General features: G+C 43.2%; 1 protein-coding gene and 1 long non-coding RNA gene across 9 annotated transcripts; one reads left to right on the top strand and one right to left on the bottom strand.

The window, feature by feature from the left end:
• Nucleotides 1-7042: 7042 nt before the first annotated feature.
• LOC309625712 lies at nucleotides 7043-26411 on the bottom strand. Of its 4 annotated transcripts, none has more exons than XR_014242689.1 (3): nucleotides 15608-26411; nucleotides 9881-13828; nucleotides 7043-9361 (listed from the first exon to the last, which is right to left on the bottom strand). It is a non-coding gene; the product is annotated as an uncharacterized lncRNA (long non-coding RNA). The 4 variants fall into 4 exon arrangements; XR_014242690.1 differs by having other exon boundaries at nucleotides 7043-10068; nucleotides 10697-13828; XR_014242691.1 differs by having other exon boundaries at nucleotides 7043-10870; nucleotides 13728-13828.
• A 34653-nt stretch (nucleotides 26412-61064) lies between these two features.
• On the top strand, nucleotides 61065-143120 carry FAM107B (family with sequence similarity 107 member B). Of its 5 annotated transcripts, none has more exons than XM_082385731.1 (4): nucleotides 61065-61242; nucleotides 130694-130877; nucleotides 139235-139385; nucleotides 140350-143120. In XM_082385731.1, exons 2-4 carry the CDS (start codon nucleotides 130750-130752, stop codon nucleotides 140464-140466), a joined length of 396 nt encoding a protein of 131 aa, XP_082241857.1. In that variant the 5' UTR covers nucleotides 61065-61242; nucleotides 130694-130749; the 3' UTR covers nucleotides 140467-143120. The 5 variants fall into 5 exon arrangements, with proteins under 5 accessions (XP_082241857.1, XP_082241860.1, XP_082241859.1 ...); XM_082385734.1 differs by lacking the exon at nucleotides 61065-61242 and adding an exon at nucleotides 70294-70415; XM_082385733.1 differs by lacking the exon at nucleotides 61065-61242 and adding an exon at nucleotides 100396-100656.
• The last annotated feature ends 1059 nt before the right edge of the window (nucleotides 143121-144179 follow it).

Raw genomic sequence — 144179 nt, 5'->3', positions numbered from 1 at the left:
CAGCTTTGCCCACCATACACAATTATTGAGGGAGTCATGTGAAATCACATAAGACAGCACTTTACAAATGGAGACGTACTAGACAGAGATGAGGTATTACTAATTTTGTGAACCAATATGGAACCCAGATAAAAAAACTGGTGCCCCAGTTTCCAGCAAAATCTCTTCTTCTCTTGTTCACCAGGTATGGATGAAATCCTTTCGGCACAGTCTCTCTCCCACTTGCATTGTCTTCCAGGGACATCTGTCAGTGTGCCCTGCAGGGCTTCAGCCGTGTCTGGCCTCCTGGAGCATCGGTTTTATGCAAATAAAGAGTTGGGCAGAAACATTCATTTTTTTTAAGATCATAAATGCATTTAATTTGACTCCCAGGAAGAAAACAGAGTTGGGAAACGTATATGAAGTGATATTTGCTATGCCTTTTTTTTGAAGTATAGTTGATTTACAATGTTGTGTTAGTATTAGGTATACAGCAAAGTGATTCTGTTATACACATAATATATATATTATATATATACATATATTCCTTTTCAGATTCTTTTCCCTTATAGATTATTATACAGTATTGAGTATAGGTCCCCGTGCTATACAGTAGGTCTTTGTTGGTTATCTATTTTATATATAGTAGTACACATATGTTAATCCCAAACTTCTAATTTATCCCTCCTCCCGCTTTCCCCTTGATAACCATAAATTTGTTTTCTATGTCTGTGAGTCTATTTCTGGTTGGAAATATTCTTCTTTAAATAACATTATTCATTCATTCAGTCATTCAACCCATGTTTATAGAGTGCATATGGAGTAGAATTAGATATAAAAGTAGCTGAAGAGTCGTGATTCTCTCTCACCACTTATTCACGATCTGTAACACAAATCTATGTGCAGGATATATAATAATCCTCAGCTGATCAGGATCTTAGTCTGTTCAGGCTGCTGTAACAAACTACCATAGACTTGAGGGCTTAAACAACAACCATTTATTTCTCACAGTTCTGGAGGCTGGGAAGTCCAAGATCAAGGTGCTAACTGATTCAGTGTCTGGTGAGAGCCCACTTCCTTGTTCATCAATGACCATCTTCTCACTGTGTCCTCACATGGAGAAGGAGCTAGAGAGCTCTCTGGGGTCTCTTTTATAAGGACACTAATCCCATTCATGAGGGTTCCACCCTCATGACCCTAATCACCCCCAAAGACCCCACCTCTTATACCATCACATTGGGAATTAGGATTTCAACATATGAATTTGGAGGGGTGGGGGCAGGGAGATATAAACATTCAGTCCACAGCAATCAGTATAGGCAACTAATCTTACCCCTTCCATTCCCCAGTAGTTTGGCAGTTTATTTTAATTCAAATATTTTTGCAGTCATTATGTAACTTGAAAGTTTGGACCAGCATGTTGAATTACAGCCATAAAGATTGTGTCAGACTTTTCTATGCTGCTGGTTCTGAAATTTCCACCATGTGATAAATGTTTTGTTCTGTGGTTTTCTTGACCTCAGACTCTCTAAACCTTGAAGCACACAATGGTGTGTCTTTGAAATGTTCTTCCCTAGCTAAGAGTAATAATCACTCATTCCTTTGTAAAACCATACTATGTCTTCTTTACCCAAAGTTCTCTTCTGTTAGTCCCATCACTAAGGATAGCTATTCAATAACTAGCTGTTCTTTCCACTTCCACTTAAATTAAAAAAAAAAATAACACCAGCAAGGAGCAAACTTGAAGGAAGGCATCATAGTATTGCTGAGAGAGCTGGGGTTCTGACCCAGGAAGATGGTGTGACTCTTGCCCCACCTAAAAGCATGCACCTTTAGTCAAAATCTTCAACCCTCCAGGGACCCTTCTGCATAATGGGGACACAAGTATCAACATTGCAGTTTCCCTGACAGTGCTTTTCAACCTTGTCTACAGGGTACCTCTATGTCAGGGTCCCCGCTTCCAAACTTCCTTGACATTCTGTGTTCATCCTAAACATTTAGGTCTGTTCTACTTACCCTTCCGCAATGTAATCAGATTTGTTTTAATGTACAAATAGTGTTTTTCCTCCCAAATCTTTGCGTGAAACTGATGCTCCAGAGAGAGGCTTTACATACCTCTAGCATATTATAGCATACCTCTGGGATGTACCTCTACTTTAGAAGTGTGGTTGTTAAGATGATATTCGGGGCTGAAAATATTCAGCAGGTATGCATCAGTAAGAATAATATTGGCTGTTAAAAATGCTGGAGAGGGTGTGGAGAAAAGGGAACCCTCCTGCACTGCTGGTTGGAATGTAAATTAGTGCAGCCACTGTGGAAAACAGTATGGAGGATCCTCAGAAAACTAAAAATAGACCACATGATCTTGCAATCCCACTCCTGGGCATATACCTGGACAAAACTATAATTCAGAAAGATACATGCACCCCTATGTTCATAGCAGCACTATTCACAATAGCCAAGACATGGAAACAACCTAAATGTCCATCAACGGATGAATGGATAAAGAAGATGTGGTACACATATACAGTGGAATACTACTCAGCCATTAGAAAGAGCAAAATAATGCCATTTGCAGCAACATGGATGCAACTAGAGGTTTTCATACGAAATGAACTAAGTCAGAAAGAGAAAGACAAATACCATATGATATCATTTATATGTCGAATCTAAAATATGACACAAATGAACCTATCTATAAAACAGAAACAGACTCATAGACATAGAGAACAGACTGGTGATTGCCAAGGACTGGGGGGGAGGGAGAGGGATGGACTGAGAATTTGGGGTTGGTCGACGCACACCATTACATTTAGAATGGATAAACAACGAGGTCCTACTGTATAGCACAGGGAATATATCCAATCTCCTGGGATAAACCATAATGGAAAAGAATATTTTAAAAAAAGAATGTATATATGTGTAAAATTGAGTCACTTTGCTGTCCAGCAGAGATTGGTATAACACTGTGAATCAACTATACTTCAATAAAAATAAATAAATAAATATTGGCTGTTAAAATGTTAAAAACACCTTTGTTTCAACTGGTAAATAACTGCTCCCCAAGCCCTTGAGTGGCATCCATTTCCCACATCACTCCTCTTCCCCACCCCTGAACTCTGCGTGGTCCAGGAAGTAAAGAGTACTCCCTGTACTCCAGGGACCTCTGGGAGCCTCCACAATCTGATTAGTTGGTGGCCTGTACCATACAGGCTGTTAACTATTTTGAATATCATGCCATGTTACATGTAACATACATGAAGCTGCTGGCACAGGCTAGCCGCTAAATAAGCGGTAGGTATTTTTAGTCCTGTGGCTTTGGAGAATTGTCCACTTGGAGTCTATATTTTGAACAGCAGCGTAGCCAGCATCCTTCCTTCCCTTGGGGAACTGCACCTTCCCCATTCTCTGAGGTTCTGGTGAGGCTTCCAACTGCAGCACCCCGTCCCTCCAGTGGCTCACGGGATGGGCAGTGATGTAGGTCTGGAAGATCGGGGTCCCCATTCCCTGACAGGCATGTGCACATGACCCAAGATAGAGCAATAGGAAGCTTCCCCTAGAACTCTACACAGTCGTCCCTCAGTATCCACAGGGGATTGGTTCCAGGACCCCTCTGGTCCCCACAGATGCTCAAGTCCCTTATATTAAAAGGTTTCTGAAATTCGATCTGCAGTTGGTTGAATCCACTGATATGGAGGGCTGACTGCATTATGAATGCAGGGCCTGAAACGCTCCTTGTCCCCCTTTGCAACATGAGCTGAAAGGATGTGGCCCCAGAGCTCCTGTCTGTGCAATGAAGGAGGAGCCTGGGAAGTGACACACAGACAGAAACAGACAAACGGAGAGACTGAGAGAAAGAGAGGACCCTGGTGATACTGTCTAAGTACCAGACCAAATTTTCATCCTTTACAACAGTGATTCTCAAGCTTGAGTGTGTATCAGCATCATTGGGAGCGCTAATAAAGAATCCAGAGGCCCAGGGATGTTGACGTGGGAAGGGGCTGGACCCTCTGGATTTGTGCCACACTCTCCAGGTGATTGCATACACATCAAAGTTCGAGAACTACAGCTTTACAAAAGCATGCGATCCAATACACCTCCTCTTTCGCTGTAGCTACTTAGGTTTCCAACAAGCAGACTGGGAAAAGCACCTAGGACTTTCTGGCACCACGTAGACAGGGAATAAAGCAAATTTCTGGTCAAGGTCCCAGTATCCCTGATCTTGGGTAGCTTAGTGAATTGCAGGTTTTACTCATGAGGAATATTCTCCATGGACCCAGTGGTGGCGGGAGCGAGATGTTGAAGTGGTTAAGATGGCTCCTCCCGTCTCTCTGGGCTCCCCTGCATCTACAGTTATCTGAAGGGCATTTCCTGAGCTGGAAGAAGTTAGGGGGCAACCTAAGCTATCAGGCAGTTGGCAGAGGAATGGGGAAATAAACAATAAACAACAACTGAGTAAAGACAAGTTGCAGGATTCTGGGACACATGGTATCAGAGCCCTTTCTCTTCCTTTTGCCTTTGCATCTCACCGCATGCTGAGTTCATTCTCTTTTTTTTTAATTTAATTAATTAATTTATCTATTTATTTTTGGCTGTGTTGGGTCTTCGTTTCTGTGCGAGGGCTTTCTCTAGTTGCAGCAAGCGGGGGCCATTCTTCATCGCAGTGCGCGGGCCTCTCACTATCGCACAGGCTCAGTAGTTGTGGCTCACGGGCCCAATTGCTCTGCGGCATGTGGGATCTTCCCAGACGAGGGCTCGAACCTGTGTCCCCTGCACTGGCAGGCAGACTCTCAACCACTGCGCCACCAGGGAAGCCTGGGTTCATTCTCTTGAGCTATCTCGTGTGATGTGACTATCACTAGCTCTGGGGCTCCATCCTGAGGGCTTCAAGACTGTAGGACATCCACCAACCAAGCTGAGATGTCCCAGCCTCCTCACTCTAACTAGCCTAAATTAGGCCTGAATTAGGTTATATCCTCTTGCCTGGGTAAACCCTTGTGGCCAGGGGATGGCAGCTTTTACCAGAAGGGGGTGGGTGGCTGCTGGGTGGGTAGACAAGAGCCACCCCATCTCATATTAATAGTGAGTCATGTGGTATTCTTATATCCATCACCTCATTTGATCTTCATAGCAACCCCACAAAAACATAAACTATTACATTTATTAGCGTTGATGAGGAAACTGAGGCTCACAGAGTTCCTACATGGCAGAGCAGGATTTGAACCCTGGCTGTATTTTTTCTTTTTCTTTTTTTTTTGCACCACGCAGCATGTGGGATCTTAGTTCTCAAACCAGGGATCAAACTCATGCCCCCTGCCCTGGAAGCACAGATTCTTAACCACTGGACCACCAGGGAAGTCCTGGCTGTATTTTTAAAAAGAAAAAGAGGGCTTCCCTGGTGGCGCAGTGGTTGAGAATCTGCCTGCCAATGCAGGGGACACAGGTTCGCGCCCTGGTCTGGGAAGATCCCACATGCCGTGGAGCAACTAGGCCCGTGAGCCACAATTACTGAGCCTGCGCGTCTGGAGCCTGTGCTCCGCAACACGAGAGGCCGCAATAGCGAGAGGCCCGCGCACCGCGATGAAGAGTGGCCCCCACTCGCCGCAACTAGAGAAAGCCCTCGCACAGAAACGAAGACCCAACACAGCCATAAATAAATAAACAAATAAAATAAAAAATTTAAAAAAAAAAAAAAGAAAAAGAAAAAGAAATATAATTGCTCACTTAGGCCAAAAAGTCCATGGTTAAGCTCGCTTCAGGCATGGCTGGATCAGGGGCTCTAATGATATCATCAGGACTCAGTATCAGTCCATCTCTTGGCTCTGCCTTCCTTTGTGTGGGCTTCTGTCCCAGCTGCATGTGACAGCAGCAGCCCAACCCTCACTCCACAGTTGTCTCGGGATTTGGGACCAGTGGGTAAGAATAGAAGCCGTATTCCTGGAAGCGCAGAGAAAAATCTCTCATTAGCCCAGATTGGGTCACATGACCACTCTGCACCAATCACAGGGAACTGCAGCAGACTGATCGGTGCAGCCCCGGGTCACGTGACCACGCCTGGAGCGGTGAGGAGGGAGAGGTGTGTGTGTGTGTGTGTGTGGACTGAGGTGGTTTCATAGGAACCACAATTCATTAGGAGGGGGAAAGGATGAATGTAAAGAGGAAATCAGGACACACTTATTAGAAAGTGTGAGTGAATGCCAGGTAGCAACGTGAACAGATGTCTCCTACAGTGGGACTGCTGTCATTTTGTTCTAGCTTTGCTGGGAAAAAGCCAGTAAGAACAAACTCAGCAAATCACAGACTTGCACTGGAGAGAAGAAACTCAAGAATCTACGGAGCTCAGCCTTTTTTCTCTAAATAGAACATGGTTTATACTATTGAAGACAGATGCTTGTTTATTCTATGCTGAGAGCTCTCTGGCCAGACAGATTCCAAATATCCTTCCATCTGCAGATCCTTCCAGGGCTTTGCCATTTTTACTAATTAATGAGAAGACTGGGGGAGGGGAAACTTAAACTGAAGTAATAAATATGCTTGGAAGAAAGTTAAAGGGCTGAGTTATTTCACAGTTCTGGAATTCAGAGCAATGAAAAAAGTAAACAGTCCTATTGGCTCAAAGGAGAATCCTTTCAGCCATGAAACAACTTTATTTAGATTACTTTGGCGTGTTGAGAGACTTTCCCTGTGGCTATATTATAAAATAGCTCATGTTTTTATTCTATACTGTTCTATTGGGCCTTGTGAAACAAGAAATTATTTGCTGTGTGTAGTTGCTGTGTAATGGGGCTTTTCTATCATTTGCATGTCCTTGGTATCTATTAATTCACATCCTTTTTAAGAAATGTAATTGTGGAAGCAATTGTCATTAAAATTTCTTGTAATGTATAAAATCTAGATAATGGGACCGAAAGCCTGTTTGACCAAATTGCCTGTGTCAATACAATTTCATGGGTTTTAAAAGTAGGAAAAAATTTTGAAACTGGTCCCTGGTGGTAAACATTTGAAGATGATTTTTGATCTCTGAAAAAAATTTGTTCCCCAAAACACAGGTGAAGTCAATTCCTTTCTGAGTTGATACTGATGGTGATTTAATGAAACTAATCTTTATGAATTAAAAAGGATATTTATTTATCTTACTAACCAAGCTTGAGAGTCTGGTGGCTTCTCAGCCAGATGAGATATTACCTAGGAGCTGCACACTTAGAACAAATTGGGCATGGCTCCTATGATAAATAATATCAGTTTTTGAGTTCCATTGTTCCACTCTGGTTAGAGAGTCATTATCATTTATGGAACCCTACACCCATATGCTTTATTTTGGTCCAGAACATCTTCCATTGCGCTAAATTCTTAGGAAGAACAAAGTATATGCAGAAAGGGTGCCAGCCTAGGGAGGAAGCTGAGTAGGGAACTACCTACAGTATAATTCATTCATGAGATGTTAGAAGGAATCTTTCCTAAAGATTAAGGTCCCACAGATTTAGTTCATACAGGAACTCAACAAATATTTGTTCAAAGAAGGAAAAAAATAAGTAAAGGTATCAGCATAAAATCACCTTACAGAAAAAATTAGAAAAGCCCCACGTAGACATTCCTCTTAATTTACACCTCCCCACCCCCGCTCCTAGCTGGACCTACTTTGACCAATGCTATAGGAGTCAACATTGTCATTAAAGAATGTCATACCAGAACTCAGAGAAGAATGCGTTTGCTCACCTTCCCAGAGATAAAAATAACTGTGAGCCGGGATAGAATTTTCTAAGGCACACGAAATCAGCTTTTTCAATTGTGAAAAAGAAAACATAATTCTCTTCGTTGCATCATATGCACTTGCAGAAATTTTCTCTCACAGAGAAACCCACCACCACTGTGTTTAAGTAACTGATGTCCCCAAATGTATTAGTCACAGAGAACACCTGGGTTGTACAATTCCAGGGGCAACAGTCAGACGCTTCCACGTGAATGGCACCATGGAGTTTGTAACCCAGCACCCACATAATTATTCTGCTCAGTAGCTATTGTTGAATTTGTTGCTTCTCTGAAGCCTCAGTTCATAAGGGCATGGTCTAGTTTTTTCAGAGCTTCATCTCATATTAATTAGTTGGTTTGCAAAAAGTGTTGCTGTAAATTAATGCATTGTTTTTCTTTTCTCCCTGTTTTTCTGGTCTGTGGGACTGGAATTCAGGAAGAAGAGGGATCCCCGAAAGAACCACAATGCCTCGGGTTGGAACAGAAGATGGCAGCAGGTAGAGTCCATTTAGGGCAGCGCCTCCTTTGCTGGGCTGCTATTGTTGACAGCAAGGCTCGCAGAATCCGAAAGCTCTGCAGATTGCAAAGGAAAATCTGTATGTTCCCAGTGATTGGAAACATGACTAGAAATGTCACTTGTGATGTATTCCAGGCACGACATCTGGACAATCTGGTCATGATGCAGAAAATAGCTTCTTTTCTTTTTCTTCTTCTTTCTTTTATTGATTTCAGTTCTTGCTGAACACATACTTGCAATGAAGTAGATGATGATGATGAAGAAATTTCAAATTCAGTAATACTAAAATAAGTAGTGTAGTTTTTTACTGGAGTATTTATAATTACCTTGGAAAATGCTATCTAGATGCATTTGCTGGTTTTTTTATGTTAGTGTATAGTTAAATATGCAGCTTTGCTAAAGCTATTTACCCCATAATAGGACTTCGATTAAGATAATATGGAAAGAAACAAATCATGAGTTTATAACTTAGCTTCTGCCTATGATCGGTAATGATAATGAGATGTAATGGTCATAAAGATAAACATTAGTTGAATGAACCTCATAATAATGAAAGCTAAATCTTAATACTCTCAGCTTCTATTTTCCGATGGCTTTAATTTGGTGTTTTATATGATAAGGGGTTAGAAGAGGGCTCCAGATGTGTTTGCTGCTCAAAGAGGGTCATGTTCTTGTAATTTAATGAAAATCAGGGAGCAGAATTAAGAAAATAAAAATGGTAACAAAAAGAATATGCACAGTGAGGGGGGGAAGTTGGCACCCTGCTCTGATTTACATGGAGGAGAGACAATTAGCAATTAACCAGCTCTAGCATCTCCCTCTACAGCCCTCCCAAGTGTCTACCCTCACCAGTAACAGACATTGCTTTAGTTTCAGGCCTCTTCTGATTCTCTCCCCTTGCAGATCTTTGCATGACTGGCTCCTTCTCTTCAAGTAGCTCTCAGCTGAAATGTACAGTCCCAGATGCTACCTTGTCATTCCTTGAAATCACTCTTCATCCCATTGCCGGTTTTTATTTTTTTTTCCATAACACTTATTAGGATCCCAAATCATCTTTCTGTTGATTGGTTTCTTTACTTATTGTCCTCTCAAGAGATTGTGGCGTAGGAGTTGGGTCTGGAAGGATAGATATGAAATCCATTTGTGAAGAGAGACACATTAGCTGGTGTGTTTGTAAAGTGAAAACCAAATACTGTAAGTTGAATCCAATGTGATATCTATTTGGAGTTCTGCCCATTTTTTGGCTGATGACCTGATCCTTTGGCATCTGTCACCTTATCCTGAGGTCTATAATTTATATTTGCAGGGGCCACCCAGGGGACAATGACGGGTTAATTGGGAGTGTATTGAAATTTTACCAACATCGTTACCTGTCCTTTGAGCTCTAATAATTCAGCATCTATGTACGTTTGAGGTTTTGTTTAATGTGACCTGCTGGTAATAGACAGAACCCTAATGCCTACTCAGAATCAGGTAGCATCCCCCCTTGACTTTATGGGTAATGTAGCTGAGCAGATAGAGTAGCCCATTTGTAACAAGTCCCTTTTAATGTGATACAGCATGGGTTGCTGTCAGCTGGTGCTCCGTTTCAGCAAGACCAGCGCCGGGAAGTTTCATTAGATGGATGAGGCTTACCTTTACCTCCAGCCTGCCCTGCTGGTGCCCTGCACCTGCTCAGTGGGGTTCCTCCTCACCACCTCATCCCCCAGTTTCTCTACCTTCAGAAGGACCTGCAGTCAGGTTCATACACTTCGGTGCACGTTAATTCACATCATTGTGTTGCTTCTTGTTCAACCTGTTGGTATTTTAAGCCACAAATCTACCTGTGGAATGAAAAAAATGTGGTGGCTGTTAAAGGGATTTTAAACACCAGCAAACAATTAAAGAAGAGGGGCATTTCTGGCTACAACCGCAATGCCTGGTTAGACAGTTTCTCAACCTGAGCATTGGATGGCCCTGAGTTATGGGGCCACGCAACGAAGATTCCATCAGACTGTGTGTTCCTTCGGAGCAGGGATTATGTCTGTTTACAAGTGAGGCTAGATCCTTTATCGAAAGGCGCCATTTTAAAGAATTATTATATCCTTCTGATACAACATTCAAGGCAAAAGTAAAGAAGAGGATGGGAAGCTAAACTGGGGTTAAGCTTATCACTCTGCACAGAGGCAAGGAAGAATGAAGTAATGGACCCATGAAAAATGGTGATGAGATGGAGGTATTATGGTGAAGAGGTTTCCATATACTTAGGAGATCCTTTGATGTGGCCATGATGTTCCTCATATAATAGAGAAAAAAAAACAGAGATGCTTTACTGATAGTGACAAGGAGGAGGCTATAATTCCAACTCTACGTCAGCAAGAAGGCACAGTTAGAAGCCTGACAATGTGACCCAATAAGCCAGCTATTGCCAGGTGCTGAGGACAGGGTAAGAACTAGTCTACACGTTCTCACCTGGGTGTATGCCTTGTTTCTAAGCAGCTACTGTATCAGAGTTGTCAGATTTTTGGTCTGCGTGGCTCAGGCCCCCCTCTCTCTCAGGTCCTTCTTTCCCTGGATTATTGCTCTTTCCGTTTTGCTTCTCCATGGAATGTGCTCCTTTCCCAGAGCCGCCTGTGATTGCTCTGACTTTTTATCGTAGGGGAGAAATTATATGATCAGCCTTCATTTAATCTCTTTTTATTCCACTGAAAAGCCCTTGGATCAAGGCAAGAATCACACATACATACAACAGCTTATAAAAGGCATCGATATTGAATAAGATTAAAACTGAACATTACTTTTCTTAGTACAGAGACTCAGGTTTATAGCTGACAGAAAAAAACAACAGATCTTGCTTAGGCTAATCTTATTTGTAGCCAAAGGAATAGACATTACGTAGTACCAGTTTTCTAGAAAGAGGGAGATGAGCAACTTTTCAGAGGTGGCCCATCATATCTTAATTTATTCATTCATTCATTCCCTTGTGGGCAATGAGACCAATCAATGGGACAGCTATGCTTTCTTGAGAGAATATTTTTTAAAAATTAATTGCATCCTTTCTGATGGCTATGTTTCCCCCCCAAAAAAGTAATATGTGTTTAAAAAATGTTGGCTCTATCTTGCCACATCTCTTGCGATGCATTGCTTTAGAAGCAAGCCAAGTACTCTTGAATGCTGAAACAATTTTAAATGTGTTTAAAATCCAGGAAGACTTCGTGGAATCCTTATTATCTTTTAGTTTGCTTTCACCCTGTGCTGTTAGGGCCCCAAGATTGCAACACTTCGTTCATAAGAGGCGAGAAACCGTTTTATGACTGTCAAAGAATTTCATCTGAATGTTCTCCTTTTGCTAAAGGTCACCGAGGGCCGAGTGGGCCCAGCACATTTTCAGAGGTGGCTGTCTGTGTCACCTGCACTTAGTCAAATTTTCATTTCCTGTGGTTTGTAGGTTATTCAAGTGTAAAGTAACGAACCCCAAACGGTTAAAGTTCTTTAACTAAAAATGGATGCGAGGAGGGAAAAATATATGTATTTTTGTAACCCTGCTGGGGAAGTGAGACCAGGGTTCCACTCTGCAGCTTCTTAAGCGACGTGATGTTACTGTGTGTGTGAGGCTGGGCCCCCGAGGAGACTCAGAAGTCAGGCTTTCCGGCTGAGAGCCCTGGGAGGTGACGAAAATGAGACCGAGTCTCTGATAATTCAGACAAAATGTCTGCTTTTACTTTCACGTCATAGTAGAACAGTCCAAATGAGGCTTCTGCCCCAGCCAACTGTATTGCAGTCAAACTCCATTCTGATGGCGCCAAAAAGTTATCTTCCTTACTGATCTTTCTGAGGCTCCAGCCAATGAATAGAAAATTGTTCAGGTAGGGAAGTTAGAAAACAGGAGGGTGGTGCACCTCCTTTATCCTGAATTTCCTTTCTTTCCATTCTCTGAAACTTGGAACAGATCATCTGAGGATTCCTGGGAGGCCTTTTGTTAGAGAAAATGCTACTGGGGGTTGTAGATGACTTTCAGCAAAGTCCTGGTCATTCAACTCCTTTATGGGACTTTGCTACCGTACTTTTATCTTAGTCTAAGGAATCCCGCTATAACTGTGTCTACTTCAAATAATAGTGATTAGATGTTCACTATCACATACATTCTTCTGAAGCAATGGTGGCAGCGACCTGCTTGCTGCTGGAGGCCCAACAAAGGAACCAAGTCCTCTGAGGGTGACACATTCCCTATTCCTAGAACTAAAACACCACTGGACAGGAGGCCACAGGCTCTAACATTATTCGCAGAGAGGAAGATGTTTCTAGAATTTACTTACAGATTCTGCATTATCAGGGTCAGTAGGAAAAAGTCTTTTTTTTTTTGCCTGGATTTTCTTCACCTGTGAAGTCAGTTGGACTTGCCCTAGAATCCGAGGAGATGTTTCTCTGGTGACTGGGATGGGAGGATGGGGCCGGGGGTATTGTTTGCTTCTGGTAGGAGAGGATGGCCAGCCAGGGAAGGCTTCATGTCTGCGGTGATGGGAGACTTCCTGGCCTGCCTATTAAAATATGTCAGTCGGCTCCCAGCTCACTACCTTTCGCATGGAGAAGGTGTCAGATGGAGGAAATCGGGTTTCCAAGTTCTCAGCGCTCTCCTGGGCAAAAGTCTCTTAAGTGATAGTACCACCCACGGCTCTGAAACCACAGCATCCGTCCTCCTCAGCTTCACCCAGAGAGCGCTCTTGGCTTTTTCTCCTCTCCCCATGGGCAGAGAGCTAATCGTTTCCAGATCTTTTATTTAGGAAATTCAACAGACTGCTTATTGTATGTAAATGGGAAAATACAAGTTTAAAGAAAATGAGGGTTTGCTTTAGTCCTCTGTGTTCAAGGTACACCTGATGCATTCTTGATTGATGGGCACCTGTGCCTTGAGGAGAAGCAGAAATGCACCTGCACAGCTGATGGTTGGTTTTGACACTGTGCGCATGTGCGCAGTGAGACACCCCGCCAGCTTTGTCTTGTACTACTCTCCATCCAATCCTATGTCCCCTTAGCACAGTGGACATGCAGGCAGAGAGCTTTCCAGAAGTTCATCCAGGTCATAACGTCAATCAGTTACCAGGAATGAAATCTTCAGTGCGGTAATACTTGGAGCAGAATTGCCTAGTGTGTGTGTGTGTGTGTGTGTGTGTGTGTGTGTGTGTGTGTGTATGTGTGTGTGTGTCACAAGATGTGTTTCTACCCTATTTCACTTTCTTTATTTTGTTGTTTGGTTAAAATCTGTCATTGGGTCTTCGTAAGAACCCCTTAGAGGACAAAGAATTGGGAAGGTGACATTAATATACAAAAGCAGCAATGATTAAAGTAGCACGTGCATTAAATAAATCAAACTGTACAGCGATGATCTTTAAAGGTTTCCATCCTGGGGGAATCTCTCTACCCCCTTCCCACTTCTCACTTCCTTTCCCCGCACATGAATAAGAAGATGGCACTTGTGTTGCATGCAACGTATTTGGATGCCCACCCAGCTCTCTCCTGGGAGTGTACCGTCCCTCCTGTTCTCAGGATATGCAGAGTGGAAAAATCACCATCTAGAAATTCCAGCTGATTGTTGTCACAAAGGCTCTGAGGAGAGAAAACGTGAAGTTTTTACATCTCACAGATTGTTGTTGTCGTTGTTTTTGTTGCTGTTTACCCATGTTTCTCTGCAAACATTTCAGTGAAGTGGCACTTTTGGCCCTGGGGGCCCTGAAGTCAGCTGCTTTATTTCCTTGCTCTCCCTACACTCCAGTTCAACTTGGCTTCATGGCAGCCGTACTTTGCTACACGCTTCAGTGATTCCTGGTGGATCGGCCACTGTTCCCGAATTTGTATACTGAAGGGGGCACAGGGTCAAGCAACATGGTTGAAAAGACAGTAAGGGACTTGTCCTACAGCTGCTTTTGTGCAGCACTTTATGTAATACTGGGAAAATGTGATTGTCCGTATCAAATACCGGGGAGGCGGGATGGATGAAGTTGGGGATGCGCCCTGTCTCCCACCTTCCACTTCAGCGCGCACCTGCCCCACTTCCGGCACCTGCAGGTCTCTGCCTGAGGCTTTCTCTTCCAGAACCTGCTCTAAGACCCCTCAGGAGTAGCCCTCGAGCAATCACTGATGGGACTTGATGAACCGATACCTCTGCTCTCTGGCCCCTTGGGGAGCACAGCTGGGGAGCACGGACCACGCCGGCTCCCAGGGTTGCCCCACGGAGTCAAGCCCCAGTCACCCCCGGAAGTAGCTGGCTGGATAAAGCCCCGTGCCGGCTGCCCCCCTCCCATCTCTGCACCCCGCTCCCCTCCTGGTGTGTCCTCCACCTCCCTCGTAAACCGGGGGAATCCGAACTAAGAGAGGGTCCCTTGACAGTCCCTGCACTGAACTCATCATAACATATTTAAAAGCATCCATGAGCCTGGTTGAAATCTCAAAAAAGAAAACCTTTCAAAAAAAAAATTTTTTTAATACCTAAATGCAAAATAGCTGCTTTGATTACTACCTTATTAACTGGTCAAAATGGTGGCATAGCCAAGCTTCTTAAAATTCTCTTTTTCTTACTGCAGCCCTCCATCCTTCCCTGTCCACTGGGGAATGGTTAAGGATTAGTAAGAAGGAATGAGAATTTTCCATCTTGAAGTTGACTGTCACCAAGCATATTTGCTTAGGTATTGCCATAGTTTGATTCATTTTGAACATGCTTGATTTGAGTCTCAGAGTGGATTTGAATCATTTATTTCTGAGCCCCAAACAGGGGCCCTCACGTTCAGCTTAGTTACTGATTGGATCCATGTGAACAAGTATAATCATCTACCTTGTTTTGAACCTGGTTAAAAACAAACAGCTTAGGAAAGAACACCTCTCGTTCCTTCTCCTTCATCACGGAGAGATGATGGGAGAAGGACACAATCAAACATGAAAGTAAAATGTTAATGAACAACTTTCTCAAACAAATTATAGCCGAGAGCTGATATTCAGTCTACGAGCTACACAGATATTCAGAAACAGTGAGTAATTCCAAACTCCTGCAAGTTGATTTTAACTGCTTATGGCTGATGTTACAAACAGGGCCAACTCAGCTTATAGATGTGTTTTGTTTTGGCCCACAGTCTTTAAAAATATTTTTTCAATCGGTTGTCAATGTTTAAAAAGTGGAAAATTTCATGTAAAAATCTAGGTTCTGATTTCTCTCGAGAAATTTGGCCAGAAACTGGCCAAACCAGGCCTGCATCCTTAAGTGATAAAAAACAATCAGCTGGGGTTGCATCCTCTAGATGTTCCCTCCCCATCCTGCCTGTGGTTTGAGGAGCAGGTAAGATGATGCAGGGGCTGTTGCTATGGAAACAGGAGGGCAAGCTGACGAGCACCTACCTCGGCCAGTGATCTTTACGCAGTTCTCTGAAGTTCCCCGCAGTGATGGTTTCTTCTTTGTAAGAGGCTAACACTGTACTCTTCAGAGACTTCTCATGATTTCAGGAATGGAGGATTACAAACATTTGGCAGCTATGCAGGGTACCACCAGGAGAAGGAACCACGTAACGGATGGGTGCGGCTGAGCCGCTAGAAGTGTGTTCCAGCTCACACCTTGATGACACGTGACGCTGGAGGACTCGGGGTCACCTAAGGGGCCACAGTCTTCTCCTCCGGGTCACCCTTTCGTGGGAACTGAGGAGCCACAATGTTCTCACTGAGAGGGTTGCAGCCAAAGACTTCTGTTTCTGCCTCTGCTCAGCAAGCCTGCTGTAAGATCCCCTTTGTGAGCATTTGCCCATCTGGCTGTGTGCCTGGCACCTTGTACATGGATTTTTGATCAAGCATGACTCCTGTGTGTATGGTAATCATGGAAATTTTCAGCTTTCCTATCCAAGGAGAAGTTGACAAAAGGGACAAATTGCCCTTGGCTTTTTTCAAGCTATAGAAGCAGAACAGATCAAGGACTCAAAAAATTCAGGGTTTCGCAAAGACCCAGTTCTAGTATCCGGCCGTCACTGTGAATGCTGGGGCATCTGTGCATTTGGTCACATAGTTCATCTGTCTGTGTGTTCAGCAAGGGTGTACGGAACCTGCTGCTATGCTGGGTACTGAGATAGGGCCTGAAGTCTTGCCTTCTTGCTTTTTTGTTCACCTGGAACCAGTTACTACCCTCAACCTTAATAGCCATGTTTCCAGAAGTTCATGCTTTGCCATTTTTTTCTGTGCCTGGACTCTTCTCATAGCTGCCCTGCTCTAAGGGGTTCACAGTATGTAGTTCCTTCCGACAATTTGAAAAGGCTTCAGGAAAATGCATAATTGTATCACTTCCTTCAGGTGACTACAACTTTCTCTGTTCTTTACCTCTTACAACCGACTGATTTTATCCTTAGTTAATCTGGTCCAGCTGCCATGTTTGATTTTCGCATATTCATGATCACATCATCTGAATTGTTCTTTTCTAACAATTGAATATAAAACATCTGGTAACCATGCCGACCTGGTACTTAACAATAACACCAGCTAACATTTATTACGTACTTGCAATTCATTAGGGACCTTGCTAAGTGCTTTACATGGATTTCTTATTTGATCCTCTTAACAGCGCTATGGAATTGGTACTATATTATTCCCACTATGCAGATAAGGGAACTCAAGTTTAAAGAGTTCATTTATCCCAACACAAGTCTGGTTGAGTCCAAAGTCCTACCCTCTTAGCCATTTCAGCAACTCTGCAAATACCAAATCTCTTCTGGACAGAGTTAAGAATTTCTGAGCAGTACCATATGAGAGGGTTGATTTTATATCCTTCTGATTTGAGCAAGTTTATCAGCAGGGATCTTAGCTCGGGTGCCCTTTAGAAAGGTTAACCTTCCCGGTTTCTTGTAAGGAGGGAGAGCGGGGTAGGACGAGTTCTTGGAATTTGCCCTGGGCATATAAAGTCATGCTTTGATGGAGATGAAGTAAAGAAATGAGAGTCTTTACTTTTTTTTTTTTAAGTTTGGTGAAGTTGAGAATCTATGTTCTATTTTTTTAATTAATTAATTAATTTTATTTATTTATTTTTGGCTGCGTTAGGTCTTCATTGCTGCATGCGGGCTTTCTCTAGTTGGGGCGAGCGGGGGCTCCTCTTCGTTGTGGTGCGCAGGCTTCTCATTGCGGTGGCTTCTCTTGTTGCGGAGCACAGGCTCTAGGCGCGTGGGCTTCAGTAGTTGTGGCACGTGGGCTTCAGTAGTTGTGGCGTGTGGGCTTCAGTAGTTGTGGCTCACGGGCTCTAGAGCGCAGGCTCAGTAGTTGTGGCGCACGAGATTAGTTGCTCCGCGGCATGTGGGATCTTCCCGGACCAGGGCTCGAACCCGTGTCCCCTGCACTGGCAGGTGGATTCTTATCCACTGCGCCACCAGGGAAGTCCCGAGTATCTGTGTTTTAAATCTACTTCACTCTATCGGGACATTATATTTAAATCTGGTAGAATCAAAACTAATAATAAACTTCCCTAAAACTTGGTTCTTGTATCCAATTGTATGATTTCTGTTTATGGTGTCACTGTCCACCTTGGTTTCAAGCTTCAAGGCCATGTTTGACTCCTTCTTTCTACATAACCTCTGTAACATTCTTGTTGAGTTCCTTTGCCACGTTTCTCATATCTATTCCAACTTTTTCAGTCTTGCTGTTACACTCCATTTTGGGTCATTATTCCCTCATGTCCAAACTATTTTAATAGTTTCCTAACAGGTCTTTGTGCATCCAGATTTCACCTGCTGTTATACATCCTACACACCACTGACAGAGTATCTATTCATCTATGAAAATCACACCTAGGCTTGAAGGTCCAAGTTCAATTATATAGTCTTGATGGAATAATGGAGGACATACCGAGAAGTAATCTCACCAAGACCTCCCTTATGGCCCATGATTTACAATCATGTGTGGACATGTCTTACCCCTGCCAGTTGTTTATACAATACTTATATTCACCTTATGCACAATTGCTCAATCCTATGGTAAGAGTGTATTTTGTTTCATGAATAAAACGACGAACTGTCTTCCAAGCTGTACCATTTTGTATTCCCACCAGCAATGAATGAAATTGCATGTTGGTCCACATCCTTGCCAGAATTTAGTGTTGTCAGTGTTTTGGATTTTGGCCACTCTAGTAGGTGTGTAGAGGTATCTTGTTGGTTTTTGACTGGGTTGTTTTTATTTTTCAAATAACATTTAAATTTTCACTATGTGTATATATTATTAAATTATTAAAAATTTAGTCATGTAGTAAAATGGGAAAAAGCTAATGATTTAATGTGAAGTGAAAAACGGAGGATATAAAATTATTTACCATAATTACAACTACAAAACACAAAAACCGATGCATAGCTTACAGAGCTTTACAAAATGGAGGGAAAGGAAACAGAATGCTCACAGTAGTTGTTTACCTTTATAGTCCTAGCTTCTAACACCATAAGTATGCAATAAAAATTTTCATGGTTCTTAAATACATATTGGAATTAGGGATGAATTAATCTATTTTCCAAATTTGCCATAATGAGATGCTACAAGTTTTGTAATGAAAAAAAGTAACTGTATACAAATAAGACTGATTTCACAACCCCCAAAACAATAACATAAGGGAAGGGGCTTTAATGTTGTTCACAAAAAGATTTCAAGTGTAGCATCTACTACCACGGGGCTTCCGGAAATCTCCCTCAAGAGAGCACACCCTTCCTTCTTCCTGTTTGGAACAGTGATGGGTAATCATGGTGGCCATCTTGGACCACGTGGCAACTTTGAGGATGAAGCCACATGTTAAGGATAGTGGGGATAAAACACAGGAGAGGCCTTGGTCTCTGGGGCTCAATACCAACTCTGGACCCTTCTTTTATGTGTAAGAAACAGAAAATAAAACCTTCTATCTCATATACACCACTGTTATTTTTGTTACTGTCCTTTGTAGCCAAACCTAATTGTCACTCGTGTTACTCTTACAAGACCAGGAAGCTTCTTGAGGGGAGGATGGTATCTGTGCATCTTTGTCTCCGTCCTAGCACTCGGCACAGTGTGTGTAGAACCAAATCCTCAGAAACTCTTTGTGAAATGAAGGAATAGAATTCAAGGAACTTGGAGAACTGAGTGCAAAGCGCTGTGTGGGAGAATGCGGGCATCTGAAAATGAGTGAAACGTGCTCTCTGCTCTCAAGGAACTGATAGTAAAATCGTGCGTGCACGTGTGTGTGTGTGTGTGTGTGTGTGTGTGTGTGTGGTCACTGTTTGCATCTGACACATCAGGGTAGATAAATGTGGGAAGGGGGTCAGCCCTCTGTCTCTTTGAATAAAAACAAGATGTCCATTCACTTCTTGTTCTCTCCTGGCACCCTTGGCTCTTCAGCGCCTGCTGGAAAAGCCAGGCCTTGCCTGGTGTTACTGTGACGTCTGAGCTTGGAGAGCTGTTTCCTTTCCTTCGAAGCCTGAGAAGGATTATTCTAGTGATATGTGAATAGCTGTGTGTGAGCGCACAGGAAGTGGTTCCCTAGCAACAGGAACCCCCGACTGCCTCTCGGCCGCAGCGCTTTCCCTGCCTTTTGTTTTCTCTCCTCCGTCTCGCCTGTCAGCAAAAGGCCAGAGTGACTGCACCTGCCCTGAATTAGGGGGGCCGTTCAACCCCAGCCGTTCGTTTTCTAAGTCAAAGGGCCCTGTTCCTCTTTTGGTGGAGCTTCCTCATGAGGTCTGGGGCTTGTTTTGCTCCTGGTCAGACCATAATTACCTCAGATCTCACTTCCTCTTTTGTCTTTCAGATGTTGACCAGAAATGGAAAATTCTGAGGTGCCCGAGGAAAAATTTGAGTTTTTATGAAAAAAAAAATACTAGTTTTTGCACATTATTTCAAATGGCCTAAATTTCTTAAGGAAAAATTTAGTAGACATTTTTTCCCCTGAAGAGTTCATTCTCATCCCATTCTTAACTTTGTTTTTCCACAGAAGCCAAATTCTTCATTCCGTATATAGGTCAGCATGTCAATAGCAGGTTGAATGCACAAGATGGCTGGGGAAATAATAAAGTATCTTCTTACAACACTGCCTCAGTCTAGCAAAATGCTAAGTTCTGGAAAGAGTCATCCTTACTGGGGGCATTGATCCTCTTCCTGTTGGGGCCCCAGAGCCCTATTTTAGAAAGTGTAAATCTGTACAGACCGTAGCACATAGCCGGAGCATGGCTTCAGAATTCGCTGACTGGAAATGCCTTGCTTCATCTTTGAATAGTAACCTGTGTGAGAACAGCAATCTTAGAGAAGATGGTCATACATCTTTACCTACCAATTGGCTGGTATCAATTGGTTACATTGACTATCTGGCTCAAACTGCTGGCAACAGGCAGCTAATTATAATTAAGCCTAACAGCCCCTAGAATTCTTGTCATCTATAGCTTTTAAAATATTTTCATTCACTTATTCGTTTAACCAACAGATATTTCTAATTGAGGGTCTCCTATATGTGTCTACAGACCGTGGTGTGTCTTGTGGGAAAAACATGTCTGTAACCTTGGGGGGTGTTGTGGATTTGACAGAGGAAGTAAGACACGTACCCAAGTAACTATCAAGCAAGATCACAGCCTAAACAGAGATAAAACCATACAATTATAGACGTTCTCTGACTCTTTCCATGAGAGAGCAGTGGTGGAGACAGGGCGAACCCACCTTTCTGGGTGATCAAGTAGAATGATTATGAGTGAAGAGAGCTGAGAAGTTGCATCTGTTCTGTAGACAAACAGAGGACTTAGTCTCCAAGACGATTCATCTAGCTCTTTTGATTAAACTTACGTTTATTAAAACAACAAAATGAAACAGCAAAACCCCACGGTGTTATGATATTCTGTTTCCATCCAAATGGTCTATTTTTAATAAGTGTTAAGAGCCTGACATATATCCTCCAGAGTGGCATAAAACAGAAACCAGGAAGAGAATTTATCTGGGATCTGGGAAAAGTAAAACATAAACCCTAGCTTAGGGGAAATTTGAAAGGCCACTGTTGATCTTATTTTCCTCCCAGGCAGTATTTTCCACTAATAAATGAGAGAGAAAGAAAAATGCATCTCAGTAGCCAAACCCTCTGGGAGCCAGGCTTTCTCGTTAATAGCCGTATCCCCTAGGAGCTGAGTCTATCCAGGGTAGACCGTGTGCATGGTCACGGCCATGGTCATGGTTAACCAGGAAAACCGAGTTATAAATCACTGGAGATGTGGGAAAGGAAACACCACCCAAAGGCAGACAGCCACAGTGTGTTCTTTCTTGGGCTGGCTGAGAATAAAGGGGAGCAGACATCCAAAAGCCATTCTTAATAGAGCCAGGTGACAAGCCATTGGGGTCATTTCTGACTTTTAAAGAAAGAGCCACTGCCTTCTGTGGAACTGACACTTATTAAAGACGTATAAAGCGGAGAAGGCGAGACAGACCATAAGGGAGCCTTCCGTAGCCAAAAAAGTGCTTTGCACCCTAGGGCAGAAAGGACAAAAAGCTCCCAGTCGTGGAAAGTACAGAATTCCCCAAGGACGTGTCCTGAGTCCCAAGGCTGGGGCTCTGCTGTAACTAAGTGATTCCTAAGGCAGAGTTCTCTCTCCCTACCACACTCGGGATCTTCAATTTTGAACCTAATTGCTTATAAGAAGATCTTGGCTGATTATTATTTTTAGGATGTTGTAAACAGATTCCCCATGACTTTTTTTTTAAAATTAATTAATTAATTAATTAATTAATTTCTGGCTGTGTTGGGTCTTCGTTTCTGTGCGAGGGCTGTCTCTAGTTGCGGCGAGCGGGGCCCACTCTTCATCGCGGTGCGCGGGCCTCTCACTGTCGCGGCCTCTCTTGTTGCGGAGCACAGGCTCCAGACGCGCAGGCTCAGTAGTTGTGGCTCACGGGCCCAGTTGCTCCGCGGCATGTGGGATCTTCCCAGACCAGGGCTCGAACCCGTGTCCCCTATATTGGCAGGCAGATTCTCAACCACTGTGCCACCAGGGAAGCCCCCCCGATGACTTTTGATGAGTAAGCACCAGGCTGTATTAGTCAGGATTCTCCAGAGAAACAGAATCAATAGGATGTGTATATACATTTAAGATTCTTTTAATCTTAAAATTTTTATTTATTTATTATTTTTTAAAAGTTGAAGTATAGTTGATTTACAATGCTTCAGGGGTACAGCAGGGTGATTCAGTTATACATATATATATTTTCATATAAAATATATGAAAATAATTTTTAGATACATACGGGGAGGAGAGACACAGAGAGAGGGGTTTATGATAAGGAACTGGCTTGTGTAACTTTGGAGGTGGTCAAGACCCAGGATCTGAAGATCTGCAGGTATGGGAGAGGCCAGTCCAAAGGCCAGCAGCCTCGAGACCCAGGAAGAGCTGATGTTTCAGTTTGAGTTGAAAGGCAGGAAAAATTCTCTCTTACTCTGGGGAAGACCAGTCTTTTTGTTCTGTTTATGGCTTCAGCTGATTAGACAAGGCCCACCACATTCAAGAGGGCAATCTGCTTTACTCATCCTACTGATTTAAATGTGAATCTCATCTAAAAACCCTCACAGAGACACCCAGAATAGAGTTTGGCCAAATATCTGGGCAACCCATGGCTCAGTCAAGTTGATATATAATTAATCTCTGACAGGCTTTGCCTCCTATGCCCATTCAAACAAAGTGAGGAAATTAATATTTATTGAGCTCCTACTAGACCAGACACTCTATGTTTATCTCTTTTTATAAATAAGGGGTAGGGGACTTCCCTGGCAGTCCAGTGGTTAAGCCTTCGCCTTCCAATGCAGGGGGTGTGGGTTTGATCTCTGGTCAGGGAGCTAAGATCCCACATGCCTTGTGGCCAAAAACCCAAAATATAAAACAATAATAAGCAATAATGTGACAAATTCAATAAAGACTTAAAAAAAAAAATAAAATAAATAAATAAATAAGGGGTAATTTATTGCCCACTTTATGTAGCTGGGCATGAAGATGACAAGACAGAGGATGTATATAAGAAAGATCTCTCCTGTCTGTCAAATAAGAAGCAACATTTCTTCAAAACACAAACTTATAGTTCAAAAAACAAACTTAAAGAAAAGAGATCAGATTTGTGGTTACCTGAGGCGAGGGGTAGGGGCAGGGGGAAGTGAATAAAGATGGTGAAAAAGTACAAACTTCCAGTTGTAAGATACTTAAGTACTAGGACTGTTGTGTACACTGTGATTAATATAATGAACACTGCTATACATTATATATGAAAGCTGTCATGAGAGTAAACCCTTAGCATTCTCATCACAAGGAAAATATTTTTTCTTTTCTTTTCTGTCTATATGGGATGATGCATGGTCACTAAACTTCTTGGGATCATCATATCATGATGTATGTCAGTCAAATCATTATGCTGTACCCCTTAAAGATGTACAGTGCTAGGGCTTCCTTGGTGGCACAGTGGTTAAGAATCTGCCTGCCAATGCAGGGGACATGGGTTCGAGCCCTGGTCCGGGAAGATCCCACATGCCGCAGAGCAACTAAGCCCATGCACCACAACTACTGAGCCTGTGCTCTAGAGCCCACAAGCCATAACTACTGAAGCCCGTGTGCCTAGAGCCTGTGCTCCACAACAATAGAAACGACTGCAATGAGAAGCCCATGCACCGCAACCAAGAGTAGCCCCTGCTCGCCACAACTAGAGAAAGCCCACGCTCAGCAACGAAGACCCAGCACAACCAGAAAAAAAAAAAAAAAAAATGATGTACAGTGCTAGATGTCAATTACGTCTCAATAAAACTGGGAAGAAGGAGGAGAAAGAGGAGGAGAAATTTTCTGCATTTTGTAGTAAATACAACATACCAAAGCCTACATATGTTCAACATTCTTCATAATACTTTCACAATCATTTATTGAATTTGTCATTAAAATTCCTTGCAATAAAGTGGGAGAGATATAATTTTCACTTTTCAGGTAAAGAAACTGAGTCACAGAGAAAATAAGCAACTTGCTTACGGTCACATGGAAAATTGGAAGCAAAACTAAGATGCAATGCTCACATTTTCTGACTTCCAATGTAGAGGAAAACCTCCACCATACTTGCAATATTTATGTCTGCTAATGCATATGGTGCTGATGGGCCTTCACAGTGGCAGGTGTCATAAGTGGGAAAGATCGTGAGCTTCCAAGTCAGACAAGCTGGATGTGGATCCCATGTCAACCTTGGGTTGTTTCACTTCGGGAAAATTCCTTGGCTGTAAAATAGGAGAACGACACTGACCTCATCACCTAGGTGTGAGGGTAACACGACGTAATATATATGGAATGCACAAGGCCAGGTACACGGTACAGGATTAAGTAGAGAATTAAATAAGAAGAGTGTCTAGACCATAGTAAGCATCCGATAAGTGTTAGCCCTCATCGTGACTACCGTTGTGCTGTTGTTGCTGGCTCCCAATGTATACTGGCCTCTCCCTTCCCAGCTCTGCCACCTTACGACACTAACAAGATTAGGTAGATAAAGAGAGAGAATAAGGCAGAGGGAGATGGAATATCCTTCCTTCTTATGCTTGATCTGTCTTCCTCATTACTGGCACCATTAGGTCATTTCTAAATAAGTCATATGACAACAGCTTTAAAAAATCTTAGACTGGACTGCTGTTTTCTTGTGTCTTTACCCAAAGTGACTTTGTTTAAATTTTCCCTTGGAATTATTTGCTGGCTGCCTGCAATGGCTGCTGAGGTCCTATACCTGAGGGTCAGTCCTCTGAAACTGGCCTAACTTGGCTTTGCATCTCTCTGTCTAACCCAGGTACAGTGCACAATACAGCAACTTGTATTTGTCCAAACCAGTTTTGGCTGAAATTATTCAGAAGTCTTACGTGTCAAAGGATCCCAACTCTCCAAATGCATTTTATCTATTTACCTTTCAAAATTGGAAGTTATTATACAGCTTAGTAATTTGAGCCATTAGGAATGGAAAGTACCAACTTGGTTATTCATCCATCTGAGAAGAAATAATTGGATCATAACTCCTTTAAGCTCCAAGTTTTCTATTAAAAAAAAAAGAAAGAGAGAGAGAAAATGGGAAAATTATGGATCTGGGCATTTCCCTTGGAGGAAAAGGATGTACCAATAGATTTTGGAGTATTTTGTCTCCTCTGGCCTCCAGCCTGGGAATCACTCACTAGCTGTGTGGCTTTGGGCAGTTTGACTACTTTGCTGATCTGAGCCTCAGTCTGCTTGTCATTAAATTAAGGGATTGGGATGCATCACCTATAAGATATCTTCCAGCTCGAAAATTCCATCATGCTAGCTAGGATTTATGCAAGGTGCTATCCTAGGAAATCCAACAAGCAAAAAGAAAACTCATTGGTTTTATTTCACTTGGAGGTCATCACCTCTTTATTATCTAGTATCTGCCACCCAGTCATGTCATACTGGGCTCCTATGAGAGCTCTACTGGTTCAAATTTGGTCAGATCTCTGCTTTATTTCCAGGAGAACTTAAAGCAGATGAGAATTTCCCTTAAGAGACGTGGATCCAAAGAGGGTTCACCTAGGATGTGGTAATGTGAGCAGTGAAGGCAAATAAAAAAGGGCAATCAAGTACCTCCTATAATTCTGGAGAAATCATTCACTCTTTTGACCAACACTTACTGAGAGGCAGTATGGTATTGAGACAGGCTGGGACCTGGGACCCTTTGCTGCAATGCTTGCACCTGGACAAACATCTCCTTAAGCAACAAAATGCAAAGAAACTATAAGGGACTAAAAATAACTGCATGTATGTACAGTTGGGGCAAATTACGGACAAAAGATACAAAAAGACAAAAACAACCCAACTGCCACTTCTGAAGAGCCAGGAGCAAAAGGTACTTACTGTGCATGACCCCTGCACACAACACCACCAAAGGGGTGGGCAAAACACCTAAGCCAGCCCTCCAGCCCGATCCCTGGACACACCCCTTACCCTCACCCCATATAAGGAACCAACTCCCCTGAGCCTCTATTAACTACCATTCTACTTTTTTTTTCAAGAAACTACAATTATTTTTATTGAAAAATGTGAAAGTGAAATATTATATTTATTGCATTTTTTAACATCTTTATCGGAGTATAATTGCTTTACATTGTTGTGTTAGTTGCTGCTGTACAACAAAGTGAATCAGCTATATGTGCACATATATCCCCATATCCCCTCCCTCTTGCATCTCCCTCCCACCCTCCCTATCCCACCCTTCTATGTGGTCACAAAGCACCGAGCTGATCTCCCTGTGCTATGCAGGTGCTTCCCACTAGCTATCGATTTTACGTTTGGTAGTGTATATATGTCAATGCTACTCTCTCACTTTGTCCCAGCTTACCCTTCCCCTCCATGTGTCCTCAAGTCCATTCCCATTCTACTTTTTATCTCTATAAAATTTTTTATTGAAGTATAGTTGATTTACAATGTGTTAGTTTGAGGTGTACAGCACAGTGATTCAGTTATATATACATTCTTTTTCAGATTCTTTTCCCTTATAGGTTATTACAGAATATTGAGTAGAGTTTCCTGTGCTATACAGTAGGTCCTTGTTGATCATCTATTTTGTATATAGTGGTGTATATATGTTAATCCCAAACTCCTTATTTATCCCTACCCTCCCTTTCCCCTTTGATAACCATAAGTTATTTGACTACCCTAGTCACCTCATATAAATGGAATCATACAATATTTGTCCTTTTGTGTCTGGCTTATTTCACTTAGCATACGGTCCTCAAAGTTGATCTACATTGTAGCATGTGTCAGAGTTTCATTCCTTTTAAAGGCTGAATAATATCTTATTGTATGTATCTACTACATTTTGTTTATCCATTCATCTGTCAATGGACACTTGGGTTGTTTCCAACTTTTGACTACTGTGAATAATCCTGCTATGAACATGGGTGTACAAATATCTGTCAGGTCCCTGCTTTCATCTCCAGAAGTGGAATTGCTGGATCACACATTAAATCTACATCTAATTTTTAGGAACCACTCATTTTCTGTTTTTAAAATTTTCTTGTTGTGCTGTGAGGCATGTGGGATCTTAATCCCTGACCAGGGATCGAACTCACGTCCCCTGCAGTGGAAGCACGGAGCCTTAACCACTGGACCACCAGGGAAGTCCCTGGGAACCACTAATTTTCCACAGCAGCTGCACCATTTTACATTCTCAGTTAGCAGTGTACAGGGTTTCCATTTTCTCTACATCCTCACCAACACTTGTTCTTTTCCATTTTCCTGATAATAGCCATCCTAATGGGTGTAAAGCAGAAACTCATGTTTTGAGTAAAACAGTACTTTGCTGTGTAGGGCTGTCTTGTCCATCGTAGGAGGTAATATCCCTGTTACTTCAACTCACCCACTGGAGGACCACTGGTGGAGAATACTGATTTTTTTGTTTTTATAAATTATGAGCAACAACTAAACTTTCTGTTGAGTTCTTTTAGCCTCAGCGGGGCTGCTTGAAGTCTAGCTGTGCAGGGAGAGTTTAAAGGTCAGCCCAGAGATGTGCACAAAGTTTATGCCAAAAATTTGAGGCTCCCCTCTCTCCTGTTCTCCTTTGCCAGATTTCTCCCCCTCATTTTCTAGCTGACGTGGTTTCCCTGCCTCTGTCCTAGGGTTCTTTAGCCCAGAAAGACTGCCGCTTTCTATTCAAGGTTTTGCCACTCTTCCCTCCCCACCCCAAAGGAACCATCTGACTTTAGGCTAAAGGCTATACAAGTACGAAACTCAGCTGGTGCCACTTCTGTCCCAAATGTGGACACCCTTCTCCAGGTTTGACCTGCTTTTTGGTCACTCACCAAGCCTTCAGTAGTTGTTTTAGGATTTTATTTGAAGTTGACAGTTGTTTTCTGTGGAAGAGTTGATTCCACCATTACCGGAAGCAGAACCTTATCCCCTTTTTCAGGATCCACTCTCATCCTCTCCAAAAGCTGGTGCTGCCGTGTGAATAAACCCAGGCTTGTCTGCCTATTTTCCAAATTTTGGACACTGAGCATATCTTTTGAAATCTTAAGAGCTAGTTTATATGATTTTTTAAAAATCGATAATAATGTCTTAAAATTATAACTCAATTATAGAAGAAAAATCACAGCTCCCTTCACAGTGTTAAGGGGAAACTCTACAATGGCTTCACATTCCTTTGCTTCCAGGCACGTGAGTTGAGGTTTAGCCATCACAACTCATTTAATCTCTTCCCTAAATTGTATTTACGCTCCACAAAGTGGCGCTACGATTAACCGTAAATGTTCTAAATTTCTCGCTATGTGGGACATAGGAGAAATACGAGGTTAATCCTGAGAAACAAATGTCTATTGGATCAATATTTTCTCTGGCTGCCTTGTGATGAAAAGTTGTCAGGTTTCAGATTGGAAAATTATAATTTTGAGATCTGGGGGTTAATAAGAGATTTGTCTGCCTTTCTCCACGTATTCATTTGCTTAACAAATATGTGTTAGATCCCCATCGCCTGTTAATTAATTTGTTTAATGAAAACTAATTTAATCATTTGTGGATTAGTGATTAGCTAGTGTGGTCATACATTTTTAAATTAAAAAAAATTTTTAATACAGCAGGTTCTTATTAGTTATCCATTTTATACATATTAGTGTATACATGTCAATCCCAATCTCCCAATTCATCACACCACCACTCCCCCCCGCCACTTTCCCCCCTTGGTGTCTGTACGTTTGTTCTCTACATCTGTGTCTCTATTTCTGCCCTGCAAACCGGTTCATCTGTACCATTTTTCTAGATTCCACATATATGCGTTAATATACGATATTTGTTTTTCTCTTTCTGACTTACTTCACTCTGTATGACAATCTCTAGGTCCATCCATGTCTCTACAAATGACCCAGTTTTGTTCCTTTTTATGGCTGAGTAATATCCCATTGTATATATGTACCACATCTTCTTTACCCATTTGTCTGTTGATGGGCATTTAGGTTGCTTCCATGACCTGGCTATTGTAAATAGTGCTGCAGTGAACATTGGGGTGCATGTGTCTTTTTGAATTATGGTTTTCTCTGGGTATATGCGCAGGAGTGGGATTGCTGGGTCATATGGTAATTCTAATTTTAGTTTTCTAAGGAACTTCCATACTGTTCTCCATAGTGGCTGTAATTAGTTTTTTCAATGAAAACTAATTTAATCGTTTGTGGATTAGTGATTAGCTAGTGTGGTCATACTTTTATTCATCAATAAATTTATTTCATGAATTTAATTTAGTTAGTTTATGAATGAATCAATGCAATAATTTAATTCAGCAATAAATTCCTAATCCTTATTCCAAGGCACTGCAAGATCCTGAAATGCCTTCTGAAGTATCAAGTTGATTAATTTTGTTCAGGATAGTTTTAGCATCAATTATACCTTCTTGCATTATTATTGGAAAACCAGGAGTCCATGCTTAGTACATGTATCAATTTTCTCAAGGGTTATGTAAAGGTTCCCTTTTCTGTTCATCAGTTTCACAATCAAAGACCTATGTAAATTTCCCATGATGTCTTGAAAGGGGGCTTCATTCAATGAGGTGCTTTTGACTAGCTCTATGATTTCAAATTGGTTGATTATTCTGGCATACGACCCTCCAGCTCATCTTGGAACCCCTCCCCGCTCTGGCACTTCTTGCCATGTACCTCCTGGTCTCTGTCCTAAGCTGGTCAGCCTCTCAATCCCTGGGGAATGTCCCAAGTCTCTCCTTCTTTATGTCATACCCCACCTATCTTCCATCCCCCACCTTTCTTCATCCCCATCCTTTCCCTAAGAAAAAAGTTACTTTTGGATTTCCTTTACGTAATAATTTTTATATGCAAATTTTTGAATTCTATTGGAGGGGATTCTGATGGTGAAGAATCTGTACTTTTCTTCATGGACATACAACCCACATAGTCCTACAGCGACCTGAACTTAGAAGAGCCTTGCACTTGGCTTAATGCTGTGCTGTCACCATCTCAAAATACTTAAATCATTTTTTTTAACAAGGTGCATTTTAAACATTTTATTTTGTGCTGGCCCCCATAAGCTACGTAGCCAGTCCTGCGTTAGGGAGAAGTGCTCAGTGGGTCAGGAGTTTGCAGTTCACTGGGTAGGAAAAGGAGCAACCAGGGCTATTTATGACATCACTGGCAGGGACGCGACCAGGAAGTTAGAAAAGGAGGATACATAGGATCACCTTTCAGCAGTGCTCTCTTTTACCCTGGGAATCTCCTTAAATCGCAGGGCCAGGGTTGGAGGACATGGTGGTCGTCCTCTTGTAGATCAATTAAGGAACTGTTCAAATGATCATAGTCAATTCTGATCTACTCTTGAGGAATCCCTGCCAAATTCTACAAAAGGAATCTATCTCTAAAAACAGATTGATTTTAAAAGGGCTGCCATGGAATTTACACACTGGCTCATCTCTTTCATGGAATAGGTAAACGAATATAAAAGATAGACAAGTTTATCCCAGCAAAGCCAGGAGCAAAATCTTGTCCTGTAGAAATAAAAAGTGGCAATAAGGTACTTTCCAGGCGTTGACTGTAAGGAGATGTTACATTGGTTCAGGAAAGATATTCTGGGAGAGTAAATTAGGAAGAGGATTGTGATGCAGACCTTTTGAAGTGCTAGGATGCTATCAAGGCAGAACCCGAGGAAACACAGTGAGATGCATATGTGAGAAGAAAACAAAGGAAAACACGTGAGATAATTTCATACTGTCCCGGAAAAAAAAATTATCTACATTAATCTAAATAGAAAGACCTTTGTGTTGATCTGGACAACAGAAAGAGACAGAGGTGAGATTGCAAATTAATACCTTTCTGTTTGCTTTGTGCTCATCCTTTTGTTGGCTCTCAATAAGTGTAAAATAGTCATGAAAGTCCATGGGGTAAACCATTTCAAACAGACTAGATCCCATTAGAATTCAAGGACTTTCAAACAATAGCATTTGAAGGCTCTTGCTGAAGTTCTTTCTTTTAATAATTGACTGCTCTTGAGGAGAGTTCATTTCAGAACATGGTTTTGGAAATGGGAGCTGAGTAAAACATAGATACGTAAAATTCAGCTCTGCCGAGGTACACTGTTTTATTTCTTATTTGTTGGGATTCTTTGGGAGCAGCGGGCATTTATAGGCAATCCTTTTGCTAATGGCTACTATGGTCAATCTAGCAAGTCAACTATTTTTCTGCAAGTCTATTTCCACTGTGCCTTTTAACACGGAAGGAGAAGGGATGCCGCGTTGAACTCAACAACCAAGTTTGAACATTGCGTTCAGGGCACTAAGTGCTTCCTTTAATACGAACTGCTGAAGTGAGCAAGGGAAGTACATTTTGGTGTTTTCTTGAAAGCTTTGACTATTGAAATGAGCCTGAAGTATGGAGAAAAGGAAATTCTGCAGCCAAGAAAGCCCTATCTGTCCACAGCACCCTGTGGAAGAAGATAAAACTCCATCTGAGTTTTACCATGCTACAGAGTGTTCACTGACTGTGAAACCTCAAAGAACATATATATTATATATATATACATATATATATATATACGTCTATATATGTGTATATATATATATACACATATTTTTTTCATGTATCTTAGGTGAAAAGATTGTTCGTACTTCCGTGACTTATGTGTTTTTTAATATTAATAATTGATTTTTAAAAGTAAATTGAAAAGTCATGATTTTTCCTTAAGTTTATAAATCTTGTTTTGCTTTAAATAAGATGCCAATAAATTTCTAAAAATCACTTTAAAGGCTCTTCAATTCATCTTTGGGTCCCATTTAAAAGCTAAACTCCGGACTTCCCTGGTGGCGCAGTGGTTGAGAATCTGCCTGCCAATTCAGGGGACAGGGATTCGAGCCCTGGTCTGGGAAGATCCCACATGCCGCAGAGCAACTAGGCCCGTGAGCCACAATTACTGAGCCTGCGCATCTGGAGCTTGTGCTCCGCAACAAGAGAGGCCGCGACAGTGAGAGGCCCGCGCACCGCGATGAAGAGTGACCCCTGCTTGCGGCAACTAGAGAAAGCCCTCGCACAGAAACGAAGACCCAACACAGCCAAAAATAAATAAATAAATAATAAAAATAAAGGAATTCCTTTGGGAAAAAAAAAAAAGCACCGTATCCCTGCTGGAACTCTAAAACCAAAAAAAAAAAAAAAAAACAAACCTAAACTCCTTTAAACATTTAAAATTACATCTATATTTATTCAGTTTATATAGCTTTATTTCTAAGTCCTTCAGTTGTCTCTGTAACACCAAAATTTCCCAAAACTTACTTAAGTAATATAAATCTAATATATATAATAACATCTACATTATACATAGTATCTACTTATATATAATGTTAAGTTCTCCAAAACGGTTCAATACCGTTTACAAATTAGGTTTTACCTTGTCAACTTAAAAATCATGAGTCTGAATCAGGTATCCATGCCAATTATTCTTTTAGACAATACAAACATTTCAAATGCCAGGTACACAAAATTTTACACGCAATATAACACACAAATAATGTAAATACTATGAATTGCATTTACTCAATTATCTTTAATAGCTCAGCTCAGATGGATTCAAGCGAGAAGGATTCTGGGAGACCAGTGACAATAAAGATGTAATTTCTTTTCCATTCAACTTCATGGAACCCGTGAATTCTATCTAAAAGAGCCCAGGAGAGCCGAAGCAAGAAGAATTATCTTTAGACTTCATTCTAAGCTGGCCTGGTATTAAACATACCCACCAAGGAACCAATTATACTTTCCCACATTAATTTCATTTTTCTATCCAAGTATTTTTTGGCAATAGTGTTCCAAGGAAGTGGGATTTCCATTCCAAGTGCACTGGGGTGACCTCAGAGATTGAGCAGCATATAAATTAGAGAGACTGGCCTGAGTACAAAATGAAGATCTAGAGACGTCCAGCATAAATTTTTTCACCAATAGATTGTCATATTGAGCCTTTTTTTAAAAAAAAAAATTGAGGTGAAATTCATGTTACATAAAATTAACAATTTTAAAATAAAAAATTCATCAGCATTCACAACGTGTGAAACCACCCCTTTTTTTAATTGTAAGACATTTCCGTCACTCCAAAATAAAGCCCTGTTCCCACTAAGCAGTTAGTCCCTATTACTCAGTACCCCTGGCCCCAGGGAACCACGAATCTGCCTTTAATTTCTATGGTTTTACCTATTCTGGGTGTTTCATATAAATGGAAGCACACAACATGTGAATTTTTGTGTCTGGCTTTTTCCACTTAGCTTGCTTTTGAGATTCACCCATGTTGTAGTGTGTATCACTACTTTATTCATTTCTGTGGCTGAATAATATTCCATTTTATGGATACACCACAATTTGTGTATTCATTTATCCATTGATGGACATTTGGGTTGTTTCCACCTTTGGACTCTTGTGAATAATCCTGCTATGAATGTGCCTGTACATGAATTTGTGTGAACACCTGTTTTCAGTTCTCTCAGGTATATTCCTAGGAGTGGAATTGCTGGGTCATGTGTGTGATAATTCTATGTTTTGATTTTTGAGCCAAACTGTTTTCCACAGCAGCTGAACTGTTTTATATCCTCACTAACAATGTGTGAGGGTTCCAATTTCTCGATCCTACCCAACACTTGTTACTTTCCATTAAAAAAAGTTATAGCCATCTTCGTGGGTGTGAAGTGGTATCTTATTACGGTTTTGATTTGCATTTCCTTAATGACTAATGATGTCTGAGACTTTTTTATTAATGGTTTCTGCCAAGGGGGGACTCCAAGTCAATGTCCTACACTGTAGGTCCTCTGAATTCATGCTCATTCTTTTGTAATTACTCTTTTTTTTTTTTAATGGGTTTTTTTTTTTTTTTTTAGAAATTCACGTTCTTTTTATTTTTATTTATTTATGACTGTGTCGAGTCTTCGTTTCTGTGTGAGGGCTTTCTCTAGTTGCGGCAAGTGGGGACCACTCTTCATCGCGGTGCGCGGGCCTCTCACCATCGCGGCCTCTCTTGTTGCGGAGCACAGGCTCCAGACGCGCAGGCTCAGTAATTGTGGCTCACGGGCCCAGTTGCTCCATGGCATGTGGGATCTTCCCAGACCAGGGCTCGAACCCGTGTCCCCTGCATTGGCAGGCAGATTCTCAACCACTGCGCCACCAGGGAAGCCCCATGGGTTTTTTTAAAAATTAATTAATTTATTTATTTATGGCTGTGTTGGGTCTTCGTTTCTATGCAAGGGCTTTCTCTAGTTGCGGCAAGTGGGGGCCACTCTTCATCGCGATGCACGGGCCTCTCATTATCGCGGCCTCTCTTGTTGCTGAGCACAGGCTCCAGACGCACAGGCTCAGTAGTTGCGGCTCACGGGCCTAGTTGCTCTGCGGCATGTGGGATCTTCCCAGACCAGGGCTCGAACCCGTGTCCCCTGCATTGGCAGGCAGACTCTCAACCACTGCGCCACCAGGGAAGCCCTGTAATTACTCTTAATTGTGTCCTAGATTATGGCAAATTATGTGTGATCTTCCCTCCAAACTCCAATTCCATTCCCCTTCTTTGCTCCACAGCCTAATCGGATTCAACCAATCTGTTTAATGCTTGTTTCTACTCTAAATTCTTTTTATGTTCTTTCTATCTGGCAGAGCTGCTACTTTAAACAGCTATCTGTACGACATCCTTTAGCTTCTGCACGTCTCTGCCGTCTGTTTAGCTGCATGGTCAATTTCTAAAGTCATTCTGATGATAACATTGTAAGTATAATATTAAACATATTGGGAGGTAGGAAATTTCAGACTGTGATAAAAGTATGTTTTGGCAGAATCAGATTGCAGTACTTTAAGAATTAATAACCATTCATTTAGGAAATTTTCCTTTTGAATCAAATGACCATGACTGAGACCACAGTGTTCAAGAAATGGCAATTTACCTAAATTGCCTGGGTGGTCAGTTGAGGCCCGGGAGGAACTAGGCCCACTGGTGCCTGCCTTGTAAATGTCCTTTCTGAAGTCACCTTCGGGCCACGGTCATATCTAATTAGAAGTATCCTGGGAGGGGAGAGATGTCGACGAGAACAGAGAGCATAGCCAATTGGTGCAGAGGAAAATCAGGATTATAGATGAGGATTTATAGTGTGACGTCCAAGAGATGGAGCGAGGCAAAAACAGCTCATATGGAGACAGATCAGAAACGAATTCAGAGGTCACTGATCATGTCCTCAGTAGTACTTTTTATGCGTGGCCCAAAGAGCTTCCCTGAGGTACACGGAGACTGATAAGACCCCTAAAGCTATAAAATGATCCATCTCAAATCCACAGTCTGTTTCCATGAAAGTCAGGTCCTGCAGTAACTAGGACCTCAGATGAGAAACCAAATAGCAGAAGCATTGGGGGAGACCGTACTCTTTTGCATCTACATCCCAAGATCTCTAGCTCTTGGACAATCGTCTGGTACAATTGAAAACTCTAAATTGCCACTCAGATATAAAACGGCATTGTTCTTATTGTTCCCCTAATGAATTGTATATTGAAGACAGAGGAGAGTGGAGGGGTCTGAGTTAATTCAAGCTATAAAAAGGGTCTTGTGTAAATCCAGGGCCACCCAGGGACTGGCAGTGGCCAGCAGTGGTCAGCCCTCAAAAAACTAAATAAAACCATCACCGTAACAGGAGATGGCTTTTTCTCGTCTCTTCTGCTTGGCCAGCTGCAAAATAACCACTGTCTTAAAAGAATCCAAAGAGTCCCAAGTGTACTTCTGGGGGACCCAGTGTCCCCAGCCTCCTGTTGGCTCTAACGAAGGAGGAGGATGTGATTTGCTTTGATGTACAGCTGTAGGTTTTTTAATGAGGTAGGCAAGAGATCGGATTCCATTAGGACATCTCCTTTTAAGCCTAGATTATTCAGCAGCCCTGTTGAAATTAGCTGTTCATTTATCTACGAGCAGCTGCACGCAGGGTTGGACGGTTTTGTTTGTAGTGTCAAACTGAGTGGGGCTGGGCTAAGGCACTCCTGAATATTTATTTAATTCAGTTATTCCTCTGTGCCACTTTTTTTTCTGCTTCTAAGCAATAGTACTAGATTTTGAAATCGCTAGACTTTCACCATAAAAACGACCAAGAAACTTGATCTGGATTGTAAACCTCAGCTCGGTTCTAACCAGAGACAAATCCTCTCGGCCCCACCTGCTTGTTCCTCTTCCACGCGACATTAATGCCATTTTGGCACATCGTGTCCCAGCTGCAAAGCAGGGCTGGTCCCTCCTGTTTGCCTGTTCTGATGAGCTCCCTGCAAGGCTGCCAGAATGGTCACATTCATGACTGTCAGGAACTGGCTGGAAATGCACAGTCAGCATTTCAGAGCAGGAGCCAAGCTCTCTGCTCACTGGCCGGGGAAGGTGTGTGTGCTTAGATGAGGCTTTGTCAGGCATCAAAGAAGAAGGAATGAAGGATGACCCTGGCATGGGGCAGAGATTTGGTGCCATGCTGGAAAACTGGCAAGGCTAGGAGGGGATTCTCACACACACACACACACACACACACACAGAAGTGACATTCTGATCAACAGAATTATTGTCATGCATTTAGTACAATGGGCCACCAGGAGCACAAGTGTTTCTCACTCTTGAATATTTACTGATCAAGTTAAACTTTGTTCTGTATGTGCTTTAGGTTTACAAGACCTCTGCATTGTTATTTTTTAATATCTTATTTTATTTTATTTGTTTTAAAAAATTAAATACAAGTTTTAAAGGTCACTTTACAATGATTACAAAATATTGGCTGTCTTCCTCGTGTTGCACCACACATCCTTGAGCCTGTCTCACACCCAACAGGTTGTCCCTCCCCCTCCGCACCCCAATAGTGGCCCTCCCCCCTCCCTACTAAGACATCTGCATTATTTAAAAAAAATTTTTTTCCATATCTGTTCTTTCTTTTTTATCGTTTTTTTATACAGCAGGTTCTTATTAGTTATCTTTTTATACATATTAGTGTATATATAAGACATCTGCATTACTGATTTAACAGTTTCACTTTTCTCCCGGCATGTGTCAGCTGCTTGAACTGTTCTACCACATTTGTCATAAACGCAGCTTCTGTGTCCAAATATGGAGTTCTACGCAGGGACGTTCAAGCTCCTTGGGAGCTGACCCCCAAGTTCTTTTTACTTTGAGGTGAAATGGGCTAAACAAGTCCTGGGCCCAGCGGAAACTGGCTCCGTCATTTCTTCTCCAATGTTTTCAGCCAACGTTGGAATATCTTCCACCCGTCTCCTGATGGGTTTCGTGGCTTTATTTACTGTTCTCATTATCCCTAGGTTATCTGCTTTGTTCATGGGTCTCTTTCAGCACTTCCAGTGGTTATTTAATGGTCCTCCACGTGTTTTCTAAACTGGGCACCAGCCTCAGCTGCCTCTACTTTGTTTCCCGTTTTCTAGGAACCATTTGGGGACAAATACCACGGTAGCGGATGACACAGGCAACTGACATTTTACAATCCTCCATTACTCAAAAGAATGCTTTGTAACTGATGTTGGCAAGTTCATTAAAAAGTGAAAAAACTTTTTACTCTTAAAAAAGTAAAGTTTAAAAAACTTTAAAACTTTTTTTTAAAAAGTAAGTTTAAAAAACTAGGATTAAAAAGTATTTTATTTATATGCAAAAGCAGCAATCTATCTAAAACCAATTGCCATTTTCTTAATAGAAACTACATTAGATGGCTCCATACATTAAAATCTAGAACAGACAAAGGATGTTCCCAATCCTCACTAACATAAAATATGTAGAAATAGCCTTTTTCAGCACATGTACAAGAATCATGAGTGTCTTTTCTGGGTTATTCATATAAACAACTTGGATATATGATGAAATATGCCATGTTCATGGATTAGGAAATAGAACGTTATTAAAATATTAGTTCTTTTAAAATTAATTTATAAATTTGCAATAATTATATCAAAATTTCAAGAGGAGCTTTTGAAACTAGACAAAATTTTTTAGATTTCATATGAAAGAATAAATGACAAAAGGAGTTCAGAAAATTTTGAAAAAGAAGAGTAATGGGTAAAGGAAGTTTAACCCTATCAAATATTAAAACATGTTATAAAGTTCTAATAATGTAAAGAACATGGTACTATCAAATACGTAAGAATCAAATATGTAATAAATAAGTCATTCCAAATGAATAAGGAGAAGGGGAAGATCTGTTTGATAAATAGTTCTGAAACAATTCCAGAATTATGAAAGTGTAAAATTTTTTAATAACAATAATAAATTACACCATAAAAAATAATAAAAGTTAAGTAAGCAAATTTGCCAGTCATGGGAGGGGGGAAAAATAGCACCTCAACTTAAAAACAAAGGAGCAGATTGCTAGATTTAAAGATCTAAAATTTTCAAAATTCTGTCAAAAAAAAAAACCATAAACTTTAATAGTAAGAAGTATCTGGGTAAAATATTTGCAAGATAAATCATCATGCTCTTGCATGAACTAAGCACTGACAAAACTGGAGATACACATGGCTAACACTTAAAAATAAACGTCTTCCTTACCAATAATCAAAGAAGTAAAAACAAATTTAAACAAAATAACGAGTTTTTAATTCTTCAAAATAGTAGAAATTTTAAGCAATAAAAATAACCAATACTGCAAAAAAAAAAAAATGGTGTCCTCAGCATAGAAAACAGACTTGTGGTTGCCAAGGGGGAGGGGGGTTGGGGGAGGGATGGAGTGGGAGTTTGGGGTTAATAGATGTAAGCTTTTACATATAGAATGGATAAACAACAAGGTCCTACTGTATCACACAGGGGACTACATCCAATCTCCTGGGATAAACCATAATGGAAAGCTATGTAAAAAAGAATGTATATATATGTATAACTGAATCACTTTGCTGTACAGCAGAAATTAATACAACATTGTAAATCAGCTATACTTCCATAAAAAAATATTGATAAAATTTGGAAACTGGAGAGGACCTCTGATATCACCTTGGTGAAATGTATGAATGACAGTGGGGTAAGAATCTAGCCTTAGTTCCTTTGAAAAAACGTTGACTCCAGTGATCATAGGGCTTTTGGGATTTCCCAGCTATAGGGGTCCACTGACTGAGCATAAGATATTTAGCAAGTACTCATTTAGCTATGAGCCAGATAAAATTTCATAATTAAAACTCAAGTGTGTAAAATTATAAATTTATTTTTCTAAAAAAAAAAACACAAAATATTATCTCATGCTCTAACCTGCTAGGCCTAGTAACATAATATAATCATTAGAAATAATGTCAATGAATGGAATAATTTTTCAACCCTATGCTGTTTTATCATAACAAATAAAGGCTTCTATCTATTTTCCACATTAAAAAAAAGTAGTATCCTCAGCAATGTTGAGTATTACTGTTGGGAAAGATGAGTTTGACACTTTTGTTAAACAGTGGAAAAATTAAGGGAAAATGGACAGTTTTGTATGCCTTTAGAACACAAAGCCCAACTGTGGGGTATTTAACTTGAAGTCTCAACTCATCAGATCTTCCGTATATATTTGTGATGATTTTGTGCCCGTCCCCGTACCTCTGTGCTGCTCACTCTCCTTGGAATATTTGTGTCTTGTCCATCTTTGATGTCCTTTAAACAGGTCTCCACTTAGCCACCTGCTGGATGAATGGTCACTCTAAATTCTCTCGGTAGGATGTATACGGTGAGTCCCGTGGCATCCTAGACTCTTGCAGCTGATAAGCTCTTCTCCACACACTTCTGCATCTACTGCTTGAATTGTTTTTTTTCCTGAGAAAAAGATGTGTTTGCTTCAAACTTGTTTACACCTGTTGTTATTGTAATACCGTAATATAATTAGACATGAAATAAGTCAACAAAATGCGAGTGCCAAAAGAAAGAGGGTGGTTATTATGAAGATAAAATCAGCTGCTTGGAAAATAAGGAAGGTGAGCTGCAGAAGACAAATTGTTGTCAGATTAGGTGTGGGCAAGAGAATTATACAAGGTGAGGGAAGTAGTAAACATCAAGAAGGACTCTGTACTCAGATTGCTTTGCAATTCTCTCCCCATTCTTGCTCCCATTAAAAAAAAACAAACTGGAAATTGTGTCGTTAATGCATTATGGGTGTGATCTGTTCAGGAAAGAAGGCAAGGAAACTCCAATTAGAAGGCTTATGCTTAATAGAAAACCTTGACCCCACAACAAAGTAAACTGGTGAATGAACGCCCCGTATGAGTTTATGTGGAATTAAGTGTTCAAGGCATAGATTATTTTTATGTAACTGCCTGCTCTGATTAACTGCCCATCTACCTGAACTTAGAGCTGCTGAAAGGATGTCCAGGGTGCAAGTCCTTTATCAGACATCTTGGGTGCAGTCTCCTCCAGGAAGCTTTCTCCGGCTTTCCTCTCCAGCCTGGGTGAAGCCTCCCACATCCTGGCTCCCAGCTGTTCGTCCATCACAGCATTTTATTACATTGTAACTATTTGCTTAGTTGTCCGTCTCCTTCACTGGGCTGTGAGCTTGCTGAGAGCAACGAACTCATTTTTAATTTCCAAATTCTTAGGTCTTGAAACACTGCCTGGCCCCAGTGTAGATGCACGAATGCTTATGAATTGAAGGTTGAAAAACAGACTTCATTAAAGGTGTTGATGGAATAACCAAGATTAAAAAAATAAAAACCAGGTGTATCACTTTATGGAAAGATTGTGGAAAAACTCTGTTGGTACAAGGGAGTCGTTTCTCTGGATTTAGGTGCGTTCTGTAAAGAGCTTAAAGACCAAGTACCTGGGAGTCACAGAGTAACATGAATAAATTTTATTGTTAGTGTGTGTTGTCTGGACATATCTTCCCTTAACTGCAAGATATTTTTATATGTCTTTTCGCCTTGCAGAATTTTTGCCCCCTTTCCTTTTTGCCTTCCACGTGCTGTTTTCTGTTTCCAGCAGCTAACAAGGAAGCTGTGGAATGGGGCTGGTTCCACCCCACATCAACTGGGACAGCCTCAAAGAATCGGAATCCTTCCATTACAAATCTTGCTTATTCTCCTTCCTCTCTTCCCTAACCTCAAATCAACATATGCATCTAGTCTGGAAGTCTAGGGGAGTTCTCAAGGCCATGTATCCTGTTTCCTTTAATAGACTTGCAGCCTAAGCTAAGAATTATCTTTTCTTCCCCCGTCCTTTACATTCTTTAGTTCCTTGGTCTTAACTCTTTAATCAAATGTCTTGCTTTAATATTCCCCTTCCCTGTGGCATTTGGCTTATGTCTAGCCACAAAATGTTCCATTTCGCATAAATTTTAAAAAGTGGCCTGCAAGAGGAAATATTTCATCCAAAGTAAATTGTATAGTTTGAACACTTAAGGGCTTAGAACCAAAGAGTCCGCAGTAGGAAGTCAATCACAGAACACAGATGACACAGGCACAGTTTAAGAGAAAAGTTTTTTAATGAATTCATTCAGTATAAGAAGCAGTTTAATGGGTACTTTGCAAACATATAAATATGGAAGTGAATATCATTCTTCTCATTTGCTGCAGGCATGCCACTTCCCCTGGAGTCCCCTGAAAGGATTATCAAATTTGAAAAACAGAGACTCTAAAAAATAAACTTTTTATTGCAAGTGAATGATTATCTACATTAAAAATCCCAAAAGTATCTCAAAAAAAAATGCCAAAAAACTCCTAGACGTAGTATGAGAGTTTATCAAGTTCATAGGATACAAGGTCAATATATGCAAATCAATTGTATTTCTATATAGTAGCAATAAATAATTAGAAGTTGACATTTTTAAAATGTATCATTTAGAATAGCATCAAAACCATGAAATATGTAGGGATAACTTAAACAAAATATGTGCAAGGTCTGTATGCTGAAAAGTACAAAACAGTAATGGGAGAAATCTAAAAAGCCCTAACTATATGGAAAGATATACCATGTTTATAGATTAGAAGACTAAATATTAAGATGTCAGTTCTTCCCAAATTGAGCTACAGATTTAATATCATCTCAATTAAAATTCCAGGAAGTTTTTTGAAAAAAAATTGACATTTTTTTTTTGTTTGTTTTTAAAATATATTTATTTATTTATTTTTGGCTGTGTTGGGTCTTCGTTTCTGTGCGAGGGCTTTCTCTAGTTGCGGCAAGCGGGGGCCACTCTTCATCGCGGTGCGCGGGCCTCTCACTATCGCAGCCTCTCTTGTTGCGGAGCACAGGCTCCAGACGCGCAGGCTCAGTAGTTGTGGCTCATGGGCCTAGTTGCTCCGCGGCGTGTGGGATCTTCCCAGACCAGGGCTCGAACCCGTGTGCCCTGCATTGGCAGGCAGATTCTCAACCACTGCGCCACCAGGGAAGCCCTGACATGTTGATTCTAAGGTATATATGGAAAAACGAAGGACCTAGCATAACCAAAGTAACTTTGAAGAAAACTAAAGTTGGATGACTCACACTGCTTGATTTTAATACTTATTTTAAAGCAAGACAAATAATGCCGTGTGGTATTGACAAAAGGAGAGATCTAGAGATGCATGCAACAGGATGGAAAGTCCAAAAATATACCCACATTTATATAGTCCGAGGATTTCCAACAAAGCTACCAAGGTAATTTGATATATAAAAAATGGTCTTTTTAACAAATGGGACTGGAGCAATTGTACATCCATATACAAAAAAAAAAAAAAAGTGAAACTCACCCTTACCTAGCATCCTATGCAAAAATTAATAGAAATATTAACTGAAATAGATAATAGACCAAAATGTAAAGCAAAAATCTATAAAACTTCTAGGAGAAAACATAAGAGAAAATATTTTTGACCTTGGCCTGGGCAAAGGTTTTTTTTTAGCTATGACACAAAAACACAAACCATAAAAGAAAAAATGGATAAGTAAGACATCATTAAATTTAGTTTTTTCTTCTTCAAAAGACATTGTTAAGAAAATAAAAAGAGAAGTCACAGGAAGGGATAAAACACCTGCAAAACATACACCTGATAACAGGTAAAAGAACGCTTAAGACTCAGTCACTAAGAGAACACACAACCAATAACAGCTGGATAAAAGACCTAAACAGATATTTCACTAGAGAAGATATAAGGATGGCAAGTAAGCACATGAACAGATGCTCAGCATCATAAACCATTAGGGAGATGAAAATTAAAACCACAAGGAGATATCACTGCATACTTATCAGAAGGGGTAAAATAAAAAACAGGACAACACCAAGTGCTGACAGGTGGTAGAACAACTGGACCTCTCATGCGTCACTGATGGGAATGTAAACACAGGCAGTGTGGAAAATGGTCTGGCAGCTCCTATCTGGCAAAATATACACTTCCCATGTGTATTATTTTCTAGGATTGTTGTATAAAGTATCACAAACGAGGTGGCTTAAAACAACAGATATCTATCATCTCACACTTCCGGTGGCTAGAAGTGTGAAATCAAGTTGTCCCCTCTTATAAGGATACCAATTAGATTAAGGGCCCACCCTACTCCAGTAGGACCTCATCTTAATTAATTACATCTGCAATGATTTATTTCCAAATAAGATCATGTTCTGGGGTACTGGGGGTTAGGACTTCAACATATCTTTTTGGGGGGACACAATTCCACTCATAACACCATACAACCCAACGATCCTACTCCTAGGCATTTACTTAAGAGAAATGAAAACGTATGTCCTCACAAAGACCTGTATGAAATGTTTACAGCAGCTTTATTCATAGTCACCCAACAATGGAAATGATGGAAACTTTCAACTATAAATGGATAAATTGTGGTACATCCATACAGTGGAATACCACTTGGCAATAAAAGAACCAAACTACTATTACATCCAAGAACACGGATGAATCTCAAAACTTCATGTTAAGTGAAAGAAGCCATACAGGAAAGACTGCAAACTGTATAATACCATTCATCCAACATTCCAGAAAAGGCAAAAACTATGAGGCAAAAATCAGAGGAGTAACTGCAAGAACTAAAGGTGGGAGGAGAGTATTGATCACAAAGGGGCCTGAAACAACCTTTTCAGGTGATGAAAATATTCTCTATTGTAATTGTGGTGGTGGTTAGACAATCAAATATATTTGTCAAAATTCATAGAGCTGTACATTAAAAAGAGTAAATTTTACTGTGTGTAAATTATACCTCAAGAAAACTTTCACAAAAATTCTTACATACTGCAGTTTGAAAATCAAAAGTACTTACAAAAATAAGACCCAAGATTCTGTGAGCTCTCGCTGTAGGCAGTCTGCATATAAACTATTCAGATTTGAGGAATTAAAGTTTCTAACAAAGATTGTTAGACATATTAGGATTAACTGGAATTAGTGAAGGTCAGTATAGCTTCCCTTGGCTGGTAATCAGGAAAGGAAATCTCCAACAGTCAAGGTTTGTACTTTTGGGGAATGGCCCTCTGATAATTCTAGGGAGCAATCCTCAAGACAACCTGAGATTTAGCAAATCTAAATGTTGAGCAGTAACGAGGCTCCAGCCTGGCCCTTGTATGAGCCTGGGGCTATTTCTTTGACATCTACCTGAATGTTCACTACCTGTTATTTCTAGTCTCCCAACAGCCCTTCCTGACATGGGCTGCGCTCTGCCTTTCCTACCAAGACAACTACTCTTGCTATTCATTGGTCTTGGGTCTGAACTTATCGTTCAATTGTTGTCTGAACTCAAACATAGACAGTTACTTCTATGTTTCCTCAATTCAAAGAAGTCATCAATTGTGAAATTATGATACAGGTACACCTCAGAAATATTGCAGGTTCTCTTTCAGACCACAGCAATAAAGTGAATGTTGCAATAAGGTGAGTCACACGAATTTTTTGGTTTCCCAGTACATGTAAAAGTTCTGTTTATGCTCTCCTGTAGTCTATTAAGTGTGCAATAGCATTATGTCTAAAAAAACAATGTGCATTCCTTAATTTAAAAAAATACGTTATTGCTAAAAAATGCTAACCACCATCTGAGCCTTCAGCAAGTCATCAAAGGTCACTGATCACCATTAACAAATATAATCGTCATAAGAAAGTTGAACATATTGTGAGAATTCCAAAATGTGACACAGAAACACAAAGTCAGCAAATGCTGTTGGAAGAATGGCACCGATAGACTTGCTCAATGCAGGATTGACACAAACCTTCAGTTTGTAAAAAAAAAAAAGAAAGAAAGAAAGAGAGGAAGGAAGAAAAGTACATGAAGTCCAGCGAAACGAGGTCTGCCATTTCCCCACTATCCGAAAGTAGAGACTATGAAACGTTTTGTAAGCTGAAATGGTGTAAAGTGAAGAAGGAATTATACCTTATCCGTCTTGCTAATGGTTGCACAAAATAAATTGAGATAAAGCAGAGATGCTTACAGACACTGTTCAAAGCTATAGAGACTTGACGCTGAGATGCTGAATGCAGTCCCCAGGGAAGGAGATGGCGGGGCTCCTCTCCCGGCCTGGGTGCTCCCTGCCTTTATAGCAACCTGTTGCGAAACAGACGCTGAACACTAGTTTTGCTTTTTGCCTCTTTTTCGTAAAAGCAAAAATCTGCTTCGGAGGATTTCTTTTGGTTAGCGAAAACAGGTACTAGTGTAAGTCTTTCATAAAAGCAAAGTGGTGTAAAGCAAACTTTCAAGGATACTTGTCTGAAGTTTCAATGACAGAATGTACAAGTTTATGTTAAATCGTATTCGATGCATGCCAGTTCTGTTTTTTAGACTGTGTCTCCTGCATGGCTTGACTCCTTCTTGAGCAAGACCAGGGCACTCTCTCACTTGGCCGTTTCAAGTTTAAGAGACATCTGTCTTCCCCAGGGAAAGGGCCCCAGTCTTCAGGTGCACCCCCCCACCCCTTCTCTTTGTAGATCCTCTTAACACACAACAACCACTTATAAGGTGCCTAGCAAGACTCTCACACCTGCCTCAACAGGAAGGTTTGTTTCCTGAGTCTTGAATTCACAGTGAAAACCAAGGCACGACCTACAAAAAAAAAAAAAAATCTTAAAATATCCTGTGTCTTTCTCCCTGTTAATTTCCTGTTCTTTCCAGCCTCTTTATTTCCTCTGCTCCTCTCCCACCCCACTCCTATCCCCCGTAAGTCCTTCCCGGCCCCTCTCCCTCTGACCGTTCCCTCTCCCCTTCCTTCTCTTCCTCCTTATGCTCTTATCTGCTCCCCTGCCCTTCTGATTCTTACTTTATTTTTGTGCTTTTGCTACTCTCTCTTTAACTGACTATTATAAGGGATTCAAGTGTATCTTTTTTTAATCTGTTTTTTATTGAAGTATAGTTGAATGACAATGCCGTGTTAATTACTGCTTACAGCAAAGTGACACAGGTATGCATATATACACAGTCTTTTTGATATTCTTTTCCATTATGGTTTATCACAGAAGATTGAATATAGTTCCCTGCGCTCTACAGGAGGACCTTGTTGTTTATCCATTCTATATATAACAGTTTGCATCTGCTACAGGATTGCTGTTCTTATTCAATCAAGTCTTGTGTTCTCAGAAGCCTAGAAGAAAATCTGCCACAAACTTGCCAACTGTATACTCCCCAAGTGCCTCCACTTTTTTATACCAGGCGGACCCAGGCAAAGGACAATACCCTTTATCAGCCTCTGGGCGTGATTCAAGCTCATGCATATTCATGTTTCTACCTCATTAGTAGTCCCCTGGGCTGACTCTGTGTCATCGGGAGAGCATTGAGAATTGTGGAAATCTCAGTTAGACAATGTCCCTTGTCTTTGCATTTGTTTCGATCTATTTTGAAGCACAAGTTTCCAATTGCTCTGTAGAACCGCTAATCAGATTCTTTTCCTATACAGAAAACTGTCTTAAAAACAGCCATTCCAGCAAATGGGCAACGTGCCTTTATCAAAATTCCCAATAAAGACTCAGCTCTCCCTGCCACAAGCAGATCAGAATCATTTTTTGAAATAACGTCTCTAAGAACCTTTCTGTGACACAGCAGGGAAATATCTAACATCTTTTGGAAGGATTTAAAATAATTGTTATAAAAATGTTTGAAGGAATAAACTGATAAGCTGAGTTTTTGGTGATTATTTCTATAATTGGGAAGTAATGATCCTTTAAATAATTCCATCATACTGATTTTTTTTTTTTTTTTTTTTTTTTTTTTTTTTTTAAATATTTATTTATTTATTTATTTATGGCTGTGTTGGGTCTTCGTTTCTGTGCGAGGGCTTTCTCTAGTTGTGGCAAGCGGGGGCCACTCTTCATCGCGGTGCACGGGTCTCTCACTGTCGCAGCCTCTGTTGCTGCGGAGCACAGGCTCCAGACGCGCAGGCTCAGTAGTTGTGGCTCACGGGCCCTGTTGCTCCGCGGCATGTGGGATCTTCCCAGACCAGGGCTCGAACCCGTGTCCCCTGCATTGGCAGGCAGATTCTCAACCACTGTGCCACCAGGGAAGCCCCATACTGATTTTTAATATAATTCAGCCAGTATCTATCTAGTTTCTCTCATGGCTCTCTCACTGTGCTAAAAACACCAACAGCATGAAAATATTGATTCCTCTCTGCCTTCAAGATTTTCAAGGTAATTAGGGAAAAAAAAAGATAGGTATAAAAAAATCATAATATGTGACAGATAACAAGTTTGTTTCCTTCTAGAGGGTAGATATCGTGCTTATTTATTTATTTATTTATTTATGGTTGCGTTGGGTCTTCGTTTGTGCACGCGGGCTTTCTCTAGTTGTGGCGAGCGGGGGCTACTCTTGGTTGCTGTGCGCAGGCTTCTCATTGCGGTGGCTTCTCTTGTTGTGGAGCATGGGCTCTAGGCGTTTGGGCTTCAGTAGTTGTGGCGCTTGGGCTCAGTAGTTATGGCTTGTGCGCTCCAGAAGGTAGGCTCATTAGTTGTGGTGCACGGGCTTAGTTGCTCTGCAGCATGTGGGATCTTCCCGAACCAGGGCTCGAACCCGTGTCCCCTGCATCGGCAGGCAGATTCTTAACCACTGAGCCACCAGGGGAGTCCCTGTGCTTTTTAGTTAACGTGTTCTTGTCCCAAATCTAGCTCATTCCTTTGCACACAAAGACACTCAATGAGTGTTTGGAAAATACTGGGTGTTATACAGAAAATAAAAGAAGCAACGAATCCAGATTACAAAAGTTAGAGACTGCCTTGTGGGGAAAGTAGGGCTTGAGTTGAAACTTAATGCACGGGTAGAATTTGGATCTGTTAAAAGGGGGAGGAATAGCATTCCTGCCCCAGGGAACAGCATGAACAGGGTTCAGAGGTGGGAGCAAGTGTGTTCACGCCAACGGAAGGGAAACTGCCTGGAGCAGAATCTCCCCTTTAGTGAGGTCAGGGTTTCATATTCAAAAGACCAATAAGGATAATCATTAATTCTCTCCATACGGGATCACTCCCATCAGCTTACAAAGAAAGTAACAAGAATTACACCCAGGCCTCAACATGCCATCAATTCCTTCGAATTTAAAAACAAAACAAACAATAAATAGAATCTCTATATTTCCCTCCACCTACCTCCCTAGAAAAAGCTGCCTCTACCAGCTTCCTCCAGTTCCTCCCCTCCCATTCTTTCTTTTTTTGTTTAATTGAAATATAGTTGATTTATAATATTGTGTTAGTTTCAGGTATAGAACAAAGTGATTCAGAGAGAGATATATATATATATATATATATATACATATATATACTTTATATTATTTTCCATTCTAGGCAATTTCAACATATTGAGTATATTCCCTGTGCTATACAGTAAATCCTTGTTGCTTACCTATTTTATATCTAGTAGTGTGTATCTGTGAATCCCAAACTCCTAATTTATCCCCCCCTTTCCCCTTTGGTAACGATAAGTTTATTTTCTATGTCTGTGAGTCTGTTTCTGTTTGGTAAATAGATTCATTTGTATTATTTTTTAGATTTCACATATAAGTGGTGCCATACAATATTTGTTTTTCTCTGTCTGACTTACTTCACTTAGTATGAGAATCTCTAGGTCCATCCATGTTGCTGCAAATGGCAAAATTCCCTTCTTTTTTAGGGCTGAGTCATATTCCATTGCATATATGTGCCACATCTTCTTTATCCACTCCTCTGTGGATGGACACTTAGGTTGCTTCCGTGACTCGGCTACTGTAAATAGTGCTGCAGTGAACATTGCCTCCCATTCTTGGCTACTGTAAATAGTGCTGCAGTGAACATTGCCTCCCATTCTTTCCTGAGCTGCCCCATCCAGGTCTCCACCCCTGCTGTACCACCAGTGACATGGAGTGTGTAAATCCAATGGTCAGTTCTCAACGCCCATCTTGCTGGGCTTCCAGCAGTGTTTGAGATAGCTGACCACTCTAGCCTTCTTGAGACCCTGGTCTCACCTGGCCTCCGGAACCCTAATCTCTTGGTTTTCATTCTCTTTCACTGGCTGTGCATTCTCAGTCTCTTTTGCTACTTTCCAATTACCTCCCTGATCTTTAAATGCCAGGTGGTCCAGGGTGCAGACCTAAGTCATTTTCCTGGTGATATATGCAGTCTTCTGGCTTTCAGTGTCATACACCCACAGATGACTCCTAAATGTATAGCTACAGCCTGGACCTCTCCTCTTAATTCTAAACCCATATCCAAGTACAGTTGACCCTTGCACAACGCGGGTTTTAGGGGCACAGACCCTTCTTGGAGTCGAAAATCCGAGTATAATTGGCAGTCGGCCCTCCATATCCGCGGCTCCTCATGGGCGGATTCAGCCAGCCAAGACTATGTAGTGCGCATTTAGGGAAAAAATCCCAGTATAAGTGGGCCTGTGCAGTCCAAACCCACGTGGTTCCAGGGTCAGCTCTACTTACTTGAGCTTTTCACTTGGATCACTGAGGGCGTCTCAGACTCAATGTACCCAAAGCTGAACTTCTGATATTCTCACCTAGGGCGGTTCCTCTCACAGGTTCCCCCTTCTCAGAAAAAGGAAACACCATCCTTCCAAGTCCTCAGGCCCCAAACTTTGGAGTCACCCTTGACTCTTTTTTTCCTCCCTCCCATCCACCATCTCATAATCCATCAGCAAATCCAGCTGGTTCTACCTTCACAATATCATCACGTGACCGTTTCTCATCGCTCTGATTCCAACCACCACATTCTCTCTCCCAGATGAATGCACAGCCTTCCAAGTGTTCTTTCTGCTTCCACCTTTGGTCCCCTGAGTCTATCCCTTGAAAACATATGTCAAACAGGTGTCTTCTCTGCTCAAAACCCTGCCGTTGCTTCCCAGCGTATTCGGAGTGAAAGCCAGCTGCCCTTCAGCAGTTGACAGGGCCTTCCATGTTCTGACCTCATTATCCATGATCTCTCATGGACCCTGCCCTTCGGCTTTGCCACCTTCCTGCTGTTCCTTGAATTTACCGTGTGTGTCGGCCTCATGCCCTCTGCACTCTTCTTCCAGCTACGTACAAAACTTTGCCTGCACAAGGAACACCTTCATAGCCTTCAGGTGTTTGCTCAAATGTCACTTTCTCGGAGAAACCTTCTCTTGCCACCCTATTTAAAGTTGCACATTCCCACCACCACTTTCTATCCCCTTCCCAGCTTAATTTATTTTATTTATTTTTTATGTTTATTGGGGTATAGTTGATTTACAATGTTCTGTTAGTTTCAGGTGTATAGCAAAGTGCATCTGTTATACATATACATATATCCACTCCTTTTTAGATTCTTTTCCCATATAGGTCATTACAGAGTAATGAGTAGAGTTCCCTGTGCTATACTGTAGGTCCTTATTAGTTATCTATCCAGCTTAATTTTTTTTTCTATAGCGTAGCCATAACGAATGCTATCAAACATACTATATGCCTTTCTATTGTTCTTCTCTTCTCTTCTCTTTCCTTCCTTCCTTTCCTGTTTGACTCCTTGGTCTAGAATATGCATCGGATAAAGGCAGGGATTTTTCTCTGTTGTGTTCACTGTTGTATTCTCAGGAACTAGAATAGAACAGGGCCTGGAACAAAGAATGTACTTGAGAAATATTGTTAAGTGAATAAATCTCCATTTTACTGATGGGAAAAACTGAGCCTTAGAGGAGATGAATAATTTGGCCAAGGTTACTCAGCTGCTAAGCAGGGAATATAGAACACAAACTCCCATCATTTGGTCTGGGGACCTGATCACTGTAATATTTGGTCCTCTGGTAGGCAAAGCAAGCATTCTTTGTCTTACACAGGGCATGGAACTGTTCTCCAAGCATTTTTTATTATATTATTTTATAACTTCCATATGTGAAAAAATTTGATTTTTTCCCATTGTTGGGAGTTACAACTTGCTCAAAAATAAATGACAATGAAAGAACATATTAATTCTAAATCCACATGTCACTTTGTAGATTACAAAAAAAAAAGTTTTATTGGGGAATTCAGTTCTATTTTGAGAAGATAAGAAAAGTCAGGAATTGAATTAAATTTATTATCCAAAGTAGTACAATAGATCAGGAAAATTTCATGAAAGAAGAAATATTCAGAGTTGTTCATGACTTGGCTTACTTATTTTCATCCTAATCATACCAAGAACATAGCTAATTAGGAAAAAATTATCTAGACATATGTTTTGATAGCTGTTCATAACCAATAATATTTAAGACCCAGGTCTTTCTAAAACCTTAAGAAGCTAAATACTATTTCTGAAGATGTGTACAGTTCTTCTTTTCAAGTAATAACTCTGATCAGTAACTATAATTAATGAGAAAATGCATTATTCTATAAAAGTAAACTTCCCCTGCCTCTATATATTTTCTTAATTTTCAGCTCAGCTGAATTCACTAAATTGGCTCCTTATGACAACTGTTTGAGGGAAAAGAAAGCCATTTGAAAAATAAAAATTGTATATATTTACAGTATGTAACATGCTGATTTGATACACACATACATAGTGAAATGATTACTACAGTCAAGCTAATTAACATAATCTCACATAGTTGCCATTTTGTCTGTGTGTGTGTGTGTGTGTGTGTGATGAGAGCACTTGAAATCTATTCTCTTAGGAAATTTCCAATACACAATACAATATTGTTAACTATAGTCACCATGCTGTATATTATATCTCTAGGCTTATTCTTCCTACATAACTGCATCTTAGTACTCCTTGACCAGCATTTCTCCATTTCCCCTGCCTTCCTGCCCCTAGTAGTGGCCATTCTGTTCTCTGCTTCTGTGTATTTGACTCTTTTAGATTCCACGTATAAGTGCGATCATGCAGTTCTGTTCTTTCTGTCTGACTTATTTCATATTTTCATAATGTCCTCCAGGTTCATCCACATTGTTGCAAACGGCAGGTTTGGTTTTGTTTCTTTGGCCGCGATATGCAGCATGTGGGATCTTAGTTCCCCGACCAGAGATGGAACCCGTGCCCCCAGCAGTGGGAGCGCGGAGTCTTAACCACTGGACTGCCAGGGAAGTCCCTCTTTTACTTTTTAAGGCTGAGTAATATTCCATTGTATATACACATCACAATTTCTTTACTCATGGACAGACATTTAGGCTGTTTTCTTGATACACAATCTTGGCAATTGTGAATAATTCTGCAGTGAACATGGGGGTGCAGATATTGTATCTCTTCAAAGTACTGATTTCATTTCCTTTGTGTGTACACCCAGAAGAGGGATTGCTGGATCATACGGTAGTTCTATTTTTAAGAAAACAATTTCTTAAAGAAAGACGTAACTTTGAATTTTAATCAAAGAAAAACCAGAGGTCTGGGTCTGAGGGAGGAAGCCTTACATAACTTGTTATATTGGACGGGGCCTGCTGGTGCTATGGCTTGGGCTATAGTGTTTGCTATGTGGGGCATATGGGAGGTGAGTAGTCCATAGATGTCCATTCAATGAGGATTAAGTATCTGTGGTCCAGGCAGAATTTGCTAGAGATGGAGAGGAACATGTGGATATGAGAGGAATATAGTGAAAGCAATGGATTGGTTTTGTGACCCAAGTGGATGTAGGGCCCGAGAGAAAATGAAGATTACCTAAAGTGGTAGGAATGAGAGTGTCAGGGGTCCTCTTGATAAGGGGGTGGTGAGTAGGGAAGTTGAGAGTAAAAAGGCAAGTTCTGCTTTTAACTGGTCACGTTGATAAACTGTCTTTCAGAAAGATTAAGCATATCTCTAAGCCATGAATATCATTAATCATTCTGAAAATCGATCTCCATAGTACTGGGTTCCTCCTATTCCGTGAGAAAATTTTAATTGCTGATCCGATTCATCAGTAGCATGTGGGACTCTCCCAGTTTCCTATTTCATTCTGAGTTGGTTGTAGCAAGTTGAATTTTTCTGGGAATTTTTCCATTTCACTTAAATTTTCACATAAAGTTGTTCCTAGTGTTTCTGTATTCTCTTTTGAGTATCTTTGAGTATCAATAGTTATGCCTCCATTTTTGTTCCTAATATTTTTTTTACTTTGTCTCTCTTTCTGTCTCTCATCATTCTGGACAAAGTTTTGTCCATTTTATTGGTCTTTTAAAGAAAAAGATAGTTTCATTCTACCTTTGCGTTTCTTTCATTTATCCTTTTAAGTAGTTGTTTATGCACTCATGTAGATGAGAGCAGGTGGCCTAAGCAGTTGTTGAGAGGAACGATCTGGGAAAAGCAGGTGCATGTCAAAGTACAGTTTCTTGCAATGTGTCTCAGCTGTTGACTTGCAGAAGGGCGGTCATCAGGTCAAGCTGGAATCAGAACAAGGCAGGTTGTTTCGGTGACTGAGAAGTGCCTGGGGAGGGTTACAAAACAACTCCAGAAACGAGCCTTCAGCTACCCCAGAAGGACTCTGCGCTTTTATCAGTCATTCTTTCTCTCTTTCCTTATCAAGTTTAACTCCTTATTAATTTAACATTATCCAGCCACAGTTAATATTAGGTAGCATTTGGTGGAACCCATAAAAGAATGTTATTGCTCGAAGAGCATTTCTTAAAGCCCAGGAATCATTAGCACTTCAAACGTATGGCAATGCTCTAGGCAGAGTTAATAAGCAAGCTTTCTCTGGCAAGATTTAACATTAACTGCATTTTGGACTTTAGGTGCAAGCCCAGAGTGGACTGAGCAGTCCTCCCTTTGCAGCCAAGATGGGACAGCAGCAGAAAAACCATTAATGCTGTAATTTTTAGATATAGCATATATGTATACACACACCTCTCTCTATATACATGTATATGTGTGTGTGTGTGTGTGTGTAATAGTGCTGTAATTTTTACATGGAACATGCATTTATCTAGATTTATGTTGCAATAAAATCATTAACCACTAAATCCAGAGGAAATAGCCTGCAGTGAGTTAAATATCTTGTCCAAAGTCACAAAGCTAGTTGGTAGCAGAGCCATGATTTAGATACCTTCTGCCCTAGCCTAGTCTTTTTTCTATAATTCCATGGACTTACTTTATTGCATTGCTTAAAAGGCAGGTAAGTATATATAAATGGCATTCAACTAGTTATTACCAGTTCAAGCATTTTAAGGGATACTTCCTGTTAATAGAAATGTATCTGGAATGTAGAGCAAGAAGAAAAAAAAGTTGAAGCAAAATGTAGAGTGTTCTCAGTGAATTGGCCACTTGTTTTCTGTGTTAGTTATTCGAATCAGGAAGCATATAGGAATTATCTTTATTATGCTTACATGCAGAGATTGTTTGTTTACTCATTAATATTTACTATTAAGACATCTTAATATTTTTGACAGGATGAACGTCTGAGTGTTTTTTTCCCCTCCCTTTGCTTTTAGAGATCTTAGTTTTAATGTACAGGAAGACAGGCAGGAAATCCTCTTTTTCTGGTTTTGGATTTATGTAAAGAAAAAGACGTAAAACTCAGATCTTTGCATCATGCCCTAGTTGTTTATGTGACTAACAGCTGTTCCTTTTGACTCTCAGGCGATATTTAGTTGCAGATATTAATCACCACTATATTATAGAGTCCCTTCAATTTTAAAATGATGAATAACAAAGAGCAGGTGTTTTGTAAAAAAGGAAATCAAACATTTGAGGCAACACATATATTAAAGGTTTTGAAATGACAACTCTCCTGAATTTTAAACTGTCTAGAAATGGCAAAGTGTTCAGTTACATCATGAAGCACGGCTCTGGTGTGGAGTTTGCCAAATGCTTTGTAGCAGATAACTCACTATTAAAGGGGAGAGTGTTCATTTTTCTTAGTGGTGCTATTAGCATATTTAATGAAGTGATTCCATTCCTGTGCTCACAAATGCTCGTGCAAAGAGGCTATTTTAAAGTAACAGCTCATGATCTTGCTTATAGCACATGCTTTGTGATTTGGGTCTGTCATTTTGATCCTTTCTAAGTACTACTAATTTTAAAAGGTACATATACGCTGTATTTGCTTGGCAAGCCATACATCTTTTCACAAAACACTTCCACAAATGAGTTCTATAAGTCTCTTCATTGAAAAGCATTATCTTCATGGTTATAGAATATTGCATTAGTGTGATGCAATAGTGGTGCAATGCAGTTAAGCAAAATAAAGGAAACACTATTATATGCATATTATTATGCTGTTTAAGTGATAAAATTAGTGTGCCGTATTCTTGACTTTGTTTTTCTTTTCCTAGTTTTTCAGTAATCAGGTCATCACAGTTTAATGAAGACTTACTACCCCTTGAGTTGTGTGGGAGCTAGGTTATTAAGCTAACTGGAATTCCTTCTTAGGTCTGGCTTCTTCTGGTTTACCTAAGTAGCTGATGAGCTTGTATGTGATACCTCCCCAAGGCCTCCATCTTCTGCCCGCCCTCACATCTGTAAGTTTTATACTAAAGAACATCTGCATATCAGTCCATCTATTTATATTCTGGATTGTATGGGCAGAATTCTGTCCCCTGGTGTACACACACATTCTCCCAGTTACTCAGTTATACACCAATCTAGGTACTGCTGGGAAGGGATTTTGCAAATCAAAGGAAGGTCTCAAATCAGTTGACCTTAAGATTGGGAGATGATCTGGGTGGACCTGACCTAATCACATGAGCACTCTAAATCTGAGTCTAGAGGCAGAGGTGGATGTGGGTGGAGATGAAGGGGGGCAGAGATTAGAAGCACCAAAGGGTTTGATGGGTGCTTGCTCACTAGATGATGGAAAAGGCCTCACAGTAAGGTATGTGGGCAGCTTTTAAGAGTTGAGAGTGCCTCCCAGTTCAGCCAAAGGAAAATGGGAACCTCAGTCCTACAACCACAAGGAACTGAATTCTGCCAACAGGACCTTGAGCTCCAGATGAAGTGAGCCATGAGTCCTGCCAAGATCTTGATTTCTGCTTTGTGGGACCTTGGGTAGAGAATCCATCCAGGCCGTGCCTGACGAAAGCAGTGATGAGCTAATATATGTGGGCTAATTCTGTGGTAATTAGTTATGCAGCAACAGATAACTAATACACTGATTTAGAACCTGGTCAACCTTAGCTTCTTTAGCGTCCTAAAGCCTTTGTCCTTTTTCCTCCGCCTCTCATTCTTATTTGAAACCAGAAGCAAAAAAGCAGAAATCACATACGTACTTTGATCTCTCAGTTCAGGATGTGAGACCAGTAGCAATTTATTGAATCTGTTGTTGGTTTTATGTTTAATTGCAAAGGGTTTTGGCTTGTTTATAATCAGGGTTTCCCTTGAGACGACTGCTATCACCTCTCGCAGCTACCCTCCATGCTGGAGTTCCTTACCTCTGATGCAGGGGAAGATTATTTGCAAACATGGCTACAACAACTCCTCCAATCGTACATAGCATCCTTGTACTCAGGTCCCTTTGAAATATGACCACCGCTTTACCATCAAGGGGTGGAGCCCCCAAACCTTGGATTTGGGCTAGATCTGTGATATTTTCGAACGACAGAATGTAGCAAGATGACCTTGAGGTTAGACCTCGGGAGGCCTGATGGCTTCCTCTTTCACCCTCTTGGACCAGCTGCCCTGGGAGGAAGTCACCATGAGCCTGCACCTGAGGGACCCAAGCAGACAGCTCCAGTCAACATCTGGACTTTGAGGCCACCCAGGACAAGCTGGTCCCTAGCCATCCTCCCAGTGACAGACGCATGGTAGAGCCAAACAGAGCAGAAACCAGAGCAGAAACAAGGTATCCCAGCTGAGCCTCATTCAAATTGCCAACCCACAGCACGGTGAGCAAATCATTCATTCTTATGTTAAGCCACTACGTTTTGATGGGATGTGTTATGCATTAATAGATAGCTGATACAGATACTAAAGAACATGACATTTAAAATATGAATTGAAAATTAAGGTTTTATTTCTTTTTGAATGGATTATTATCCATTCAAATGGTCACGGACACAGTGCAAAATTTAAGATACAGAACAGTATACATATAAAAATAAATGTCCCTCCTCTAGGGCACTGTTAAGCCTTTCTCATCTGTTTGGAGTTCTGCAGGATGATGGTTCGGGCATAAAGCAACTATTTCAAGATTGTGTATAAGGAAAATGACCAAGTGGAAGATAAAGGACAACATATGTCATTCCAAATTGATTTGCTTTGTTCCGCTTTATGTCCCCACATGTTCATCTCTGCTTTCCTCAGTTTTCCTTAGGAATGAATTTAAAAGGCCCCCTATGTCAAAGCAAGAGGCTGAGGTTAAAGTTGAGTGTATGGGTGGTCTTGCGGGTGAGTGTTATAAGATGGAAAATTATTATGTATGCTTTGCAGTAGAGTACGATTAGAGAATCTATCACCAGTGATTGGTTAAAGGACTCAAAAGCCACTCAGGGGAGCATTTTCTTTGTTTTGTATGTGGAGAAAGTGAGCAAAGGGCCTCTATATACCTGGTGAAGTGTGTCAGCCCAATGGTAGAAACCCAAGGAGGTGCCACCGGCTCACCTGACCTTCCTGGGATTCTGTCCACATCCAGAATATGGAATCTACAGGACATCAGGTTCAGGCTGAGAGTTACGTGTCACCTGACGTACTCCTGGGAAGTCTAGCTGTGCCCTGAAAATCCAGGCTTATTTATTGGACAAACATCTATCATGCCTCTACTGTGGTCCAGGCACTGTTGATAGAGGCTGTGGATACAAGTATAAATATCACTCTGGTCCATAATCTTTAAGTTCTTATTTCCGGAGTCCACCCACAGTGACTCCAGGGGCCCCAAGCCAAATTGGATACTTGATCCTACCTGGATTAAAATCCCCCTAAGATTCTCAGGAATGTGAAATACAAGCCCCAAACAGTAGACTTAATGAATGGGTGTTGGCATCCTATCTTTTAATAAAGCTTTGACTCAAGAAGTTCAAAGTAAATATTTGATGTACTATTTTGTTTTTGGTTTAAAAGAAATAATGGTTCCTGATACAAAGGTAAGGCCAAGGCTGAGATCCTTGGGCATTAATACCTCAGTCTATGGAATAAGCTGTTTCTGTTTCTCACCAGGGCAGGGAAGAGGCTGTGTGGTCACTTATCACGTCTAGACACTCTGTCCACTGCCCTGGCATCATAGTAGTTTGTCCAGGCTGCTTTGAGGGGGGGTACATTATAGGCTCACTGGTGGGTCCGTGCTTTTCCAGTGTTAGAGTCTAGAATCTAATGCATGCTTCTTGTATTAGTCTGCTGAGCTGCCATAACAGTGGCTTAAACAAGTCATTTATTTTCTCACAGTTTTGGAGGCTGGAAGTCCAAGATCAAGGTGTCAGCAGTGTTGGTTTCTGGTGAGGGCTCTTCCTGGCTTGCAGATGACTACCTTCTAGCTGTGTCCTCACATGGCCTCCTTGTGTGCGCAGAGAGACAGATCTCTGGTATCTCTTCCTCTTCTTATAAGGTCACCAGTCCTACTGGATTAGGTCCCCAACCTCATGACCTCATTTAACCTTAATTTCCTCCCTAAAGGCCCCATCTCCAAATACAGTCACATCGGGGGTTAGGGTTTCAACATATGAATTTGGGGAAGACACAATTCAGTCCCTAACATTTCTTATTTGCCAGATACTGGGTTAAGCAGGCGGATGTAAAGATATGTATATCTATCAAGTATAAACTCTGCTCAAGGAGAGCACATATTTATAATACAGTGCACTAATTATAAGGCCATGCTAGGTATGGGAAGGGCAGAAAAGGTCCATTCAGTTTGAGCAGGTCGGGAAGTCTTCTCAGAGCAACTTGGATCTCAGAGAGGAGAGAAGCTCTTGGGGGTTGGGGGTGGGTATGAAGGTGTGCTGGGCAGAGAGGAGGCATGTAGAAAGGCCTACCAGGTGACAAATTCTTTCATCCAGTCCTCATAGTCACAAAACAGGGCCGTTTAGCAAATACGACACTCTGGCTGAGTGGCACCACGGGTGTTTGTTTGGGGGATGCAGCAAGAGCCCAGGGAAGTCGTCAAGGTGATATCAAGAGGTATGCTGCTCTATGGGGTACTGTACGAAGGAGCTTGAACTTGGTCAGGTAGTAGGGATCGGGCACCCCTTAAAGGGTTTTGAGAGCAGATGTGCAAGTGGAATGTTCACTGGGGAAGCAGTTTGGAGTAAAAGCATATGTGAGATTGGGGCCTGGGGACACCTGGGGGGCTACCGCCACAGTGTGTTGACAGACCCCGAAGGCCAGCTGGGGCAGAGCCAGTGGGATGGGGACCGGGAGGGCTATCAAGCCGTCACATAGAATGTGCAGGACTTGGAATTGTCTCCCATGTGGGGAGTGAGGGGAAAATCTAGGCTGGATCCCAGGTTCTGGTTTAGTGACTGGTGGATCCATTGTCAAGAACAGAACCAACACAACCCAAGAATGGGAGAGAAGTAAGACTTGCGGGAAACACCGTGGATAAAGTTCACACAGGTCAATTTCTTGGGCTGGGAAGGAGCCCATCTCTCTAAATCCTGTGGCAGGTGACCCCACCTCTCAGTGGGCTTCAAGGCCTAGGGATGACGAGGCCCTTGAAGTGCTGTGACTTTCCAGCATCTTTGGAGTAAGTAATTGGTTTACCAAAATCCATAATTGATATGACTTTTCTGTGTGATCATGACCCAAGCTGTTTCAGTCAGAAAAGCTTCCCAGTAAATAAGCCCTTATTCATCTGTTGCCAAGAAAATTAAAAAGCTTTTGCTCTAAAATCCATTACCTGCTGTCTTTATTATTTGTTACTCTGAAACATATCTCCCATTTTTTTACCTGCTGTGATTCACGTAGATTGTAATCTAAGAGTCTCGGGGTTGGGCAGAGAAGCGATTTGCTGTAAGGGAGCTGAGAAAAACAAAATCCGAGAGGAAAAAAGAGGTAAAACAAACCCTTTTCTCCTTCGCGTACGTTTAAATCTCCAATTACCCTTTGAAGAGCGACGGGGAGGGGGAGGAGTCTGAGCAAATTCCCAGGTCACTGGGTTTCAGGCTCTGGCTGGACAGTACATCTGATTCCGTGTCCCTCTGAGTTTTCTTCGGTGACCTGTTGGCAGAATTTCAATGGGGACAGTCTCTCTGAATGTCACAGGCGTGGAGTGGCGATGGAGGCCAGACACCCACAAACCAAACAGTCCCGAGTACTTGCGGTCGTGTGTGTGTGTGTGTGTGTGTGTGTGTGTGTGTGTGAGAGAGAGACAGAGACAGAGACAGAGACAGAGACAGAGAGACAGAGAGAACGACAGAGACAGAGATCTTTGATTGTGGGCCTCGCAAACGGGCGCCTGTCACCTTTAATTTCCCATTTCTCTCTCTCTCATCCGGTGACACTCAGTTTTTTTCTTCCAATATTCCCTCTGCTTTGAGAGATTCTGAAGCCAACCAAACTAAAACCACAGAACGAAAACCTCCAGGAATCAAATCGGCAGACTTTTTCCCGGCGCAGTCCCCGCGGGCCGCGGTCCGGAGCGCCGAGCTGCAGCCAGCGCGGCGGGGCGTGTCCGGGGCGTGGCCTCAGCAGCCTAGCTCCGCCCCGCCTCGCCGCTTAATTCGGACGCGCGGGGCCGCGGGGTGTGAAAGAGCTTCTCTGCGCTGGACTGGTCGCGCCGCCGCCGCCGCCGCCGTCGGAGCCGCAGTCGAAGCCGCCGCCCGCGCCGCCTCCGGGCCGCCCTGAGCCGCCGGGCCGCTGGGCGCTGCCGCGGCCGCCCGGAGCGAGCGCCGGGGAGGGAGCCGCGCGCCTTTGTGCGCGCGCCGAGGTGGGTTCGCCTATCGCACTTACTTTGCACACAAAGACTGGGAGCGCGGGGGAGGCGGGGTGCCCGCCGGGGCCACGGCGCGGCCGGCCGGCCGGCCGCCCTGCTCCGACCCCCGGCGCGAGGGTCCCCCGGGCGGGAAGGGCCGCCGGGCTTCCCCTCCCCGCGGCCGGCGCTGGGCGGGGGTCCCTGCGTGCGCTGGAGGACGGCGCGCCGGGCGGTGGGCGTGCGGGGAGCCCGGGCCACCCCGCGCCGTGCCGGGGACGAGCCCGGGGTGCGGGGTCGGGGCGTGGCAGGCGTCGCGCGCGGAGGTACCCGAGTCTCGGGGGTGCAGGGGATGGTGGGGCGCCGCGAGGGAGGCGAGCCTGCGCGGCCGCTCCGCTCGGCTTATTGTTGCTTCCTCGGCCCTGAAAATGGAGAGACCCTGCCTGGAGCGGGGATGCGCTGCCCACCGGGTGCGCCGCGCGCGGCCAAATGCCGAGCCCTGGGCGGCCGGCTCGCCCCCCGCAGCCCCGGCCGCCGCGGAGCCTCCTCCGCCTGGGCAAGCAGAGGACGGGCCGCGGGGGCTTTGAGCCGCTGGTTTAAAGGTGACCGGGGCACCGTTTCCGAACAGTCTGCAAGTAACTTTTCCATTTTTGCCTCTTCTCCGCTCCCGCTACTCCAGTGAACCCAGTATGTTGGGTGGCGTCTGCCCCCAAGGAGTCCTAAAATTTTGGTTCTCATAACTTCTCCTCAAGTATCTTCAGGTCCCTCGGGGATGGCGTGGATGCGTCTGGCCAAGTTTTGACGTGCTGTGTAGGGGATGGTAACCGTCCCTCTGAAATGCGAAGCGGAATCCCGCAGAGGATAAATGCCGTATCTTTTTCTCTGCAGCAAGATACTATACCCTTCCTTCCTTGGAAAGACTTGACTTAATGACAGTAGAGCAAAGTTATTTAATGAAAATGAGTTTGATATTCAAGATAAATACAGAAAACCGGAATGCGGCCTGTTAGACTTTATATTTTTAACTTGAGGATTTCTTGCTAACAGGTACTTAGTTTCTCCTCTGGCCATGTGCCCTCTCCATCACTTTGGAGATTTTAGCTGTCCAAGTTGCTTTAAGTTGAAATAGTATCTGGAGGGCCTGTCTAGAGAAGATTTCTTAGTGCTAGTCGTTTCCAGTTTAAAACTTTGAAGTATAAAATTATATATATTTATTAAAAAATTGAAAAGAAATATAGGGGAAAAAAAAGTCACTCATGTACCAAACCACCCAAACATACCCTGAGGATAACGGCATCTTTGCTTCATTTATGGCTTGGCAGCCATGGTGTGGAAATGTATGTGTGTGAATGAATAGATCAGGGAGTTACTGATTATTAATCTTTACCACTCCCATCAGTCTAAAACACAATCTCTAATAACCGTAGTCTACAGCAGTGTTTTGCCAACAAGTCGTTTGAAGTATATTTCCTTATAGCCTTGCAAATAACCGCCTATACAGAAGGGGGAGGGAAGAAAGAGAAAAAACAATGCAAGTTCCACTTAATAGGGAAGAACGGATTGATAGAAGCGTTTAATGTACTATATTCTTTGGATTTCAGGAGTAGTTTCAGATTGGCTTTTTTTTTTTTTAAATAAAAGTAAACCTTTTGGCTTTTAACATATTCAAAAAAATAAAATTGTGTTCTGAGATCCATGAGAAATATGTGATGGAAAGGAACTCTTTGTAGAGCAAGGAATAGCCATGGTTTTGTAGCTGGTGACTTGCTTGCTTCTAAAAGACCTTGCGTTGAGAAAGTAAAATAAGAAGGGTTTTCCTACGAGTGGAGAGTAGTTCTGCGTGCCTGTGTTCTGTGAAAAAACAAAAACAAAAAACACATTGTTCCAACCCAGATTTAGCCACTGAATGCTTTTGTCATTACATACTTTTATTTTCCACTTGTAAAATTTTCCGGCATTTAATTTCTCCAATATGCAAAGTTAAAAAGAGGTTTTGGAGACAACTGTTTAGAAGTACTAGATTGATCATTAGGATGATGCAATACTTTTTGAAGTCAGAAGAATTTACAAGAAGGAAGCTGTGGTTATGTACCGTCAGGTGCAATCTTTGTTCCTGTTTCTAACGTGGGCTCCTTAATCTGTGAGCGTGCTTGGACGGGTTATGGTGCAGTACAATCAGCCCTCCGTATCCCCACGTTTCACATCCCCACATTCAACCAACCAAGGATCGAATCCGCAGATGCCAAACCCGCGGACACAGAGGGCCGACCGTATTCATTGTACTGCACCATTTTATATCGGGGACTTGAGCATCTGTGGATTTAGGTATCCTCGGGGGTCCTGGAACCAATACCCTGTGGATATGGAGGGTCAACGGCAGTGACCTGTGAGTGAGTGTGTAAAGTATGTAATCTGCTGTAATAATGGCACCTTTCTCCAACCAGAAGTCAAAAGAAACTAAAATAGGGGCCATCAGAATCTCTCAATCTCATTTTTCAACCCTCCTATGACCTTGAACAGTCTGAGCAGCACAGCCAAGCTGGACGTGAGGTCAGAGTTGAGCCGCTTTGCTCTCAAAAGTTCTGCTGCCTCGCAGGGTGGAGAGGAAAGTTTGGGAGTGGTCCAGGGTTACAGACTTGTATGGCTCTTTGTGATGGCCAGACACCTGTCCCTGTTGCCTGGAGATTCCATTCCTGGGATGTTTAGAAGCAGACTTGGTTTGTGCTTGAGAAGTGCTGAGAGATCCGGGTCCTGAACTGTATGTGGTAGGACGGATGCTGTCCTCCCTCCCTTCCTCCCTCCCTCTCTCCCTTCCTTCCTATTTTTTTCTTTTTAACATCTTTATTTGAGTATAATTGCTTTACAATGGTGTGTTAGTTTCTGCTGTATCACAAAGTGAATCAGCCATACGCATACATATATCCCCATACCCCCTCCCTCTTGCGTCTCCCTCCCACCCTCCCTATCCCACCCCTCTAGGTGGACACAAAGCACCGAGCTGATCTCCCTGTGCTATGCGGCTGCTTCCCACTAGCTACTTAATGCCACATGTAAAGGTAGAAAAGACTTTTAATGATTTTTGGGAGGGAGTAGTTAAGGCACGGAAAACTTTTCTCCAAAAAGAGGGGACATAGTAGGTTAGTAATATAGCTTCATATTCTTAATGCTCCATCTGCCCCTTCCCTCCAGAATTCTCTGTGCAAATGTTTGGAGAAAAGGAGCCAGGAGGTTTGGTTGGGTGAGGTCTAGATTTTAGGCATTTTTAGAAGTCCCCGGATATCTTGAGATATTGACTTGTCAGCCTTCTTTAAGTCTGGAGAAAGTAGCTGTGAGCACTGACCCGTTTTTGCCTCTCACTTTGGGCTCACGTCGTGTAGGGAAAGCTCTGTGCAGCTAAGGAGTCTGTGTGCGCAGCCCCGGGCCACTTAGTGCTGGGATGACCTGATGATGAGACTTCACTGCAGTTTTTTTGTGTAATTTCCTTGTTTAAGCTTGGCCTTGTTTTGCTTTTCCTTTGTGAAGCCGACCAGTTTCTCCCCTGTTCCTTCTTGTGCAAGAGGTGCTGGGCCCCATCGGTCTGAACTTGAAACTTTTCCTTACACTAAGTACCTAGGGAACTCCGCTGAAAAGGAGTCGATGCTTTTCACCGCATCTGATCCTGTTGATTCCTAGACCCCATCAGTAAAAGAAAGAAAATCATTGGCCAGCTGCCACTTAGTCCTGGTAAATCGTCAAGCGGCTATTTTTGAGGCTGATGGGGGAAGCTTTGTTTTCTATCCATTCCTTCATTGAACAAACATTTCCTTAGTGCTTCCCATGTGCCCGCACTGCCCTCGCATCAGGCATACCGCAGTTGACAAGTCCCATGGGGTCCCTGTCCACATGGCAGGGCAGGCGAGGAAGATATTTAAAGAATTGCATGAATTACACAGACATTGGTTGATGACCGTGATATTAAGAGCTGTGAAGGGAAGGTAGCACTTTGTGAATTAAGGCATCTCAGAAAGAATGATGGAAATCCCACCTAAGGCTGCGGGGTTGGGTTTCTGACCCTAAGGTGAAGGGTGGGGGGAGAGGCGTGGAGGGGACCGAGTGTGATTTGCCCAGGGCTGATCAGTTTAAGAGCAAGGTGTAGGGGCTTGGCGGAACAGATTTGGAGGACTGTTCGGTTGTGTCTAGAATTTGGCTGAGGGGTTGGGACACTTTCTAGTGCAGAATTGAGGAGGGACTGGGAAATCGTGGTCTTGTTCCCGTATTCTCGCTGAAGGTAAACCTGCAGGCCGGTGGCCCTGGGAAGCCAGCTGTGGTGGGGACATGGCGTGCCCACCCCAGGTTCTGTTACAAATGAAAAGATAAGAGAGGCTGTGGGGAAATTGTGGGAAGACTTATTTAAGAATGTTTTCCAGACTCAGGTGAACTGTAGGAAGGAAAATGGAGAGCAACGCAGAAAAAGGAAGGACTGCGGCTTTAACACAAGGTGGACTCTTTAGCAGTTCCATCCTACCAGGGATCGCATTTAAGGTCAAGCAGCTGGTCAGAGCAGTTGTAAAGCAGTAGCTGTAGTCTGTGTTGTGTGTGCCTGGGGAGAGGTGGGAGGGAGGCGTACTTCGGTGACAGTAATGTTCCCTACCCACCGCATAGTCTTAGGGTTTTGCGGTGTGAAGAAAAGCTCCCTCCACCCTTAGAGCTGTGAAACAGTGTGCTTCTGGCCTGTCCTCAGTGCTATTCCTGGTCATGCTACTGAATTATAAATCCTTAGCAGTTGTTACACGGAGAAGTCTTAAATGGGGAATTGCAGAGCCTAGGCAGAAGATAGAAAAAGTGCAGGTAGACCAGCTGTCCGCATCCTGGTGGGTGGTAGGTGTGCGTTGTCTGGAGGATTTTTCTCGCCTCGTTCTCTGTTCTCCTTTCTGTTGTCAGTGCCAAGTGTATGATAGTGGAGCATCTATGGCCCTGTTCAGTGCCAGCCCTGGGCAGAAGGGGTGGGATTGGGGAACGGGGCGTGTTAACGAATGTGCCGCACGGGAACAGTTTGGAGCTTTGAAACCAGATGTGTCTGAGTTGGTACCAGGCCCCAGCTTTGTGACCCCCAGAAGTCACGGAGCCCCCGGGAGCTTTAGTGCTCTTGTTTGTGAGATGAACTTTGTAAGACCTACCTCCGAGGGCCTGAAGCCCCAAACACATGGTCCCTGAGCATGGCCGGCCAAAGGTGTTTAGGCTCTTGCGCTGTCGCCCACAGATTTTTGATAACAGCAGTGATGCCAGGATGCCGATGCGGGACACTGGTGGGGGGTGGCAGAGGATGAGGGCCTTCTCCCTCCTCTCTTTATCTGACCTTTCAGGACGCCTTCATGCCTTCAGGAGTGTTTTAAAGAACCTGGCTTTGCTATCAGAAATGGCATGTTTTATTCTATTCTTGGACACAGGTTCTGGCACCCTTCATAAAGCGACGTAACCAAGTGTCTAGGAGAGAGGTCGTGATCCTGTGGTGTCAGCTTTTCTGTGTCGTCATTAGTACATGTGACACAGAGTGCACTCCGTGAGCGTTCAGGTTAAAACTCACATTTTATCCAGGTTTTTGAGGCATCTGGGCCTGATCCATGCTCATGAGTTTACAAAACCCTGCAGTGCTCTTACAAACTCCCACTGTATAAATAATCAGAAGTTGTTTCCGGATGTCTAATGGAGAGGTATGAAAATTCCCCTGTGCTGGAGGAAGTTAAGAGTGTCATTGTGAATTTGTATATATAGAAGGACTTTCTTTAGAATGTTCTTTTCCCTTACAACTTAATGTCATTTAAAATAGATAAAGCGGGACTTCCCTGGTGGCACAGTGGTTAAGAATCCGCCTGCCAATGCAGGGGACACGGGTTCGAGCCCTGGTCCTGGAAGATCCCACATGCCACGGAGCAACTAAGCCAGTGCGCCACAACTACTGAGCCCGTGTGCCACAACTACTGATGCCCACGCGCCTAGAGCCTGTGCTTCACAACAAGAGAAGCCACTGCAATGAGAAGTCCATGCACTGCAGCGAAGAGTAGCCCTGCTCGCCGCAACTAGAGAAAGCCCGTGCGCAGCAACGAATACCGAATGCAGCCAAAAAATAAATAAATAAATAAATTTAAAAAGTAAATAAATAAAATAAAATAGATAAAGCTGTGGTCAGGGTTCTTTGTCTTCCTTTCCTTTTTTCACGGATGCCCAGAGTAGTGTAGTGTGTTGGAAAGAGGGAGGCCTAGTGTTCTAAAATGTTCAGAATCCTGGGCCCAGGTTCACCATTAATTAATATGCATGTGGTTTTCAAGCAGGTCATTTATTTCTCTTTCTCTACTTTCTCATCTATGAAATGCAGATAATCACCTTTGCCTACCTCTTAGAGTGGTCTTAGGGTGAGGTGGAAGCCTGCCTTCGTTTTACCTGGTGGAACGCTTGGAACCATCAGTTGTCGTTCCTGGGACTGCCGTAGGGTTCAGTAGCGTGCCGGCCACCCCTTCTAGGATCAGGTGACTCTTTCAAGGTGAGAGGAGGCAGGGCACAGCGTGGTCAGGAGGACTGGCCGCAGTATCCTTTGCGTTCGTGCTGGGGGCGGGCAGGGAGCATCAGTTATTCTGTGCTTGTGGAACGTGGCACCGTGGATGTGTACTAGACTGTCAGACTTAAGAGTGCAACCTGGCTTAGGCAGGTCACCTCGTAGGGCTTCCGTATTCTGATCTGTGAACTGTAATTATAATAAATAAGTATTTTTATTCTTACCAACTAACAGTTCTTGAGCACTTCCTATCTGGCAGGTGTTGTGCTGAGTGCTTTGTGAGAGTTCTTTATTCCTTCAGGAAGTATTTAACGCATTTTCCTCTATGCCAGACCCTGTGCCAGACTCTGGGGCATGTGGGTAAGACAGTGTCAAAATCCTGCTTGCGTGGAGCTTCTCTTCTAGGGGGAAGACAGCGTGTAAAGGAGAACGTAGATGATGTGATTCCAGGCAGTGTCACTGCTGTGAAGGAAATGAGGTCGAGGGGTTGGAGTCCGGCGGGAGCAGAGGTGGGGTTTTTAGTAGGGTGAGGCCCCTCTGAGGAGGAGAACTTGAGCTCTGAGTGAGGGAAGGGGTGAGCCTCACCCCCATCCGTCTGTGCAGAGGCAAGTGCAGATAACGGCCCAGGGACCAGAGGTGCTCATCAGGTGGGGCCTGCAGGCTGTAGGGGACCAGGGGAGGGTTCTGAGCAGGAGGTGGTGGAGGTCAGCCTTGTGTTTGTAAATACCCCCTTGCAGCCATAACTGCAGAGGCCAGAGTGGAGGCAGGGGGACCCGTGAGAGGCTTTCGTGAGTCCCCGAGGACTGGGATGGAGCTGGAGAGAAGTGGTTGGATGGATACCTGAAATATTTTGAGGATGGAACCCTCAGGACTCGGTCGTGGATTGGGGCAGATATGGGAAAGGAGAGAAGTCATGAGTGATACCTCTGTGTTTAGCCTCAACCCCTGGGTGAAGGGTGGCACCGTTTATTGATCTGGGAAACTTGGGAGAGGATTATAAATGTGCTCAAACAGCTCTGAAATGAATACTGTTAGGGTTCCCATTTCACAGATGTGGAAACCGAGGACTAGAGAAGTAACAAGCTTGCTGTAGGACGAAGCCGGGTCAGGATTAGGATCCAGGTCTGGTCCTTGCCCGAGCCTGGCGTTCTCAGCTGTTTGGCTGTGCTCTGCAGAATATGTGAGTTTGCTGTCAGAATAGATTGGTGAGAAAGGACTTGTGCAAGCACTTTGAAAGCACATCTTTTTTTTCCCCAGTACAGCGTTATTGAGGTATCAGTTATATACCATGCAATTCACCCATGGTAAGCATACAGTTCCATAATTTTTAGTAAATTTGTACTGTTGAGCACCCATCACCCCAGCCCAGTTTTAGACTCTGTAGTCCATTCCTCTTTCCATCCCCAGTTTCAGGCAGACACTGATCTTCTGTCTCTAAGGTTATGCCTTTTCTAGAAATTTCCTACACAGAGAATCATACAATATGTGGCCTTCTGTGTCCAGTGTTGTTCATTTAACAGAGTGTTTTTGAGGTCCATTCATTGTGGCACACCATGTCTGCTCTTAAGGAACATTCTTTGCCTTGGTCAGAAAGAGGTACTCTGTGCTGATGAGAATGATTTCCACGGAGATGGGCCTTCAGATGAAGATAAACATAATGATGGCTAGCATTTCCTGAGCATTTCCGATTATGCCAGGCGTGGTTTCATTCATTATCTTGTGGTCTTCCAAGAAGTTCTGTGAGGGAGGTACCATTAGTGTTAGTATTTTACAAATGAGGAAAGTAAGCATAGAGAGATGAAGAAGTTTGCCCCAGGTTCTAAGAGCTGGGATCAAATTTGGGCCTCCTCTCTGCAGAACTTTGCCTCGGCCAAGACTCCACATTCCCTTAACCCTGCTGATAAAACTTTTGACTTCTTAGCCTCAGAAAGGGCTTGGGATCCCAGTTGGAATAAGGCACTGACCAGGTAAATCTAAAACCGTAGCTTTAAGGAGGATATTTATACTGCATTTTAGTTTTGGCATCATCATATGGAAATGATAATGTCTTAAAGTGATCCGTTTGTGAAGGAGCTTTCTTAGGTATGGTGTGAGCATGGCACCAAATTCAAAACGCATAATTATGTCATTAGGCAGAGCTTGTGTGTTTGAGTTGGTCTTAAATATTATGTTTACCAGAAGTGCCATTTTTTTGGTATGAAGTTTCCCAAGGCTGTTACCTTGTTACTAATGGGTGGAATTAGGCATCATGTATTTTTCAAAGTGTTTTATGTCATTATGTTAGATGCTAATACAATTTTCCCTTCTATGTAACAATCCTGTATTTAAACGGTATTTTTTCCAATTCATGAATAGTCCATATTGGAGGGTTTTGTGTTCCCTGTTGCAGAGGAGTTCTTTGTGTATCACAAATATCTGAACGTTTTGAGAAGATTTTTAAACACTTCATATCTTTCTGTCTGTACACTTGGGTGTTCATCTTGTTTCCTTCTCTCCCATTTCATAGGTACCCTGCTTGCTTCAAATGTTAACTTCTCTGTTCAGAGCATGGATTTTACGCTGTTTACCTGAATGGGTTTCCTATGAAGCTCAAGGCTGCTAGAATCCTGTTGGCTGTAACTGTGCTCAAGAACCTGTAAATTTCCTCTCTAGATTGCCCCAGGTACTGCCTCTTTTTCTACCAACCAGCATCTTCTGCATCTTCTTGCTGAGAGTTTCCCCTTCCTGTGCAGAGTTGGGTGTGGCCCAGCCATCCATGGCTCAGTTTCTGCTCACGGGCCCTGCCCTTTCAGTTGGAGAGTGGCTGAATTGCAGTTTCAGAACATCAGAAGGCAAGGGGTGGGGCAGCCCAGGAATACGTAGGACTCCCCATCTTCCCTGCATTGATTTCACCCCTCATTAGCTTAAAAAATGTCTTTTGATAGTTGGTTTCTCACACCAGGGTCCGAACAAAGCTCACACATTGCATTTGATATGCCTCTTGACGTTTTAACTCTAGAACAGCGCTTCTTCCCCCATCCTGTTCTCCCTAAGTTATTGCTTTGTGGAAGAAGCAAGTCAGTTGTCTTGTAGACGGTCCCGCATTCTGGATTTGGCTGAGAGTTTTCTCTTTAAACGTGTTCCACTAACCTCTGTATTTCTGTAACCTGGAAGTTAGAACGAAAGCTTTATTAGATCTGTTGATGTAAAACAACCAGTTATTTTACCAGCAAAAATGTTGGTTTATTTGAGAACAGCAAAGAATCACAATTTGGGACTAAAACTTATGGTGACCCACAGGTAAGTCCAGAGAACAGAGGAGAGAAACATTCTTTTATAGAGGAGAAGGAGTTGGCCGGGACCGTTATAAACAAAGAGTCCATTGGAGGAAACTGGGAATTCAAAGTATAGTGGCTTTTCATTGGCTGACTTGTGACAGCCTCTCATTGGCTGGGCTGTTGCCAGGCAAAGAGAAACCCTTCTTTCCTCCTGCTGAGTGGTAAAGTAATAACCTTCTTTCTGTTGGAGATGCAAAGGTATCTCTTTTCCTTGGGGTCTGCAGTTGACGTAGAGTGGTAGGGCATGAGAACTCCCCCTTCTGGCTTCCTGATTCCATTTTAAATGAGGTTTCTGTTTATTATTTTTCATAGATTCACATTCAGGTTTAGGGGGGCAAGATTAGTTTGTTGGCCGTGTTGTACACTTCATGTCCCATCGTCTCAGGACGGTGTCTGGTTGTCTCCCTTGTAGTGATATGGAGGTTGATCATTGGGTTCATGCGCTGGGAGTTTGATGCTTTCATTGTGAATCTCCTCATCATCCTTTCTCCCAGGGTCTGTTAGCTTTCATTGAGGACTGTTGCCTGAATTGATCATTTCATTAGAGGTTGTTGATTCTCCTCTCTCACTGAGCATGTTAGTGAGTGTGAGATGAGATTTAAACTGGCCAGCAGGGTGTCTGCTTGGGGACAGCTAAAGAATTAACAGAGAAGCAATGATTGGCTTGGCTTTATCCAAGCATAGCGAATACTTCCCATACTCAATACTTCATTAGAGCTCAATACTTCATTAGAGCTAACTGCTATTTGCACAATCTTTTATGAATGTTACTGTGCCAGGTTGATTTTATTGTAAGTCTTGTTTAGCAGCAATGTTAAATTCTGTCCGTATTTGCTAACTTGGGTGCTTGGCCATCACCTAAATTAAGAGATTATGACATGGGTTTATGGGTGAGAATGCCAAGTGATGGTGTAGACCATGATAGATTATCTTCTTCAATAATCATTTAAGATTTCCTGACATGTAAGGACACGTATGCCTCATCTTTCCTTATAAAACAAGTAAGTCACTGATGAGTTTAAAAATATAGGAGGTGAATGATAAATCTGAAATAGCTGAGTTTCCATTCTGCCTAGATGGAAGAGAAATGGACCTCTGCTGGCAGCTTTCAACTTCATTGTTAAGATCAGAAAGGATGGGTTATTGCAATGTGTCCAGCAGGAAGTAATTGAGAGTTTCTTTTAAAGGCCAGCGGTCGGTTGTAGTAAATGAATTTAATTTGTGTGTGCTCCATCACTGCCAGGGGCCACTGGGACATGTTACAGTAGCAGTCTGATTTGGGGACAGTTGCAACATTTAAAGGCCCCTGGGATGGAAATATATCGATTCCTCCTGTTACAGGCAAGCCTGCCTTTTGCCAGCACATGTTCCTGGAAACCACAGTGTGAAAACAATCTTCATAAAGCAGGTTCTAGGATCCCCACAGGCAGAGTCTCATGATTAGGAGTTGTGCCTGTGACTAGACCCTTGGTATCAAATAAATCGTGGCTATGACCCGTAAATCATAAAGGTGTGACAACTAGAAACCTAAAAGCATTTGAAATTAGAGACTACCCTGCATTGTCACAGAGGGTTTGAGCTTGGGGAAGCCTTAGAGATCAAGGGATCATCTAGTCTAGACTCCTTATTTTTTTTTTGTGAATAAACCACCGCTCAGACATGTCAACTAGCTTGCCCGAGACCACACAGCTCGTTATTGGTTGAGTTGGAACTAAAACTCATCCCAGAATAACAATCACTGACACGTGGGTGTTTCTTACGCACGTGCTAAATGCTTTACATGCATCGTTTTTGTGATCCTCGTCCCATGGCGTAGGACTTTAATTGACTATATTTTACTCAGGAGCACACTGAAGCCTAGAGACTGTCTGTAATTTATCCTATAGATAACACAGAACTTAGGTACGTTGGCCCTCCATACCCATGGGTTCTGCATCCGTGGTTTCAACCAACTTCTGATTTAAAAAAAAAAAAAATTTCTGGAAAGTTCCAAAATGCAAAACTTGAATTTGCCATGCCCTAGTAATTATTTACATAACATCTACATTGTATGTACAACTATTTACATAATATTTACATTGTGTTAGGTATTATAAGTAATCCAGAGACGATTTAAAGTGTACGGGAGAATGTGCTTACGTTATATGCAAATACTTTATGTAAGGAACTTGCACATCCATGGATTTTGGTATCCACAGGGATCCTGGAACCAGTTCCCTGCCAGTACTGAGGGACGACTATATTCACTACAGAAAATGTGGTTTATCCACCCTATGGTACTGTGTTTTACGTTAGCCATTTCTTCTTTCCTCCTTCTCTTTCTCCTCCTCGTCCTCTTATTATCAATGTTATTATTATTCTTCTAACTTTATTATTCTTATGAAAGGAATTATTCCTAATGGCCCATAAACTTTGCCTGTCCATGGCTTTCCATTTACTCTAAAGATCTATATTAAACCCACCAGCTCTAATGTATTGTAAATATAGTCAACGGAAAGTGATGCACTAGCTATAATAAAGATGGAAACAATGAGTAACTTTGCTTGAATTCTTAGCATTTAAAAGAGCTTTTGGAACTTAAAAAAATTCCTTTGATCATTTCTTTAAAAAAAGAAGATCACCACCTATCCTTTAAGTACTTGAAAACATCACCAAGATACTTCCTTGCAGCAGGTCTGGAAAGCAAAAGTTGCTTCCGCGAGAGCCTCTGCATCTCTTGCTTCCTCTCTTCGCTCCCTCCTCTCTCTTCCCTTCCTCCTCCAGTCACATTACGGGCAGTCCTAAGGCAGAGATCTCAGCAGGAGCAGGTCTACTTTTAGGAGCGAGGGTGTGAAGGGTGGTGGGTGGGGAGCAGAGGAGGTGAGAAGTAGCCTCTGGAAATGGGAGAGGGTGTTGGTATTGAGCGTTACGCTCTCGTTTTGAAGCCTGCAGGGCTCACCTTGTTCCCGCCCACGCTGCCCACACAGAGCCCGGCGTGGGTGCCAGGGAGGTGGTGTTTCAACTGGATGATCTGTGTCATCCGAGTACGTAACGGAGCGGGGAAGTGCGGAGACCCTGGTAACGTCCAGAGGAATCTCTACTTGGATGTGGTTTGTACCCTGGTCCAGGGGTGACTTTAAACAATTTGTGATAAAACAAAAAAACAGTTGGCTTGGCAGCTATCCGAATAGGTGCCCAGGTAGAATTTTTTATTTGTTTGTTTTAAATCCTTCTAAATTGCAGTTCTTCATGAGCTTCCTGTGTCAGACATGCAGCTGAATCTGTAATGATGGGCTCTACCAACACTGCTTTTTTCCCCCCTCTCCATGTGTGCTCGAAACAAAGCTGCCTGCAGGTACAGTCTGGAAGATGCTGCATGCATGGGCTTCTCGGTGGACCGTGGCGCAGAGCTGATTCATTTCAAATACTGCCTATTTATAGCCTCTTCAGAATAATGGTAAGACGGTAGATGTTCTCTCTACCACCGCCATGTAGGTTAACATGACTTTTTAAATGGAGATAAATTATGTTTTACTCACAGATGACTCATTTCATAGTCCTCTTTAAATACACACCCTGCCGTTTCTTTGAAGTGTGTCACTTTAATAATCAGCCCGTGCTGGAGCATTCTCAGTAAGGTGTAGGCTTGGAAGGGGGACGAGGCCTTCCAGAACGTGGAGCTCTGTATGGGAAACTGGTGCTCAGGGAAGCTGAGGACCCCAGCATCTTACAAGTCTCCTTAGTGCAGATCTAGGGCCAGAACTCTCTTCCCTTGACGGCTAATTCAGCACGAGGCTTCCCTTTGCTCTGACCTGCCTTGCCTACCCTCACCTACCCCCATGGACCGGCACTTGCTGCCACAAAAGAACAAAAGCAAAAACAAAAGAGAAAACGTCCTGGTTACCGGCATCCTGGGATGTGGGCGATGATTTTTTTGCAGAAAAAGAATAACGTTTTAAAGAAAAACCTCACGTAGTTCTGTCATCCTAAAAAACTTTCTTTTCTTGATGTGTGCGTTCTTAGTTCTTGTTCGTTGTAATACAAACTCTTAAAAACGTTAAACGTTAAAAATAGTTATTTATACCATAAGCAAAAGCCGAGGTGTTTATTTAAATGTCTGAGAACTCTCTTTGCTGATGTTGTCTGTTCGGCACGTTTTGAGTTTTAGGGCTCAGCTACTTCCTATGTGTGAATACATACATGACGTCTTTCTCTGTAAACAAATATGTGAGACTATATTTCTCTAAATAAGAATAAATGTACGCGTTCTTTCTGTGATTTTGGAAGAGTGCTTCTCACATCACTGTTCCCTGTAAGTCTTCTTTCAAGCGTTTGTTGTCATTGACTGGTTCTGACATTGGCATGCTAGGAAGAGCATGAACCTTATGTCAGGTAGACCTCTGTGAGCCCAAATTTTCTCATCCCTACAATGTGAGTATTAGGCAGCTAATGCAGGTAAATCACCTGGCCGGTGCCTGCACGTACTTGTTGACTAATGTTAGTGTCCCCCCCGTGTCTGCTCTGCTTACACTCGTGTCTGGATGTGATGTCATACCTGATTATTTTCACCTACCCGATAGAACAAGATGATTCAATTCCATTAGGACTCAATTTGAGGTTGCCCCAGGTTTGGAGTGACAGTCTGCTTTACCCATACCGTCCTCCTGGGCCTTCTACACCTGAAGCGCTGAGCCAGTTGTATAAGCAGAGGTAGATAGAGAGGTGGGTTAGGAAGCTGGGGATGAATGGCCAAAGCTGGAGTTCTGGAGCCTAATTGGAGAGTGGACGAGGGACCACTGGGCTCAAGGGTGTGGACGTGGCTGTGAGTCAGCGTGGGTGCTTAACTCAGCCCATAGCAGTGGGCTGGGGTGAACAGAGGTTTAGGACCTATAGGCAGGCAGGGTTCTTAGAAACAAAGACGAGTTCTGTAGAGGAGGAAGGTTTTTCAGTGGCCCAGGATGGAAGTGAAGTAGGGAGGATGTGACAGAAGTGAGAGTGAAGCTGTGGGTCAGGCATCTGAGCCACGGAGGAGAGAATCAGGTCAGTAGGTCACCAATAGCCAGGAGTCCACAAGGATGCTGAATAAAGGCTCTCACCCGTTCGTTTGTCGGTTCATGGGCTCCTGTAAATGCAGGAGCTGATTGCTGAGTGAGGGCCCTACACCCCCAGACAGGTGGGACCCAGGGTCAGTGGTGCATGGCAGGAGAGCGACCACAGGGCCCCTCCTGGTGTGTTGGCGGAGGAGCTTGGTACGCACACATCTTCTCTGTCCGGTGTAACTATTAGTAGAGCCTCACCCACACCCAGAGTGACCTGGTCTGGTTGATAGATCACGTAGTCATCCTTCATACATGTCCTCAGTTGCAGGTAAGTATCTGCTGTGTGCATGAAAAAATTCCCGATCAGAAGCTTGTCTGACACGAGGTTCTGTGGTGAGCCCGAGGCTTATCACCTGCCTCACTGAGGGAGCTCGGCTACCATCTCTTTGCTCCTTCATTGAACTCTAAAGAACATCCTGCATTACGTTTTCCACGTCCTTTTCTCTCTCGGTTTGTCTTCGATGAGGGTCTGTTTTGGCGGTGATCCGCTAATGCTGTAAACAGTCATCCAGCCGCACCAGCAGCGTCTCTAATTGCACCTCTTTGCCGGGAGCTCCTCAGGAGACCCTGCTGCCTCCCTGGGGCTCCCTGGGGTGCAGTAGCCCCACCTAAGTAACACCTTGGTGTCAGGGCTTGGTGAAGAAAGGAGGAGGAGGAGGGTGCCTTGCCTTCCTTACTGGTCATCCTGATGAGAAGGGTTTTGGAAGGTCTTGTTTGAGGGTCTGGGTATTGGGGCGTGGGAGAGGGGAGGTAGGTAGGGTGGGGTAAGCAGGGCCCAGGGTGCCATCGTGAAGCCGTTGCTAACGCACCCCAGGTATTTCTTGTTCCCTTTGGCCTGGATTCTCTGTGGCTTCTGGTAGGAGCTTCATTCCCCAGAAAGAGAGTTGACGAGCTCTGTGATACCAGCGTCGCACAGGATTAGCCAGTCAGATAGTCTGATGGCTTTGTTTGTGATGAAATGGGGGGGGAAGACTCAGAGGGCGTGCGTGCCCCGGGCTGAGGGAGCCCGCCTCGGCTGCACTTCGCCCCTGTGGAAGGTACTTCTGCACCTTTGGATTTCTCTGTGGTCGCTTGCTTGTGGACTGCGTTTTTCCGTCTCTGATTGGAAACTCCGAGGGCAGGACCTTGTCATCCTAATCTCGTCCTACCCAGCATCAGGGCTTCTTCCTAAGTAACTGCTGCTGTTCGGGGTCGGGCATGGAGGCTGGATTCAGACGCTGAGTGTGGCTGTCTGTTGAGTGGTGCTGGGCCGGCTTCGTAAAGTTCGTGCAGCACCTGAGGAGGGCTGGGCCTCTGTAGTCAGGCTTTGTTTCAGACTCACTGTGGGTCAGCATCTGAGATCTGCAGGAGGAGCTCAAAGTTCCCTTTTAAAAGCATCCTTTACTTCTGTTTTTGTATCTTTTTCGTCCCACATTTCCTGAGCTCAAAACTCTCCTTCCTAAGGACTTGCCTTGAAACACACACACACACACACACACAGACACACACATGCCACCACCGCCAACAACAACACAACAGATCCTTTCAGGGGAAAGTGTTGTCCTGTACTGTATCCCCAGGCCCTGGAGCTCAAGAAGAATTGGCCTTGTGATACACTGTAGAGGGTCCCAGCTGTGTCAAAATACAGAAGACCCTTCTGGCGAGTGGACGATCTTGTGTGTCTGTGTGTTTTCCTTTCCTTTGCTTCTGTTGGTTAATTACTTCCACTGTGAACTTCTCCCCATCCTTGCTGACAGGATGTTGGCAAGTAAATGTGCAGGTTGGTTGGGTGGGACCCTGTCTTCTTCCTGCACCCCACCCACTCTGTCTTTACAATTTGGGTGGGGTGCTGTGTCAGGCCAGGACTTCCCTGACCCCCTTTTTTTTTTAAAAAAAACATCTTTATTAGAGTATAATTGCTTTACAATGGTGTGTCAGTTTCTGCTTTATAACAAAGTGAATCACGTGACCCCTTTTTTAAAAAATAGAACAAACAGAGAGCTGTGCCACCAGCTTGTGACCTCCCCTACATGAAAGGATATTAAAATGGAAAAGGGCAGTGGGCGGGTGGGTGGTTGCTTGACCAGGAGAGTGAGTTTGCATCCTGTTCTCAGAGTTCTGTGGTCCATACCATGGTTCTGCATTTCGTGTCACTTGTGGTTAATGAATAGCAGATACTTTTCCTGTAGTCTTTTTGGTTCTGGGTTGCATACATTTCCCCAAAGAGTCCTGACTGGATCTTAAATAAGACCCAGACTGTCTTATTAGCTAAGTGGAAAAGGAAATGTCCTCCCTACTCTGCCTGGGTAACTTCCGTCTAATGTGTATTTTTCTCTGTCCAGTTTCTTTAAATAGAGAAGTAGTGTGAATTGGTGGGCTCTGAATCACGCTGCTTGGTTCCACCTTCTGGGCCTGCAGTTTACTAGCTTTATCGGTAAAATGGGGATAATAATAGTACACACTTCATAGAGTTTTACAGGAATACAGCTAGTGCACCAGCAGAGTGCCTGCATATAAGTCAGCACTCAGTTCAATGTTGAAAAATGTGGGTATTGATAATAACATAAACCTCAGTACTCTGGTGCTGTTTTTGGAACTGTTATCCATCTCCTAGGGGTATGGTCACCGTCTGTTCTTTAATCATGATCAGAGGGAATTGTTTGAGAACTTGTGCATGCATTTCTGAGGTTGACAAGGAAGAATATTTGAAATTGGGAGTGGCCCAGAAAACCCGGATCCCTTGGGTAACTTGCAGCAAACAGGATGCTGGTAATATGCTCTCTGGTTGGAGACCGGGTTTTATTTTAACGTACCTGGAGTTTTATCTGCTGTCACCAAGACTGCGTCAACAGAATGCCCGAGCTGAAACGGTCAACCTCAGCAAGCATCGCATGCAATTTTAAAACAATCTTCCTCAACACCCTTAAGTGTGCCTCCTTATGGTAGTGGCTTTGATTTCAAAACTGCTGCAGGGGTGGACCTCTGCAGATGAGCCCAAGTCAGACATCCCCTGGGACCTACCGATGGTTTTATCAGGCTGGGCGGGGGACTTCTTTCAGCATCTTTCAGGCCAGTTGATTCCCACAGCGTTTGGTGGCGTGGAACTCTGAGACCTAAATCAGCCGCTGCTACAAGTGAGAGAGTCTGTCAGGAGCTGGCCACGCCCTGTCACCTCGCAGACCTAGTTTCCAGCCACTTTCGTCTTCCGTGGGCTCCAGCCACACTGGCCTCTTTTCTGTTTTTCCTCATCACCCTTTACAGAATCAGCCCCCTGACCCTCTTACCCTGCTCACTTGTCCTCCTCCCCCAGGTGCTTGCAGACGCCTTGTCTGCTCACCCGTTTCTCACCCGTCTTCCCCCTGCCCCCGCCCCATCACCAGAATAGAAAGACTATGAAACCAGGGTTTCCGGCGCCGAGACACTGCTTTGTTCTCACAGGCGGGCCTTTGCTGGACCCACAGGTGCCCTTCCGGTAGGTGGGGTGGCTTCTCCTACCTCCAAAGCAGCACCGAGTAAGAGGTCGTTAGGTTTTTTTTTTTTTTTAATTAATTTATTTAATTTATTTATTTTTGGCTGCATTGGGTCTTCATTGCTGCTCGTGGGCTTCTTTTGTTGCGGAGCATGGGCTCTAGGTGCATGGGCTTCAGTAGTTTTGGCACGTGGGCTCAGTAATTGTGGCTTGCGGGCTCAGTAGTTGTGGCGCATGGGCGTAGTTGCTCTGCGGCATGTGGGATCTTCCTGGACCAGGGATCGAACCCGTGTCCCCTGCATTGGCAGGCGGATTCTTAACCACTGCACCACCAGGGAAGCCCAAGAGGTCGTTAGGTTTTAATCACCGAGGGTAACCGAATCTTCTGTGTTCTCAGTATGCCGGCAGAGGGAAATATTTGGGAAGAACATTCTGCAGAATACTTTATTTTAGGTTCCATCTGGGCATGAAGTCAGGATCTTGGGAGGCTAAACATGAGCATCAGGTTAGCATTACCTTTCAGTGAATTAAAATGAATGAAAGGCCAGTGAATTCAAGGCCAGGCATAATCCTATGCCTTTGGCCTTTAACAGTTTTTTTTGTTTTTAATAGAAAATAGCCATGTGTTCAGTGCACTTTTATTTGTGGGTAAATGAGTATAGGACATTAGCCACAGTGTTGCCCCTTGTTCTTTATATAAAGTCCAAGTGGGGAACTTCTTTGAGACTGTTAACGCTATGATATTTTTTTCTTTCTCTTGGGAAGGAAGATGAAATGCCAATTTTTTTCTGATGAGAAGTATATAACTTTTTGGGGGGGGGGTTCTGGCCACTAGGAAGCTCAAAACCACCTTTAACACTCATTTCTGGAAATTATATTAGCCCTGGTGTATCCCACTTCGGCTGTTTCTTCTGTAGTGTGGCCTTAATGTTTAAATTCTATTTATCTAGTTGCATGTATGACTTTTGTTTTGAGGCATCCTGAATATTCTTTGGAAAGAACTAGAGAATGACACAACAGTTTTATCTCCCCTCATCTCCTAATGAGAGGTATTGAATAGCCCACACTTGCCTTTGAAATTCTGTTGCCTTGTGTGTTTTTGCTTGGGTAATGCAACTGACAGAAATTTCTTTATTTGCTTCGGTAGAATTTCCATTTCTTTGGTTGATAAACCCAAGGAAGCCATTTTAGGGTACTTTCCAGCCAGATAGGGAAGTAGGAACTTGTAAATAATCAGAGTACAGTTTTGAGGTGACTTTCTCACTGGTTTTATCTGGTTTATTACAGTTGTGAGATTTTGGTTACTTTGCAATAGAAGGCTTTAAAATAAATACGCACTGTTTTAGGGAAACCAGATAACTCACATCTGAATATTAAAATACAATTTCTTAAGTGTTGCTGTTTCCGGAGGATTCGAGTGTTTTCGTTCAGTAACTCAGGCACCCTCCTGTGTTCAAAGATTTACCCTAATTGCTGTGAATGTTTACAAGCGATGCTTGAATAGCTGAACCTACTTTCGAGAAGCTTATATACTAATAAGTTAGTTTTCATAATTGGTGTGTCGAATTGGTAACTATTTCATAAGCAATTAAGGAAATATCTTTCCCCTTAGAGGATCAGTTCATTTACTGACTTGAGTTTAACGCGTAATACCACGAGTGGGTCTTTTCCAGGTGTTTGGAACAGGAGGTTTTTCTGAGAGGCAGAAATTAATAGAAAGTGAGTGTGGTTTTTTGCTTTGTTATGATTTTGGGAAAGTCTTAAAATGAAATTTGTGAACAAGGCTCTCATTTTTAGCGTGCATTGAAATGAAAATATTCTGTACTTTGTGGAGAGTCTGATTGGAAAAGGCGCTTAAGATAGTGCTAAATCGCAGATGAATTAAATCACTGCATTCTTACATTTGATTCCACCTGTACAGTGTTTGATATCAGCAGTGATTTGTCGGGCAAGATATACATATTTCTCTTCTGCCTCTTTCTCCCTCATTTTAATCTCTTCTAAGATAGTCATGTTTTTCTTTTACTCAACAGGAATTCCTAAGTAAATACTTCTTTCTGGTGACCGAGCTGGAGTTTGTGTTCTTTTCTTGCCTTGTCAGTGGCCCCTAGTGGCTTTCTATGGGGAACAGATCCTGAATGAAGGATGCTGTATTTATAGCAAGGATGAAAAGTGAACAGTTGGCGAGAGCCCATCTCTTGCCAAGTCTGAGATGGACTTTTTTTTCTCCCAGTGAAGACTGGTCATATTTATAAGATGGTGGTCTTATTTTAGAATCTCCAAAGGAAATGGTATCTGTGATAGAGAAGGATCTTGTTTATTCTAGATTTTCCTTCACTAACATTGAGAAAATTACTCAAAGAGGTTTGGCAAAGTGAAGAAAGATGAAAAATGGATTGAGTTGGGAATGTGTTAATTCACCTGATGTTCGTTAAACTCCTAATGTAAGACCCAGCGTCCTGGGCGTAGGTAAGGATTCAGGATATTCACCCTTGAGGAGCTTACATCTAGCTAGGGAGGCTGAGCCCATACTTTGAGTTAACAAGTATGTTAGACAAAGTAGTTGCTCATTCTGTTCAAAGTAAAGTTGGTACCATTTTGCTTATTGAACTTTCCTGATTGGAAGAAAGCTTTGTACTTCCATGCACTTGCTTTGAGCCTGAGACTCAGGGCCCATGATGCCCTTTTTATACATAAAATTAAGTGTCAGCTTGAGGACTGAGTTCAGTTGGGAAGCACTGGGAAAAAGGACCATCCTTAGGTGGTATTAGTCATAGAACCTTTACTAAAGCTTGGTTTAACTCATTCTATTTCCCAGCCTGCTGCAGCCCCAGAAATGTTTATTGCTGGATAAGGTTTGTTTGGAGAGAAAATGGCTTTCATACTGGAGTTGTATGTGAATAGAAAACTGTGGATTATAAGTAGATAGGTTTATTCATATTTGTGGTAAAAACTTTGGGCCTACTTAACCGGAGTTCCCACTGTGGACGTGTGTTGTCACGGTATAAGTATAGGTTTATAGATCTAAGTTTAAAGGACAGTTAGGGAAACTGGATCTGAGATTAGGGTGAAGGAATAAGGCCCCTCCTACCTTCTTGAGGGCTGAACTCCTCAGATCTCAACTTAAAAAGCCAGGGCAAACACTGTGATATTAATCAATGTACCTTGGAAATGAAAGGAGTTTTTTAAAAAGAAACAATTGTTTGATCAAAAAAAGCCTTGCCTGATTATTTTCATTTTTGACCTACTGCTTGAAATTGGTGTTTTAATTTCTTCAGTTTCCTTGTTTTTAATAGAGGTGACACATTACTGATCCCAGAATACTTTGGGAAGATTTAATCTACTCAAATACCCTTTCTCTATTCAGTGTGCTGATAATTTCTCCTCTATTTAACTGAATTTTCATAGTGTTTCAACCTTTTTATCAGCACATATTTTTTTTGAGCATTACAACTCTCTCTCATTTTGTAATAAACATCCTTATTTCTGTTTTATAGTTGGAAAAAAACTAAGGTTCAGTAGTGTAAGTTGAACACACTGTTAGGATTCTAATTGTTTTAGGAAAAAAATGCCCAGTCCTCCCTCCTCTGTCTCTCCTCGACTCTGGCGCAGCTGCCACGCTGAACACCTTCTGACACCAGATGTTTGGGGGTTTTCCGCCACCAAGCAATTCTCTGGGACACCAGCTGGGTGTCCTGCAATGTACTCAATTCTGTTACTATCTACCCGGAACTCGGTCCCAGGAGACCGCCCCCTCACCTCTTCACATGCCCATCTCAAGTTGTAGGTCCCCAGGTTACCCACAACTTCTGTCTGACTCGGCTACAAATCGGGGGTCCCCATGACCTCCTCCGCCTCTGATTCAGTTACCTGCTAGACCAGCTCACAGAACTCAGGGAAACACATTTACCAGTTTTTTTTTTAAAGGATATGGTTAAGGATCTAGATGAACAGCCAGATGAAGAGATACAGAGGACAAGATCTGGGAAGGTCCCCGAGCACAGGAGTTTCTGTCCCCATGGATTTGGGGTGTGTCACCCTCCCAGTATATGGACATGTTCACCAACCCGGAGGCACTCTGAACCCCATACTCTGGGGATTTTTATGGAGGCTTCCTCACATAGGCGTGATCAATAATTAACTCTATTTCCAGCCCCTCTCCCTTCACCAGAGGAGTGGGGAGTGGGGAGTGAGGCTGAAAATTCCAAGCTTCGAATCATGGCGTGGTCTTTCTGGTGACCAGCCCCCATCTGGGAGCCATCCAGCGAAACCTCATTAGAACAAAGGATACTCCCACTACTCTTATCATTTAGGAATTTACAAGGATTTCAGGAGCTCTGTGTAAGGGACAGGATCAAAGACCAAGTATTAGAAGAAGAGACGCCCCCAGTTGCTCTTTTTTAGGAGTTCTCTGCCTAGAACTGGGGGCAGGGACCAATATATATGTATTTTCTATTATCTCACACTAATGCTACAGATTACAGATTTCTTCCCAATTGTGCAGATTTCACCAGGATTACATAGTATAGAAAGCCTTCATCTTTTAGGGGAATTTCCCAGTTGTTGACTGCTTTCTAACTCAGGTTTTTTTTTTTTTTTTAAATTTTTGCTTTTAACTGTGATAAAATATATATAACATAAAATTTACCATCTTAACCATTTTTAAGTGTACAATCCAGTGGCATTCAGCACGTTCACGTTGTTGTGCAACCGGCACTATCATCTGTCTGCAGAACTTTTTCATCTTCCCAAATGGAAACTGTACCCATTAAACACTAACTCCCTATTCTCCCCTCCCCCCCAGCCCCTGGCACCCACCATTCTGCTTTCTATCCCTGTGAAAATGGCTACTCTAGGTATTTCATAGAAGTGGAATCACACAGTATTCGTCTTCTTGTGGCTTGATTTATTTCACTTAACGTAAGGTCTTCACCCATGGTTCATCCATGTTGTAGCAAGTGTCAGAATTTCAGTCCTTTTTAAGGCTAAAGAGTATTCCATTGTATGTATTGGATACATTTTGTTTACATATTCATCTGTTGATGGATCTAACTCTGTGTTTTATACGGTGGGTCACAATCAGCATTTTACAACATACAATACAGTAGGAAATGTTTGCCTGTTTTAGGGATCAGTGCTGTTTTGTGAAGTGTGTGTGTGTTGTACTAAGTCCTGTTGATTTTTTACATTTTTTACGGGCAGAGTAGAGTGGAACACTTCGGTATCTCCCGGGTCTTATGCCACTTCTCACGTAGAGAGGTCAGCAGTGTTTCCCGTGTTTTGGGTGGGGTAGACTGGGAAAGAAGGAGCAGGAAGAACAGGTTAACTCTTGGGGCCTGGTTGTTTGTTTTAAGTGTCACGTGTCCACAGTGATACACTTGGAAGGAATTCAAGTGAACCCAATGGCCAGACAGCATTGTTTGTAAACAGTTTTCAGGGTTTTCCGTGGAACCTCTTTCTCCTGTCTTCCTGGGGTGCTTTCCCCCCCCCCCACCCTGCACCCCACAGGGCACTGAATGATGCAGGGCTGAGTCACCGGGAGAGCCTGCAGCTCCCGTGTGACGGGCTTGGGGCAGGAGCTGGCATGGACTGTGGACCAGAGCTGAAGTCAGTTCACTGAATATTACGTCTTATTCACGCCTCCGCGGTTGTCCTTTCACACTCTTTGCCTAGATCTAGATTTGATATTTCCTACTAATTTCGTACCAACAATCTAAGCCCTCCTTGGTTTAGAGGGGCAGACCCTTCAGCCCAGAGGTCACTCAGGTATTTGGACAGAATTGGGACTAGCGCTCAAGGCCCTTCTTCCCCTGATGCCATTTTTCTCACTGTATTAAATGCTTCCCCCCAAATAGAAGCATGAAAGCATATCTTATGAGTGGACCGTCACGTCATGAATTACGGTCCTCAGGAGCGCAGATTTGCATTGTCTCAGAGCCTGGATGCGATATGCATTGTGGGGTTACAGGCAATGTTAGAACTCCACCTCCGCTCGTTGGGGAGGGGATTTGTCAGTAGTCGGAAATGTGAATCGAGCGTGATCGAGGTGTGCAAATGTCGGGCTGGAGATGGTGCACATGCAGACCTGGGGAGATCCCAGTGTGTTTGGGGTGTGCGTGTGTGTGTGTGTGTGTATGTGTGTGCATGTGTATGTGTGTGTGGTTACACCACTTAATGAGGGAGCTGATTCTTAGGGGGAAATGTTTGCTTTCGTTGATAGATTTCACTTAGCCTGTATAGAGGGTATTTGCTTGCAAGCAAGCTCTGCTGATGTTTTCTGCACACGTGCTGCCAGAGACAGCGTGTTCCATCTGGAAGGTCGGTAACTGGTACCAGGGTTGGAACAGTTTGTTTTTCATTGTTTGCTCTCCTTTCTGTGCCTGATGAGGTCATGCAGTTGCACACAGAGCTGATGCAAACTTTCCTGCTTTCCGAAGTTGCTACAACATCTCCCTTTGAACTTTAACTCTGACTGTTTTGATTTCCAGTAAGAGAGCTTCTTGGTGGGGTGAGGGGCAGTGGTGGTAAATCCTTGTTCTGGGTGCTTTTCTTTATTGCTAGAAAAAAGTACTGCTGTTGGGAGGTGCGTTCTTACTGTGATCTTTTTATCTGTTGCCTTGAACAAGGAGCCTGCACACATCCAAAGAGATCAGTGTTCATTCTCCATGACGTTTGGTTGCTTATGCCTTGAGTAGGTGACAAATGTGGAGTGATTTTCTGGGCAACGTTTATCTTACTAAAGGATGATTTTTAAAGCGTTGGATGTTGATGATGAAAGCATAAATACGTGTGTATCTGAGGTCGTAATAAACCTTGAGATCTTCCCCTGGGCCACTGAAGAATCTAGTCCTTCAAATGTGTGAACTTGAACTTGTGGATTTAACAAAACAGCAGATCTATACAAGACTAAATAAAAAGTCACATCTTGTTATGGTTTTGGATGTCATGTCTTTGCCAGGGAGAGAGTTCTGTAAGAGGCTGTCTGTCTTGCAGTCATAAACTATCTTTTTTTTCCCCGACGATTTCTTCCAATGCCCAGCCATCTCTGTCAAACTCTGGATGAGTTGCCCTTTGCTCACCTTTTAAAAATATCTTTTGATGTTGAGTAGGTTTTGTCTCCATTATTTTATCCAGGCTCCATTCAGTGTCTGGGCTCCTGATGATTAAACTGTGCTTTTTCTTTGAAGATCTCCACTTCCGGTACAATGTGACTCTCCAGTGAAAATTACTGATGTGTATTTTGAAGTACTTCATTTTAGCAAAATAGCACTTGCTTTGCAGTTGTTTTGTTCATCATCTCCACTTTCTCCCTGGTGGTTGTGGGTATAAAAAAACGCAAGCTTGTGAAAACAGCAACAAAACACTCTGAGAGGCCTTGGTTTTAATTTGCTGCTTATTCCTTGGTGGGGTGTAGGAAAGATGCTTTCTCGGGTGTCCATTATGGAAACAGTATTTTCAGTCTCCGTTCATACCTGTCTAACGACCAAAGGGATTTAAATGCTCTCCTTCATTGTGGTGTCATAATTTCCACAGTGGCTTTGACTTGAGTTGCTACTACTACTTCACACTCCTGCCTGCCCTAGGTGTGCACATATTTGGTGACAAGGTAATGTTGATAGAGACAAACAGATCTCACACACACACCTTTTTTTTTTTTTGCTGGGTGCATTTGCAGTGCCTTTTCGTTTGAGAAAAAAAAATATGGGCTACCCTTGCTAATGTAGGGCTCTTACCTACCTTGTGCACAATCATATGGACCTGCCCCTGGACTGCCAGGTTCTGTCAGAGAAAGTCACACAGATGCGGCAATAGAGTCTGGTCGTCAACTTCAACGCTGCCTGGAAATCAACTGATTTCTTCATCAACACTCTCACTCTCCCGCATGACTATTTTCAATTCTCTCAACAGTTCTTAAATCTCCAATTTCATCGTCAGCCCCGTCCCTCCTGCTGGTCCCTCACTCTCAGCAGGTGTTCTTTCCACGGCTAGTAAAGCAGTTGTGTGAAGGCCCTTTGCTCCTCTTCCCACTGCCCCTCTGCAAACCTGCTTGCTCCTGGATCCCTTTCTCATCTTTCTGTTCACAGTGTAAGAGGTATCCATCTCCCTCACTTTCTAAAAATCAGTTTCTCCACAGCTATCCCCTCCCTATTTCCACCTCTGTCCTGCTGTTTCTTTCTCGTGAGGATTTATGAATGCTCAGGTCTCTCCCATCTTAAAGCAAAACCAAAACAGAACAAACACTGTGAAACCCACACCTTCCCTGGTGCCCTCCTCTTTCAGCTGTCGCTTTCTCTCTCCTCCTCTTTGATTAAACTTTTTGAGAGGATGTTCTACTTTCTGGCCTGTAGGAGTGATCTACTGCTGCCTGACAGAGCATCATATACGACACACAGTTCTCATCTCACAGTTTCTGTGGATCAGGAATCCAGGCACAGCTTGTACTAGCCTGTACTTCAGGGTCTCACCAGGCTGCAGTCCACGTGGGCACTGGGGCTGTGGTCTCATCAGAGGCTCAGTTGGAGAAGAATCTTCTTCTGAGCTCACTGAGGTTGTTGACAGAATGCCTTTCCTTGCATTTGTGGGACCTAGGTCACCCTTGGTTCCTAGAGGTCATTGCTCTTCCATGACACAAGGGATTTCACTTAATTCATGGCACCTTAGGTCCTCACAGATGGCGAGGGAGGGAGAGGGGGAGAGAGAGGGGGAGAGGGAGAGAGTGCGAGTGAGCAAATCCAGCAGGATGGAATTATGGGAGTGATATCCCATCACCTTGGTCTAATTCTGTTGGTTAGAACTGAGTCACAGGTTCTGCCCACACTCAGAGGGAGGGGATTAAACTAGGGGGGAACGATGGGAGATGAGGATCATGGGGACCACCTTAGTCTGTCTGTCCTGTCTCAATTTGCTTATTTCCATTCACTCCTTAAACCACTGTATTCTATTTTTTTTTTTTTTTTAATCGCCACCACTTTACTGACACTAATCTCAGAGGCAGAATTGGCTACGTGATGTGCAGGGCTCTGTGCAGAATGACAGTGGGAGGCTCCGTGTTAAAAAATTATTAAGAATTTCAAGATGGCAACAACAAAGCGTTAAACCAAGTGTGGGGCTCATCTGAGCCCAGGGATGCAAAGGTCCACACCCGTGAGGCCAGCCTCCCTGTTGCTAAATCTAGAAGGCACTTGCTTGTGCGCTTTCTTACTTGACCTCTCAGCAGTTTTGCTTGTCCAGTTGCCACTGCTGAGAGCATCTTGCTTTCTGAAACATTTTCATGCCCCTGAGCTTTTGAGACCTTGCGCCCTCCTGGCTTCCCTTCTCTTTCTGGATCTTCCCCTTCAGTCTCCTTTGCAGGCTCCTCTTCTTTATCCTTCCTTTTATATTTGAGGATTTGGAGGGCACCTTTGTCACCCTGTGAGTTTCCTTAGCCTCAGTTGCTTGTGGATTTTGGGCTCCCAGCTCTACGTAACCAGCCTGTATCTGACTCCCAAGCTCAAGCACTCGTGTCCAAGCTTCCTTTATTCACTCATATGCTTTATGGGCATCTAAATGCAGTGTGTCTAAAGGTGATCTCCCTGTTTTCTCTGATCAAGCTTGTTTCTCCTGAGTCATCCATTTTGGCCAATGGGTCCACTGTCTCCCCAGGTGAGTTTGGATTTCTGGTTTCGCTGTGTTCCTGTCTTGAGCCCCCTCTCTCTTCTGATTGATCTTACTTGTATTTAAGGTCTGTGCCTCCACATGGCTGTGAAGGGCTTGCCCTGGGACTCTGTTTCATCCGGGTGATCTTCCTGTTCTCCGGGCCTCCAGGGCTTTGTTTGTTCAAACCCAGCATACTTCACTGCTCTTCCTCAGTTAAGGGTCTGTTTCCCCGCTTAGAATAGGAGGCTCCTGAGAGCAGAGACTCAGTTTTGTTCACTGCTTTATCCTCAGTGTTGGGAAGCTGGGCACCTGCTACACCCTCAATAAATACGTTATTTTTAAATTAATTTATTTATTGGCCACACCTCGGGGCATGTGGGGTCTTAGTTCCCCGACCAGGGATTGAGGGATTGAACCTGTGCTGCCTGCGGTGGAAGCGTGGAGTCTTAACCACTGGACTGCCAGGGAAGTCCCAATAGATATGTCATATTTTAATGAAAGAGTTTTTTATTTTCAACCTGATTTTTTAAAAAGCATGACTGTTTTGTTCCTTTGTAGAAACCATACGTTTTGGAAAAACAGGACAACTGTGTAGAAGAATTCCTGTTCTGGAGATGCTAGGGATACCTATAATGTTACAATAGTTTGGGACCTTTTGATTGGATTGTTGTTGATTAGAAAGTAAAGTTGTAACAGGCACTACGTGGGTGTTTTCTTATTTCCATGGAGTTCTGGGCCTGGTGGTTGGGAGGGAGCCTGTGTCATTGGGTCTGCAGAATTCAAAGAATTGCTTGTGTCATTTGGTAGCAGGAAGTAAAAATGTGGTAACTGTGAAGGTAAGTAGGTATCAGGTACCATCATCTGAGTCACTCTGCTCTTACTCCAGATGTTTTGACCTATTTTTATTTTTGTTTTTTTAACCAACAAGTGGAGAGGTAGTTGTGGTCAGAGATCTGCATCCCTGATTTTCCAGGATCCTGTTTTCCTTGCAATATCTGCTTTAAATAGTGTTTGGTAATAGAATGTCGAAATGCATTTCAGTATTTGGGGGCCTAATTATCTAGAGACTAAACATGGGCCAGAAGAGGACGGATTCCATTCAGCAAAGACACTGCTCATCTATCAAAGGTCTTGGAGAAGTCTCATTTTAAGCAGAAGTCTGTTACAAGCAAACAAAATAATACATACATTTATTTGTTAAAGAGACCCTTTATTCTACAGCCTAGTGGCTCTCAAACTTTTTGGTATCAGGACCCTCTGTTTATACTGTTAAAGAGTATTTGAAGACCCTCAAAGACCTTTGTCTGTTGTAATATCTATTGATTATTTACTGTGTTAGGAATTAAAACTGAGAAAGTTTAGAAAATTCACTTAAAAATGGCAAAAATAACAATAAGCCCATTATGTATTAGCAGAAGACCATTCGTATTGAAAAGTAACGTTTCCAAAACAGAAAAAAATCATGAGATGAACGTTATTTTACATTTGTGCACATTTTAAAATAATTTTTTAAATGGAAATAACTATTTTTCAAAATTAAAAAAATTAATGACACTGGTGGCATTGTTTTACATTTTTGCAAATCTATTTCATAGCCAGCTTTAATAGAAAATAACTGGGTTCTCATACCTGCTTCTGCATTCAGTGTGTTGATAGGTTGTTTCGGTTGAAGTATACGTAGAAAATCCAATCTTACACAGATACATAACTGGTAAAGGTGGGAGTACTGAAATAACCTTTTCAGAGAATTATGGATGGTACAGTGTGGATTCTGAAACCACAACAGTGATCTTTTCTCAGTCTGTTACATTAAAATTCATTAAATTATCTTTCATTTTGAATAGGACAGGAGGGTAGCTGAGTCAGTTATAATACACCTGTATAATGGCATATTATGCAACCATATTTTAAAAGTATTTTATCACAGATGAAATGCTTACAAATGTCATAAATTGTCTACTGAATATGACCCTCATTTTGCTAAAAAAGAGAAGATATGTGTATTTGTATGAACAGAAAGGAAAATATATCAAAATATGGATATGTTTAGTGATGCATTCATGGATGATATTTTATTTTCTATGTACTTTTCTGATTTCCAAATTTTCTATGATTACATTGCTTGTAAAACCGGCAGGGGGCGGGGGAGAGTTTTTTGTTTTTTGTTTTAATAGAGAAATAAGTATGTCTGTTAAACCTTTTCCCTCGTCAACAGGTCACCTTGTACATGAAAACCCCAGTTTTTATAGGTGGAGTGGTAACAAAGATCCCTTTTCCCTCTTCAAGTTTTTGTTTATTTAACAGACTAGTGTAACTTTTCTATGCCTGTTTTCAACCTCAGAACTTTTCCTCTTTATTTGAATAACAATTAATTGATTTATTAGAGAAACTTTATTCAAGACTTACTCAAGCAAAGTGTTGATTGTGGAACTTTATAGCAGGGGCATAATTTGCTTTTTCTCATTTCTGCTACACCTCAGGCAAGCACTGATTCTTTTTTTTTCTTAATTAATTAATTAATTTATTTATTTTTGGCTGTGTTGGGTCTTCGTTGCTGTGAGTGCTTTCTCTAGTTGTGGCGAGCGGGCTTTCTCTAGTTGCGGTGAGCGGGGGCTACTCTTCCTCGCGGTGCGTGGGCTTCTCATTGTGGTGACCTCTCCTGTTACGGAGCATGGGCTCTAAGCGCGCAGGCCTCAGTAGCTGCGCCACGAGGGCTCAGTAGTTGTGGCTCGTGGGCTCTAGAGCACAGGCTCAGTAGTTGTGACGCACGGGCCCAGTTGCTCCACGGCATGTGAGATATTCCCGGACCAGGGCTCAAACCTGTGTCCCCTGCATTGGCAGGCAGATTTCCAACCACTGCGCCACCAGGGAAGCCCAAGCACTGATTCTTATGTAAGTAAAATGCAGAAGGATCTTGTCCTACAGTGATAGTAGAGCTCCTTGCATAGCTGAGAAGTATTCCTGGAAATTAACATGCAATTAACCTCTCAGTTATTGCCTGTGAGTCCTTTTGTCAGTGGTGTGTTGAGTATTTCTCTTTACAATTTTATTTTCAAAGTTTTTTTTGATGTGGACAGTTTTTTTAAAAGTCTTTATTGAATTTGTTACAATATTGCTTCTGTTTTATGTTTTGGTTTTTTGGCCAAGAGGCATGTGGGATCTTAGCTCCCGACCAGGGATCGAACCCACACCCCCTGCATTGGAAGGTGAAGTCTTAACCACTGGACTGCCAGGGAAGTCCCTCTCTTTACAGTTTTATGGCTGGAAGTTGAAGTGTCTACCCAGAGATGCAAAGGGCATCTCACATCTGGGGATGAGCTCCCTGCTTACCCCTGGATTTAGAAAGCATGTTTGTTCACTGTTATGTAGCTGATGTGGTATTGTCCTAACGTATTGCTGCTTTAAGGCTTTTGTCCTTTGTCTGTGGACAGGAATCCAAATCTGCTGATGGTCTATTTTCCTGAAAGTGGAGGATTCCATCCTGTTGGTATTTCTTTATGTTCCTTATGATATGATTAAATGATTACTAAGATGGCTACAAAGCACCCACAAAGCAGGAAATTAGCAGTTTTGCATCCTCTACTTATCATTTTAAAGATATGAACATTGTTACTTTGATATTTCCAGCTGAACATTCAGTTCTGTGGCTTTAGTTAATAAGTTAGTGACTGTTAGCGTTTGCAGTCTCTCCCAAAACTGTTTACTAAGGCACAGCTCACTTTGAAGTATAAACTGTGATGGGTAACTACTTAATTGTTCGTCCTAATACTGTTTTACATTAAAAAAACCATTCTATCCTCTGCTTAAAACAATTGAGAATATTCTACTTGGGGGCACCCTTAAAGCATTCATCATTATATTTGGAAATATTCTAATTTAATTTTAGTCAGATTTTATGAGTTGAGCATTTTGGAGGCTAAGAAATATACTCCAAATAATACCTAGTGGTTTCTTCCTTTTATAATGGAAACCACTCTTTGAATTTAATTATTTCTTGGGTCTGTCATCGTCTTTTATGTAATAGACTGGGCTTGGAAGGTATCACAGATTCTAAGTAAGACACGAGAAGTGTCATTATTATTACATTACCATAATCATAAACTGCGGGAGCCTTTAGAATATAACCTGAAGAACTTGCCACGATACAGAAGATAGGCTTCATGAGGGCAGGAGCTTTGATTCCTTTCCTGCTCATTGCATACTGTTCAGGACAGTGCCAGGCACTTAATAGATGTGGAATAAATACTTGATGAATTATTGGAAGATTGGACTCACTAGATTCCCTCTGTGGGCTACTGTAAACAATATGCATTTGCTTTCCAGGAGTCATATCTTCTCCGAAAGGGCGGGAGTAGCTTTTTGAAAGTGAAAGGCTTGTTGTGTGTACCTTGACTCAAACCCTACCGGGCACTGTGCCTGACATACAGTTGGTGGTCTGATGTTTAGAACAAAATTCCGGTGGGACCGCCAGGTAGTTGCTTATTTTTGCTCATGTTTGTCAGTGGCTTCTAGAATCATCATGTGCCCAGTAGGTGGAGAAAATGGGGCATGAAGATCCCAGGGAGGTTGATGGGAAGCTGTTTTGAATTTCTCATTTGTAAATACTGGGACTTTGGCATACTGGAATGTGATTTTTTTGATGATAGGCATGGAAATGGTATGAACAACCTGGCTTAAAGTTCTTGTTGAAAATAACTTGGTGTGTCAGACATTTATCAGAGGCTCCATCAGAATTGATGGCAGCTGTTTTATCTGGGTACCTAAAACAGCTTCTGTCATGCCTGCTCCTTCTCGGGGACCTGCCACACCTCTGTCTCACTGACCATGTCACAGGGAAACCACATCTGGTTTCAGAGCCCTGGGTTACCTGCTCCTCTTACTGATTCAGCCGAATCTCCTGTCACTCACCCCTTCAGTCCCCTTGTTTCAGTCAGGCTGGTGTCTCCATTGTTTCTCCCATCGGTGGGCCCTTCCTGCTGCTTAAAATCCCCTGCTTGGTCACTGCTGACTCCGCCTGGTCACACCCTTCTTTTGAGGCTTGCTTCAGTGGAGTTTCACACTCTGACTAATCTGTTTTGCCTACTGTCTACAATTTTGTTCTGAATCAAGATGTAGTGTGATGTGATGCTCATGTTATTTGTGTAGATTTAGTTTTTACAAAAAGACTAAATACTCTTAAAAGGGATTCTTGTACTTCTTTTATATTCCCTAAGCCTGTGATGGGCGTTTGTTCCAAATGAAAAAAAATAAAAGAAAAAATAGGCAATGCTGATGGGACAGACTTGATTTTGGAACACTCCGCTTACCCATTCCGAGGACGTGGGGAACATAGGGGCCCTGAGCTAATTAGTATTGTTTGATTGTCTCGATCTGAAGCCACTGAGTGAAGCCGTGTGTGAAATAGTCCTGACCTGCTGGTTGAAGTGAGACTGTGCAGGCAGGGGTTGTGGATTTGGAAACTTGGAGATGGTGTGAACATTGAATGAACTAGAGTGTTTCAGCTTGGGAAGGAGGATGTTGAAGTTTAAACGAACACAATTTTCTTCACATTTATAGACAGCTTTTACCAGTTCTTGCAGCACAGCACAGCACAACACAACACTTCTCTGATGACCGAATGAGAAGCTGTGGGCTGAAAGGACTTCAGTTCAATAAGACTGATTGAAATTGCTCATGGGAACTTTTTTAGTTGCTTTTTTTTTGAAGAAAAGGGTAACTTCACTTTCCCTGGTGTGGTTTCCCCTAGAATGGAATTCCTGGAGGGCAGGTCCGCCAGTGTTATTTGCCATGTGTCCTGGTACTCAGTGCTGGCACAAGAGGTGCTCAGTGAAGGTGGATGGATGGATGGATGGACGGATGGATGGATGCAGGGATGGGTGGTGCAGCTGCTTGGTCTTGGAGATGGAGGGAGAGGAGACTCTTGGAGATGGAGCAGTGGCTCTTGCTGTCCTGACCAGCCTTCCCTCTTTCCCTGGTTGTGTTATGGCCCAGACCCCATTGGAGGTGTGGCTGATCATGATGGGCGCTCCTTTAGTGCTTCTCTACTGGAGCTGGACACACTTTTTTTTTTTGAAGTTTCACAGGTGATTCTGATGTACCGGGGAGGATTGGAAACCGCAGCTGTAGTGTTGGAAGGAAAATGGAAGTTAACTTAAGCCAGTTTGTCCACATGTAAATAAACAAAAGCAGCTTATCCTTTTTGCTGGGGGCGGGGGGAGGGTGTTATTTTGCTGAGATGGACCCACCTAACTCACTAGTTGTTTTTCTTCCCCCTACATCTTCATCTGCTGTTTTGGACTTTTTTTTTTCCACGTTTAGCTCTTGGCAGCTAATAAGAATTCAAGCTCTTTGGGCACATTTTTATACCTGGGAGAACATATTATAAAGGTGTTGAAGTGTTTCTTAAAATCTAGCAGCAAAGTGTAGGTGGTTTCCAGCTCCAGCCGCTAGATTTAGAATCTCCCTGCTCAACTCCCCATCCAGCCCCCGGATTTCCAGTCCTCTCTGCGATCGCCAGCAGCACAGTTACCAGCAGCTTGGTCTGAGTTCAGAATCGCAGGAAGGAAAGCGGTTGGGAAAACCAGGACCAGGTGAGCACTGCCCGTTGACCTCTCTGTTTAGTTATCTTCCTGGACAATTCTTGAAACGTCCATCCAAGTTTAGTCATTTTCTGGCTGTGTAATAATTCAGACGGTACCTTGTGAATCAGTAACCTTTTAATTAATTTATTTACTTTTATTTTTGGCTGTGTTGGGTCTTCGTTTCTGTGCGAGGGCTTTCTCTAGTGGCGGCAAGCGGGGGCCACTCTTCATCACGGTGCGCGGGCCTCTCACCATCGCGGCCTCTCTTGTTGCGGAGCACAGGCTCCAGACGCGCAGGCTCAGCAATTGTGGCTCACGGGCCCAGTTGCTCCGCGGCATGTGGGATCTTCCCAGACCAGGGCTCGAACTCGTGCCCCCTGCATTAGCAGGCGGATTCTCAACCACTGCGCCACCAGGGAAGCCCAGTAACCTTTTATATGTTATGCATTTTGGCACCGCTAGGAAGGTCAAGTCGTTATTTACCTTTTACACCGCAGGGTGAAGTAAATAGGAATTTGGAAAGTTGTTTGTGAGTGCGCGTGCGTGTGCTTCTGCTAAAGCAGGCAGGGGCGGAGAGCGGTTAGGGACCCTGTGGTGAATTACAAAGCATAAAGATGCATGGATGGGGGAGGTGAGGGAAGCGTGATGCACTGGGGAAACCCGGAGGGAATTACCTGGACTGAGGGAGCGTGGGTCCGAAGAGGAATTTAGTCTTTTTTTCTAAAAATTAAAAAAAAAAAAATGATTTGCCTGGCTCCAAAACAGGAAGAGGTGGCTCTGCCTCATTTCTGTTTTCTGCTAGTAGTGGACTTCTCTCGCAGGGGATAAAAACACCATCACACAGCAGTAAAGAGCTCAGACGCTGGCGGCAGACCCACTGGGCTGACGAGGCTCTTCCAGCTGCACGACCTTGCACCAGTCGTTAATAACATCCCTGGGCTTCAGCTTCCCCTCTTTCAATAAGGACCGTAATCCCTCCATCATAGGACTGTCTCGGAAGGCAAATGACGTGAAAAACGCAGTGTTCAGGATGGCGCCTGGGACTTCCCTGGCGGTCGAGTGGTTGGGACTCCGCGCTTCCACTGCTGGGGGCGCGGGTTCGATCCCGGGTCGGGGAACTAGGATCCCGCGTGCCGTGCAGCGCGGCCAAAAACCAAAACCAGAACACCAAAACACCAAAAACGGTGCCTGGAACATAGTAAGCACTGAATCAGTGTTAACAGGAAGGAGGGCTAGTATTTCTAAGGATTACCTGGGAACCACACTGTCATTGATAACAGAGTTTCTATTACAAATTCCAATGTTTTACAACTCCCATTTAAATCAGGAGATTGCAGGAGCGCACAGACCCACAGGGTGGATATTTAGTGGGGAGAAATAGAAAGAGTAGAAATTAATTTTGCCCAAGACAAGTGAATACTTTTTTTTTATTGGTCCATGACCAATTTAGGACAAAGAAAAATGTTCATGGGCTGCATCTTCTCTAACCCTGCAAAATTTACTGAGACACTGAATTGCTTTAACAAGTGATAATCAAACATTTAGTAATTGTAAGCCCTGGAGATACAGTGGTGCACAGAGAGCAATGGCCCCGACGCTCAGGTAGCTTCATATCTAGAGGGAAGATGATCAAAAAACATGTGCCCAGCAGTAAAACAAGCAGTTCCCCAGACTGTGAGGGGTGGGATGCGAGCTTAGGACAGAGACTGATGGTGGAAGGACCCAAGTTAGGTGGGGTGATCTGGGCAGGTGATGTTTGAGTGGAGATTCAAGGGTGAGCCAGTAGGACGGAGAGATTTGGGATGGGATGGGATGGGTTGGAGGGGGTGCTGGCGTGAGCACAGACTAGGTGAAAAATGAAGGGAGGCCGGCAGGGCCGGAGGGCGGGGAGCAAGGTGGCAGGGAGAGACGGAGAGATGCAGGGGACAGGGTGTGAGAAGTAGGCCCGGGTCAGGTCAGGTAGGGAGTGGCGGCCATGGTCAGGGGCTTAGAGAAGCTTCTGGGGAGTGACCTGACCTAAGCTACATTTTAAGGCAACCCCACGGGCAGAAGATCAATTCTTAGTGCAAGCTTCCTGCTTTAACATTTTTCTGTTTGACAATGAAGAAAACATCAGGAGAGCGTTTTTAGCCATGGAAATGTTGGTGTCTGGATATATTTGAGAAGCAGTAATGACAACGAGACCTTCTGAGTTTTCAACCTGAAATGACGTTGCAGCTGAACTGTGAGGCCAGGCTGGTGGCCCTGATCACATCCTACAGGCTCCCGGCAAGAAGAGCACACAGGAGGTGGCTGATCTAGCCAGAGGTTGGCACAGCTTTGTGGTGTCAAGTGCAGAGCTGTCATTCGTCTGGGCTGTGACCGATGAGAACACTGTGACCCCGCCAATGGCTGGCAAGCTGAGTGCTGGCCGATGTATTTCCGTTTTCAGTCACAGCATCCAGGCCACGCCAGGAACCATCCAGAAACTCCGCGATCGGCACTTGTAGATCCTCTGTGCTTTTGGGAAGAGTAACATGGACTACTTTAATGTCAATTTCTGATAGCAAATTACGGATGATGAAATCAGTTGTTTCGGATGACAGAGAAGGACCCTTTGCAAGGCCTCTTTAAAGCAATCGTCGTTAATCCAACAGTGCTCCTTTTTATGTGGAGCGCTGAGAGAGGAGCGCTATGCTGTCTTACTGGTCCGCCTCCAAGTATGGGAAGTCCCAACGCACAGGCAGTGAGGGGCTGCATTTCAGAAACAAGCTTTCGTCGGGATTTCTTCTGGTCATGGATATTCCGAGGAGTCACCCTATTATTTTGTATTATAGTTGCAGATGGGCAAAAAGCAGATTTCTCACGTTTCCCTTTCTGAGAGGGATGGGGTAGTGTGTGTGGCTTCGAAAGGCCTGTCTCTGTTGGAGCCTGACTGTGTTGCCTGGTGCAGTGTGCGTGCGTGTGCACGCGTGCGTGCGTGTGTGCAAGAAAGTCTGCAAGTTTAGATCAGACTGCCCTGATTAGTGAGAACCTCTGGTCCTCTGGTCTGGGGCTCACAGGTGAGGAAACTGACCCCAAGGGGCAGGATCATTTGCTGAGAGCGCAGAGCCTGTCGGTGGCTGAGCTGGGACCGGGACCTGGCATTTTTGGTGCTGGGACCTGTGCCTTTTGACGAAACACGTTGTTTACATTAATTGTAAAGAAAATGGTTAGTAAGAGATGTAATGAGGAAATAGATAATGTCCAATTATTCCAAGCCAGTGAGTTGAATCTTTTTAAATCTGCAGTGGACCATTTTAAGAGAAAGCAAAATTTGTTTCTTGCTAGTGAGGTAGGAGCAGAACTTATTTTAAAAAATGAGGATGAGGCAAAATAAAACTAGAAAGACAAATAAAAATGTTAGTCTAGGATACTTTGTATCTTTGTTTTATGATCAGGCTTTAAATTAGAATGTCGGTGGGTATACACACTACTATATATAAAATAGATAACTAATATGAATCCTGTATAGCACAGGGAACTCGACTCTACTCGGTAGTGACCTACATGGGAAAAGAATCTAAAAAAGAGTGGGTATATGTATATGTATACTGAACCATTATACTATACAGCAGAAGCTAAGCTACACAACATTCTAAATCAGCTATACTCCAATAAAAATTAAAAAAAAAATTAGAATGTCAGTGGGAGTGACATTTAATGATTCTAAATTCATAATGTCATCAGTATTTTATTAAAATAATGGATGTATTAGTGAATCTACTTTTGTTAGATGATATTATTTAATCTGGTAGTTAGTTTCATAATTAATTTTTTTCCTAAGGGTAAAAAGACGCTGTATCTCTTCAGATTATTAAATAGCTGTATAGCAACAATGTCCTGTTTTCTGAACATTCATAAATTCAATGTATGTCCTTTAGACTTACGGGTGCCTTTATCCAAGTCAGGCTCATGGGTTGTATTCCCCTTTGGTTTGCCAAACTAGTTATTTCTTAATACTTGGAAAGTAGTTTATGTAATTAGTGATAGGCTTATAGTGTAAAACAAAGAGCTGAACTGCTAAATACCAATCTGAGCAGGCATTATTGTCCACTGTTGCTATGACAACTAACAATTTAAGTCTAACGTATATAGCTGACTTGTTACACCTTGAGGGCACGTACTCACACAGCTCACCTCTAATTTGCCGTTTTACAAAAAAGGCCCGATTCAGTGATTAGGTGATGGTGTATTATCGACGTGTCTTTCATCAACTGGGTTAAATTGGTTGATGTGCTTTGGTTCTTTCCATGGAACAGCCTGTCGGTGCTTCTGTTTACCCACTTTTTGGGATAAGGAAGTGGAGGGAGGTAGCATTTGCCAACTGATGTGGACAGAAAAGCAAGGGAGAAATGTAGCCCTATTTTGAAACATTCTGTCGACACTTATTAACTACTTGGTCCTGGTACTTCCTCTTTCGAAAACTGATTTAATGCAATCCTGCCCTCCACTGTGAGATTGTTTATTGCCCTCAGCAGAATTCCTGGCATATTTGAGGCCCTGCCCCTCCGATTCCTGCCAGATCCCCAAGCCACAACTGGCTCAGTCGCTCCCCTGCCTTTATTCTGTCCCTGGTCAAGGCCTCCGTAGGGTAAATACAGTTTAATCCTAGTGATTGTTCTAGGGCACTCCTGCTGCCCCATCTGAGTCCCAGCCTTTGTGGCTCTCTGCCTGTCATCGTCTTGGCTTTGAATGAAGTCTGACAACTTTGCCCTGCCTTACAAACCTGGGACACCCACCTCCCTTCCCTTAGTAAATAGACTCATGGGAGGTGTTACATACTCTACCTGCAGTGCTGATGAAATTGGACATATTTCCTAACGTTAGTAATAGGTATTTGTGTGGGAGGTGTGTTTGAAGGGTGGAGCAGTGAGAGGGTAGAAGGAAAAAAGATACGGTTTCTGACTCTGAACGAAAGATAAGAAGTTTCTGACTTTGAACAGGTGAAGCCCGCTTACCTGAGAAATTTGGTGACCTGTGCTGATGGCAGCTGAGATACTGGCTGGGGTGGGGGGTGTGTGTGTGATGAGTCCTTATTAACAGTCAGTCATTAATCCAAACAGCAACCCTGAGAGGGAAAGATAAGGAACGTGGGGCTCAGAAGGCAAACCCCCAACAAAGGTTTTGAAATGAGTTAGCTTATGTTTGAACTCTGGCCTTCCCATGACTAATTGTATGACTTTGGATAAGTGCCTTAGCCCCTCTGGCCCTCAGAATCTACCTCCAGTGTTGTGAAAATTCAATGAGGTGATGGATGTGGACATTTAGGACTGTGCCCAGCCCACAGCTAATATTTATTGAATAATTATTTTAAGTATTTTTCTTGTTGAACCAAGGTCATCCAGCTAGTACGTGGCAGAGCGGGCTCTGACTTTCTCAGACTTGAAAGCTTAGCTCTTTCTACTGTTTCATAACCACCATTACTGTCGCCATGTCTCTTTTCACCAGGAAGAAAAATACATCAATTCTTAGTTGTCTCCCTTACCATTTTCCGCCTGTTTCCCACATGCGTGTGTAAATGGCCTTTGGCGGTTGGGTTGCAGGTACCTGGGACTGGAGAACTTCCTCTTACCCATTGTTAACTCCAATTAAGTGTGTGGAATTTTGTCCTGCTTCTTAAAAAATATGCACCTAGAATTATTGTTTTGGTATTAAGAATCTGAGTTACACTGTAGTTTTTAACAAAGAAGCAAATGCCATTACAGTTAGCTTTAAATATTGATGTACTATGGCTATCATTTTATCTATGGATAGAGAAACTATTGAAACTGCTCTTAAAAAAACACTTTAAGAAGGGGAGAAAGTACTGCCTCGGTGATCTCTCTTCCCCATGTTCATCATCACAGGGAAAAAGGCTTATTACTGAACTATGAACAAATATAATTCTCTAAGTAATCTTTACTTTGTATTTCTTTACTCATTCACATATAGCTAGGAGGATTTGAGGTTATTCTTTAATGATTGGAATAAGGATATTTGAAAGATTAGACAGAGGAGATGACTTTTTAGTAGCAGTAACAGAAGCTCAAATAAACTTCTAAAAGGTCATGGTTTTAAGTGCTTCCCATTTGGAAGGGATGGTGACAGTTGGCTGCTCATCCAGTTTATGTTTCTGTTGGAAGTTTTCAGGTGCTTTCCGTGGTACCCGGAGTGCCGCCAGGTGATGGTGGCAAGTTTAAGTAAATGAATTAGGACAGGATTTTCCAAGCTGCATCCATTAGTGGGTCACGAAATCAATTTAGTGGGTCACAAGAAGCATTACAAAAAAAAAGAAACTGAAAAATATCAGAGTGTATATAGCATAAGGCTAGTATTGCTTCTGGAAACTTTTACTTCAGCTGATTTTAGTGTGGTGTGTTATTGGGTCCCTGTGTATAAAGAGGATTACAGACAGAAAAGTTTGAAAGCCATGGACCTGAGGTATTTTAGGAAGTTTATCAGCTTTAGAGCAAGTCTAAATGTTACATAGAAGGGAAGTTCCACTGAGTCCTTCACATTGGTTTCCCTACATGGCTCACAGAATGAAATTTAGGAACACTCAGTGGTAACTCAGATTTTTTTTCCCCAGAGCTAATATATATTTTATAAATGGAAAATAAGGTTGGGACTTCCCTGGTGGCACAGTGGTTAAGCATCCGCCTGCCAATGCAGGGGACACGGGTTCGAGCCCTGGTCCGGGAAGATCCCACATGCCACGGAGCAACTAAGCCCGTGCGCCACAACTACTGAGCCTGTGCTCTAGAGCCCGCAAGCCACAACTACTGAGCCCATGCGCCACAACTACTGAAGCCTGTGCTCCACAACAAGAGAAGCCACCACAATGAGAAGCCTGCGCACCGCAACGAAGAGTAGCCCCCGCTCGCCGCAACTAGAGAAAGCCCGCACGCAGCATTGAAGACCCAACACAGTCAAAACACACACGCATGCGCATACACACACACACACACACACAAAACCTGTTTAAAAAAAAAAAAAGAAAGAAAGAAAATAAGGTTTATGACTTCAGCTCCGAAGCTTCATGGATGAAATTACGAAAATAAAGTTGATGGGGTCCTTCCTAATTATCACATCACATGTACTGTTGTGTTTGTAGATTTTGTACTGTAGGCTGAATTTAAAAATCTTAAATTGGACTCTTAAATACTTGGGTTCTTACTCAGTTTGACATTTGTAAGATTACAAACTAAAGGGTAGAGATTTTTGTTCATTGAATTACCTTGGAAACTTTTTAAAAGAAGCATTTTATTTTTCATGGCCTTTGGCTGCATTTTACTTTTGAATACTTCATTGAAGTAGGTAAAACTATCCTATCTTAAGCTTTTCAGATTCTTTTTTTGTTTGTTTGTTTTGTTTTTTTAAGGCATAAGGGAAGTAGTTAGGTGTCATGATACATCTGTAGTTTCTTGTTAAACTATTTTATAACTGTTCTTCCGGAAGCGACTGATGATTTCCTTTATAACCGGATGTAAGTAGAGGACAAATTTTCATTATGGATGTGTTGATATGTCATTTGTCCTTGCCCTTTTCGTTTAATTAACCAGTAGCTTCTATTATGTGTGGAGTTTAAAACAGACACAGTTAAAGTTCTGAACTTTTGGACAAGAGCTGTGAGAGTAGTCAGAAGCTGATGGGAAGTTTCTGGATGCCTAGTTCTTGAGTAAGGAGTCCTGTTGCAACAAAAGAAATGAAAACATTTCCAACTTGGGTAACTTCAGAAAGAGAGAGAAGCCGAGTTCTCCATTTCCTGTGGAACTGGGCTCGGGCAGAGCGTTTACTGGTTACCAGCCTGTCCTGTTCTTTTACTTAATCAGTACTGTTGCTGCAGTTGTGTAAGACTTGGGGGAAACATGTAAAGCAAATAGTATTGTTGGTTAGCAGCAGATTTGATTGCGATGCCAGAGTGAGTAGCCTGGTGGAGGATGTGTTGGTACGCAGGGCACACGTCCTAATCCCTGTTGGCTGAGGACCTGGGGGCTGTAGACGCAGTGGTAAGTGGTTCGAGTTCTGCATACTTGGATGCGGGGAGGAAGGGGTGATGGTTAAGGCTTTATTTTAAGAGAGAATTTCCTTGAGGATGGAAGCTACTAAGTAAATAGGAGAGTCTTGCAGTCGTCATAAGTTGCACTTAAAACAATTTATGTTTGAACATGAACACCCTTAAAACATCTTGTTGGAATGAAGATGAATGATATCACTCAACTTCTATAGGATCTGGAACATGATTGGTGTATCTGTTGCTCATTACTCAAGTAAGTGATTATCTAAGGCCTCTGTTTATTCTAGGAATAGATAAATTCTTGAAATCTTGACTATTTTCTCATTAACAGTGAGCCCCTTCCATTCCAGCAAGAAGAAAGGCTGTTAGGCTTTTCAGACATCATGGCACCTGGTATCTGCTGGTTTAAATGCAGGTTCCTTGTTTTTAGGCTTTTGTTTTTCTGTGTTCCTTGTTTGCCAAGTAGGTTGCTGTCAATTTTTCCCCATTCTTATTTTGGAAGTTTTCCGCTGCCTATTACTGCATGTAGAGAAAGGGCTCCAGTGGAGGCCCAAGGGAGATTGTATCCAGTTTCCGGGCTGGGTGGGCCTGTGAGATGGGGGTGACTGAAATAACTGTTTAGGGTGCGTAGACAGCCCCACGGGGCTGGGGGTGCCTTGTTTTTGTTTTCCTGTGGCTGAAGGACAGCCTGTGGGAAAATGGTTAAGGCCTGGGGTCCTAGAATGACAAGCGTCCTGAGGGAGTTGAATTAACGCGTGGAGTTCAAACAGAGAAAGTTAGGAGTCAGCGTAGTTTACTCCCTTGTTCCGGGGCCAGCACCCGCTACAAATGTGTTTGCGTTTGAACTTTTGCCCAAATCCCGGTAGTTTAGAAAGGGAGGTTTTGTGTAGAAGGCAAAGCTAAAGGCTGAAAGGGCTCCCAATAAAAGGTCCCCCGTCTTTGTTGCTTACTGCAGCTTTATTACAGGTGCTGTGAGGACTAAACACTTTTAAGAAATGATCGTTGCTCTAGTTTCCCTTTCAGCTTTGGAGCTGAGGTGCAGAGTTGCTGCTGACCTTACCCGGAGGGGCCTGATGAACCCCTTGTCAGGAGGCTGGAGTGCCTTTGAAGACAGTTGAATTGGATTTGTGTCCTAGTCAGCTCGGGCTGCCATAACAAAATACCATAGGCTGAGTGGGTTAAGCAACAGATATTTATTTCTCACAGTTCTGGAGGCTGGACGTCCAAGATCAGGGTGCTGGCTGATTCGATTCCTGGTGAGGACTCTCTTCTTGGCTTACAGACAGCAGCCTTCTTACCATGTCCTTACATGGCAGGGGCAGGGGGAGATGCCAGCTGTGGTGTCTCATCCTCCTATAAGGACACTAGTCCCATCATGGGGGCCCCGCCCTCATGCCCTCCTCTACTCCTAATCACCTCACAAAGGCCCCACCTCCACTTACTGTCACATTGGGGGGTGGGGCTTCAACATATGAATATTGGGGGACACATTCCGCCCATAACCGTCTGTGTGTGGCAGGGTCGGTTGTCTACCTAACAGCCACCGCCGTCCCCTCTTCACTGCTGGAATGCCACGTCCCCATTTTCCCAGCGTCCTTTGTTGCTATGGTGATCACAGGACGCAGCTCTAGCCAGTGAGGTGTCAGAAGGCCCCCGGGGGCTTCTGGGAGTGGCTTCCCTCCAGGATAAAGAGACCCAGGGTGGGGGGGCTTTCCCAGTCTGCCCTTCCTCCTGGAGGTGCTGGGGCTGTTGAGCAGAGCAATGAGAAGACCCCAGAGCCCCCGTGACAGCACTGAGCTCTGAAGCAGCCTTGCACAGCCTGACACCACATTCTTACGAGAGGTGAAAACGAGCCCCTGTGGTTGCAACTCCTTAGAGGCAGGTGTTGTTACGTGTGGCCCAGAGCATCCTCATTGATGGAGTCACAAGGGGAGAACCTTGCTCCTTTTGGAGCTGGAAGGGGAGGTACAGTCTTAGGAAGAACTTCTCCCAGAGACCGCCCCGGGCTTCCCACCCTCAACGTGTATGTATCACACTAGTGACTGTGGGCCTGTCTTCTCCGCTAGCTGTGAGCCCTGGATGGCAGGGACCATGTCTCACTCCTCCCTAGATCTTTAGGGCCTGACCCGAGGCTCATACAAAGGAGGGACACTCATGGCTCTGGCCTTGCTGACAACGGTGGGCTTAATAATCCTTTCTTGGTTTTGGTGTCCTCATAACAAGACTGGCTCTTTGTTGTTCACAGAAAGCCCACGGGGTAACCAGAAGAGGGGTAGGTGGGAAAACAGACTTTAATTAAAAGTAGCTGGGCTGTGCCCATAGCTGCTCTCTGAGGTTTAGTTAGTGCCAGATGGTCCTCCCAAGACCCAGACGGAGACGTGCCCCAATCCTCACGCTAATTTTTCACTGTGGAAGCAGAAATCAAATAAGAGTCAACTTATATTTGTATAATTATGAAACATGTTAATTAACCATTCAGAAAAACACATAATTGTAAGCATTGTGTCTCACATGAAGATCTCTTTAAGAGTGAAAAAAGAAGTTTTCCAGACAAACTCTAACTGTGCTGTATTTCAAAAGTGAAAAAGTTACGTTGAGTGAGTGGAAGTCAGAGCACCTTCTTCAATGGAAATAAACCTATTTGACCCACAATACGGCTGAAATACCGCGTATTTGAGATGGAAAGTTGTAAAATACAGGATAACTGGCTGTCTTTTTACCAGCAAGGAAGCAGACCTAGAGAAGGGATAAGTCAGGATTTAGGTTTGTGGACCTTTTATTTGAGGTTCTTTCTACTCTATCTCATGTTACTAGTGACTTAGGAAGACAAACGAGTGTGGAATCCCACCAGCCAGCAACCGCCAGGAATGCACGTGTCACTGTAGAGAGGTTTGGTTCATTTAGCTTCTGCAGCGGGGCGCGTGTAGCCCGGAAGAGTGCTGGGATTCTCTGGGGAAGGCAGAGTTGGGTCTCTGCTTATGCTGGGTGCTTTGAAGGTGGGGTTAGAGAAACGGGGCCAGACCCGGGCTGGATGTGGTCGGGAAGCAGGCACATTTCAGTGATTGGGTATCTTAACAATTTTTATATAGGAGGCCGGACATTAAAGTGGGGTTAGAGTTGTCACTTAGTAAAGAATTAGCAGTCACAGGTTAGTGAGAAAGGAGGATGGCCATTCATTTTTGTGGAGGTCAGCGTCTGGGTCCTATGCTGAGCTTTCTTTATGTCCTGATGGCATATTGGGGTCGGTTGTCAGTAAGGCCTCTCTTTACTTCTGTTGTCAGTAGGGCTGATTTTCACTTTTCCAGTAGTTTATTTGATTTGATCCAGTAGTTTATTGATGCTTGAGGAGGGGTTGGTTTTAATAGGAGAAGGATAAGACGGAGAGTCTAAAGAGGGTGTCTGAAGTCACTGTGTCTGAGCAGTCACTGGTTTTTAACATTATGGTTACGCAGTGTCAATATCAGGTTAAAAAAAAAAAAAGGCAAATGAGTCGTTTTCTCCTACCCGAAGAGGCATTTTTTTTTTTTTTATCATCACAGTGTCTTTGTATTTTTCTGGAATTTGGCAGGATATAGAAGCAGATGGAAGTGTGGATACTTATAACTGAAACATAGTATCATCTTCAAAGATGCCATCCAGTTATTGATCAAGAGGTAATGTTAATGGTGATGTTAGTATCAAAAACACCCCCCCCCCTTAAAATGAGTAGGAAATGTAGAAAATCAATTTAGAAAATTCAGTATAGGAGTCAGAAGTGGGAGAGGCGGTGGGGTCCCGCCAAGTGAGGGCCAGAGGCAGACCCAGGATTCAGTCCAGGCGTGGCCACCTTCTCTGTGAACGTAGCCAAGCTTCCGTCTCTCCGGGCCTCAGTTTCCTCATGTGTGGTGCTGGGGAAGCTGAACAGATGGTCTCTGCTCTTTCTAAATTGAGTCCTTTTGAAGATAGTCTCCACTTTTGAAAATATTTTTGTGGGTGCCCAGCAGGACCAGGTCATGCGTTTTATGGAATTATTATTCCACTCCCGAAGACAGGAATATTTGAGGGCTTTGAAAGCTATTCCAGCAGGAAGTTTTTTTTTCTGGTCTGTGTGGTTTCCTTCCTCTCAGGAGGGACCAGGCCTAAACCCACCATCTTCCCAGATCACCCATCCCCTTTGTAGTCTCCTGAAATGAATGACTGAGGTGTTTCCGCCTTGGAAAATCACATACAGTAAATGTGCCAAGGTAGGCTCCTTTATTCAGAAATTTGCAGTTTGGGAATAAAGGCTGGTGGCGTTGGTTTGCAAATTTGAATTTTGTGAATATAACATAGCATCATATAAAAATTGAAGTATTAACGTTACATGCAAATTTTGAACGCAGAAACCAAAAAAGTAAAAGAAATTGATCAAAAGTTGCATAATTTCAAAGACGATAGGCCGGGTGGTTTGTCAAGGGTGTTTATGGAATCGCCAGTGACAGCCCCACTCTAGCTGGTGATAGGAAGGCCTTCCGTGTTAAACCCGTATCACGCTCCATGCTGTCACTCAAGGGCGTTAAGGTTTCTGCTAATGTGGGCTGGTATTTAATGTGCACTTAAATCAAACCATCTTTTTAAAGACTTCAAGCAGGTCTTCGCCACGAGGTTTGTCAACGGTGGTGCCAGTGATAGTGGCAACGCCTCTTTCCCCCATCAGTAACTTTGTAACAGAAGTGCTGAAACACTAGGAAGAAGACACAAGGACGGGTGGGATGCATCATGCTGTTGATTTAGGGGAAGAAGCACAGAGCACACTTCCAAATATAAGATTTATCCTAGAGAGGCCCTAGAGCAGAGTGGTGCGGAGTGTGGACTCTGGAGCTAGCTGTGCGAGCTGCCACTTACTGGCTTTGCAGCCTTGGGTAAGTTACCTAGTCTCTCTGGGCCTCAATTTCCCCATCTGCACAGTGGGGCAAATTTTAGTATCTACCTCAGAGGTGGTGTGGCACACAGTAAACAAAAAAACAGATCTCTGTGCCCTCCCCCAGCGATTCTGATCCAATGCCTTTCAGCTAGGGCATTTGCACTGAACAAGCTCCCTGGCGATGCGGATAATGCTGGTCACTGGATGACACTCCGAATAGCTTTTGTTCATGCAAACGCACAGACTAGAAAATAAAGGACATACTGTTTTGGAACCTGAAATTTTTCTCTCATTTGATACATCGTGAATATTTCCCCTTTCATTATTTATTCTAACAATATGATTTTATTAAAGCTGCATTGTATCGCATTATTAGACATTTAAGTGGTTTCTTTCCTTTTTCACTATCATAAATCATACATAAAATATTCTTACACATATTCTTATATGTTTTGTGTCCTTGTCTGATTACCTCCTTGGAGTAATTCCTGCAAGGGGAACTACCAGATTCACGGGTATGTACGTGTTCAAGCCTTCTGTCACACACTGCCCACACATTCTTCAGACAGGAAGTAGCAAAAATATATCTTCTTACGAGTAGTCTATGAGAGTAGACGGTGATTTTCTGAATGTAAGGCAATGAGAAAGAACTGTCATTGACTCTCTGAAGCTCCTATGTATTTGGACTTTGGTGGGAGTTGGCAGGAAGAAGGTGGATTTATAGAGTAGACAAAGATATGTCAAGAGAAACTAGAGGAGAAGCAAGAGGGCTGAATTTTTTTTAATTTAATTTATTTTTTATATGACACGTTCTTATTAGTTATCTATTTTATACATATTAGTGTATATATGTCAATCCCAATCTCCCAATTCATCACACCACCACCACCACGTTCCCCCCTTGGTGCCCATATGTTTGTTCTCCACGCCTGTGTCTCTATTTCTGCCTTGCAAACCGGTTCATCTGTACCATTTTTCTAGATTCCACATATATGCATTAATATATGAGATTTGTTTTTCTCTTTCTGACTTACTTCACTCTGTATGACAGTCTCTAGGTCCATCCACGTCTCTACAAATGACCCAGTTTCATTCCTTTTTATGGCTGAGTAATATTCCATTGTATATATGTACCACATCTTCTTTATCCATTTGTCTGTTGATGGGCATTTAGGTTGATTCCATGACCTGGCTATTGTAAATAGAGCTGCAATGAACATTGTGGTACATGACTCTTTTTGAATTATGGTTTTCTCTGGGTATATGCCCAGTAGTGGGATTGCTGGGTCATATGGTAATTCTATTTTTAGTTTTTTAAGGAACCTCCATACTGTTTTCCATAGTGGCTGTATCAGTTTACATTCCCACCAACAGTGCAAGAGGGTTCCCTTTTCTCCACACCCTCTCCAGTGTTTGTTGTTTGTAGATATTCTGATGACGGCCATTCTGACCGGTGTGAGGTGATACCTCATTGTAGTTTTGATTTGCATTTCTCTAATAATTAGTGATGTTGAGCAGCTTTTCATGTGCCTCTTGTCCATCTGTATGTCTTCTTTGGAGAAATGTCTATTTAGGTCTTTTGCCCATTTTTTGATTGAGTTGTTTGTTTTTTTAATATTGAGCTGCATGAGCTATTTATATATTTTGGAGATTAATCCTTTGTCCGGTGATTCGTTCACAAATATTTTCTCCCATTCTGAGGGTTGTCTTTTCATCTTGTTTATAGTTTCCTCTGGTGTGCAAAAGCTTTTAAGTTTCACTGGGTCCCATTTGTTTATTTTTGTTTTTATTTCCATTACTCTAGGAGGTGGATCAAAAAGATCTTGTTGTGATTTATGTCAAAGAGTGTTCTTCCTATGTTTTCCTCTAAGAGTTTTATAGTGTCCGGTCTTACACTGAGGTCTTTAATCCATTTTGAGATTATTTTTGTGTATGGTGTGTTAGGGAGTGTTCTAATTTCATTCTTTTAAATGTAGCTGTCCAATTTTCCCAGCACCACTTATTGAAGAGACTGTCTTTTCCCCATTGTATATCCTTGCCTCCTTTGTCATAGATTAGTTGACCATAGGTGTGTGGGTTTATCTCTGGGCTTTCTATCCTCTACCATTGATCTATATTTCTCTTTTTGTGCCAGTACCATATTGCCTTGATTACTGTAGCTTTGAAGTATACTCTGAAAGTCAGGGAGTCTGAGTCCTCCAGCTCCGTTTTTTTCCCTCAAGATTGCTTTGGCTATTCAGGCTTTTGTGTTTCCATACAAATTTTAAGATTTTTGTTCTGGTTCCGTAGAAAATGCTGTTGTTAATTTGATAGGGATTGCATTGAATCTGTAGATTGCTTTGGGTAGTATAGTCATTTTCACAACATTGATTCTTCCAATCCAAGAACATGGTACATCTCTCCATCTGTTTGTGTCATCTCTGATTTCTTTCATCAGTGTCTTATAGTTTTCTGCATATAGGTCTTTTACCTCCTTAGGGAGGTTTACTCCTAGGTATTTTATTCTTTTTGTTGCAATGGTGAACGGGATTGTTGCCTTAATTTCTCTTTCTGATCTTTTGTCGTTAGTGTATAGGAATGCAAGAGACTTCTGTGCATTAATTTTGTATCCTGCAACTTTACCAAATTCATTGATTAGCTCTAGTAGTTTTCTGGTGGCATCTTTAGGATTCTCTGTGTATAGTATCATGTCATCTGCAAACAGTGACAGTTTTACTTCTTTTCCAATTTGGATTTCTTTTATTTTTTTTTCTTCTCTGATTGCCATGGCTAGGACTTCCAAAACTATGTTGAATAAGACTGGCGAGAGTGGACATCCTTGTCTTGTTCCTGATCTTAGAGGAAATGCTTTCAGATTTTCACCATTGAGAATGATGTTTGCTGTGGGTTTTTCGTATATGGCCTTTATTATGTTGAGGTAGGTTCCCTCTATGCCCACTTTCTGGAGAGTTTTTATAATAAATGGCTGTTGAATTTTGTCAAAAGCTTTTTCTTCATCTTTTGAGATGATCATATGGTTTTTATTCTTCAGTTTGTTAATATGGTGTATCACATTGATTGATTTGCGTATATTGAAGAATCTTTGCATCCCTGGGATAAATCCCACTTGATCATGGTGTATGATCCTTTTAATGTGTTGTTGGATTCTGTGTGCTGGTGTTCTGTTGAGGATTTTTGCATCTATATTCATCAGTGATGTTGTTCTGTAATTTTCTTTTTTTGTAGTATTTTTGTTTGGTTTTGGTAACAGGGTGAAGGTGGCCTCATAGAATGAGTTTGGGAGTGTTCCTTCCTCTGCAATTTTTTGGAAGAGTTTGAGAAGGATGGGTGTTAGCTCTTCTCTAAATGTTTGATAAAATTCGCCTGTGAAGCCATCTGGTCCTGGACTTTTGTTTGTTGGAAGATTTTTAATCACAGTTTCCATTTCATTACTTGTGATTGGTCTGTTCATATTTTCTATTTCTTCCTGGTTCAGTCTTGGAAGGTTATACCTTTCTAAGTATTTGTCCATTTTTTCCAGGTTGTCCATTTTATTGGCATAGGAGTTGCTTGTAGTAGTCTCTTATGATGCTTTGTATTTCTGCGGTGTCTGTTGTAACTTCTCCTTTTTCATTTCTAATTTTACTGATTTGAGTCTTCTCCCTTTTTCTCGTGATGAGGCTGGCTAATGGTTTATCAATTTTGTTTATCTTCTCAAAGAACCAGCTTTTAGTTTTATTGATCTTCGCTATTGTTTTCTTTGTTTCTGTTTCATTTATTTCTGCTCTGATCTTTATGATTTCTTTCCTTCTACTAACTTTGGGTTTTGTTTGTTCTTCTTTCTCTAGGTCCTTTAGGTGTAAGGTTAGATTGTTTATTTGAGATTTTTTTTGTTTCTTGAGGTAGGATTTTATTGCTGTAAACTTCCCTCTTAGAACTGCTTTTGCTGCATCCCATAGGTTTTGGATCATCATGTTTTTGTTGTCATTTTTCTCCAGGTATTTTTTAATTTCCTCTTTGATTTCTTCAGTGATCTCTTTGATATTTAGTAACATATTGTTTAGCTCTCATGTGTTTGTGTTTTTTACGTTTTTTTCCTCTGTAATTGATTTCTAATCTCATAGCGTTGTGGTTGGAAAAGATGCTTAATATGATTTCAATTTTCTTAAATTTACTGAGGCTTGATTTGTGACCCAAGATATGATCTATCCTGGAGAATGTTCCATGTGCACTTGAGAAGAAAGTGTAATCTGCTGTTTTTGGATGGAATGTCCTATAAATATCAATTAAATCTATCTGGTCTGTTGTGTCATTTAAAGGTTCTGTTTCCTTATTTATTTTCATTTTGGATGATCTGTCCATTGGTGTAAGTGAGTTGTTAAAGTCCCCCACTATTATTGTGTTACTGTCGATTTTCTCTTTTATAGCTGTTAGCAGTTGCCTTATGTATTGAGGTGCTCCTATGTTGGGTGCATATATATTTATAATTGTTATATCTTCTTCTTGGATTGATTCCTTGATCATTATGTAGCATCCTTCCTTGTCTCTTGTAACATTCTTTATTTTAAAGTCTATTTTATCTGATATGAGTATTGCTACTCCAGCTTTCTTTTGATTTCCATTTGCATGGAATATCTTTTTCCATCCCCTCACTTTCAGTCTGAATGTGTCCCTAGGTCTGAAGTGGGTCTCTTGTAGACAGCATATATATGGGTCTTGTTTTTGTATCCATTCAGCGAGCCTTTGTCTTTTGGTTGGAGCATTTAATCCATTCATGTTTAAGGTAATTATTGATATGTGTGTTCCTATTACCATTTTCTTAATTGTTTTGGGTTTGTTTTTGTAGGTCCTTTTCTTCTCTTGTGTTTCCCACTTAGAGAAGTTCCTTTAGTATTTGTTGTGAGCTGGTTTGGTGGTGCTGAATTCTCTTAGCTTTTGCTTATTTGTAAAGCTTTTGATTTCTCCGTCAAATCTGAATGAGATCCTTGCTGGGTAGAGTAATCTTGGTTGTAGGTTCTTCCTTTTCATCACTTTAAATATATCGTGCCACTCCCTTCTGGGTTGTAGAGTTTCTGCTGAGAAATCAGCTGTTTACCTTATGGGAGTTCCCTTGTATGTTATTTGTTGTTTTTTCCTTTTTGCTTTTAATAATTTTTCTTTGTCTTTAATTTTTGTCAGTTTGATTACTATGTGTCTCGGCGTGTTTCTCCTTGGGTTTATCCTGTATGGGACTCTCTGCACTTCCTGGACTTGGGTGGCTATTTCCTTTCCCATGTCAGGGAAGTTTTTGACTATAATCTCTTCAGATATTTTGTCAGATCCTTTCTCTCTCTCTTCTCCTTCTGGGACCCCTATAATGTGAATGTTGGTGCATGTAATGTTATCCCAGAGGTCTCTCATTTCTTTTCATTCTTTTTTCTTTATTCTGTTCTGCTGCAGTGAATTCCACTGTCTCCCAGGTCACTTATCCGTTCTTCTGCCTCAGTTATTCCATTATTGATTGCTTCTAGTGTATTTTTCATTTCAGTTATTGTATTGTTCATCTCTGTTTGTTTGTTCTTTAATTCTTTAATTCTTCTAGGTCTTTGTTAAACATTTCTTGCATCTTCTCGATCTTTGCCTCCATTCTTTTTTTTTTTAATAGTAATCTTTTTTATTTATTTATTTATTTATTTTTATATTTATTTTTGGCTGTGTTGGGTCTTCGTTTCTGCGCGAGGGCTTTCTCTAGTTGCGGCAAGTGGGGGCCACTCCTCATCGTGGTGCGCGGGCCTCTTCACTATCGCGGCCTCTCCTGTTGCGGAGGCTCCAGACGCGCAGGCTCAGTAATTGTGGCTCACGGGCCTAGTTGCTCTGCGGCATGTGGGATCCTCCCAGACCAGGGCTCGAACCCATGTCTCCTGCATTAGCAGGCAGACCCTCAACCACTGCGCCACCAGGGAAGCGCCTGCCTCCATTCTTTTTCCAAGGTCCTGGATCATCTTCACTATCATTATTCTGAATTCTTTTTCTGGAATGTTGCCTATCTCCACTTCCTTTAATTGTTTTTGTGGGGTTTTATCTTGTTCCTTCATGTGTTACATAGTCCTCTGCCTTTTCATTCTGTCTGTCTTTCTGTGAATGTGGTTTTTGTTCCACAGGCTGCAGGATTGTAGTTCTTCTTGCTTCTGCTGTCTGCCCTCTGGTGGATGAGGCTATCTAAGAGGCTTGATGGGAGGGACTGGTGGTGGGTAGAGCTGGCTGTTGCTCTGGTGGGCAGAGCTCAGTAAAACTTTAATCCACTTGACTGTTGATGGGTGGGGCTGGGTTCCCTCCCTGTTAGTTGTTTGGCCTGAGGCCACCCAATGCTGGAGCCTACCTGGGCTCTTTGGTGGGGCCAGTGACAGACTCTGTGAAGGCTCACACCAAGGAGTTCTTCCTAGAACTTCTGCTGCCAGTGTCCTTGTCCTCACGGTGAGACAGAGCCACCCCCCACCTCTGCAGGAGACCCTCCAACACTAGCAGGTAGGTCTGGTTCAGTATCCCCTGGGGTCACTGCTCCTTCCCCTGGGTCCCGATGCGCACACTACTTTGTGTGCGCCCTCCAAGAGTGGAGTCTCTGTTTCCCCCAGTCCTGTCGAAGTCCTGCAATCAAATCCCGCTAGCCTTCAAAGTCTGATTCTCTGGGAATTCCTCCTCCTGTTGCTGGACCCCCAGGTTGGGAAGCCTGACGTGGGGCTCAGAACCTTCACTCCAGTGGGTGGACTTCTGTGGTATAAGTGTTCTCCAGTTTGTAAGTCACCCACCCAGCAGTTACGGGATTTGATTTTATTGTGATTGTGCTCCTCCTACCATCTCATTGTGGCTTCTCCTTTGTCTTTGGATGTGGGGTATCTTTTCTGGTGAGTTCCAGTGTCTTCCTGTCGATGATTGTCCAGCAGTTAGTTGTGATTCCGGTGCTGTCACAAGAGGGAGTGAGAGCACGTCCTTCTACTCCGCCATCTTGAACCAATCCTAAGAGGGCTGAATTGTGGCTTGATTTCAGGGTAGTTTCAGGAGTCAGACTTGAATTAATTTAATTATAGTGTAATATCTACTTGCTGTAGGTGATTTTATGCGAAGAGGAATAAACAATGCTTTGTTTTTATTGATCGTATATGGTGTATGTGTGATTCTTGACTAGAGTATTGGGAGCCCCCTGAATTGGGAGTTTTGGTTTAATAAAGTCTAGTCTGCGCCCCATCCTATGTGGACAGCTCTAGCCCTGGACCAAGTGTCTGAGACTCTTCCAGAGGGACTCGAGGGAGGGTGGCTGCATCTGGGGAAATGCAGCATCACGAGCAGAAAGCCTGCTCAGCGTAGACGTGATGCACTGGGAACAGGAATGAGGAGGAGTGGAGACCAAGGTGGGGTGTGCATGGAACATACTAGGGGCGCCTCCGTGGTCTGTCTGGCCCTGATGGTAGGGCCAGCGTTCCACAGCCTTGGGTCAGAAGCCCCCGTGCTGTGGGGAGTGACAGATCAGCCAAGCTCTTCTGTATTATCAGAATGTTAGAACCAGGAAGGGATCTCAAGGGTTATCTGGTCCAGCCTTCTCTTTTTACCGATAAGGAAGTTAAATAATTTATTGTTTTCAATTAAGCGTCACCTCATAAGCTTCTAAAATCAGATAGTCAACCTTGGAACAGAATTGGCTGGGTTTTTTCTCCTTGTTCTGGGAGAGCCAAGCTTTTGAGAATTGAAGTGGCCGAATGGTGGACGAGAAAGCAGACAGCAGGGGGTGACCCTATTGCTCAACCCTGGGACACTGAATTGATTTCATGTCAAACCTGCACTGTCCCTGAGTCACAGGAACTTCCCTTGTGTATCTCGTCATGTCTGCGCACGTCTGTACGGTCCCCAAAGGCTTCAAAGTAACCTTGGACGTAGGGGAGCTGTCTTATGCCAGTCCCGTGTTTTCTAGAATTTACACTAGTTTTCTTAGAGCAATTCCCCAAAAATAGTTTTCTTCTTTTCCTTTTAGTAAAGAAACACATGTGACAAATACTTCTTTTAAAAAACAACAGCTGCTCTGAACACAAGTGTGCCTTTTGCCACTGGGTGACACTGTTAGACCACAGAACACTCTTCAACGGGTAGAATCAAGGATCCTTGAACTTCAGATCTCATCACGCTGCTTTACCTAGGAGAGAGAGAAACTCTGAACCACTTAATGGTCATCTATCAAATGTTATTTGATAAGTGTAATTTATCAGCCTATGGCAATTTTAAGGCTAATGAGTTTAAAGTAATCAATTATTTAAAAAATCTGTTAATTGGACAGCATTTCAGTTGCTTAGAGGTTTGTGCAGATTGATGGGCTGCATGTTAATGAAGTGCTAATTACTTCACGGGAATATTTATGCAAGCCAGCGCACTCAGATTTATTTCCCAGCAGACAGCAATCTGAGTTATCTTTCTGGGGCAAAAGACTCCTAGCTCGTACACAGCAATTCACGTTATGGACTTTGAGGGTTTCAGGGGGTCATCTTGTGCAAGAGGGAGCATATCATCCTGCTGGGTTAGAGAAATGGGCATTTGGTTCCCTGGACTGGTCTGTATCAGGAGAACCAGGAACTTTTGTGTCTCGCTCATTCTGAGCTTTTTGAAGATCAAGTGAGGACAGAGGCTGTTCAAAGCATGAGATGCCCTCTCTCCCCCTCCCCTGGTTTTGGCCCCTTCTGTAAGCCTGAGCTCTGCACATCACTTGTCAACAGGCCACATTGAGCTCAACAGTACACGGAAGGCTCATGGTGATGTTTCTGGGGATAAGAAATGAGGAAAAGTCAGGCCTTTCCTTTGCAACTTTAATGTGAGGGATAAGCAAACTTGTAGTTTTCATACAAGCAGCCATGAGCGTCCTTAGAGAAGTGTTAACGGCGTCCTGTTGGGACAGAAAGGCAGGAAACTGCGAGAGGAATCAGGAAAAGCTTCCCGGGATGAGCTGCTTTGTTTGGATTCTCTGTTGCTTCAGCATCTGCCCCCTTTATTCAGTGCAGTTCTGTTGGGTGCCCACGGGGTGACGCCCAGCCCAGTGCTGGGAACGCAGGAGGGAGTAAAGCCAGAGGTACCGCTGGCCCCCTGGAGCTCAGCCGTAGGCACAGGGCGTGGGGGGATGACTTAAGTCAGTCGGGGGTCTCTTCCTTTCTGAAGGGACGCACATCTGTCCTTCAAGGGGGACCACCTGGAGACGCATGAAGAACTGACTCGCAAGTGTCAAGTTCACACGGGAAGGGAGCACCGCGTGAAATTGTTCTCAGCGCTGCAGACAAGAGGGAGGTGGCCTGGGGGAGTGGCCGTGGGGAGATTCAGGAGAGGGAAGCATCCCACCGAGAAATGGCTCACAGAGTGAGAGGGCCGAGGGCATTGGGGACCCAGAGAAGGGTCTAGGCTGGGCCTGATCCTGAGAATTCTTGGCGCCAAGAGATCAGGCTGGAAGAGGGCACCTGGGCCTCTGGTGCAGGGAGGACCAGGAGAGAGGGTTGTCCAAGGGGCTGGCTTTCAGATCCAGAAGGAGGTGGGCAGCAGCTTTGAATTCCAGGGAGAGGCTGGGGAGAATGTACCCCAGGAAGCCGGGAGCCCCCCATAGTCGTAGACTGTGAGGCGAATGGGAAGTTTTCTGCTAGGGATCCAGTGGTGGCTTTTTGTCCCTAGTGCCTTACAGGTCACAGACAGCCCCTGTGGACAGGCCTGGGGGCCAGAGCACAGGACCTCGGATCTGAAAGAACATCTGCCCCCCAGGTAGCAGTTGGCAAGCAAGAGGTTTGCTAAGGTCCTTCCAGGTTGAAATCCCTGTCGATTCATACTCAGGCCCAGCTGTTTCCTTGGGGAGAAGCCCGAGTGCATTTGCTCGGATGAGAAGCCGCCCCGTGCTGTTGTCCTGCAGGAACGTGAGCGACACAGCAGGCCCTGCCGCTCCCCGTGCGGAGGTGGTGGCCCTCCTGCAGCTGTGCTGGGGTCCACCCCCCCACCCCCCCCGGTGAGGCCCCCGCCGGCTGGCCCTTCTCCTTCTTTCAGGCGTGCTCACTGCTTGCAGGATTAGTGCTGTCGTCTACCAGGGAATTCTAGAATCTTCTCTGGAGGCAGAGGGAGGGAATGTAGAGAATCCGTGTCTCATCTGAAATTCTGGGACTTGTTTAGTTATGGGAGTGAAACATCCCCTGGATCAGCCACCTGCCAGGACCGAGGGATGCCGTCGTTGGCTGAGAGCCCTTGAAGCATTTTATTCGCCTCTTTCACCATTTTCCCTTCCTCTCTCCACCAAGCAGCTCAGGGAATTTTTTATCAGTTTAATATTAGCTTTGTTCTACCTAGAGACTTTTCTTTTCCTTTTTTTTTTTTTGGCCACACTGTGCGGCGTGCGGAACTTCCCCGACCAACGATCAAACCCGCGCCCCCTGCAGTGGAAGCACGAAGTCTTAACCGCTGGACCGCCAGGGAAGCCATAGAGACTTTTTTTTTTCTCACACCCCCAGAGTGGTTTTTGTTTTCGTTTTCATTTTCTCTGTATAGTTTGTCTTCCCACTTTTCCAAGGTAGCTTGAATATCCACCTTTCTAACAAAACCAGATTATTCAAGAACTGCTTTTGCTTTTCCTTTTAACGTTTACTTAGGCTTTGAGCATGACCCCATTAGGCAACATAGCAAACTCCTTTCTCTTTTTCTTTCTTTCTCTTTTTTATTTTTTTAGCAAAGCGTTAGACTCTGGGGAGCTAGAAGGCAGAAGGAATTCAGTCACAGGGTTAATCTTCTGGTTTCCATGGAAAGCAGCCGATACTTGCATCCACTGACCGTCAGCACCACTTTCTTCTGATGAGGCACCGGCAGGATCTTGGGTGCCCAACTTAGGTATAAGCGTTCTCTGAGGTCCTGACATTCCGGGCGTTTACTTTCAGGTTACCCCTTGTATGTGTTTGAGTAGTTTTGTGTTAGATTATATTGGAAAAATGCACTGTTAACAGTGTGGAAACTTGATTAGAAAGGTGCAGGAGCAGTACACTTGACTTATAGTACCAGTGCAATGCAGTGCAGAAGTGTAAAGTACTGTGCTTTGGGGGGACGCTTTTGTTGTCTGTCTTCTACCCATTGCTTCTCTCCCCACCCTTTTCCCACAGGGTTTGACTGAACATTATGCAAAACATGCCTCTAAAAAGATCTTGCCTGTTTTCTGTTTTGTCTTTGTCGTAGAGTTGTCTGCCGCTGGGTCATGAGTTCAGATTCCGTGAGGGCCACGGGAGGTTAAGTAAACTGTGACCACTCATAAGAGTTACTTGATGTTTGAACAGTTAGACTCTTTATATTGGACGAACTTATGTTTTTATAGATCCCTCGTATTTGTATGATTGCTCTGTACGCAGCGTAGTTATTTACAAGAGATTACTGAGAAATCAGGGCGACGTAGCCACTCAGCTGTAAAGATAAGAAGACTGAAGCCCAGAGAGTGGGAAATGGTCAGGGTTTTCTCAGCATCCCAGCCTTGGGCTGCGGGCTCCTCTCTGTGCTTTGGCTGTGCCCGTCAGGGATTTTGTTTTCTCCCCTCCACTTCCTCCCTCCCTGACTCTCTCTCTCTCTCCCTCCCATCTAAGTCCAAATTGGAAAAATGAGCAGAGGCCAAGATGGGGTTCACCATTAAACTTGGTCTAACATAGTATACTTGTAGTGCGTGGTCATCCATTTTTCACTTTGATAGGACATTGATTCATGGAGAGTTAGATTAATGAATTAATTTGTTGGAACGACTTAACTGTCCAGTTTATTGAACATCTGCCACATGGGCTGCTACGATGTATGGTGAATGTTTTCCTTAAGTTTTTTTAATGCTTGGGACAATTCTGCAAACGTAGGTGTATGAGCCCTGATTTACAGGTGAGGAAATCAAGACACAGGTTAAGTCAGTTGTACAAAATCACGTAGCTGGTAAGTGGCATAACCAGCCTTCTAATCCAGGATGGGTGGTCTTCAAACCTGGTGGTATTACTTCTCATGGACTGAACAGGGTTTAAAATGGATGAAATAACAAAACTGTAATAATATAGCAACAACTGAATGATCCCTAGACTGTAAGTTTAATAGCTATTTAATATGTACTGTATTTATTGAGGGATAATACACATACAGAGCAGGGCATGAGCCCAAAAAGTGAACTGATTGGTGAATTTTCAAAGTGAATGTGCCTGTGTAACCAGAACCTGTATCAGAAAACAGAACCTTATCAGCACCCCAGAAGCCCCCTTTCTCCCCATCCACTGCCTCTCTGCTCCCAAGGTAACCGTTATCCTGACATCTGACACCAGAGGTTGGGTTTGCCTGTTTTGAAAATCAGATCCATGGAATGATCCAGGATGGACTCTTGTGTGTCTGGCTTCTTTTGCAGATGTTATATTTGTGAGGTTCGGTCATGCTGCTGTTGTCATTCTCATTGCTGTGTATTCTTCCATTATATCCTCACACCACCACCTACTTCTCCATCCGACGGTTAATGGACATTTGGGTTGCTTCCAGTTCGGGGCTGTTATGAATATCGCTACTCTGAGCATGCTTATAAAAACATTTATATGTTTTAAAGAAACTGTGTCCCTCTCACAACCTTTCCCCACATTAATGTGACTTTCTGTAAGATGTTTTCTGGTTGGGGTTATAAAGCTATGATGTTGTGAAGCTTCTAAAAGCTTTTTGAGAGAGAAAGTCATCCTGTTAAAGCGAAACCTGTTGTCTCCTCTCCTGCCTCCCCCTACCCCCACCATTATCACGGCCCAGAAGAGTGGGATGCTTGAGGGCATCCCTGTGGAATCAGACAGACGCTAGTTCAAATCCTGGTCCTGCCCTTTCGTAGCTGTGTAACCTGGGGCAGCAATAACAGGGTTATTTTTACTAGTCGTTATTTGTTGCCGATGACAGCACTCATCACAGGTGACATTTACTGAACGCTTACTATTCCAGGCCCTGCATTGGGTATGCATTTCTCATTTATTCTTCATAACCCTATAAGATAATCTTTCCCCTGCTGCTGCTGCTTCTTCCTTTTCCTCTTCTTCTTCCTCTTTTTCTTCTTTTTAAACTGGTGAGAAAACTTGGCCCAAAGTCACACTTACAGTAAATGAGAGAACTGGAATTTAGACCCAGTTGGTGTGACCTGGAGCCCGTGTCCTTGAAGCTGTCTGAGCCTATAGGGAATTTGGAGACTTCATAGGGAATAAAACCTCCTGCCTCACTGGGCCGTCATAAGGCTGAAACGAAGGGGAGAAGCTTGTGGACCACATCGAGGGAAGATGCACCGTGACTCCACAGTGGATTCCTTTTGTGGCATCTCTCTGATGCTTTCACTGACAGTGCTGAGGATCGGGCTGAGGCTGGGCGTCATCCTGGAAAATGGACACGTCGTGATTTGCGGAGCCATCGCCACCTACTGGTTGGTCCCGCCTCACCCTGACCAGCTTATCTTTAACATTGGCACGTGTTCTGTCTTCCCGAGGTTTTTCTTGACTTCTTTCCCATCTTCTAAATATAAAATATGTGCCTTATTTGTTTTTGTAGAAATACATTTTTGGGGGATGAAAAAACCGATGAGAATACTAGTTTGGTATTTTCCCAAGCGCGTCAGTGTCTGGCACGTGTACAGCATCTTTGTGGCCAGTTTACTGCGGGTCTGAAGTTCTAGCAGCAGTGGGCCGGGTAGAGTTGGAAAAGTCACGTTTCTGAGCTCTTGTGGATGGCTGTGGTTTGGCGTCATTTGTCAGCCTTAGTTTAGGTTTGTGGCCACAGAGGTCATCTGGGCACTTGTCTGATGCCTTTGGGTACCAGATGGTGCCACTGTCTCCTGGCAACGAGACTGAATCCTTAAGTTCACCCCAGGCTTAGGAGTTTGTAAGTGAAGCCCTGGGCTGTTTGGGAGAAATTCACATTTTAACTCACTCTCTGCTTTCTCAAGGCCTTTCTCCTCACAGCCAGCCAGCCTCCCTTCTGGGAACAGTGGCTATTGCAGGAGATTCCCGTGGGTCCAGGGACAGCCGTTCCCCTTCCAGGTTGACCCAGGCCTGGACTTGGCTGGCCTGCGATCTTAAATGACTTGGGTTTTTCAGGGTATCGTGAGAGGGTTGCTAGAATCTCTTAGAGACAGCCTGGGAAACAAATGCTCTTAAAAACTGCCTTGGAATTACTTTCCACTTTCCAGAAGAAGTCGCAGCAGTTCAGATGTTTAATTGTTTACCTTCGCTTGGTTCTAGTACAGCTGTAACCTGCATGCACCGACAGGTTTCAGGTATTGTCTTCTTTTTTTTGTCATTGTTTAAAAAAATATTTATTTGTTTATTTATTTATTTGGTTGCACCGGGTCTTAGTTGCGGCACGCAGTCTCCTTAGTTGTGGCATGCGAACTCTTAGTTGCGGCATGCATGTGGGCTCTAGTTCCCTGATGAGGGATCGAACCCGGGCCCCCTGCATTGGGAGCTCGGAGTCAGCCACTGCGCCACCAGGGAAGTCCCAGTATTGTTTTCTAAAGGATTCATTTATTAGTGCTTCTAGGTAGAATTAGATTTTAAATATTAAGGTAAACATGGAATTTAGCATAATCTGTAAATTCTGATTTTTCATCTCAAAGGATTAGGTTTAAAATTGTATCTTTGTGGGAATTCCTGGTGGTCCAGTGGTTAGGACTCTGCGCTGTCACTGTTGAGGGCCCAGGTTCAATCCCTGGTCAGGGAACTAAGATCCCATAAGCCCTGCGGCCAAAATACAAAAAAAAAAAAAATCTTTGTGATGTAACAATATGCAAATGAACTACTGGAGCCAGGAACAGTCTGATGGGAAACTCAGATGCAGTGAAATGTTTGTTTTATTAGTCGAGTTGTGGAATGTTTCTGTGGGGATGGTTATTCGCCTCTGGAAAGCAATCAACACAAAATACCCGGGACAGGCAGAGGCTTGGGCCCAGAGTTAACCTTTGAAAGGGGAAAAAAATGCAAAAGCAAGGGCTCAGGAGGCATCTGTAAGGATGGGATTTCCTTACTCTCTGGGATAGTGGAGTTTAGTGATGATTTCCGTTTCTTGATCCTCAGGAATTAAAGGCAGAATTTTCATCAGGTCACGTTTTTCAGTGCATAGCATTAGTGTATATCTAAAATGCAAATCTGTGTTGTTACTCAATGGCTTAAAATCTTGCAGTGAATCCCCTCCACTTCAGAACAGCATCAGAGGTCCTCACTACCAGCCTTGTTTCCTTGCTACACACCCTGCACTGTAGCCTGAGCCGTTCAGAACTCCGTGTGTGTGTGACAGACTTTTTACACTTTGCAGAAGGTTCTTAATGTTTGTAGCCTGAGCGGGTCTTAGAACCACTGAATGTTACCAGCGAGAACGTGAAGGGGGCTTCGTGGCCCTTTCCCCATGCTGGTTGTGAAGAAGGGCAGACTGGAGAGAAAGAGGGAAAATGTTTGTGCCTTCATTTCAGTGTCTGTGGGTCACCTAGTTGAACTCTTATGTTTTTGAAGAACTCTTATACTTTAAAGGCCTTGAGAGGTAGAGCTTTGTATATACAGGGTTTCCCAGACCTCTGAATAAAATATGGAATGTTGTTGGTCACATAGTTTGACTAATAATAGCTTCCATTTATTGAATCTGGCATCATAGACATGCCAGAGATTATACCAAATACTTACATCCGCATTATAGCCTGTTCTTTTTTTTTTTAAGTGTTATTTTTATTTATTTATTTTTTTGGCTGCATTGGGTCTTCGTTGCTGTGTGCGGGCTTTCTCTAGTTGCGGCGAGTGGTGGCTACTCTTCGTTGAGGTGCGCATGCTTCTCATTGTGGTGGTTTCTCTTGTTGTGGAGCACGGGCTCTAGGCGCGCGGGCTTCAGTAGTTGTGGCTCATGGGCTCAGTAGTTGTGGCACATGGGCTCAGTAGTTGTGGCACACGGGCTCTAAAGCACAGACTCAGTAGTTGTGGCGCACGGGCTCTAGAGCATAGGCTCAGTAGTTGTGACACACGGGCTCTAGAGCGCAGGCTCAGTAGTTGTGGCTCACAGGCCTAGTTGCTCCGTGGCATGTGGGATCTTCCCGGACCAGGGCTCGAACCCGTGTCCCCTGCATTGGCAGGCGGATTCTTAGCCACTGTGCCACCAGGGAAGTCCCTTCAGCCTGTTCTTACAACACCACTTATTTTAGAAGGTGGGAGAACCGAGGGGCAGATATCTTAAGCTTTGTCCAAGATCTCAAGCCAGGTTTGCTTCTCCTATGCTGAGCTGACCCTCATTTTCCTTCATTGACTTGACAGTTTAAAAAAAATTACTTTATGAATCAGTTACTGGGCCAGGGGCGTGTGTATGACAAGAGTGTCTTCATGTTACTTTCTGGAAGAATGTTTCGTAGCAATAATAATATCCAGTTACAAAGAGCTTTTACTTCCAGACGTATTTCTGTCTCCTCTTTCCTTTCGGGCTGTGGATTCTGGCTGCGCGGAGTCCTTCCAGGCTGTACTTGTTGCTCTGGACTCCAGACAGCTCAGGGATTCCCTCTCCTGCTAGTTATCCGTGGGCTCTGTTCCTTCATTTAAGGACTCACTGTTCGTTGACTCAGTCCAAGGGGTCTGAGGAATATGAGCGTAAACCAGATGCGGTCTTTGCAGTGAAGAGATGGTATGATTTATGTACATTTTGCTGCAACACAAGGTGGAGGTTGGTGAGTACTAGGAAAAGGGGGCAAAGAGAACCCCATAGTTGTCTAGAGGCCAGAGAATTGCACCTGGGGAGTTGGGGGGGGGGGCGCTTCGTGGAAGATCTGACATTCGTCTGGACCTGAAGGCGTGAGTGAGGTTTGGCTTTGTGGTCCAGGGTTGGGTAGGGAGAGGACCGGCGTCCCTGCCAGAGGGCACGGTGCAGGCAAAGGATGCTGATGGGGAAGGCAGGGACTTGTGAACCTAAGGGGAGCAGTGAGTGCCCATTTTCCTTTCGTCGAGGACAGGATCTGTGAGCTGGGAGAGTTCCCTGATGATCAGAGTTGCGTTTCCCAGCCTTGGGAGCCATGGGGAAGGTAGTTGGCAGAGCGGAGAAAGTCGAACAAGGAGGTCAGTGAGATGGTTGTTGCCATGTCGTGGCTCCAGGGTGGAAAGTTGCTGAAAAGGAACCAGACCCCAGATTGTTCTCTGGCCACCACGACGGCCAGGAGCGCTCAGGGACGCACAGTGTGGCTCCCAGCCAGTTCACCCTCCTTCTCCTCAGTGACCTTTCCCAGACCCCAGTGTGGTCCACTCGCTTGAGGTCTACACACCTGACTCAGGCCGGGGCTCCCTTTCCCGTCTCCACTTAGAAGAAGGGCAAACCAGGGAGAAAGAAGAAGGAAGATGTTTGGGGCTTCATTTACGGCAGATCCCCTCCAGCCGCTGCCCAGTCACCGCGTCACCACTCAGGCGTCCAGCGACGTCTCCCACCCAACACGTCCTAAAGGGAGCTCCTGACCTCACTCCCATCTGCTGTCCTCACGGCCTCCACCACGACCGCTGTGTCCTGTTGCTCAGGCCAGACCCCTTCGAGACATCCTCGGCCCTTCTGTGTCTCACACCTCGTGTGCAGTCCTTCAGGGAGTCCCGAGGACCAGGATGAAACGACATCTGTCTGGTCCAGACCATCTGGGTCCCCTGACAGTCACCTCCCGGCGGCGTCTTTCCTTGGCTGCCTTGGTCTGTCCTACACTCAGCAGCTAGAGTTGTTGTCTGGACGCGTGAGTTAGAGCTCGTCACTTCCCTGCCCAGAGCCCTGAATGGCTCCCGGCTGTCACTCAGGGCAAAGGCCAGAGCCCTGACACTGGCCTTCAAGTTCCCACATCGCTCACCCGACCCTTGCGTCCCCACTGGTCCCTCTCCATCCCCACCCTCGCTGCGGCTGTCCTCCCTCAGACCCATCAGGCATGCTCATGACTCCTGTCTCATTCCGGTGTCTGGAATACTCTTCTTCACCCCCCCCTCCCCTGCTGACACCTGGACCTCAGGAGGGCAGGAATCTGTTTGCATTTGATGTCCGGGAGATTATCCCTGGTTTAGGGCAAAGAAACCAGTCCTTTTATGGAAGCACATCGGCCTTCTTGTCTACTGATTAACTAGGATGAAACTGCTCTTGGCTTTTCAACAAAGTCAAGACTGCCTACAGGTGTGTCTGGTGCATCTGCAGTCTCCACCAAGGAGCACATTCTCTTCGGGGCACGTTCACGGTCAGGCTGCTGGGATGGGGTCACTAACCTACCACTGTCGAGGTTTGTGAGTTTCCATCTGGGGGAGGGCTGCAGGCATGCTTGTTTTTAAAATATCAGTGCAGGTAGCGTTTAAAGAATGTTTGGTGTAATTTGTTAGATATATATATTATTGCTTGTTAATTTTGAGCCTTAATCATGTGTTTAAACCTAAAATATATAAAGAAATGATGCAGCTACAATTTTTCTGTTTTAGTTGGCTTATTTATTCTTTGGACTTTTGTCCTCTTTATTTTCACATTGATTTTCAAAAGATTTTTCTTTTTTCTTTTTTTTAACTAATTTTATCGGAATATGGTTGCTTTACAATGTTCCGTTAGCCTCCACTGCACAGCAAAATGAATCAGCCATACACATACAGATATCCCCTCCCTTTTGGACTTCCCTCCCATTTAGGTCACCCCAGTGCATTAAGTAGAATTCCCTGTGCTATGCAGTATGTTCCCATCGTTGTCTATTTTATAAAACAATGCTATAGATGACCTTATTTCCAAAGCAGAAATAGAGACACACACGTACAGAACAAAAGATTTTTCTATATATTTTTATCATCATAATTTATTATTTAGCATCATAATTTGTTATACAGAACGTGTGTTTTAAGATCAGAGGGTGTTCCTTTTTTTTTTTTTTTTTTTTTTTTTTAGTTTGAGATTTACACTACTGGTAAAATTAACCTGGGTGAGTTGTTTAACTTTTGTTCCTCCATTTATTGTCTGTGGAGTGGAGATTCTAGTTCTTCTGATTGTAGGGTTGTTGCTGTTACCAGATGTGGTCACATACCTGCCTTATCTAAAGCGCTGGGTAATTGTTGGCTGCCATCTGGGACAGTTCAGAGTTTCAGGAAAACATCATTGATGACTTTGAGAGCAAAAGTCGTGCCTATAGCTGACGGCCTCTGGACCCATTTTATTTGTTTTAAAATTTTGCTTGAAAGCGCATCTTTACTCTTTCCCCATGTACACCCCACACTCCCTCACCCGCATGCCAGTGTCCACGGAATCACACACCCACGTCTCGCCTCCGTGCACCCCTGCCCCGTGTGTAAACACAGACCCTCACTCACGTGTTTGCTTCGGGCGTTGATTCCATGGGCAGAAATAAACATGGATCCTGACTTCTGGCTAGGAGCTTGTTCATGGAAGCTCTTTCCTCTTTCTATTTAGTACAGATCTGATTAAGTTCAACATTTATTCAGCTTCTGCCATGTGCCAGGCACTTGGCTGGACCTGCGGATTTAAAACTGGAGAAAAAGTGGTTCTGGCTCTTGTACAAAATAGACGGACACCTGCGGTTACCGTGTGTGAGGATGCCTTTTGTACCGGAAGTACATCTGCATGACGCTGCTGGGGCCCTGAGGGCACGGAGGGCACCAGTCTCTAGACGACGCCTGGAGAGGCGGGGATGGTGGCGGTACTTGGGGTGAGCCCACTCTCGGATGGGACCCTCCCTCCCGCCCTTGCCCTGTTCTCGGATCCCCGTTCCATCTGAGGGCATAGCGCTGGCCAGAGAATTAACGAACGTGTACTCCGGACTTTCCAGGGAAGGCCCGCTGTCAGATGCTCTGCTGTAGTCAGGCCCCGCATCTGACTTCTGCTTTGGAAGATTAAGTCCTCATGCAGGACAGGGAAGCATAAAATGGCGTGTTGGTTATCTTGAAAGATTTGCGTGTGTTGGGGACAGGGGGCAGGGAGGGGGGTCAGTGCCGAGAGACGTGCCCAGGGGTCTGCAGGTGGACCTGCCACGTGGACCGCAGGGGTTTCCAGCCTCCACTCAGGCAGCTGTGTCCCCCCCGCCCCCGCCGTTGCCCCCATGACTTTTCTCTTCCGTCTCATGAAATATGCCGTGTATTCGTGCAATGCCCACTGTGTGTCGCAGCCGCAGGGCAGTAAGGAAGGAGATGTGCGCCCTGCTCTCCAGGGGCCTCTTACACACACGCACCTGGAATTGAACACGGGTGAAGGGACCCAGGGATCATCACGTCACATGTTCTTTTCACTTGCTGATCCAGAGCCCGAGCCCAGAAAGAAATCACATCAGGTGGTTCTGCTCTATTCTCCAGTGAAGCCTCCTCTTCCTTGCAAACAATGAGCTTGGAGAGCCAGGCACGGCTGCCAGGTGCCCAACCCCCCCCCTCCCCCTATCTCCCTCCCTGGCACTGTTCTAGCAGCTGGGAGGTGGGGTGTGGGCAGATGGAATCCTTGCCCTCAGGAGCAACTGCTCTAGGTGGCCGGTGACAGATCAGTCTGTGGTTTGGATGAAGCAGGAAGTGCTGGGGTGGGATTGCAAGTTTAAGTAGGGCGGTTAGGAGGTCAGGCCTCTCTGAGAAGGTGACATTTTTTTTTTTTTTTCACACACACACACACACACACTGTATTTTATCTTTACAAGAGGTAAATCAACTGACACCAAGCATTGTAAATGGATGACCACAACAAAAGCAACAATGATTGCAATTACCAACCACAAAACACACTCTTACTATGTCATAATATTGACATTCAGTCCAGTAAATCCTCCACTGTAACAGCTCCTTTACTTTGCAGTGAAAATTGATTTGTATATTTTTTGCCTCTGAGTCCTTGTGGGATTTTTTTTTTAAATTCAAACAGAAAGTCACAAAAATTATAATCATCCTCATCAGTTCACTCAGTCCCATGTAATTAATTTTTTTTTTTCATCTTGATCTTTTGTTAGCACTTTTATGAGTTCATCAGTTTTTCATTAGAGTTCTGAAAATGCTTCTTCATTCAGTTCAGCAGTACAGTCCGTTACCAGAAACCTGTACTTGTCAGTCTTTTCCATGAATTCCTTGAAGATGAAACCCTTTTATAGGAACAGCTTTGCAAAAGCATCAGAATATACCCAGAACTGTCTGTAAATGACCAAAGACTTAAAAATGACCACGGTTAAAGATTTGATGAAAGTTCATAATAATGCAATTGACAAGGAAATTTAGTTATTTCTGAGATATACATTTTAAAGTAATAACTAGAATTACGACTTATAACATTATACCAGAACATATAAGATTTTTAGACATTTCATGTAATGTCTGAAACATTTATATTAACATATTTCCATGCAAATAACCCAAAGAAAGTTTAGTATTAGTTTTTTGTTTGTTTTTTTATACTGCAGGTTCTTATTAGTCATCAATTTTATACACATCAGTGTATACATGTCAATCCCAATCGCCCAATTCAGCATGAGAAGGTGACATTTGAGGAAAGATGCAAAAGGCTGTGAACAGGATGAAGCCCCCGGGGCGCTCATGTGGGTGGGAAGGAGACAGGGACCAATAGCCTGGCAGGATGAGGGAGCTGCTGGCCACTGATGCAGGGTCCGGGATCTGTGTGTTTCTAGAACGTGTTGATTTGGAAGCCGAAGGGAGCATGAAGGACCTGGGTCTGGTGCCCAGGTGCTTGTCATGGGGTTCAGCCGGTATTTAGACGTGGTGGTGGGTAGCACCTGCATGAGCTGAAGCTCAAGGTGAGCCTGGTGGTGACCCGCCAGGCTGTGGGACTCCTTTGCTTTAGTCGTCGGCCGCCCAGAAGCAGCTGGGCTCCTCCTTCTCCTTGCCGCCCCCATCTCTTCGACAGAGCTTCAGAGTTTTCAATGAAGCGGTGAAGGGGCCCCGTGCGGGAGGCGGTGTCAGCTGCTGGACCAGCCCGGCTGTCCTGGGCCTCGGCCTCTGTGCAGACGTCTGAGCAGAGACCACAGCGAATCTCATCTTTCTGTTTCAGACTGCCCGCTGGAGGATTCTGACCTGAAGGACACGTATCTCATCCCGAGAAACATCATGGCCGAGCCAGACTATATAGACGATGACAATCCTGAACTAATTAGGCCTCAGAAGCTAGTCAATCCTGTCAAAACATCCCGGAACCATCAAGACCTTCACAGAGAACTTCTTATGAATCAAAAAAGGTAAGATGCTTTCTTGAGCGGAGTTTTCCTTAGGGGACTTTTAAGGTAACTAGATTTAAGTTTAGTTAGGTTTACAAAAGCTTCGAAGAGTTGTTTGTTTCTTTTTTTTTTTTTTTTTTTAATTTATTTATTTATTTACGGCTGTGTTGGGTCTTCATTTCTGTGCGAGGGCTTTCTCTAGTTGCGGCAAGTGGGGGCCACTCTTCATCGCGGTGCGCGGGCCTCTCACTATCGCGGCCTCTCTTGTTGCGGAGCACAGGCTCCAGACGCGCAGGCTCAGCAGTTGTGGCTCACGGGCCTAGTTGCTCTGCGGCATGTGGGATCTTCCCAGACCAGGGCTCGAACCCATGTCCCCTGCATTGGCAGGCAGATTCTCAACCACTGCGCCACCAGGGAAGCCCCCGAGTTGTTTGTTTCTTGACCATATTTAACACTTCCTATTCCTTTCGCATCCTTGAGTCAGGGCATCCATGATGTAAAGCCGTCTGCGGGCTCAGCTGCCGGCCCCAGGGTCTCTCGGAGTTCTGTGGTCCTGGGTCCCCTTCTCAAGTGGATGCGTATTTTAGAATTTGTACAAAAAGGGCTGGATTAAGGATAAAAGAGGGTGTCCTACGTCGAAGAGGAATACATTATTGCTTAGATTTGTAAAAATTCTGAATTTTCCCCATATATTTGGGGAAATGTGAGAACAGATACTGCCCACTTCAGCATTTATAGAGTGGCAGGGAGAAGTCTCTAGAACCACATCAGACTTAACAGTAGATAAGGACCCCCTTTCTTGTGTTTTCGTTTGCTTGTTTTTAGGTAGCATTTTAAATGATTACTGTCATCATTTTTATTATTATTAATTTTTTTTTGGAGAGGAGCAAAACATTTACCTTCAGTCTTCTTTGTAAACCATTTGTTAGTTCCATCTGTGTCATACGTAATTTTGGGCATTGGGTTCGGTATACTCTGCTTTTTTTAATTTTGAAAACTTATTTTATTTAAGTATAGTTGATTTACAATGTTGTGTTAATTTCTGCTGTACAGCAGAGTGATTCAGTTATACATATATATATTCTTTTTCAGATTCTTTTCCATCATGGTTTATCACAGTGTATTGAATATAGTTCCCTGTGCTATACAGTAGAACCTTGTTGTTCATGCATTCTATATATAATAATCTGAATCTGCTAATCCCAAACTCCCCATCCATCCTTCCCTTACCCACCCCCCTTGGCAACTGCAAGTCCTCTTTATGTCTGTGAGTCTGTTTCGTAGATAAGTTCATTTGTGTCATATTTTAGATTACACATATGAATGATATCATATGGTATTTGTCTTTTTTTTTCCGATTTTGCTTAGTATGATAATCTCGAGGTCCATCCATTTTGCAGCAAATGGCGTTATTTCATTCTTTTTTATGGCTGGTACTCTGCGTTTTAAGTGATTATGGGCAGGGCTACTGGACTGGGAGAGCTGAGGATGAAAAGTTGCTTTATTTATTAGGACACAAGGTTACGTCTTCTAAGATCTATTAAGCTTCATTTAGAACTGTTTTCAGATCTTCATAGTAAAACTGTTTGCTGATCTGAGTTGTGGAAATGTGGGTCACTCATTTGCTCTCTCTTTGCTAAGCCTTGGTGAAAAGGTAGCTACTGCCCACTGCACTGAAAGATGTGCAGACTAAGCTAAGCATTGGGGTAATGTTTTGGAAGAAAGGCCTAATTAAAAATAAAAATAAAACATTTTAAAAAGGGATGAGGGGGCATTTTTATGGCAGTCCTCCGTCAGAGTGTACCTCTGCCAGAACTCATATCTTCTGTCCCAGGAACTCTTTGTAACTACATTTCTCCCTCCAGATGTGGGAATGTGACTTACTTTCTGTCCCCAGCACACTAGCGTGCTGCCTGAATAAAGCTTATTCAGTAGAATGTGAGTTTGATCCTTTTTGAATAAGTCCTTAGCTTCTACCTGTCTTTGTCGCGTAAAAACAACAACAAAACCGCCAAGGATTTGGTATCATCACACCCAAAGCAAAACAAGACTGTATACGTTCCTAAGCAGGCCAGAGAATTTGGAGGCCGTCCTACCTGGGAAACCGTGTCTGCATTTTGGTGGGAAGATGGGAAGTTTAATATCCTCTAAAAGAGAGTAGCCGAATGGTTTTCTAAACCAAATAATTTTCTGATTGTCTTTACCTCTTGGATCTCAGTTCCCTTGCCTGTCAAATAGGAGTAGGAGACTTAGTTAATCTCTAAGGAACATTCTAGTTCAAACTGTTGTTGGGTTTTCATTTTTTCTACTATATCTATGAAAAAGCTCCACGTCAGAATAGAGACAAAGGGAAAGCAAAGTTGGTGGAATAGTTGTTCTTTGAATTAGAGGCTATAGACTACTCTGCAGAAATGTATTTAGTAGCCTGGGTCTGTCTGTGTAAAACATTACATTCAGTTTGTGCAACTGAATCTGTTTCCAGATTTCCTGGAGTAGGCACATTCTGTGAAAATGGACCTCGTTCCTGTTTGCCTTTCTCTCGCCTGTTCTTTCTTTTCCTTGTTTTCACAGCTGACTCCTTAACCAGGTCCAGCTCAGCTAATTTTGAAGAATGCTCGTGTTCACTCGGGCACAGTGGTGTAGAGAGGACCTGGGCTTTGAGGTCAGGGAGAAATGGTATGAATCCTGGTTTGCCATTGAACTTGACCTACCTTTTATGATCTTGGACAGGGTCTTCCTTCCTGTGATCTGTTTCTCCATCTCTAAAGTAGGGGATAAAGATATCTTTCTTATAAAAAATGAAAGTAAATGAGAGCATGTTTAAATACCTGTTAGAACACCTGGCATAAAAGAAGTGCCCATTTAGTCCCATCTTCCCCCTTCCTATGTAGCATCATCTGAAATTTCCTGTTGCTTTTTCCCCTTTTTCTCTGAAAAGTTCTGGTCTGGTTGTAGAAGTACGTTAAAAAAAAAAAAGGAAAATTAAAGGGAGGTTTCAAAATCAAACGAATATATCTTATCCTATGCCTTCAGGTTTTTTCAAGGTAAAATCTTAGTTTGGTAGGATCCTCTTATTAGGAATACACCTGGCTTTAGAGTGAAAACTTCTCAAGCAGTTTCTTCTCTTTTATTCATCTTCTAATCATGCATGCTTTTTAGAGACTGTGGGGTTTTTATTTCTGTTTTAGTGCCAAATAATAGAAAGTATCACATCAATAATATGTATATATTTGGTTAAAGGATAGTCATACTTGCTTACTGGTTTGTACCATAATGAACCTCTGTTTACTTGTCTGCAGTTTGTAAAGGGCCTTCCCATATTTTATCCAGTGATCTTTCCAGCAACCCAGCGTGTGTTGTCTTGGGGTTGTTCTCATTCGACGTGTGAATGAGAGGAAACTCAGAGTCATTGGCTGAAGAGTCTTTTCAATTTCACATGATAGTTTTATTGGAATAAAAAAAGGGTAGAAATCAACATAGAATTACAGGCAGTTTAAATTAAAGACAGCAATGAATCAAATTTAATAACCATATGAATGAGAAGAAGGGGGCGGGGTAGGAGAGGGAGAGAGAACTGAGATGAACACGGAACAGGCTCTGTGGAGCTTCTGCTCTGCGTGGCCGCAGTTTCACTCAAAGACCTGTCTCGGTCCAAAGAGCTGCGTTGCTTGGGAGAGCATATCCTCATAGGTATTCTAACGCCGTATCCTGCAGCCTTTCAAGTATATCATTCTGCTCCTCTATTGGCTGTCTTTTGGACCCAGCTAAGTTTCAGGTTAAAAGTCTTTAAAGTTTGATCTGGTCACAGCTTACCACTAAGTCTGACAATTAAGACCCTGTGTCAGGTTCTCGGATTCTTTGTTCCCATAACAAGGCAGATTGCAAGAGGCATTATTTTTGGTAGTTGAAAGATCAGTGTTCAAGAGGTCTTAAAAAATGAGAATATTTCCAATATAATTTAGAGAGGATCTGTCTTCCCTAAAAAGAGTACTCTTGGGGCAAACATAGAATACCCGGCTACTCTACATCCCTCCCGTTGGCTCTTTGGCTTGTACATCTCAGTCGACAGTTCTGGGTCCCCTTGTTTTCGGTCACTCTTCAGTTGGTGCGCTTTGTTAGACAAATAGACCCTCAGCAATTGCTTATTGCCGTGCAACATGGAAACAAAATATGGGAAGTCGAGGTAGAAATATTTACACTTGAATCCGTGCAGGTAGAAATGGCTCAGTCATAAATGTGGAGCAGGGCAGGCCAAACCAGGGGATTCCAGGATTCAAGGTCAAGGGCTTGAAAGCCAAAGGCAACCCTTCCCCTCCCCGCTACAGAAACATATTAGGCCAGGAGGTGTTTGGCTGGGTGGGCAGGGGACGGGAGCATGCCGTGTTAGAGTTTGCGCCAGACCTGCCTCTGCCTCGGTGCTGACCTGCATGAGGAGGCGGTCTCCCTTTTACGGGTTTAAGTGTGGCTGGTGTGGAGGTGGAGTGGCGTGAACGTAGACCGGTCCAGTCGGCCCCTGAATGTGTTCAGTGGTTTATATGAAGTGTGAAACGGACCATTAAACGTTGTCTGTACATTTCCATCAGTGGCGGTGGGAGTATAAATTGTTGCGGCCTATTTGGAAAGCAGTTTCACGGTCCACGTCCAAATCCAAAATGTGCAGACGCTTAGCCAGCAGTTCTGCTTCTGTGAATGCAGCCAACAGAGATGCTTGGATAGGAGAAATATAAATGGACAAGGAAGCTCCTCGCCTCCTTGCGTTCAATAGGGAACAACTGGAAACAACCTAAATGTCTCTCATTATGGACATGGCAAAATTTGGGCATTTCTGTACTCCGATAAGGGTATAGATAGTATGGAGCACACTGTAAACAGTGAGTTATCTGTGGGTGCAGGAATGGGGAGCAGTCCATGGGTGCAGGGCCTCTACCTTGTACAGTTTTCGGGGCCACCATTCACCTAGATTACAGAGCACGTGATGCACCCCGTAGATGTCTAACAGGGAGGGTCTAGGTGTGCTTTCACTTTTTATCTTGCATGTATGTATATAACACCTAACCTCTCTCTTTTTTTTTCCCAAAGAGCACGTATTAATTTAAAAAATCGGCTTGGTCCGCTGTGATAGTCACGAGAAGCAGTTCCGGAATAACTGTTGGTCTTGGGTGGTACCAAGTAGTGGTGGCACGTGGGCTCAGTAGTTGTGGCTCACGGGCTCTAGAGCGCAGGCTCAGTAGTTGTGGCATGTGGGCTCAGTAGTTGTGGCTCACGGGCTTCAGTAATTGTGGCTTACAGGCTCACTAGTTGTGGCACACGGGCTTGGTTGCTCCGCAGGTCTTAAGCAGTTGTCAGTCATAAAGGGATTGAAAGTTCTTGTTAGTTGAATTGATTGAAGAGAATCAACATTGTCATGCAGAGACTGATACTGTAATTTTTATGAAATTTGGAGCTTATTTCTGTCTTGCTATCTCTGCAGCCTGATCCAGTTTTATACTCAGAGAATCACATAGGCAGTGCTTGACTTTTTCCATTCAGCATAGAAAGTTAAGTGAGCTGCTTGATAAAATATTAACTAAATTTGTATGACTTCTTCACTATTATAAGTGCAGGACATTTATCATATAAGCACCATTTTCCTGAGTTTTGTGTTACTAAATATTTTATCTTACTGCACCACTGTGTAAAATCTTTGAACAGAAAATGCATACCGTATATTAGTTAAACCCATTCACGTGTTGTGATAGAATGCCAGCTTAATGCGTCATACACCAGAGTTTGTTCAACAGCTTTTGCGTAAGCCAGAAGCACTTAATAATGGTTGAGATTAATTTCACCAGTGAATTATAGTTTGAAATTTAAATTTTGCAGGTAGCTAAATTCCTAATCCTAAAATTTAAATCCCTTAACTCTGTCTGTACTGTCATACTGAGACTTTTTAATAGTCATGAAACTGAGTGGGTCTTTACTCAGATTATTTACAAACATTTTCCGGTGCTCAATGACACTTAAGTCTATTGGAGCGAAGTACCATAAGCAACTTTTCTTATTACACTGAGTAAGATTTAATTTCCAGAATAGTCTGTCTATACTTCTGTCCTCCTCATACAATCTTAATAACTGTGAAATAAGTTGTAAATCGCAAAAATAACCCATCTCTTTTATTTCACTGGAAATATGGCTGAACTTAATATTTCTTTTTTTTTTTTTTTTAAATAAATTTATTTATTTATTTATGGCTGCGTTGGGTCTTCGTTGCTGCGCGAGGGCTTTCTCTAGTTGCGGCGAGCGGGGGCCACTCTCCATTGCGGTGCACGGGCTTCTCATCTCAGTGGCTTCTCTTGTTGCGGAGCATGGGCTCTAGGCACGCGGGCTTCAGTAGTTGTGGCATGTGGGCTCAGTAGTTGTGGCTCACGGGCTCTAGAGCGCAGGGTCAGTAGTTGTGGCACGTGGGCTCAGTAGTTGTGGCTCGCAGGCTTCAGTAGTTGTGGCTTGCAGGCTCTAGAGCACAGGCTCAGTAGTTGTGGCACACGGGCTTAGTTGCTCTGCGGCATGTGGGATCTTCCCGGACCAGGGCTCGAACCCGTGTCCCCTGCATTGGCAGGCGGATTCTTAGCCACTGCGCCACCAGGGAAGCCCCTCATTCTATTTTTTTAAAACCGAAAGTTCTGCTAATGAAAACTGGGAAAGGGAGGACATATATGTTATTTTAACTCTGTCCTTTATCTTCAGTGATGGAATCTACTGACGTTTACTCTGTAAACAGCAACTTTGCAAAATCATTTATTATGATCTTAAAAAGAGGTAGAGAGGAGAGATGCCAGAATTTTTAAAAATCACCACTAGATAGATGTGGAAGTGTGACACCGAGGATTATTTTACAGATGTGTTAGGGTGAACTTGAAAGAGATTGAGGCAAGGGTGGTGTTGAGATTCTTAGAGCCAGAGCACGTTTCGGAAATTCTTTCAGTTAATGGCAACTCACGTGACTCCTAGTTGATCCGTCGCATTAGCTGATTGAAGCAGAGTGGAGAACAGCCACGGAGGTCGGTCGGTCGACGGGCCTGTCCTGCAGACGCCCGGGTGTCCTCAGCAAGGCCAGCAGGCGTGTGGAGAGGCGCACAGGCCACCTCGGTCTGAGGCTGATTCAGCAGCACTGGTTTCCTGCAGCCCAGGAAAGCACCGGTGCCTGTTGGGGCCACGTGTGCATGTGTGGACGCGTGCGATGGCTTTGTCACTCACCCCCTGGGCTGCCTGGCATTGATAACGTTCTTCCTGTTCTGTGGCTTGTTTCTCTTTTATTGCCAAAGTTAATAAAGAGTTGAGATGACTCAGGGGCTAGTGGAGACTGGCTCAAGAGAGAGAGGATGGTGAAGAGGGGGAGCCCGGACTAGAGAAATCCTGAGGAATTGGCCGAGGACATGGAGGCCAGGCAAGTCCCAGCTGACCGTTAACATAGACAGAAATCCCACCTGCGAAGATGCCAGTGAATGTCCTTCTCCTGACCTGCCTCAGACATTTCAGATGGGGGTTGCTAGGGAATGGCCCGAGTTTGGGTTTTGTTTTGCCCCATTTGAAGAGACGGCAGCCTGATTGATCTCTCCCCAATGTCGAGGTCCCCTGAAGCCTGACTTCTGTGTGTGTTGTCGGCAGTTGAAATGGTTCCAGAGCACGGGGCTGGGATTCGGGATCCAGGTTCTCCAGGGCCATGCCCCCAGCAATGATGGAAGCTTGGACGTGCCTTTAGATGTGCAAGAATCCTCTCCCAAGTCTGAAACATGAAGGGTTGGAAGAGGTTTCTGGGCCATTTGGTTGTTGAAGTTTCTGTGCTAGCTTCTCTTGAGGCTGCATGTAGTACTTGGGGTCAGGGGCTCGAGCCTGGGAAGCTTCCCCCTGCAACATCTTCCTCTCTATGGTGGGTGACCGTCCCACCCACCGAATGAGCATGCTGTCCCCCACCTTCCCCACCCAAACCTCCTGCACTAACCTCCCTTGCATGACCTAGTGTCTGGCATACAGTAGGCGCTCAGAACGATTTTATCGAGTGATGGGTTTTGCTTACTGTTGGAAGGTACTCTTGCCCTTTCTTTCATGCTCATGAATTTCTGAGGCCCCCAGTGTTGACTGTTAGCTGGTGGTAGGCGTCACAGTCATGCTAAGTCACTAGACCCCTCTTCTGTGGTTGATGCCTAAAATTTCTATTCATGAAAGTTGCATCCATTAGATTAAAACTTTTAAATGTTGTTAATGCTTTAAATATTTTTTTAATTAAAAAAATTTATTTTTACTAGTTTTAATTTAAAAAAAATTTTTGAAGTATAGTTGATTTACAATGCTGCATTCATTTCAGGTGTACAGCAAAGTGATTTGTTAATGCTTTTTTGCAGGGGACTTGCCCCTCAGAATAAGCCAGAACTGCAGAAAGTGATGGAAAAGAGAAAACGAGATCAAGTAATAAAGCAGAAGGAAGAGGAAGCACAAAAGAAGAAATCTGACTTGGAAATAGAACTATTAAAACGGCAGCAGAAGTTGGAGCAGGTAGGGGTGATTGGGGTGAAAGGTGTTTTTTTTCTTGTTGTTGATTAAGGGGTACAATATATTGATTTGGTACATTTGTATTGCAATATGATTGCCATCGTAGTGCTAACTCACGCCTCTGTCGCATCATATAATTATCATTTCTTCTAGTGGTGGGGACAGTTAAGTTCTAGTCTCTTAGCAACTTTCATGTTTATAATCGTTTTGTTGTCGATAATCCCCTTACTGTATATTAGGTCTCCAGGACTTAACTTCTCTGCTAGTTGCGAGTATTTACCCTTAAATAGCATCTTTCCCATTCCCCTAGCTAGTCACCATTTTACCCTCTGCTTTTACGGTTTTACTGTTTTTAGATTCCACATGTGAGAGAGATCATACAGTACTTGTCTTTCTCTGACTTATCTTGTCCTGAGAAATAAAGGGTGCTGGAACAAGCAGAATTTCCCAGACACGTCAGATGTAAATGTTTTTATACCATGAAAGGAAAAGCTGAGACAGGTGTCTGCAGATGGACTAAAATACACTCAAGATAAAGGGAAGGATTCTGTTGAGGACCTAGAAGGGATTCCGGAGGCAAAGCCCAAACCAGGGAATATCACAGAATTCACAGCCCAGTGCTGGGAGCTCAAGCACTTGAGTGAAGTTCAGCTTCACTTAAGACTGTGGAGCAAGTGCGTGTTGCCCTCGGCTCCTGTTTTAAGTTTTGGCCTTAATCTTTAGGCTCTCGTCACCCCTCGGTATTTCAGCAACAACGAGTCAGCTGCTGCTTCTGCGCAGAATTCTTACCCCAGGACCTAGATCCAGCCACATATGTCAAAATATAAATCTATTTCAAGTGGAGACCAGGAGAAACTTCCTTCCGTTGGGAAATGAAGTCGTTAGGGACTTTGGAAAGAGGAACAGTGTTTTTGGAAAGCCTCTCCGTTTGTAAATAATTATTTTCCTGTTTCTGAATTCTGTTTAGCTTGAACTTGAGAAGCAGAAATTGCAGGAAGAGCAAGAAAATGCCCCAGAGTTTGTGAAGGTTAAAGGCAATCTCAGAAGAACAGGCCAAGAAGTGGCTCAAGCCCAGGAGTCGTAGGTCCGGGCTGCAGAGACCGTGCACCCAGCCCAGGGCACACAAAAAGTGTGTGCAGGGGTCTCCCCAGTACTTAACCTCAGGGCCAAAGCCCCTGGAGAGAATCCCAGCCAGCAGAGAACTGTTACTTTGAAAAGAGTTTGGTTTTGGTTTTCCTACCATCCGGGTGGATCAGTTACCTGTGACTGTTGCAGTTCCTATTCGCCAAACGAAGGACGTTGCCCAGCCTTTAAGTTGGGATAATGGACCTGTGTTCAAAGACTTAAAAAATAACAACAACAAGAAAAAAAGGAAGAGGACACTGGCATAAATTCCTGAGAGTTGCACTACTTGGTTTTTCTTTCAAGCCAAGTTTAGTGGGGCACAGAGCCTTTTTTCTTTTAAAATGTAAAGAAAATGTGTTTCGTTCTTCCTTTAGTTACCCATTCAATAATGTAGATCGTGCAGAAATGCGTTTGATCTATTATATCCACTGTTTGTACATTCTGTTTTCTTGTCTGATTTACACTTTCACCCACGTTAGGCTTAATGCCAGAGAATGTTAGTATTCGTGTGGAACGCAGTTCTTACCTTTGTTGGCATTAAGATTCAGAAATAGAGTGAGGAGTTTTAAAAATATGGGAGCAAAGAAATACATAAACAAGACTACGTAAGCGTCTGTCTTGATCTTATTTTCATTCCTGTTGCTTCCCTGATGCTTCACGGTGACCTACTTCAGGGAAGGTCCATCATGTAAATCCATGTATTGCTTTGATAACTGTTAGGGGTTTTGTTTTCTTTTATTTTGTTGTTAAGTTTCTTGCTCAGTGAGGCCTTTTATGTGAAATAACCTCCCAGTCCTTTGAGGAATAAAAACTAGTCCGTATAACCCAACTTCAGTGTCAAAAAGTAGAGGGTCCAAATCTTTTGGTTTCTCCTGAGAGCGGTATGGGGAAAGCTCCCACGTGGAGCTGTGAAGGAAGAGTTCTTTGGGTATTTTAATGTGAGTCAAATGTGGATTGGTTTCAAGGAGGCCCATTTGGAAGATATATAGCATTTATACATTTCTAATATTATTTGAATCCAAGCTTTGAAATTTTCTGGTTAATGATCACCTAGCTCTTTGCCCTTTTTTCTTGTGAAGAAAGGCTATCTCGCCACTACCTTAGTGATGGCGATGCGTTGGTAAGGATGATGTGTTGTGACTACTGTTGATCTCTCAGGAACAGCTGAGGGGAAGGGGACGCTGCCCGGTTTGTGCTCTCCAGCTGGCATGCTATACTCCACACGAACCCTGAGTTACCAACTACAGCCAGATTCTTCACGCAAAATCCCTTTTCTATTGCCGGGATGGGCAGGGCAACATTCTACTTGGGGTGGTCTAGAAGAATTTGTGTGGATTCAGTATGTTCTTTGTAGAAACGATTCAGCCAGTCATTCCTACATTGAAGGCTCTTCTCATAATTTCTTTCAAGAGTCATAGAAAGCTGGATCCCGAGCTTTTGAATCCTTAATAAGCCTAAGTAGAAATTAGCATTCTATGGGAATTCTGTAGTTTTCATGGTTGGTGATTAGGATCCTGTTCATCCCTAATGTGGACAGGACAAAAGTAAATGCATAGATAATACACTGCTAGTCATAGAACATGTTGATTACACCTGAAATGGATGATTTCTCTCATCAGCAAGTATTATTTGAATAAATTATGAGGTGCTTAAGGTACAATGTTGCTCTATCATAATTTACTTTTGAAGGATGGAATGGTAACTATTTTTTTCCATCCTTCTTCCTTTTCAGAGAGGAAAGAGCATTAACCAATCATCTTGAAAGTACGTTTCTGATTGTACGTTGACTAGAGTTCTGCCCCTGTGTATACGGACTAGTGATGCAATTTGTAAAATGAAGATTCAGGAGTAGCTCATAGCCTTTAATCCAACCGGATAGGTAAGATCTCTAGATTCTGTATCCTTGAAACAATTCTGCCACTTGAGAAAATTCTCAAGGGCCCTAACAGGCTCCTTTAGAAGGACCAATTCTGTTCCTAGAATTTACCTAGAATGCATTCTTCACTGGGAAAAAATAAATTCCAAGAGCGTTTCCCTCCCAATCTCACTCACAAATCTGCAAAATTATTAGTGGTTAGTAGTCCAAAGTTTGGCCAAAAGAAGACTTGTAAATAGTGTCAAGTGATGTCTCCTCACTAAACAGTGGAATGTACAGATAGAAAAGCTCTTTGAAATTGCCAGATCAGCTCAGCCTATAAGCCTGAGTTTAAAAAGACGTCATTCTCCCTCCACACTTTAACACTGTACAGTCCAAACCCCTAGGACTCATGGACATCCAAGCAGTTTTGTGCTTTGAGCCAATTTTTGAGAAAAATGGCTCCATTTTTCCACTCTGCGGTTTTCTTAAAATAGCTCAATGTTTTCTAGTCTCCGAGTAGTGTTGCTTTCTAAGCTATCACAGTTGACTTTATTCTTCTACTCTGAAAAATTTTGACTTGTTTGAGTGTATATAATATATATAAAGGGAGCCTTAATGGATTTGTTTTCATAATTTAATATTTTTTGTATTTGCTCTTGTATAATTGTTTTTAATGGAAAGTATTACAGAATTGAGGGTGGAATTCTTAGAACCAAAGTTATTCTTAATAAAAATCACCACACGCTTGGACCATGCATCTGTGTTTGTCTGATGTGTTTAAGACGGATGTCTGGAACTGATGGGGGGTGGGTGCTGTGTTCGATTCAAGGATTAGAAGGTGGTTCGAGGGTTTCCCTCTGATGGCCTTCCCCCCAAATCAGTTATGTCCTCTTGCCTTGTGTCAGTCAAGGCTGGCGATTTATTCTGTCAAGCAAATTCATGCTAAGGTATTATGCTACACCTTGCTTAGAATATATGGTATTTTAGCAGCAGCTGTCCGTTCTTCAGATCAAAGTATTCTGAATTTTAGGTAGCTTGGTAGGACAGTGGGAGATATATTTTGGGAAGGGCCGTTTTTTAGTCCTTGCGAGCACATATGACATGTCATAAGTATGACCATGAAATTATTTTGCTTATTCAGCTAAATTAATTTCATCCTCTAAGAAGTCACTTTGGGAAGCTGTACACATGACTGCATTATACTGTTGGTTGAAATAGCTCGGAGAGTGAAGTTTCTATACTTTGTCCTTATTTTCCACCCCCAAATTACTCCTCAGCTTAGTCACCCAACTCCTAATGTCTTTGGACTCTTTTGAAAAATTAAATCTACTCAGAGCAGTGAAGATTTGCTATGTCTAGGGTTATACCATGAACTCCAAAGGCCGTTGAAGAAGGTGGGCTCCAAAAATAATTTGAAGAGTGGCTACATCCTTGGAATAACAAGGCAATTTTCCAAGGTGACAGTTTTGAGGCTGTCAGTCCATTTCACTGGACCACTGTATGTTCCCTACAATAGTAGTCATAGACTTGAAAGAAGACAGAGGTCAATTAATATGTTTGGTAAGACTTAAAATGCTACAGTACAGCTAAAAGAAGTATTAGAATACTACTTCCAGGCTTACATTTACTAGTATAATGAAAAATGAAGTGTTTTATTCTAAGGTTTTAGGGTAAATAAAATCTTTATGAGCTAGCCTCACAGTCTCACAATTATAATTTCTACTTTTTTTTTCCATGTGAGAAAATACAGTCTGATTATCAATTGGGGATGTTTTGGAACATCTTCCCACTTGCCCTTAGATTTCCCAGCAAGA

The sequence above is a fragment of the Balaenoptera borealis genome (genome assembly GCF_965194805.1).
Source record: "Balaenoptera borealis genome assembly, chromosome: 3".
Lineage (NCBI taxonomy): Eukaryota > Metazoa > Chordata > Mammalia > Artiodactyla > Balaenopteridae > Balaenoptera > Balaenoptera borealis.
The sequence above is the reverse complement of the archived record's forward strand: the minus strand, read 5'-3'. Positions and strand labels throughout refer to the sequence as shown.

What these genes read in the sequence shown, in the direction of transcription:
- FAM107B (XM_082385730.1), top strand. An exon ending in CTTCTTATGAATCAAAAAAG is followed by an intron (nt 130,878 to 139,234) that starts GTAAGATGCTTT and finishes GCTTTTTTGCAG; the next exon opens with GGGACTTGCCCCTCAGAATA. An exon ending in GGCAGCAGAAGTTGGAGCAG is followed by an intron (nt 139,386 to 140,349) that starts GTAGGGGTGATT and finishes AATTCTGTTTAG; the next exon opens with CTTGAACTTGAGAAGCAGAA.